General features: G+C 42.2%; 1 protein-coding gene and 1 pseudogene across 1 annotated transcript; both read right to left on the bottom strand.

Annotated features, from left to right (window-relative positions):
- Positions 1-11,928: 11,928 nt before the first annotated feature.
- LOC125149881 (nucleophosmin-like) lies at positions 11,929-71,267 on the bottom strand (annotated as a pseudogene).
- A 62,897-nt stretch (positions 71,268-134,164) lies between these two features.
- Positions 134,165-134,781, bottom strand: LOC125149827 (60S ribosomal protein L17). The gene has a single exon (XM_047828921.1). It carries the CDS (start codon positions 134,756-134,758, stop codon positions 134,204-134,206), a length of 555 nt encoding a protein of 184 aa, XP_047684877.1. The 5' UTR covers positions 134,759-134,781; the 3' UTR covers positions 134,165-134,203.
- Positions 134,782-144,179: the final 9,398 nt, after the last annotated feature.

Consider the following 144,179-nt stretch of genomic DNA (forward strand, 5'->3'; position numbering starts at 1 on the left):
GAACGAGAACAAGAACAACATCCTGTGTGTCAGGATTTCTGCTCACGGTGCAGTGGGGTCAATGCCTGGACTCCGGGGTCAGACTGCTGGCTTTGAACCCATGGTCTGCCCCTTGGTTGCTGAAAACCTGTGGGCAAGAGGTCTCCCTTCTTTTGCAGCTCAGTTGTTCCATTTGTAAAATGCGGATCGCGAGGGTGCCTACTTCAAAAAAATAATGGTACCTACTTCATAGGGTTGTTGGGAAGATTACAGAAGATGAGCATAAAATGTTGCGCACATAGTAAGGGATCAGTGAACAGTTACAAAAAGGAGAGTGTTTGCAAGGGCTCAGTTTTTATCACCCCATTAATACCACCTGCTCGGAGTTGACATAGCTGGGGCTCCAGGGCAGGCCCCCTGCCACTGGGCTTATTCCGTGGCCAGCACTGCGTTGAGCCCAAGGAAGGTGCATTAGGAAGGAGACCCCACTTCAGCTTCTGTTTTCAAAGAGTTCAGGGTCCAGAGACAATGTGTATTCAGGAAATGAGTGTGGAAGTTCTCAGCCTTGTGCTACCCTAAACCGTCTGAATGTCACTCTCCCTAGGAACAGGGAAGATGCCTCTGAATCCAAATAGATGGTCACCTGTGAAAAGATGGCAGCAGCTAGAAGCAAATCTGTGAGCTCCAGCTCATTGTTTTCCCATCTCCGCTGCATCCATGTGCTCTGGTGAGGTTCTTTCTGTCACAGATTTATGTAACTTATCCTCACAGTCACGTCTGTGTGTTTTGTTGATGCCATTTAAATTCTCTTACTATTTAATACCAAGAACATCTAAAAAGAACATTTTGAGGGACTTGAAAAATCCAATTGGTCTCTTGGTAATTTGATTTGTAGGAAATAGGAGAAGATCGTATTCTGAATAGAGTGCTTTTAAATGAATCATCACTGCTTTCTTGTACAGGCACTAGATGGGCTCAGATGGGGAGCCCTGCTAAGTCGCCCATTAGGTGGGAGATGCAGTCTGTGTTTGGCTAGGAAAGGCTTAGCCGCCGTGGCAGAAAATCCAAAATAAAGATGGCTTAGACAAGATGGATGCTATTTGTTTTTCGTGAAAAAGAAATATGGAGGACACAGTTAGTTCATGGCTGATTGGTGCCTTCTTTAAATCCCCAGAGAACAAGACTCCTTCTCCCCAGTCTGTCATGCTTAGAACATGGCTTCCTCCCGACGGATAGAGACATCATCCGGACCCCACCATCACCACCCCGGAGGAGGGACAGATTAGAAGGGAGTGCGCGCTTCCTGTAAGGCATTTCCCAGGGGCCCCACGTTACACTTTTGCTTACACACTATTGACCAGTACTAAGTCACATGGCCACATCTAGTTGTTAGGAATCCTGGTATCTTAGTTCAGGCTGCCATAACAAATAGACTGGGCGATTTTTTAGCAACAGAAATTTATTTCTACCAGTTCTGGTGGCTGGAAGTCCAAGGGCAGTGTACCAGCATGGCCAGGTTCTGGTGAGCACCCTCTTCTGGGTTGCTGACTTCCTATTGTGTCCTCCTGCGGAGGAGAGCAGGGAAGGGAAGCAAGCTCCCTTGGGAAGGAGGTACAAAGATGATATCTCCTCATACGATCACACTGAGGGGTAGGGTTTCAACAAATGGGTTTTGGGAGGACACAGACATTCAGTTCATACTAGTTGGAACATTTATTCTCAATAAAGATTCTCAGGTGCCCAGCTAAAATAGAATTCCTTTAGTAGGGAAGGAAAGGAGAATGGATACGGGGACTTAGCCAGCAGACTTTTGGACACGTATTTAAGACTTGGAGACCTGACAACATCCCCTTCTCTGTAAAGGTTCATTTGTTTGGGAGTAATAGCAGGGACCAGGAGCAGAGAAATCCCTAGCGCAGACAGGGCAGTAAAAAACAACAACAACAACAACAACAACAACAAAACACCCCCCAAACCAGACAGTTGCAAAGTTGGGTGTAAGACAGCACTTAAGAAGGCTTGGAAATCATGTAGAGCGGTAGGTCGTCCCTTATTTAATATGTGAAGCTACTGAGGGCTGGAGGGGTGAGTTGACTTGTGTCGGGGTTCACGAAGTCTACACTCTGGGTTGATAGGTCACTAGAAGGACTCACAGGACTTAGAAACACGGTTGTGTTCACAGTTACAGTTTATTACAGTGGAAGGATACGGATTTCAAATCCGAGGGTGGAGTTGAGGAAAAGCCAGGTGTGAGCTTTTCGTGCCGTGTCGCTGCGTACTCAACCGACAGTGCTTCGTTTGCCCGGCTCCAAGCTGTAACAGCACATGTGAAGGTTTGCTAACCAAGGAGGCTCACTAGAGCCGGGGTGGCCAGGGCCATTACTGGGGAGTCAGTCACCGAGGCACGTAGTGCCTGAGTGACTCACCCTAGTTGCTCAGTCCCCAGCCTGCCCCTCAGAGGTCAAACTATAGAGTGTGGTCCGAGGCTCCAAGCACACAGAGACACTTTGTCCATCAGGATATCCCAACAGCTCAGAGGTTATCTCCCAGGAGTTGCTCATGGAAGATCAGCCACCCAGCAGCGAGCTGCCCAAGAAACTCTGGGGCCTCCGCATCCCTGAAGACTGAGGTCTCAGACCTCCACACTCACTGCCCGTGTTACAAGCATTCCCTCAACCATTCACTCTAATCCTGTCTGCAGTAGGGTAAAGTTGGCCCATACACATTTTAAAACATCTGGTTTTTTCAAGTAGGTGATCTCTGATCTTTTCTCATTTCCAAAATCATATCAGACAAACCCTTCCTCTGCCATGCTTCAGTAGGCTTCTCTAGAGAAAAGTTTCCCAGTTGGTTTTTGTTTGTTTGTTTATCTGGTCAGACTCAGCCCGGGAAGGCAGGAGCAAAAGATTCTGGGATCTCTTCCTCTGTTTGTTAGTATCCAACTGGACAATTTTGGAAGAGTCACCTGACTTCTCTGGGCTTCAGTTTCCTGAGGGAAATGGGAGAGAGGGATGCTAAGATTCTTTCCATATCTATGCTCAGATGCTGAATATGAATGTGCTTCGTCTGTGTCTTGGGCTTTTTGGTCAACACAAGAATATATACATTGTGTGTGGGGGGTGTGTGTGTGTGTGCGTGCGTATACGTGTATGTGTGTGCATGCACACACACACACAAGCACACGCGATCCTGGGCAGAGGCCAAGGTAAACTGGGAAACAGCAGGAATTTAACTAATGCTGTTTTCTCCCCAGATTTTATGTTGCTGAGCAATCCTGAGTCACAGGCCCATCAAAGGAGAGACAGCGTTTGGGATAAGAAAACTTCAGCTCTCCTCTGCCCTCTCTCCATTCTATAGGTGGTCGGAGGAGAGAATCTCCAATATTTTGGAGGTTTTGGAGTTGTCTTGGGACAAAGTCCGTCCTGAGAAGGCAAGACTGCGTTTTAACCCTGGGCCACAGTGCTGGACTTAACGAAGAAGCATGTGCTGGGTGGTGTCTAAGAAGCGGAGGCCCCCAGGGAGGAGAAGACGTGACTCCTGTCGGTTCCTCCCCCGCCTCCTTCCCAAGGCTGCTGTTTTTGGAACGCGGCGCCCCTCCCCCACTGGCTTCCTAAATTCTAGAGGAAGCGCCACCCCTGGCAGGTGCTGAGCCTGCCTGCCTGCCTGCCTCGGCATCCCGCACTGCCCTGAGCAGCAGGCGCCTTGCTCAGGCTTCTTTTTAAAGCGATTTTAAAAAGGAAACAGATGCTCCCCGTGAAGCCTGAATTTCTATCATCGGTTGTCATGACATGGGCTGACATGGGAGCAGCCCCGGCAACGGGGCTGACAGCTTGATGGGTTTAATTTTGGTGCAGATTTCTGCAAAGAGGCAGCTGCCAGGAATGCACCACCGGTGGCTGGGAAGGACAAGCGGGAACCAGGTCTAACAGTGCAGCCTGGGGTGACAGCAGCAGCCCCCCAGCACCAGCGCCCCCGATGGCAGATTGCGGGCTCTCAGGGGACTTAGCATTCGCCCAGCTCGCCACTCCCGCTCTGGAGGGTGCCCCTCTTTGGTCTCTATATGAGGAATAGAGGCAGACATCAGATACTGTCCTGACATGAAGAAGTTGGTCAAGGTGGCAAAGGAACCTGCGATCCCTATTTGTTCTGGGTGCAAATCTCTCTGAAGTGGAGAGCAGTTCCCCTCCACTCTTAACCCCAGTGCGGGCGACAGAGGATTTAACGACAAGAGAAATAGAATGAAGCTAGAGTCCTTCTTTCGCGCTCTGTGCGTCTGTTCCCCTGTATCTTCTCTCCCCATCTATGAGGTCTAACTTGGCAAGAGAGGGATCAGGCAACCTTCGCTGCCCTGTTCTACCCGTGGTTTCCTGTTTTGTTCCCTTCTGAGCCTTGGTAGACTAGGAAACTCACAAGCTAGCATCATTCGCTCCACCACCATTAACTGGTCCTGTGTTCTAGAAAGGGGTATGTGCAGAAGCCAGGAAGCTGAATTCCGTATGCTTCCTGCTTTTTGGCATCTGAATATGTGGCAGTGAGGAGTGACATGCAAAAAAGTCATCTTTGGAAATGCAGAGGCTGGACCAGCTTGCAATGTTATTGGTTGCCAATATCCCATATTGGTAACATTAGAAAGTCTGAACATACCAAGTGTTGTTGAGGATGTAAAGCAACCAGGTCTCTTATATGCATACTTGGAAAAAAATTTCATATTATTTAAAAAAGGAAGATGCACATATACTGTGCCTGGGAAGTTTATGATTAAGTACATACTCAGGAGAAATTCATAGCAGTAATGTTGGAAACGTAAAACACTGGAAGGGATACAAATATCCATTGGGTGAATAAAAACATTTTGGGGGCCACCTGGGTGGCTCCGTCGGTTGAGTGTCCGACTTTGGCTCAGGCCATGATCTCACGGTTCGTGGGTTCAAGACCCTGCATCGGGCTCTCCTTTTTAGCAGGGAGCCTGCTTCGGATCCTCCGTTCCCCTCTCTCTCTGCCCCTTCCCCGCCGTCTCTCTGGTGTGCGTTCACACGCGCTCTCTCTATCTCAAAAGTAAACATTAAAAAAATTTTTGGAAGGTACTCTACTACTGACACACACACAATCGTGCATAAATATTACTAAAAATTTGTAGAATTAGAATAGCAAGTCACAGAAGAATATGTTGAACGTGATCTGGTTTAGACAAAGGTCAAAACCCAACAGGATTAAACTACATCTGTAGTAAGCATATTTTAGCAAGGGGATGCTAACCACCAAACACAGGCCAGAGCTTAATCTCTGGGGCTGGGTGGGCTTGGGAGGGGCACAGTTGTAAATGATACCGTGGACGGGCCTTTGCACAGGCGGGCTGTGTCTGGAACGTTCATGATATCCAAACATTGTGTTCTCTCATTAAAAAACAAGTTTTCCCGAGAAATAGCTGAAATAAATTAAAAAACACTGTACACTTTGAGAATTTTTGACTGATTTTCCAAATGTGTTGTGGCTGTTCTAAGTTCTTTGCATTTCTCTGTGGATTTTAGCAAGGTTTAATTGCTTGAGGGTTTAATGTCAAACTTGCTCTTGTCTTGGCCTTCTAGGTACACTGATTAGTTAGTGAGAGAGCATCTGCAACAGAGGGCCGGGATAGAAACAGGATTTCAGATGCTAAGGAGGGACTGGGACCTGTGGCAGCCTGATGCCATCGACTTTTGATCATCAGAGGAGAGTCAAATCCACTGTACCTTGGGCCGACATAACCAGGGATGTTTACCCATGGAATAATGGCAAGTTCCCCACGTGACCTGTGACCCGGGCCCCGTGTGGCACCCTTGTCCTGAACATTGTCCTCAACGTGTTCTCTGCTGGCCTCTTGGCGAATGTGGTGGTGACCATACACTGAGAAACAGAGCCAGCTAGGCGATCCCAACCTGTACCACCAGACTCCTGAGTACGTTCTTCACGGCCGTGTCTCATGTGAGAATGCCAGGAAAAATGAAACGGGAAGCAATCTGCCCCCTGATGTGAGAGACCCCTGTGGATTTAACTCCTCCTTGCCTGAGCTGGAATCACGAGAAAGCTGGGTGAGGGTTAGGGGCTCCCCTTTTCCCAGAGATGCACATACGCACACATATGTTTCTGTGTTGGGTGTCAGAGAGCTCAGATGTGGGGGATGTGTGTCATCCAAGATTCAAATCCCCCTCTTCCTTTGAGTCCTCTGGTTTCCTACCGGGGCAGTTTGCTTTGCGTGTCATCTTGGTGGGTGGGCCATTCTTGGTGACAGCCACTTCCTGCTGCCTGCCTCCATGAAAGTTGACAGAGACCACATTCTTTCTCTGTTTTGTCACAGAGCCTGGGGAAGAGCACATGACCGAAGCTTGGCCTGATGGACACTGGCTCCCGAGACATTGAAATCTGGAGCAAATGAAGCCTGGATGATGGGAAGCATAGAGGTGAGAATCTGAGCCGTGTCAAAGGCTGGGGCAGGCCCGTCTGCTCATGCGTGGTGACATTTGCTGTCCCTTACACAGTGTTTGCCACACAGAGGATGCTTAGTAGTTGTTAAATGAATCAGTGCATGGGTATTAATACTGTTAGCAGATCCTCTCCTAAACAAAAACACTGCCTAGAATCACAGACTTGTCAAGCTGGAACAGAGCATGGTTTTTCTTTCTCGTCTAATCCCAACCCTTCATTTTGCTGATAAGTAAACAGAGAGGCTAGAAGTTCAAGGGCTGTGGCCACATTTGCTCCTCCTACGTGCCACTGCCCAGCGGCAGGCAGGGCTGGGTTCTAAATGTTCACAGTCCCCATCCGTTTTCCTTTCAGCCACTCTGTCTCCCAAGCCTTTAAAGGTATATTTAGATACTTGCTTATTTAACTGGATGCTACACAGACACAAGCATATTTATAGCAGAACCATTGAAAATGGTGGCAGGGGCACCTGGGTGGCTCAGACAGTTAAACATCCAAATGTTGATTTTGGCTCAGGTCATGAACTCACAGTTTGTGAGATTGAACCCCCAGGTGAGGCTCCACACTGTCAGTATGGAGCCTGCTTGGGATTCTCTCTCATCCCCTCTCTCTGCCCCTCCCCCGCTCCCACCTGCATGTGCACTCACTCTCTCTCAAAATAAATAAACTTTATTCATTTATTTTTTTAATGTTTATTTATTTTTGAGACAGAGAGAGAGAGAGAGAGAGAGAGAGAGAGAGAGAACAAGTGGAGGAGGGGCGGAGAAAGAGGGAGACACAGAATCCGAAGCGGGTTCCGGGCTCTGAGCTGTCAGCACAGAGCCTGATGCGGGGCTCAAACCCACAAACCTCGAGATCATGACCAGAGCCGAAGTCGGACGCTTAACCGGCTGAGCCACCCAGCCGGGTGAATTCCGGTGATTCCGAGGAGAATGTTTCAAGGTATTACCAATATGACTATGGCTGGTTAGTAGTCTAGGTGGGTTATACTTAGCATGGTTTTCAGGATCTCAAAGAATCTTTCCCTTTAAAAAAATTTTCAGACCAGAGTTTTCTTTAAGTTGACTCTCCTAAGTCACTTATGTGACCTCTTGGGAACTGGCCAACACCTCAGCTCTTTTGGTGGACTTACTGGATTTGTGGGCCCAGGACGCTCTTTGGTCTTCTTCCAGAATCTAGAACACCGTATCGCAGTTTTCTACAGATGTGTGTGCTGAATGCAAAGTCGCTTCAGTGACTCTAACCGGCATGAAAAGGGCTTTGTAGTTAGTTGTTAAACAGCCTCATGGCCAGTGTTCATATTTGTTACTGGGGACATGGGAGAGGTGCTTCAGAAATGGCCAAGACTATATTTACCTGAGGGTGTTGTCATCTGTCTTAAATAAACAAATTGTATTTTGTCACATCTCCATGAAATCTGTAGCAGGTTAAAAAAAAATATGTATATATATATATATATATATATACATATTTTTTTTTTTTTAATTTTGGTATTGGTGAGGGAAAGTAAAAATCAGCTGTTAGAGACAGGCCTTGCAATCTGCATCCAGGTATCCTCAGTGTGAATATCCGGACTTGGGGCCTTCCGAAAGCAGACCCTGAGATAAGGAGTTGGGTTCGAGTAGTTTGCTCAGGGGATGGAATGAGGGTGAGGGGAGAGGGAAAAGGGTGAGGGAAGAGGGTGAGGGGAGAGGGGAGAGAAGGAAAAGCCAATAAAAGGCATGGCCATGAGCAGATGGGTGCTGTGGGCAACATTAGATGTCTTTCTGCCGAGGATCCTTTCAGAGATGAATCACCTCAGGTTCATCCCACTGCAGGGAAGGAAAATGTGGTGTTACCCGCCAGCTCTTGTCTTTATGGCTTCCGGGTTGACACGGAAGTGTCCACTCCCTGGTGATTCTGTCTGCAGGTAAGCTCTGAGGCCGACCATACCATGTGCGTGGGGAGCCCACTCAGGGGATCCTATCCTAGCTCCTTAGAGAAAGTAGGATCTTTGTATGCCACTTTGTGGTTCTCCTCTTCTTTAAGCATCACCATGACAACCACCACAAAGTAGAACACCCAAAGTTAGGAGTAATTTAAAATTTCAGGGAATGTGGACTATAGGACAGATTTGCATTTCTGTTTGCTAGGAAGACTTTACAGGGAAAATACAACACTGTCAGTTGATTCTAGTTCTTTATTGTCCACACATGTGCTGTTGTCGTTGATCTTTCTCTCTCTGTCTCTCCCTCAACATCTTGCATCATCATTGTCAAAATCAGGAAAGTAATGTTGATGAGGCTGATACGACCCAGCGGTCTTATTTGGATTCCACCAGCTTTGCATGCACTCATTTGTGTATATTCAGCTCTGTGTATTTTGGTCACCACTGCACTGAAGATACAGGACAGCTTCTTTGCAGGGATCCCTCCTGCTACCTTTTCTGGCTACAGCCACCTCCTACCCCCCCCATCCACCTCCGATCCTGGCAACCATCAAGCCGTTGTCCATCTCGATAATTTTGTCATTTTAAGAATGTGGTGTAAGTGAAATCACGTAAGTGTAACCTTTTGAGAATTTTTTTCATGCAGCATAACTCCCTTGAGACGCATCCAAGTTGTGTCCATCGATCGTTTGTTGCTTTTTTATCGCAGAGGGGTATTTCACGGTTTTGATATATCCATGTTCTTCTTTAACTGTTCATCCACTGAAGGACCTTTCGGTTGGTTCCTGGTTGGGGATGTTGTGAATAAACCTGCTTTGAACCTCTGTGTACAGGTTTCGTGTGAACACAGGTTTCCATTTCTCAGGCATAAATGCCCACAAGTGCCATTGCGAGGCCATACGATAAGTGCGGTTCACTCTTTTACAGAGTGGCTACGCCATTGTGCGTTTCCGCCAGTGATGTATGAGTGACCCCGTTTCTCCACACCCCTGCCGACATTTGGAGTTTGTTAGATCTATTTTGTCCTGGGTCAGGGGGTCAGGGAGACTGTCTTTGCTTTAGTTTGGGAACAGTGTTGGTGTTTGCCAGCTTTATAGGAAGTTAGTCCCATTCTTGGACCGCTTATGTGATACTTTTTATAATCCTTGCCCTTCTGTTGTCTGACTGCCTCTCTCTTAACCTTGAAAGAATAACATATGTAATAAGCTGTAATAGATTAAAATCTTTCAAATGACTAACTTCCCTCAGCTTAAAAAACTAAAAGGCCGATCCTCAGTCTACAGAGATAAATAAAAGGCCTCCCATGTAGCCTGAATCAACGAGGGACAATGGAAGAGGGGAGAAAATGAAGGATGGAGAAACCAGAGGAACATGACCGAAGCAATCTATTGTCGCGAGATGTAATGAATGTTGGAACTGCGACATAGGCTGAATATCTTCAGTGCACACAGTGAGGAAGCAAAATGGGTCTGTAGTGATCCTGGGCTGCAAACTACTTGCAGGGTGATTTTGTGATCATACAGAGTTAACTGACTGGCTAGGAAAAAGGATGTAAATGTCCATCAGTCTCAAAGTCACCTTAGAAATAAAGTCATAGTTTTGGAAATGATGTAGCTGATGCCCAGAGTAGTTGAACTGCTTGTCCAAAATCACACCAGTTGCCGTCTGCAGAGTCCGGAACCCCAGCCGGCACGGCCTCCTACCCAACCGTGCGGGGTGATGCATTTTTAGAAGGATCTGTGCCTTGACCTGTGTCTGGTATTTTCATGTCACACCCGTCATGCTCTGCTCTCTGTGGCACACTTCCTGCTATAGGCTAGAAGCTTCTAAGTTGTTTTCCATCCCCATTACACTCTAGAGAATGGACACCGGAGGGTCGGTGAAGTATCTCTGCACAGAACAAAGAGTGACTTGTCTACAAACATTCTCTTGTCCTCAGATATTTTTGAAGGCTCGGAAGTAGAAAGAAGGGCTGATCGTTTAAAAAAAAAAAACAGATTAGCCAGAGCAGGTTTTAAAATAGCAAGACTTGAAATGATTCGATGTTAATTGAATATTGAGTATGGAAGAGGTAGAGAGTTAATTGGATGAGTGAGCTTGGGGTTTTGGATAATTTTTTCATGATGTGAAGGAAATTATTACAAAGTTGGATGCAGATCGGGGGGAGAGAGAGGCAGCGTGATCTTTGGAAGCAGTTAAGTGAAAGCCATTTAGTTTGGTGGGAGAAATATAAGCCTGTTGTACTCTTGGGTTTTCCTCTAAAATTCTGTTTTTAAAAAACAAGTTGTTTATTGGTATAGAAAGCTACATGTTACCTGAAGAAAATTTAGGACCAATGGAAAAGCAAAAAGAACAAAGTAAGTGTCATCTATGATCTCATTCTAGATAGCCACCACTGAAATCTACTTATATTCCTTTACTCTTTTTCTATATCTATTACTTATGTATTTATGTGTATATATTATATGGTTATAAGTATAGGATCAAACTGTTTAGACACTTAGCTCAAAACTTAATAGCTTCCCAATGTAATTTTAAATCACTGCTGAGTGCTCCATGGTATGTTTAGTTAATGTACCCGATATTATTTCTCTCTCTGATGGATGTTTTAGCTTCAGTTTGTGCTTATCCACAATGCTTTCCCTAGGTTAAGTTTGGAATTTCAATGTCAAATGGGATGGAAATTTTAGGAATTTGATTCCTGGTGTCAAATTGTCAACCTGGAAAAAATTGCATCAACTATCATTCCCACCTGGTTTATGGGGTTCCCCACATTTTTTCCAAACACTGGGTTTCATTATTTCTTTTTTTTGAATGGCCGATTTGATCAATGAAAAATTGCATGTGTTTTTATATTTTTCACTTTTTCCGGTTAGGAAGGACATATTAAAAAATATTTGGGTGTCTGTGTTTGTAAATTGCCCGCTCATGTCCTTTGACTATTATTTTATTTATTTTTTTAAAGAAATGTTTTTATTTTTTTAATGTTTATTTATTTTTGAGAGAGAGACAGAGGGACAGAGAGAGAGAGTAGCAGAAAGAGAGGGAGACAGGAAGGATCCAAAGCAGGCTCTGTGCTGACAGCAGACAGCCCGATGTGGGGCTTGAACTCACAAACTGCAAGATCGTGACCTGGGCCGAAGTTGGACTCTTAACTGACAAGAGCCACACAGGCGCCCTCCTTTGACTATTATTTTTTCCACTGAGGTGCTTGCTCATCTTTTTCTCATTGATTTTTTTTAACTCTATTAAAAAACGGAGCTTATTTCACACATAAGATTTTGTTTCTCCACTTGTCTGACCATCCCTACTACTATGTTCTGCCGTAGCATTCCACACATATTTAAAACCAAGCAAAAGGTGGAGTTCTGCCTTTAAAAACTAAACAGGCATTTTGGACAACGTATTGGCAACGCAAGCTGGACCACATTTATCAGACAGAGTAAGGAAAGTTTTCACTCTGCATTATAAAAAGGACAGCCAGATATCAAGTGTTAACAGAGATAAAATGAGATGGAAAATTTTAACAAACCGTTTAAGCTTTTTCCCTAAAGAAACGTCCTCTACTGCCAGAGATCTTAAATAGCCTCTGGATCAGTCATCCAGAAGCAGTTCCTCATATAATTGATGAGCTTGGCTTTCACCTTAGAAAGAGAATCACCTTTTTCCATACTTGCTTGCATTTTTGCTTTAATGTCTTCTACAGAACTAGGTCCGTTTGATGTGTTAGAAGTTTTTTTCTTAGTTTCTTTCTTTTTTTTTTTTTTTTTGAGAATTCTTGACCTTTTGATCTTGATGTTCACGGTTTTGAGTCTTTTCCATTCTGGTTTGATTTTTGTACATTTTTGGCTAGAGTATCTCATATCAATTTCTTCACTGGAGTGTTTTCTCCACTCTTCCTTTTTCTCCTCCTCCTCCTCCTCCATTTATCCTCCTCCTCCTCCTTCTACTTCTTCTTCTCTCCCTCCTTCTCCTCCGCCACCTGTACCTCCTCCTTCATCATGATCATCGTCACCTTTGATAGCAAGTTTGATTTTTTGTGTGGAACCTTGCCACCACTTCCAAGGGCTGATTGCTTTCCAGATACATTTAGGAATTTCGCTTCTCTTCTTTGTCTTCTGACTCGGCCTCTTCCTCCAGCACTAAGTGCTGCCCATTAATATGCATGAGCCCCGAACCACCCTTTAACCACCAGTCACAGGTGTTGTTATTTCAAAGCCACCAAGGGAATTCATCGCTTGTACAGACATTTTCAAAGTTGCTGTTATTTTCATTGGACGGCCCTCCTAATTCTTTGCCTTTGCACCAGCCCTTAAACTGTTCTTAGACATGGGTGGTGCTCATTTTAATCATCATCCACGAAGGTGGATAAATAATACTGTCAGCCATAGTTGACAAAAGAAAAGAGTTCATGTCCAGCCCCATCAAGTCAGCCATGGGGTGGTGGCGTGCACTGAGGTGGGCGCTGTCTACTGCTCAAGAAAACAGTCATTGGTATGAGATCACACCAGGGTTCTTACTGAATTTTAACTACTTTGTGTATGTAAGCATACTTTGGTTGTTTTCTGTTATCAACATGTTTTCTTCATTAGCTGTTGGCTTTCAGTTTTGTTGATGTACTACTTGTTTACGATAGTGACTTTTGTTGCTGTTTTGGGGGTTACTGTTTTGGGCTTTTTTTTCTTTTATTTGATTGCTTTTATTCTTCGGGCAGTCACAGCTGTGACTGTTGTGACCTCTGCTATTGGTATCATACTTAGAGATGCCTCCCCCATCCTTAGGTCATATAATACTCGTCCACCTTTTCTCCTAGTCCTTAATCACTTAATCTGCAATCTGTTTTATTTTAAATCTGTGGTTTATTTCAATGAAAGGTCTTATCTCAGATACAGCTTCAAAATATCCCATTCTAATTTAAGTTTGTAAAGCAGCCATTAGGATGGTTGTTGACCAATACTGTTACTTTTCTATAGTGAATGCATTTGCATGCATTACGTCTTTATCGCTAAATATCCTTATTCATATAATGGAGTACTAGCTCATTCTGTTTGCCGCATGACAGGCTGATAAGTTGAGGGGATAGGAAAGTGTTGGGGTAGGAAAGTGACTTTATTTGGAAAGTCAGCAAACTGAGATGATGGACTGTTGTCGTAAAGAATCATCTCTCCTCAACATGAACTTTGATGTTAGGAAAGGGGGGAGTGGGAGGGAGCTGGGGTCAAGAGGTGACTGAGGTCTGTAGCCAGTCAGGCGCCCACAAGGGTGCAAGGCAGGTTTTGGAACTTTTCTGTCCTTGGTCAGTTGATCTTTGAGTATAGGAATCTGTTCATGCCATTTCTCTAAATCTTAAACATAACATTATTGTTTCTGTACATATTTATCTTCTCGGGCGATGTAGGTTTTGGGCAAAGAGTGGTTTTTGCAAATCTTAGCTGTCACCAAACTTCCTTCAATGATTAACATGCCTATGTGTAGGGCTAAGCAGAAGTTTCTAAGCTATAAGTCACAGCAGTAAGGGTAACAGAAGCAATATGGAGTCAGGCATGCTAAGTTTCTCCCCGTTACATCCACACCTGGGCCTAAGCCTCACTGTGAGCATCACCATTTAACTGCAAAAAAGTCAGGGTTGGCCTTGACCATCCTGGCCTGGAAGAAGTAAGAAGGCCATCGGTGTAATGCTGGCCGGCCCACTCGAATTTCAGTTTTTGGCTTCTCAGAGACTTAACGTGATGGTCATATTGTGCTTTCCTTGACGCCTATGAGAAAAACGTGTATATTTCAGCCATTGGCCAGAGTCTGTAGTTTGTGAGAGAAGTTCCCCTGAGGTATGCAGAAGAGGAAGGAGGAGACCCAGTGGTTCAGCCTCCATGTCCAGTATGCCCAACCGGACAGATTGCAGAGTCCCAGACACCTGTGCGCACACACAGTGCTTCTTCCGGGTTGCCCATCTCTGGATGCCACCAGCCGCAGCACAGATTGTTTCCCGCTTTAGAGTTAAACTTTCTCTTTCTTTTTCCTTTCTTTTGCGGAGCTCCCAACATGAGAACACCTTCCAGTTGTGGGCTCAGAGGACTCTTCTTATAGCACACAAATGCATGCAGCTGTATCAGATTTGCAAATATACAAAAGAGGGCACATCTTGCTGTTCCTGGTTTTGAGGCTCCTAAGCTTAGGTCTCATTAAAAAAAAAATGCTGGCTGTCAGTACACAGGGGCGTTTAGGCAGGTGAGGGGAAAAGGGTGGGCAGAGTGAGGCATGAGGAATGATACCCACGTAGGAAATACTTCCACTCATGTTTTGTATTTGTGTTTTAAATTTTGGGAGTGACTCACAGGCACTTAGCAAAAGTAACTGATTAAATTAACCTTATCGGTAATGAGGTTGCCTGGCCTCTGTTCTGGCAAACAACTCGCTGGCTGGTTGGTATTTAATTGGCTGCCTGGTGACTGGTGAAAACAATGTGGGTTGAGTCCCACTTAAAGCAAGTTCATAGTACATCAATCTTGCTGTAGTCTATCTGGACGTTATTAAAGTTAAGACATGGTATACTGAATTATTTGTTTCCTTTATTCATGCAAAACAGATGCTCAGGACTCACGTTACTCAGGATCACGTGGTAGATCGGGATTGTGTGTGTTGCGTGAAGGGAATACCTTGCTTGTTATAGGATAAGGGTTGTAGCATTTGTCCTGCTGTGGCTGTATTTGGAAACCATAAATGATAGTCTTAGTACAATTTGATGTTCTTCAAATGCCTAGTTGAAGTTCAAGCGTGGCAAAATTGGATTCTTGAGTAGAAGGATGCAAAATCCTATGGACTGAATTGTGTCCCCCCAAAAGGCATACAATGAAGTCCCTAACCCCCATTGTCATTGTATTTGGAGACAGGGCTCTTAAGAGATAATTAAGGTTCAATGGGGTCTGAAGGTCAGGTACTAATCTGGTAGGTTTGGGGGCCTCATAAGAAGAGGGTGAAGAGGTCTCTTTCTCTCTGCATGCACCAACAGACAAAAAGCCATATGAGAAGGTGGCTGAGTGAAAACCCAAAGAGAGAGCCCTCAGTAGACACTATGTACACTCCTTGGTCTTGGAATTCTAGCCTCCAAAACTGTAGAAAAATAAATTTATGTTGTTTCAGCCTCTCAGCCTATGATTTTTTTTTTTAATGGCCATCCAAGCTGACTGAGACAGAAAGGAGATGGGGTATGAAATACAGCTCCGAGAGGGACCCACAGAACCTAGAGATCGAAAGCAGTGAGCACTTCTCTGTGAGACGTGTAAAGTGACCCTTTACAGCTGTAACTCGGCAGACCTAGCACGGTCCAGTGAGAAAGGACCTGTCTGGAAACGGGAGACTGGGTTTACCTCTCTGCATCTCTCCAACCTTGCTCAGGGGCTCAGCTTCCTCACCTGCATAAAGAGGCGATTGGGTTAGTTCTTCTTTATGTCCATTCTAGCACTTTGAAAAGTACTAGTGGTGTTGTGTTTTCATTACTGGAGTGTTCCAGTGGACTTCAGATGCTTTGGAGTTCTCTCGTGAGCAGACTGGACCTTTTTCCAAGAGGGTCATGCTAGCCAGCAGGAAGATATTGTTTGAACTCTCAACCTCAAACTCAAAGTTACTTTTTGGGATGGGAAATGGCAAGGTCAGGAAAGATCCTCCTACCTCCACACCTCTGAATTAGGAGTCTTCTCAATCAATCCAGATGATCAAATAGTGAGATTTCTGGCCATCAGCATATGTGACTTGTGGCAGTTGGGTAATCAAAACACAATTCTGTCTGCACCTCCATTGTCGCTTCACAATTTGTTCACAGGGGCTCTGCAATAATTAACATTGGTACTGTCCTTTCTCCAAAGTGGGAAGTTGAACACTTTGCAAAAGATAGCTAATGCCAATAAAATTTCTTGACAAACTGCAAACTTTCTAATACATCACACACACACACACACACACACACACACACATGCATGCACACTCTCATCACTGTGGGGTCAGGGACCCACACAGGTTTTTTTTTTATCACCTTGTGGGAAAATGTGGGCACTTTCAATGTTATCCATGAGTCAGTGGCAGTGAGGATTTGGGGTTGTTTCCAGGGGCATTGGGTTTGTGTCCACATAGGCTGTAATGTTACAACCAGAGGAGTCACACTTTTCATTGGGATTGGGATCCTCAAATACAGATTTGCACATAAGATGTCCCAATCCCCTGCCCAAAGAAAGCCTCTAATACATCTCTCCCAGCCACGATGAAAGCTCTTGGAGGTCACATCATAAACAGCTGGTGCCTATGAGTAGAAACTGCAATTTATTTCTGGAGATAGTCTAAAGCCTTCTTTTTCTACAAGGTACCATTGAATAGGGTTAGGGAAGAAAAGTTCTACAAGCATTTGAGGAAATGTCGTATGAAAGAGGGAGGGAGCCAACAGAGAGGGTACCAAGTTTCATAAAAGCTGCCCAATGTTTACGGTGTGGCCCTTGGGAGAATCATCTTCCTTCATCGGAGGTGAATAAATGCATACTTCTATGGTGTCCTAATACAGTAAAGAGATGAGCTAAAGAGAATCGTAATAAGCTGAATAAGCAATTATTTTTAATCTAAAAAATCAATATTCTTAGTCACCCTATTATATTTATAATCCACTTGATTTTAATTATGGACAAATAAAATAATTTTAATTTGAAAAAATATAAATACAGTAAATACAGTCTGGAATGAGAAGTCCAATTAAATTTGCTAGTGAAGATATAAGCTTTCCAATGTACGCATGGCTTTCACATACATGATATTATTGATTCTTGGACAATTCTGTGTTGGGGTCCATCTTTATTTGCCAGTTGGGTTCCACCTACTATTTGCCAAGGAAAAAAAATGTGAATCAGAGAGATTGAATGACCTGCCTGCATCACAAAGGTCATCTGTGGCAGATTAGAGGTTTAAATCCATGGCTTCTGACCCCTAAAATTTTGTTCTTACAAGGAATAGAATAAAGTGGAGCCTGGAGGGAAGAGGAGGGAAATGTTACATGCCATACCATTCATCCTGTTTTTCTCCACTCCTTTCTGACCACCCTGGTAGGGTCACTACATAAAGGTCTTGCTTAGATTCTAGGCAGCACCCAGGCACCTGTTTATTCTCTCCCACAAAACACAACCTGTCTCCCCACCCCGTGCTTCCTTTGGTTGTCTCACATGAATTAGATGGGAAGTGAGAATCTACACATCTTGGTGATCCAATCACTGGGAAAACAATTAAGGAAGGAAGAGCACCCCCTTCTTGAGGAAAAACTTGACCTTTTCAAAACTGAGACCCTCCAGACCAATATAATTTCTCGTCATTCCTGTCAGTTTTTCCCCCTGTCTTCAATTTTCCCATTTACCATTTTTAATGTTTCCTGGTGAGGGGGTTTCTGAACGGTGAGGGCAAGTTCCCATGCGGCCTCTTTTTCAGTCAGTGGTTTGAGACTCACACCCCCATGTTTAAGGAATCTTCAGGTGGATAGTTACTTGGGGGTAAAGGAGAAAGGCCTCTCCCACAGCTTATTTCTCCAATTAGAACATATTTGCAACAGAACCTGTGAATCTGGATTAGGTCTTAGGGCCACCAATATCATAGTGGGGCCTCGGCTGTCCAGAGCACGTGCCCACTCCACACCACAGCCCAACCTACTCCATCCATGTGTCAGATGATGCAGAGCCTGACATAGATACCATTGGTGAGATGGCAAAATTTGGCAATTCGCCAAATGTTTGTGGCCCAGTAAAGCTCTGTATCTTTTTAGTATTATCTCAATCATCTTTTTTAGTTTCATTTTGATTAGATAATATAATGTTACTCATCAATTATTTAGGAGATGGTTGACCAAATGGGCTATATGGCTTTATTCCATTCAATCTTTGTTCAACAAGTATTTATTGAGCGCCTACTATGTGGTAGGCATCATATTTGGCATGGAGAATGCAGTCAAAGGTAAAGCTGAAAATCAGACAGAGACCCTGTTCTCAAGTAAACAACTGATCCCACGAAGGATGCGTAATTACAACTGGAGAGTCTGCAAAAGGGAAGATGGTCTGTGGCCATGTTAAACAGAGGATCTTTGGTTAACTCCTGAGCTGGGCCAGAGAAGAATTCTCTGAGGTTGAAGAGCCAGGACTGTGTTCTGAATGAACAAAAAGAACTTTCCAGAAGTCAAATAGCAAAGGGTAGGGGCAAAAGAAGTTTTCCATCCAGAGGAAAGAGTCTGTGCAAAGACCTTTTGGAGGGAGGGAGTAGGAAGCTTCTTAGAAATGAAGGTCAGGAAGCTGAAACTCAGGAGAGCTGGAACAAGCTGGGGCTGGAGAGATGGGCTGGGGATAAACCCCAAAGGGCCTTTTAGGCCATGTTAAATATTTATATCATGATCACAGGACATATGGAGAACCATTGAAGGCTTTTAAGCAGGCGTATATGTATGTGAGTGTGTGTGTGTGTGTGTGAGAGAGAGAGAGAGAGAGAGAATGTGAGTTTGTGTGTGAATGATTAGATTTGTGTTTTGAAAAGGAAACTGGATACAGTGAAGCCTTCACATGGACAAAGAGATAAGCAAGGAGGCTGTTTTGATGAGATACAGTGGTATCTGGAACTAACAGTTAAGATGGTGACTTGGATCAGGACGTTCAGACAGTGATGGATTGGATGTGGCCATGAAGGAGGAAACAGTGTCAAGGATAATGCCCAGAGTTTTGGTCTATAGGCTCGAAAGGATGGCAGTATCATCCTGGAAGAAGGAGCAGGTGAGAGGGGGTTTGATGAGGTCAGTCTCTCTCTTTATATTAATGATCAGCTGCATAGAATAGAAAGCCCTCCTGGAATAGCTGAAACAGCTAGGGATGTGTGTGAGTCACAAGACAGGGAGGTCCAAGGCTGTGCAATCTAAGTCTTGTAAAGCAGCTCAACAATTCAGGGATGGTAAGGCTCTTTTCAGCTTTCTGGTCTACCTACCTTGTTGGGTAGTCCTTTACCCTTTTGCTTATTTCTTCATGGGTTCCAGATGGCTGCTGTGACCCTGCCCTCATACCTGCATTCCAAGTAGAAAGTTGCATGGAGGGCTATGAAGTGAAGGGGTTTATTCCAACCAAGATTTTCTTTGTTTATTTGGGGAGGAATCTCTACCCAGGAACTTGGCTTACATCATATTGGCCTGAATTAAGTTTCGTGGCCACCTCTAGCTAAATGGAGTTTTGAAAATCCAGTATTTTAGCTTTCTGGCCTTTACAGGTAGAGGAAGGCCAAGGATTGGGGCCATGTGAATAGCTTTTAGGACTAGCATATGTCTACCATAGTTATGGTAGTGCTGTGTCTTCTGAGTAGAGATTTCAAGGAGAGGGTTAGACATACTGGCTCAGAGCTATTCTTCTCCTCTTTTTCCTCCTGAGGGAAAAAAGCCGATTTGGTGGCAATCTTAAAATACGGCAATTAAGGCATATATCCCAAATTTTCCCATCTACTCAAAACGAAAGGAAAGCAGAAAAGCTCTGGACGAGAAATTTGTCAGCCGAAAGGATGATTTCTTAACATTAGCTACGAGATTACTATAGATAGGTGACTAAAAGACCTTTAAAATAAGGATTCCCAAATTCCGTGTAGACATCCTTAAAAATGGCAGGGAAGGGGTGCCTGGGTGGCTCAGTCGGTTGAGCGTCCAATTTCAGCTCAGGTCATGATCTTGCAGCTCGTGAGTTCGAGCCCTGCATCGGGCTCCGTGCTGACAGCTCAGAGCCTGGAGCCTGTTTCAGATTCTGTGTCTCCCTCTCTCTCTGTCCCAACCCACTTGCATTCTGTCTCTGTCTCTCTCAAAAATAAATAAACATTAAAAAAAAATTTAAAAATAATTGGCAGGGAATGGGCTTCCTGATCTTGCATTGGCCAGACAGTCTCTTTGATGGTGCATGAATTCATAGCATTAGCTCTTGATAATGTGGTCACTCTGGACCACCCCACAAATTTTAACACAGCAATTATAAGGATGGCAATAACCTTGCTTCACGGAGCAAATCACATTCTTCCCCATCCACTCTTTCCTCGAGAGGAAATGATGAGGGTCAGGGTAGTGCCATTATATAGGGGATTGTCCTGAAGGGATGACAACTGAGCAGAGACTGAAGGAAACAAGAGATGGTGCCATGAGGACCTGTGGGGACAGCAATTCAGGCAGAGGCAGAAGCAGGCCTAAGCCCGCAAGCTGTGGTGAGTCGGTTGACCCTGCATAGAAAGGGGAGTATCCTGGGAGAGAAATGGAATATTAACATCAGACTGTTTCATTTTAAAAGTTTCAAGTGAACTATGGTACACAGGAAAAGTGTAATATGGGACTTTCTCTTTCCATTGCCACATTTGAGACTTCTTGCCTCTTCATTAAGCTGGCTCCTAGAATTGCATCTGTATCAATCAGGACAATATGGGTGTATAGGTAACAGAAGTCTTAACCAGCATTTATCTTACATAAATGAAGTGTGGAGATAGGTGGTTCTGAGGTTGGTTTAGCAACCTGACAACATTTTTCTCATGGGTATAAGATGACTACAATTACTCTAAGTATCACCCAATGGTGCTTCAAACAGGAAGGAACATGAAGATGAAAGAGAGAGAGAGAGAGAGAGAGAGAGAGAGCCTTTTACTTTTCCAGCTCTGTTTATAGAAGGGAAAAGAACTCAGCACATTCCTGCATATGTCTCATGAGCTGGCACTCCGTCAACTATCCTCACCTAAAGATTATCAGCAAATGAGAATGGGATGTTCATGCTTGATCTGCACTGAGCTGGGCTCATCCTCAGGGGCCTAGAAAGTGGCTTAGCTGCCAAACCAAACTGGTTTCTATTGACTATGGAGGAGGAACAGTTGCTGTCAAGTAGGTGACCAGCAGTGTCTCTCCCCCAGGCGTATCCATGAATCCCCTCAAGTTTGATCATAGAAGAGATGTCTATTTTCCTCTCTTTATGCTGTCACTGATGCACTTCCTGACCACATCTAAAGGATGGACTCACTTTGTCCTAACATGGGTTCTTTTCAGAAGCTGACCCCAGGCAAAACATTCAAGTGCAAAAGAGTCTCTTTGAGTACATCGGCAGGGACGGCAGGGACGTGGAAATTGATCCAGGGATGATGGGAAGGCAGTTAATAAAGGATGAATTAGTAAACCAGTCATCAACGTGAGCAACTGGAGCATAATATTGGGAGGGAAAGTCTGGGAAATAGTAGAAAACACAAGGCTCAGAATTATCCCACTTGAGAGACGAACGAGCTGAGGGATTTACCCTCCAGCAGCCATTGGTCATTGGTTGAGGGCTACTTCTGAGATGTGCTAATTCCCCAGCACTCCCAGCCTGCATGCATGAACTGAGTGGTCTTCTGTGGCTCTGGGAAAACTCTCAAGTCCAGAGAGGCAGGTAATTGCTGGTGGGGGTCATCCAAAACACAAAGAGAAGGGACATGGAAGGGGCACTGGTAGCCTTTGCCAGACATCCTATTAAATGTTCAATAGCCACTTCCTTGATAAGCACCAAAATATCTGGTGCAATACTTCTGACTTAGATCTGTAACTTTATCAGCTTCACCAGGAATTGTATGCTTCTCAAAATCAAGGTGGGGCAGACTTACAAGATTTTATTGACACAGCATCCTGCACAGTACTATGTAGAACCACTCTCCCACGTGTACGTTGATGGTATCATATTGAGGATATGAATGGCTTCATCCATGCCACAACGTTTTGGCCAGTAGTTATCATCATGACTAGTCTATGTATTGGTACAGTTTTTTTGCAGTCTAACAATCGGGCAAATGGCGAAGTCCTCAAGGAGCACAGCTTGCGCACCACAAGGTGGACCAAAGAAATGGAGGAAGTGTAGATTGGGTGGATGCCTATTATTTTGATTAGAGTAGTCAGCCCAATGAAAAAATTCAGTACTCCAAATTATAGAAATGTAATCACATTTAAGGCCTAGAGATTTCCTTCTGTCTCCTTTGAATCCAAGTGAAAAGAGGCATGACAATTTTTTAAAGTCTTTCTATGGAGCATAAGCTGTTTTTATAAATGTGGAATAATTCATTGAGGGTATGAGTTATGTGGAAGGGGCATCCTGAGAAAACCTTGCTTTTGATGTAATCTAGTCAAATGGATGGTTTTCTTCCTCCTGCTCCCCGTTACCTCCCCTCGTTCATTTTTGCCAAAGTGAGTTTCCATATGTTTCATCTAAATGACTCACATTCAGAGAAATCATTCAAATTATCTGTGGGCACAGATACTTTTCTTTCATTTGTGGCTTGACGGTGGGTGGTTATAAGGAGTGGAAACGATGGTGGGCTCTTCTCCAAACCCCAAATCCTTTGGCTTGCTCTGATTCCCTGGGCTCTCTGCGTCTCCAACTTTATTCTATACCAGAGGGAAATAGCCATTGTAAATTACAAAGATTATTCAATTTCAGTCCACTTTAAGTGCCCTTAAAGGGAGACTGCACTCATGACTTCTCAGGGGATAGGCAATGCATCTTACCATGGATAAAGTGCTGGTTGAGAGGTTTTAAATCACATTTGTAGCTTGGGAGACTAATATTGGAGGCAGTTTTCGTCCTAAAAAGTAACGGCATCTATGTTACTGACTGTACAGAGCACAAAGGAGTTGGAGGGAGACCAGAGATAACTTGTTTAAATGATGATGGAACCATTCAAAGGGTGTCTTCCAAGGGGCATAAACACCTTCCCAGGTTAATAAAGACTCTCATTGCATTTCACACTTTTAGCCTGACGGATGCAATTGTTCTCTGGGTCTACCTATGCTAACTTGTACGGGTCAGTCTGAGATATATGCACATCTGAATTCACATGAGGCAATGCATTTGATCTATGCTTGTAGAAGAGATCCTCTTTGTTAACTGAGTTAAATGCTGGGGTTTTTTTGTTTTGTTTTGTTTTGTTTTGTTTTTTTACCCTTCTAATCAAAGGTCATCTTTATGAGTGAACTTTTATAGAGCACTCTCATCTGAATGGTCTAGATATGGAAGGTTTATTCTTGCCCAACCCCTACCACTGTTTTGTTAATGTTTTCAAATGAATGGGTACACTGTCAAGTGTTTTGTGGATTTCATTGCTATTTTTGTTCAGTAATCTCTATGGTCATTTGGAAAAGACTCAGTTCAATTCCACATACCCTGCTGAGCACAGACTTTGTGCCTGACTCTGGAATACTAAGCTGGCCAGCCTGTCTGGAATTCTGCAGAACTGCTAGGCTCTCATATAGACCACCCACAGCTTCTTCCCACTGATATTTGGCTCTGTCCCAAGAAAGAGAGAGAAGGGACAGGGAAGGAAGGAAGGAAGGAATGAAGGGAGGAAGGAAGGAAGGGAGGGAGGAGAATCAGGCCTCTAAAAATTCCAGATCATTCTGAGCAGAAATCATGTCTGTAATAGGAATGTAGTTGAGGTACAGGCAAACGTCTTGTCTTTTCCTATTGCATCCGTGAACATCCCTCTGTTGGACATATTCCACACTGTGGGCAGTGTGATACACCCAGACTCCCTCAACTTCAGCTCTTTAAATGTTTCTAAAAGTGGTGAATCTGAAGTCCTCTATGTAGATGAGGCGGCTCCTGTCCAACTCTGGCTGTTCCTTTCTGCTTCAACAACCACGCTGGCTTGGGTGGAAATCTGTGTCTCACTCTCCCTTCCTTCTCATTCACTTCCCTGGCCGGCTGGTTAGGATTCCTACAGCAAGCACCCAGCTACCCTTGTTGGGTTGATTCACTTTATGGGCCCCGGTGTGTAGAAGCTGATGTGTGGCCTGGATGGACATCAGAGGTGGGAAGTAAGTTGGGATCATTGTATTTCCCTAGATGGTCATTATTATTTTGTAATGTATTTATTATTTAGACCTTACCTACTGCCAAAGTATCTTTGAGGTGACTTACAATAAAAGAAAGAAAAGTAATTAGGCTCTTTCACCACAGATAAAAAAAATGGAAACTTATATAATATATGAAATGATAAATGTCGGCTAATAATAGCTATTATTATCACAGCACTAATTTTAGTAGTGGGTTCCTAGGCAGTTGAAATATGAAATGTAGTGAAGGACTAAACTTTAATTATCTGATGATAAAAGGATACATACTAATTCACCAGGAGGTGAGTTTTCTCCTTCAAGCCCTAACTCTTAATTAAGATTTATTACACGGATCGTGGTATACAAACAGGCAAGGACTGAGGAATGCTTTACTCTCTCTCTCTCTCTTTTTTATTGAAGTATAATTCACATACAGGATTATATGGGAACACTTGTAATGGTGATACTTTTTAAGTTGTAGAAATATTCTTTTTTTAAAATTTTTTTAATGTTTATTTATTTTTGAGAGACAGAAAGAGACAGCATGAGTGGGAGAGGGGCAGAGAGAGAGAGGGAGACCCAGAATATGAAGCAGGCTCCAGGCTCTGAGCCATCAGCACAGAGCCTGACACGGGGCTCAAACTCACGAGCCGTGAGATCATGACCTGAGCCGAAGTAGGATGAGGGCTCAACCGACTGAGCCACCCAGGTGCCCCTAAGTTGTAGAAATATTCTTAATGTGTCTGTTTCACATAAAATGAAAAAGGGTGATTTGTTCATACAGGAGAATGAGGATACTTTTTAAGCTTTTCAGTTTTCCTTCATCTGAGGTGCATCTCATTCATTCCAGAAACCTGGACATGAGCCCTTTGGCAGGAAGCATGACCATTGGCCCATTTTGTCTTGTGCCAAGGTGATTTATATCCCGGGCTCTTAAAGGTTCACCATGTGCTTTCCCTGCAAGGGTATCTTGCCCTCGTCACTTAGTTGGTGACATGGTGTAGTCCTTCTTTGGGAATTCTTTTTGTTCCCCCCAAAGGAAGTTTACCTTTCTTTTTTACCCCTTTTTTCTTTTTTTCCCCCGGCTTTGTTTTTTTTTTTTTGAACGTTTATTTATTTTTGGGACAGAGAGAGACAGAGCATGAACGGGGGAGGGGCAGAGAGAGAGGGAGACACAGAATCGGAAACAGGCTCCAGGCTCCGAGCCATCAGCCCAGAGCCTGACGCGGGGCTCGAACTCACGGACCGCGAGATCGTGACCTGGCTGAAGTCGGACGCTTAACCGACTGCGCCACCCAGGCGCCCCATTTTTCCCCCGGCTTTGTAGAGATAGAGCTAACATTGTGTAAATTCAAGGTGTACAATGTGATGATTTAATGAACTTAAGTATTGTGAAACGACTACCACAATAAGGTTAGTTAACATCTCCATTGCCTTATGTAATTACCTTTTTTTTTTTTTTTGATGGGATGGTGAAATTACTTAAGATCTACTCTCTCAGCAACTTTCAAGCACATAAGACAGTCTTGTTAAGTAGAGTTAGTGTACTGAACTTATTTATCTTCTAACTGGAAGTTTGTACCCTGTGACTGACATCTCCTCTCTCTCGCTCCCCAGCCGTTGGCAGCCGCCCACCCTACTCTCGGTTTCTGTGAGTTTGGCATTTTTAGATTCCACATACAAGTGAGATCATACAGTATTTTTCTCTCTCTGTCTGACTTACCTCACCCAGCATACTGCCCTCGAGTCCATCCATCTTGTTGCAATTGGCAAGAGTTCCTTCCTTTTTAGGGCTGAATGATATTTCTTCGGGTACGTATACCACATTTTCTTTATCCATTCATCTGTTGATGGACACTTAGGTTGTTTCTATGTCTTGGCTACTGGGAACAACTCTGCAATGAGCAAAGCAGTGCGCATATACCTTTGAAGTAGTTATTTCAATTAGGGATTCTTAAAATTCTTTTTAAGGTTTACTTATTTTGAGATAGAGACAGCAAGTGGGAGCGAGGCAGAGAGAGGATCCTAAGCAGGCTACGCATTGCCAAGGCGAGCCCAACGCGGGGCTCGAACTTACAAACCAACTGTGAGATCATGATCTGAACTGAAGTCAGATGCTTAACCAACTGAACCACCCAGGAGCCCCTTAGAGATTCTTGAAATTGGCTCTCTTGGCTCACCCTCGGAGGTCTCTGGGATAAGAATTGGTGATCCCTTTCATGGTTATGTCTGTCCCTAAACTCTCTGATTATTACACGGGAAAACTTCAGGCCTGCTTAACATCTTTTGCATTCTGGGAGGAGCACGGTATGCTGTCACCTGAGAGATGCACAGGCCCGGTGCTCCATTCGCTTGGGAGATGAGAGCCAAGCTTTTAGACAGAACCTCAGAACTAGGTATCACTTCATTTCAGCAGTCACTGCCACAACTAATTTGGGCAATTTTTGGTATTTGACCAAAAATGTTCTTCATCATGAATATTTAGAGTATTTAATTTCTAAAATTCTGCCCGGCGCAGTGACATCACAAATGAGTAATACTGTATGTCCCGACTTCAAAGGCTGACAAATAGTTTGATGAAAGCAGCAAATTGAGTCTGGCTCGGAGCCATTTATGCGGCAGAGAACCCAGGTATCATGTGTCAAAAATCGTTTAAGAACAGAAGGGCACTAAAGCGATAGAACATTTTACCTGGATAGGTGATACTGTCCCAGTCAGCAGAGGACGCAAGAAGGAAATGATGTCAGGGATAAAAACACATGAAAAACGTTTAATAACCACTCAGAACATATGGAAATTAATGATATTCAGAGCTTGCAGAATAGCAAGATTTTTTCAGCTTAAAATAATCTTCCTGCTGATGCGCAGTTACTGGAGGGTTCCCAAAATGCCACAGAGAAAATTAGATTCAAGCAAGAAAAAAAAAAGCAGATCTCTGAGAATCAGAGAACAGGGTAGAAATGAAGTAGAAGGTATTCGTGACAAATCGAAGAGCCCGTGATGGGGAAAGAGCACCAGACTGGGGCTCTGTTCCCGTCCCAGTTTTCTCCTTAGCCATCCTCACTGGTCTTAGACAAGATTCTTGCCCTTTCTTTCTTTGTGAGGGGGGTTTTATTTTATTATGTTTTTTAAAAAAAAATTTTTTTTTCCAACGTTTATTTATTTTTGGGACAGAGAGAGACAGAGCATGAACGGGGGAGGGGCAGAGAGAGAGGGAGACACAGAATCGGAAACAGGCTCCAGGCTCCGAGCCATCAGCCCAGAGCCTGACGCGGGGCTCGAACTCACGGACCGCGAGATCGTGACCTGGCTGAAGTCGGACGCTTAACCAACTGCGCCACCCAGGCGCCCCTATTTTATTATGTTTTAAGATACTTGACATCCTAAAAATTGTACAATTTAGACCCAGTGGGCACAATGACTTCTGTCGGAAGAAGCCGTACTGAAGTGGTTAGAGTTCCACACAGACCACATGAGCGTTAGAAAATCTAGTAAGAATTCACAGCAGGAGGCACTGCTCAACTTCCAGCTACCACTCTCCCGCGCTGCCTCAACAACAGAGCATCTCATGGGGGAAAAGCTGGACGAAGCAAAAGGCCAGCTGACCGACTGGAAGCCTATATTTAACCACAGTACTCATTCATTCTCACCTATTTCTGCTTGAAATGGGGGTTAAATTGAGTACAAGGGTTTAGTGAAACCCCAAATCCCAGGAGGGAGATTTCTCCAGTGACTGGAGAGTTTTCCAGCTTATTTAAAAAAAAAAAAAAAAAAAAAAAAAGAAAGATGTCCTCGAGGTCTGGGTGAATGCACTCAACAGTGACATATCTGATTCTCTCACACACATTAGCTATAATTGAATCAGAGCTTCAAAATCCTTGAACTCTTGTCTTCCATTTAACCCCAAGACCTTACTGGCGAGCAGGATGCCTTCTAGAGAGCGGACAAAACCAGAAAGCTTTTAGCTGACTCTGGATTCCAGAATGACAGACCTTCAAAGAGGTCTGAGGCCTACAAAAATCCCAGGGGTGTTGGAAGGTCACCAGTCGATTTTTGAATTATTAACACCCATTTAACAATTAAAGAAAGCCATATTGATAGGCTATCAAGGCAATTAATTATTTAGTTGTACAAAGTAAAGAATGGAAAAAAAGATGAAGTATAATGGGTATGAATCTTAGGCTCCAAAGGCATGCACGAAATAAATGCCTGTCATAAATCTTGACTTATTTGAAGTCATATCATACCTGACTCATTCCACTGGTCTCATGCAAAATTCAATCTCAGGTGTTATTATTCTTTTCCCACCCTTTTCCAGGACCATGCAAATGTCCTTATGGAGAAAAAGCCGGTCTTACATGAAACTGATGCTCCAATGTCTCTCTGATGCTTGGAGTCTAAGCCTATGCAAGTGTGTCTGGCTTCCAGGGTTCTTGCTAGCTCTGAGGTATGCTTGGGACAGGAAAAGTTTTCCTAAGGGTTTCTGAGGTAGACCCCCCTCCCCTCCATTGCCTCTCAATGAACTTAAGGAAGCCAGCTGTGGGTGGAAACCCAGCGGCCGTCCACCACATTGGCCAACTCAGGGCCACCTCATTTCTTCTTTCTGCCTTTCTTTTCCTTCAAAAGCAAAACTTGTCTCCAGTTGCCTTTGGAATGCCTGAGACCATTCCCTCTGAACTGCCTACCTCAATCTCATCAAGGACTCAGGCTTTCATAAAAGAATGAAAGAGCTGTCTTCCAGAAGCTTCCTTCATTTCTCCTGCCCATCTATATAAATTTCACTCCATTCTGGAAGCACAAAAGCCCAGCTACCTGCATGGAAGTGGAGGCAGGAGACGGATGTGAATGAAAATATACACCGCACCCCCCCCCCCCCCCCCCCAGTAAATGCTTGGGTTCCTTTAGCTCAGATGTCCAGGGTTCTTTTCTAATTAAATGGAACACAAAGCTGGCTGGGTAGGTGAAATTTCCCCAGTCTTTTCAAGGTCTGAGTATGAGATCCCACGTGGAAGGCAGCATTTTTGCCTTTTGGGATGAAGAGCAATTAAAATTCATATGTACAATGTAATAATGAGAAGGAAGACTCTGGTTTCAACTCCTCTTTGGAAGGAGGACTTTTCATGAGAGAGTTTGTAAATAGCACCCAGGACGAATTGCTGCAGAATGCTGGGAGTGCCATGGTGGCCATTTGGGAGGCGACCAAGGGCTCCCTGGCTATTGCATAACCAAAGGGCAGGAGGAAAGGATCTGATGCCCATGTCGTTACAACAGTTGAGGTACTAGGAAAACTGCTAAACTCAATCCCCAAGCTGGGAATGACCTTTCTTTTCATCCTTCTAAATTCCCTCTGACTTTGAAGGTACGTTTTTTTCTGTTGTTGTTGTTTTGTTTTGTTTTGTTTTTGAGCCCTTACCAAAATAGCAATGAAATATTTCTTGCACTTCTTTAAGGTTTGCCTTCTTTGCTGGCTCCATGAGGGCAATGGCCAATACTTGATTTGTTCATCTCCATATTTCTGGCACCTAGCACAGAACCTGATGCATAATAGGTGCTCAATAAATAGCTGGGTTGAATGAGGGATCCAGGTAGAGTGCATTTTTTATTCTGAAGACGTGTCCCCAGCCACATAACCCAGAGAGCACCCTCTTTCTTCCTTTGAGTACCCAGAGCACTAATTATGTGTACCACACAGTTGTCACAACATAAAATGCTTGTATCACTCACCCAGCACGGGGACTCTGCAAGCCTCCACAGGCAGTTTGTAAGGTTCTAGGGAGTAGAGATGATAACTCATGCTCCTCTTGATTCTCTCTGGTAGTAGCACTGAGCTTTGATCTTAGTGCAAACCTGGTATTTAGTATTTAGTATTTATTGAGAATTGTTTTGTTAAGAAATAAATGTTTGATACTCAGCCTTTTCCTGTAAATGATGCTGTTTATGTAATGGAAATCTTTTTTCTGGAAACTAGTGATAGACTGTGCTACAAAATAATGCATGCATTTCTGAGAAAAAGTGCTTTTTGTAAAACTGCATTAAACATAACCGGGTTTATGAAGAAATTAAGATTAGGGGTCGGCCACTCAAAACCCATGCAGACCCTAAGCACAGACCTTATGAAAATAAGAATTGCCACCTTGAGAGAGAACTTAGAAGGGGGTGGTGGTGGCTGGAGAAGGCTTTAGGAAATACTAAAATGTGCAAAACCAATAGAGGGCAGACGCCAGCCTGTGGGCATGGAGATAGAAATGAGACCTGTGTGTACCTGCCACCAGCAAAGACAGCTAAAGGCTGGTGGTGGGTGTGGGGGAATCCTTACAGCAGGAACTTATTTTAAATTTTCTTAAAATTGAGCTAAAAGAGCTCCAGTTTATGCAGCAGCCAAACCTAGCACTTTTCACTTGCTGATGGAGGTTCTTTCTTTTATGTTTATTTATTTTTGAGAGAGAGAGAGAGAGAGAGAGAGAGAGCAGGTGCACAGGTGGGGGAGGGGGAGAGACAGAGAGAGAGGAAGACAGAGGATCTCAGCAGGGAGAGAGCTCAATGCAGGGCCTGAACTCATTGGCTGTGACATCATGACCTGAGCCAAAGCCAATGCTTAACCAACTGAGCCACGCAGGTGCCCCCGGAACTTCTTTCTGTTTGGTCCCCCTTGCCTAAGTAAATTCATCAATGAGCCACCAGAATTTGCTCACTACACAGATGCCATTCCCTCATTTGACACCCACGTGTGAGCTCCATGTCACATGTGTGGTAGCAGGATAGACTGTACTTGCCTCTGGACTGTACAGAATCTGCTCATCTTACAATGTTCTAGAATGTAGTTCCACAGAATTATTGGTTTAAATGTTTTATTTTCACTCTCTTTATTAAAAACAGAAACAACGACAATAGCAACAATAACCATACCTTTCATACCTACAGCCACTATGAGAAGCCTTTCATGGCCCAGAATGGGGTCCATCTTGGCGAATGTTCCATGTGAGCTTGAGAAGAATGTGTGCGTTCTGCTGTTGCTGGATGACGTAGTCAGTGGATGTCCATTATGTCCAGGTGACTGATGGCATCCTTGAGTTCAACAGTGTCCTTCCTGATTTTCTGCTCCTTGGATCTGCCCATTTCTTCTTCTTCTTCTTCTTCTTCTTCTTCTTCTTCTTTTAACGTTTATTCATTATTGAGAGACAGAGAGAGACAGAGCATGAGCATGGGAGGGGCAGAGAGAGGGGAGACATAGAATCCGAAGCAGACTCCAGGCTCTGAGCTGTCAGTGCAGAGCCCAACGTGGGGCTAGAACTCACCAACCATGAGATCATGATCTGAGCCGAAGTCAGATGCTTAGCCAACTGAGTCACTCAGGCGCCCCAGATCTGCCCATTTCTGAGAGAGGGGTGTTAGAGTCTCCAACTACAATAGTGGATTCATCTATTTCTCTTTGCAGTTCTATCAGTTTTTGCCTCATGTAGTTTGATGCTCTGTTTATTAGTCACATACTCATTAAGAATTGTAATGTCTTCTTGAAGAATGGGTCCATTTATTATGCAATGCATCTCTTTAGCTCTGATAATTTTCCTTGCAATGAAGTCTGCTCTGTTTGGAATTAATGCAGTTACTTCAGCCTTTTTGTGGATCAGTATTAGTATGGTATATCTTTATCCATCCCTTACTGTTAATCTGTATGTGTCTTTATACAAGTGGATGTCTTGTAGACAACAAATACTTGGGTCTTGTTTTTTGACCTACGTCGACAAGCTCTTTTAATTGCTGCATACAGAGCAATGACATTCAAAGTAATTATTGATATAGTCGGATTAATATCTACCATATTTGTTACTGCTTTTTATTTTTTGCCCTTGTTCTTTATTCCTGTTTTTGTCTTCCACACTTCTTCTGCCTTTTGTGGTTTTAACTGAGGATTTTACGATTCAATTTTCTCTCCTTTCTTAGCGTATCAGTTACACTCTTTCAAAAAACTCTTTTTAGGGGCTCCTGGGTGGCGCAGTCGGTTACGCGTCCGACTTCAGCCAGGTCACGATCTCGCGGTCCGTGAGTTCGAGCCCCGCGTCAGGCTCTGGGCTGATGGCTCGGAGCCTGGAGCCTGTTTCCGATTCTGTGTCTCCCTCTCTCTCTGCCCCTCCCCCGTTCATGCTCTGTCTCTCTCTGTCCCAGAAATAAATAAAAACGTTGAAAAAAAAATTAAAAAAAAAAACCTCTTTTTAGTATTTCTTTAGAATATCTTCTCTTGTTGGGGCGCCTGGGTGGCTCAGTCAGTTAAGCATCCGACTTCGGCTCAGGTCATGATCTCGCGGTTTGTGAGTTCGAGCCCCCACATCGGGCTCTGTGCTGACAGCTCAGAGCCTGGAGCCTGCCTTGGCTTCTGTGTCTCCTTCTCTCTCTGCCCCTTCCCTACTCACACTCTGTCTCTCACTCTCTCTCTCTGTCTCTCAAAAATACATAAATATTAAAAAATTAAAAAAAGAATATATTCTCTTGTTATGATATACATAACACGTACAACTAATCTGAGCCCACTTTCAAATAACACTGTACCACTAGAGTTATGATATAAGCATATGCAATTGAATACATTGTAGCTATTATTATTTTGAACAAACTGTTACCTGTTAGATCAATTAAGAGCAAACAAAGTAAGGGGCACCTGGGTGATTCAGTGGTTAAGCATCTGACTCTTGATCTCAGCTCAGGTGTTGATCTCAGGGTTGTGAGTTCAAGCTCTGTGTTGGGCTCCACGCTGGGTGGAGCCTACTTTAAAAAAGAAAAGAGTAAGACAAATAAAAGTTTTTATCTTACCTTTACTTGTTCATTCTTCAGTACTCTTCGTTTTCTCTAGGTAAACTTGAGTTCTGATGTGTATTAGTTCCCTTTTCTCAAAAGAACCTCTTTTAACATTTCTTGCAAGGCAGATCTACTGGCTACAATTCCCTACATTTTTGTTTGCCTGAGGTCTTTATTTCTCCTTCACTTTTGAAGAATCATTTTGCACAATATAGAACTCAAGGTAAATACTAGACTCTGCTCTCTTGTTTCTGAGGAGAAGTCAGATGCAATTTTTCTTGCATGCAATGTTTCTTGGATCGTTTCTGTGGAGAAGTCAGATGCAATTCTTACTTTTGTTCCCATGGAGGTAATGTGATTTTTTTTTTAAAATTTTTTTTTTCTCAACGTTTTTATTTATTTTTGGGACAGAGAGAGACAGAGCATGAATGGGGGAGGGGCAGAGAGAGAGGGAGACACAGAATCGGAAACAGGCTCCAGGCTCTGAGCCATCAGCCCAGAGCCTGATGCAGGGCTCGAACTCACGGACCGCGAGATCGTGACCTGGCTGAAGTTGGACGCTCGACCGACTGCGCCACCCAGGCGCCCCGGTAATGTGATTTTTTTGTTGGCTTGTTTCTGTTTCTTTCAGAATTTTTTTCTTTACATTTATTTCTCTGTAGTTTGAATATGGTGTACCTAGGTATAGTGCTTTTGTTTTGTTTGGATTTGGCTTTTGCATTTATCATGCTTCCTGGATTTGTGGTTTTATGTCTGATACTAATTTTGGAGAAATCCTCAGTCATTATTGCTTCAAATATTTCTATTTTTTAAAGTTTACCGGTTTATTTTGAGAGAGAGAGCGTGAGAGAGCAGGGGAGGGGCACAGAGAGCGAGAGACAGAATCCCAAGCATGCTCTGTGCTGTGATGATGTGGGGCTTGAACCCACGAACTGTGAGATCATGACCTGAGCCAAGATCGAGTCAGATGCTTAACCAACGGAGCTACCCAGGCACCCCCTGCTTCAAATATTTCTAGTAGTTCTTTTATTCCTTTGTCTTTTTCTTCTCCTTTCCATTACGTGTATTTTGCACCTTTTGTAATTGTCTCACATTTTCGGATATTCTCTTCTCTACCCTCCCCCCAGCCAGGTTTTGTTCTTTTTGTTTTTCAGTTTTGGAGGATTCTATTGATATATCCTAAAGCTCAGAGATTCTCTCCTTAACTGTGTCCAGTTCACTACTAAGCCCATCAAAAGAATTCTCCATTTTCCTTTTAGTGTTTGAATCTCTAGAATTTCTTTTTGGTTCTTTCTGAGGATTCCCACCTCTCTGCTTTCATAGCCCATCTATTCTTGCATGCTGTCTACTTTCTCCATTATAGTCCTTAGCATATTAATCCTCGGTGTTCTAGATGTGCTCAGGTAATTCCAACATCCCTGCCGTACCTGGTTCTGATGCTCGTTCTGTCTTTTCAGATTATGTCCTTTATCTTTTGGTATGCCTCATCATTTTTTTCTTGGTACCCAGACACGCTTCCCTGGGTCAAAGAAACCGTCATAAACAGGCTTTTAGTAATGTGGTGGTGAGGTGTGGGGGGAGGGGAAGCATTTTGTACTCCTATGATTAAACCTTAGTCTTTCAGTGGACTCATGCTTCTGGACTTTGAACCTCACAAGTGCTTCTCAGTTTTTTCTACCCTTTAGGTGGACAGGATGGATGGAGTGGGCTGGCGTTGGGTGTTTTTCTTCCCCCAGTTCAGTTAGGCTCTCCCAAGACCCCAGCAGGGTAAGCTCCGGTTAAATAGTTTCTCCTGAAGGCGGACCTTGTCAGGAAGATCCTCTCCCCCTGTGAGAGGATCCCACTGGCTCCCCTGGAGACTTCAGCCATGAGGTTCTGCTCTAGTAAGCTGTGATCCTCTGTTCTCACCTGTCAGTGCCTCCAGTTTTGGGGGACAGCGGGTGGCCCAGTGACCTCATTTCTTTCACAGATCTAAGAAGAGTTGTTGATTTTTTAGTTGGTTTAGTTTTTTACTTGTTAGGGTAGCAAGGCAACTTCCACACTTTTTGCATGCAGAAGCAGAAACCAGAACTGCCTACTAAGTGTTCTACAGATTTTCTCTGTTTAATATTCAAAGCCACCCTGCAATGAAGATTTGTGCTTTTCTTACTGATGAGTATACTTCACCTTGGAGCTCCCCGTGGTCTCCCCAGGGGTCAATGCCTGGATGAGACCACTGGTCCTCAAACCAAGCTGGGCAGTGAAGAAGGTCTGGGAAAGCACCCTGTGAGCTCTGCCCTTTTCCCTCTTCTGGCCTCAGTGAGGTCACACTAACTTTCAACAGGAAGAGTAGCTTCATTTCTTTCTGTTTCTCATTCATTGGTGACTGATTAGCACAGTAGCTTGCTTAACAGGCAATCAGTAAGAGTCTTTGTAGGTCCTTTGCTTCCAAGCTGCCATTTCTCTCTCGAAGCATCTCCATGCCTTATTTTCTAGTCAGTCAACTCTGTTGAGGATTTTCAAGAACATTTCTTCCTTTATTTATTCTGGAAATACTCTATCAGTCTTCTCCCCAAGCACTTCTGAGCTCACCAGGGGCTGACGAAAATTAAACTTCTTGAAGGCAGAAGTTAATTAAGTTTCTCCTCTAATGCCACAAATTTAATTGAAGATTTTAGACAATGACTTACAGTTTTCCTTTTAGGTCTACCTACAATGTCTATAGGAACATGGCTTGTTTTTAGTTAGATTATCACATGATGCCAACCACTTCAAACACTTTAATGGGAAAACACTGTAGATTAATATGTTTAAGATTGTCAGCTATGCTGGTATTTACTGAAAGGTATATTGATAGAATAAATGTGTTCAGTCAATAGCATCAACCCGAAGTATGAAATAGCAATTTATAAAAACCTAATGGCATCATTATGTACCAATTCATCAGGTGTTGGAGCAGGGCTTTTGAGAAAAGAGCTCTTGAAATTACTTAAAGTCAGTTTATGCCAATAAACTAAATCAAAATGCAGTGGAGAAAGACAAGGTCGAGTTCAAGTGTCAATCAATTACTTTCCAAATCCTAAGCATGCGAAGAGATACTGTTAGTTTCTCACACCATAAAAAAAGGGAAATTGGGGACACAGCAGAGATGAGCAATGTGACCTTAGTAAAATAATGAAGTATGAGGCCAAGAACACAAGTGTAGTGTGGTTTCCTGATCGGGCGCTAGTACATGAACAAGCCAGTGAAACCCACTGAAATCCTGCTGTGCACACTGGGAATCAGTCTCTCACTCTGTCCCCTGAGCTCCAACAAAGATGCTAATGCAAAATATGTTGTCGGTTTAAACTTGACGCTGTAATCTTTCTCTGTGTCTTACTGTAAAATTTTTCTTATGGACAAAGAAAAGCTCGTAAGTAACCCTTCAAAACCTCACTCTTTCATCCATTCTTTTCCTGCTCAAATTTGACTCCTGTGCTCTTTTTTTCCATAGGTCTGTTTGGTATCTATGATGGCAAGCAGAGCATATTGCCCTCTGGGCTATCATGTTGGAATTGAGATGTATATTGCACTAGAGGCAGGAAGATAAAATCTATTTTATGGTGGCAATATGGTGCCCTTTTGGTCTGGCTGTTGGGACAAATCAGGGCATGCACATGCGGCTCTATTTCTGAAAGACACCTTAAATTAGTTATATGGGTTGATAAATTGTTATTTAACTTACAACATGAACCAACCACTATCAATTTTTATGGCTAAGTGACATGCTCTGGAGTGACATACGTCTCAAGTCTGAAAAACTGGACGTCATTAACTGGCATCTTGAAGACCGTAAAGATGTTTTCTCAGACCCAAGAGAGCCTTAATGCAGCAGAAGATGCAACTTTACTCCGCTCTCCTCAATATTTGGCGTGGCAAAGCAAAATGACACACATAATTCATGAATCACCGTAAGAATTCCCACTTTATCATTTATTCTTTTTATTTTTTGAGAAGGGCACATTTCAAGGCAGTTTTCTCTGGGACTGAAAAAGTGGGTCAGTACACCATTTGTCCTTAATAATTGAGTAAAATGTTAGGATTTTTTCCATTTGTTGTCCTGAGACACAGTGCAGTATCAAGGTTAAGAACATGGATTCTGGGGTCAGCCAACTCGGGTTCAAATTCCAGCTCCATCAGTAACTAGCTGTGTGACTTTGGGCAAGTTACTTTACTTCTCTGTGTCTCAGGTTCAATGAGTTTGTATATATTTAAACTATATATGGGGGCGCCTGGGTGGGTGGCTCTGTCAGTTGAGCATCTGACTCTTGATTTCAGCTCAGGTCATGATGGAGGGTTGTGGGATCAAGCCCTGTGTTGGGCTCTGTGCTGAGCATGGAGGTTGCTTAAGATTCTCTCTCCCTCCCTCTGCCCCTCCCCCCCCCACGCTTTCTCTCTCTCAAATAAAAAAATTAATAAACTCTAGATGTATGTACATATATTATGCAGAAATATATTTATATATAAATGTGTTTATATATGAATATGTATTTTTAGAACAAGAGCTGGCAAATATTAAATGCTGTGTGTTTGCTATATATTTCAGAAGCAGAAGTAAAGTTTTATGAATTTACTGACTTTGATTCATTGTAAACAAGCTTGTGAACAACATTAACGATCATAAATAAAACATAGATGCCTCCTTACCTGAAAGCTAAATGAGCTGTGGAGATACAATTTCGTCAATGTCCTATTAGGTTGGCAATTCGCTTCTGGATCCCTTGAAGAGATTTGTTCATTTCTGATGTATTTATCTTGAGAGGAGTTAAATCTTTTCTAAATGTGGATTCATTAAAGTTAATTATAAAGTTATTAAAACTGCTATAATTAACAAGTTTATCTTTCTCTGTTTCAATTGCTACTCCTATTTCTTCCCCCACTTCAGGAAATTAACAGATGTTAATTTCATTGTGTTTCCCTAATGTTGCTTAACTTTGCAAACCAAGAATCACTGAACACAAACCGACAAAAAGCACCACCATAAGACAAAAACAAACAAAAGTTCTTTTCTCTTAGTGCTTTCCATTCACACATCTCTGTATTTTTTGCCCTCTCCCTGCAGTTCCCTTGGTGTGTCAAATGCCTTGCACATTGCAGATGTTGACCAAGCAGCCACTGCAAATGTTTCCCATGAGCCTTCTAATTTAGCTCTCAAGCTATGAGATTACCTGAGGAAAAGAAAAATGGGATTTGATTTCCCCAAGAAGCCACAGTTCCTGGAGCATATGGTGAGACGCAAAATAAACAACCAAACAGCACCCGAAGAGGCTAAAGAATGTCGAGGAATGTTAAGTTTCTTGTTTCATCTAAAGACAACACACAAAGCCAGTGCTTTCAGTGCCGTAGGTATTTTGGATGGACTGAAATCCTATAAAAATGAGTGATGAATATATTAAAAATAGCTTTTAAGCGTATTCCCCAACATATGTCCATACCAGTTTATGAGGTAGTGGTAAACTGGTGGACTTCACACAAGATGACCAGCCAAGATGGACATTTGTAATCTCGTCACTTGAAGGGGGTTGGAGGGAAGTAGCCATATTAAGTGTGGGAAGAGGGAGGGGAGCCAAAGCTGTCTGGCTCTATTGAAAGTTACCACTTGGAAAAGAGTAAATTTGTTCTGTGTTAAAGAGCATCATTAGCATACAGGTGGAAGTTATATAGCAAATTACATTTCAACTCCCTAGAAGAAAGAACCAAGTAACAATTAGAAATATCCAGGAGGTGGATTGAGTTGCTTTCAGAGGTTAAATTCAAGCTTTTGTCAAATTAGCTTCTCTGACGGGCACCATTTAATTCTTTATCAGGGATTCTATAGAAGATCCTGCTGAATGGAAGATAGATCTTGCTAACATCTCAAGTTCTTTGCAACTGTAACGTTCTGTGAATTAAAAAAAAAAATCACACTGAAAACAAATCAAGATTTGGTGTCAAGAACAAATGATTGCAGCTCAGGTTGCTCGGAGAAAAAGAACGTGGGGCACCTGGGTGGCTCAGTCGGTTGAGCATCCGACTTCGGCTTAGGTCATGATCTAGAGGTTCGTAGGTTCGAGCCTCACATTGGGCTCTGTGCTGACGGCTCAGAGCCTGGAGCTTGCTTCAGATCCTGTATCTCCCTCTCTGTCTTTCTGCCCCTCTCCCACCTGCACCCTCTCTCTCAAAATAAATAAATAAACTTAAGAAAAAAAGGAATGTGTGTGGCTGTCCAAAGTCAAAGAGAAAGAAAAGAATGAGTGTAGACTTCCTCTCTGAGCAATTATGAGGCACCCATTACATGTACGGACTATGTAATTACATTACATGTACGGACTATGCTGGACTATGTGCAAAACGTCTAGCAGTGGGCAGGGGTCATGCTTCTGGGGTGACGCAGCATTTGAATTCCCTCCCTGTGTTTTGGGCAATTCCTTCACTTTGCAAGCCTTGGAAGAGGTGGATCCCACTTTGGTTTGCAGAAACTATTTTACGTTTCTAAGACTTACCTGCAGCAAAGTCATGGGGATGCCGTCCAGGATCCACAAATTAGTGGCGTCTATTGGAGATTCATAAGGGTTGTGAAGGTTCTCCTTCAGGGGAGTGAGGGTTATTTTGGAAATTTTATAATGTTTATTTTTGACAGAGCGACAGAATCCGAAGCAGGTTCCAGGCTCTGAGCTGCCAGCGCAGAGCCCGATATGGGGCTTGAACTCATGAGCCCTGAGATCATGAGCTGAGACAAAGTAGGACTCTCAACGGACTGAGTCACCGAGCCACCCCTGGGGAGTGATGGTTTTGAGAAGAGTTCCTGGAGTAGCAGAAGCTGTGGTCTCAGGGTAGCATCACAGGCTGGAGAGGTTTATGGTTCACAAGTAGTACCTATTGCTTGATGGCCTTGGCCAGGAGCATCCTTGCTAACGGTTCTGCAACATTTCAGGCATTGTTCCTGATTGCATACCCTAAACCTGTTCTCCCGTCTTTAAAAAGAGCCTGATGCAGGGCTCGAACCCACCAACCATGAGATCATGACCTGAGTCGAAGTCGGACTCTTAACCGACTGAGCCACCCAGGCACTCCATAGATGCGCAAGATCTTTTAATAATTTTCTTTTGTACCTGTGTGAGTCAGGGTTGATGCTTTGCTTTTCATAGGAGAAGCCTCAATGACACCTAAGTTGGTACCAGGAATGGTTGCAAGCCCTTCACTTTGAAGGAAGTAGAGGAAGATTGTGAAAATCCAGCCATGCGGCAAGGCCTGGGCCCTTGTAGCTAAGGACACATTGTTGCAAAACAGTCATGAGACAGTTGTGAGTCAAGTAATATCCGGGAAGGCACTGAAAGACTTTCTCGAGTTATACATTTCCTGATGTCCGAGAATTGGTATAGGAGTGCATTCTCAGGTAGCCAGATAAAGGAAGAAAGAAGATAATATTAAATAAAGTTAAACCTATTAATACAGGTATCCTTAGCAAATATTCTGTATTTCTTGTCCTAACTCAAGTGGTAGAGAGTGGTTCCAATTGTTTGCTTATTGTAGGGTCTGAAATCTGGATTCAATGGTGGCCATCCTAAATGAAACGGAGAGGTCAGGATTCCCATGGTTTTATATAGACGAAGAAATCCCAGTTCCTTGAAGACGAGAATGTTGGAGGGGACTTATCACCTTTAATTTGGATATATTCACTATATCCTGTTGATAAATATAGTGGAAAAGAAGCATTGACACTTTTGTAAAATCCTACAGTGTCCATTCTCTTTAGGCTGAGGATTTTGTGTACGATGTTAATGTGTTTTCTGTCTTGAGTGTGGAAATCAGAGGGTGCTTATGTAGTTACTACACTAGATGACAAAAGTGGAATCTGAACCAGAATAATCTGATCCACAGGAATCTTCAATGATGGTCAGTTAATCACAGGGCAGTAGGATAGAAATGATGGGCAGCCCATTAAAATATAATTTGAGTCATAGGACTGATAAAACAGTAAAGTTGGTTAATAGAGGCCTGATTTGAGCTACCAGAATGGAGACATGGTCCTGTTTTGTGCCTGGGTCTTAATTTATAAAGCTGAGTAAGGACACAGACAAATCAATGGTATTTGAAAGAATTTTACTACTTCTATTTCCTGAGAGAAAGGGGCATGCCACACAGGGCCACAGGGGAAGCAGATTTTTAGTCTGGAGGTAGAAGCAGGAGTAAGGGGAAATCCTAAGCTATGACCCTTAATGGGGTTATGGTGGGAAAGGCAGGGCAGTGTAAACGGTTTAGGATTGGCCAGTTTGAATAATGCTGGTTGACTCTGGGCCATAGAGGTGGCCTCCAGTTGTCTGGTAACTGGCCCTGGAGTGATTTAGGGCCAGAGAAATACTAGTTTGATGTGACAGATTTAGATAAAGAGATAAGAGGAATAAACAGACAAATAGACTCACGATTGGTTGTTTCCATAAGAAGCCAACCAACCATTGTGCTTCTGGCTGAATACTTTGCTATTTCTAACAATTGGTTAGCCCTGGGAAGGGCAGTCTCTCCCTGCCAGTGAGATTTTTGAGATCTCAAAACATTATAAGATACAGAAAATAAAAAGCATGGTTAATCCAAGACCCCCATCCAATCTTCAGGTTTGAGTCTGTCTGTATACTAATATAGAGACTGTTGAATAAAGACAGATCAGGTACCCTAGAGGCTAAGGACCTGTTACAAGTTAGTATGGTGATTCTTCCTCTTAGATTTCACTGAAGGACCAGCAGGTATTCATTGGGATAAATGGATCATGGAAAGGAAACTACCCAAACATTTTGGAGGTTATTGGACATAAAGTCCAATAGGTTAATAAAGTCAACACTAATTACTGGAGACCTACAAAACCATTGTCAGAATAGGGCTTACAGGGGGATGGAAAATACACAGAATTTCTACCCTAGGTCTTCTCTACTGTAGGCTCATTGGAGACCTTAAATACATTTCGTGGTTATGTCCCATTATGAGAATGTATCTGTAATACACACATCACTTGGCAGAATCCATATAATGGCCTTTTGCCTTAGAGTACTGACTAATGTGGTAGAAAGAGGCCAATGGAAGTCCTCCTACCTTTCTCTCCCTGCCAAAATAGCAAACCAAGAGCAACGCCCCACTTCTGGGGGAAGTCCCAAAGTGCAAGGTCACCATCGAAACTCTGAAAGATGCGGGGATGGTGATCGTATGACATACTCATCTAACTCACTGGTTGGGCTTATGCTGAAGCTGGTTTGCTTATAACAGAAGACTCTATTGCAGCTTTTCTGCTCCAAATGCGCTCTCTCATCTAATACAATCGATCAATACATCTTTTTTTTTTTTAAATTTTTTTTTTTAATGTTTATTTATTTTTGAGACAGAGAGAGACAGAGCATGAATGGGGGAGGGGCAGAGAGAGAGGGAGACACAGATCGGAAGCAGGCTCCAGGCTCTGAGCCATCAGCCCAGAGCCCGACGCGGGGCTCGAACTCACAAACCGTGAGATCGTGACCTGAGCTGAAGTCGGATGCTCAACCGACTGAGCCACCCAGGCGCCCCTAATCTTCTAATTAAAAGTATGCAACTATTAACACAGTGGACTCCTTTTTTTTCTCTAGGTGGAGGCAAACTTTTTAAAAAAGGACTATATAGTCTATATTTTAGGTGTGTGGAGCCATAGGCCTCTGACACTATAGTGCAAAAGTAGCTGTAGACAATAAAGAAATGGATAGAGCCATGTTCTAGTAAAAACTTTACCTACAAATACAGATAGCCAGCCCCTAGGCTGTTTGCCAACTATTTCTCCATCTTAACAACCAGAAAATACCACCAGTAATTTGCTTTAACCAGGATAGGACAACGGTACATCTTTACCAGTGACACTGGGCCAAGGGGTGTTCCAGCAATAGATACACGTTGGGTCTGAAGTCTCTTCCAAGAGAATTTTGGCTCTAAGAGTTCATGACTCTTATGCAAATACTCTCACCCCTTTTTCATCATATTCCAAGGGTACAGAAAGAAACACTGCCACACCTCACAGAGTCTCAAACTTCCACCCAGGCTAAAAAATCCAGTTAGACGCTTCTTTCAGGATATTGGGCGAAATTTGCATTGCATCCATGTAACTAAAGGGTTCCGTTTCAGTGACTTTGCCAAGCAAAAAATGAATCTGGCATAAGTTGACTCCGTCAATTCTCCACCAGAAACAAACTTCTAGCAGCCTATCTCCCTCCAAGGAAAATAATAAAGTTCTGCATCTTCTGGCACTGTGCCACACCTACAATTCTTTTTGTGTGCTTTTCATTAGTGTAAAGACAGATCGTAGTCATTCCGTCTGGTACTTCCTCAGAGGACATCAGGTACGCTATCTGATTAGCAGACCTTCAGATTCAGGCTTGAGAGGGGGTGGAGTTTTGTTTTATTTAGTGATACACTTCTAAGGCTCAGATATGAGAGCTTTGCTGTGTAAAGGAAAGCCCAGGCAAACCCTACCTTCCTAATAACTAGTGAAATGTCCTAGTGAAATCTGAGCCCTCCCCCACGGAGACATGCCGAGGGTTCTGAGTAATGATGTGGCGAGCCTATTAGTCCCTGTAAAACTGTTAATGTGCTCCATTTAAACAGGCACGTTGGATTTCAGACCGGTGCAAGGATGGAAAGCAGGGCTGACAGCTGCTCCGTCAATCATTTTTCTAGGCTGTGCCCTGAGGCTGTTTAGCATTATCACTTATTTACTGTTCCAAATAGACACTTTATAATAATAACTCAGAAGCCAACATGGCCACAAAGGGGAGGAAACTGACCCTTGAGGTCTGGGGGAACTTTGTGGTCGGATATACATATTTAAGCTGATGTCGTTTGAATACATCTCATCGCTCCCTGTGATTGACCCTTAGGCTGTCGCATGAACGTGACAAATATATGTGGAAATATATGGCCCGTTTTGCCTTTAAACCCTTCTCTTGAAACTAACGTGCTTAAATACCTAGGAGAGATTTCCCTGATTCAGGAACTCAAGGGCTATAGCTTAACTGGCTTAGCTCTTGATCTGGATTCCTCTCTCCTAATTAAGTTTGTTGAATGCTGCATCCGTGCCTAAGAAAAAGTGTTGTGTCAACCCAGTGGATTTTTCTCTTAGGCCAGTTTTTGGCAAAATGCAGTAAATTAGTTAGAGAGAGGATGCTGAAGATGACAATGATTTGGACTTGATTTATATATAAGCTGGCCTGGGAAATCTGAGCATTTCGGTCATTGTTATGACTGCCGTAAATCAACAGGGATGAGTAGACTGTGCTGAGATCCATCTTGCTCGTTAAAACGGCCAGACCGTAGTCTAGCATTCGGTGAATTTAAACTGGAGTTCAGATATGAATTATTTTAAAAAATCTTTTTATCGTTTATAACTTAAATTACTGTGTTATATTAGCTTCGGGTGTGCAACGTAGTGATTTGGTATTTTTATACCTTATGAAATGGTGATGACCTTGATAGGTCTAGTTACCATCTGTCACTATACAAAGTTAGTATGATAATGTTGACCATATTCTCTATGCTGTACATCACGCCCCTGTGACTTAACTTATTTCATAACTGGAAGCTTGTACCTCTTAATACCCTTCCCCCATTTTGCCCTTCCCCACCCCCCCCCCACCTCTTCTCTGGCAACTACCAGTTTGTTCTCTGTATCTATCAGTCTGTTTCTGTTTTCTTTTGTTTTTAATTCCACATGTAAGTGAAATCATACGGTGTTTGTCTCTCTCTGACTTCTCTCGCTTAGCATAATTGCTTTTGAAGGCAGACTACTTAACAACATAAACCGCAACTAGACCACGGAAACTCAAGTATGATTGTCTAAAGATAACTTCTCATTCATTGACCAAGGTAGGGCAAAGGGGAAATGCAATGGAAGAAAAATAGAGAGAAATCTTTTTTAGATACCTGCTTCAGAGCCAAGGACTCTTTCCTGATTTCTCTCAATGCCGGTACTAGAAATTCAAGTGCACAAAATTCGGGGAAATCCCACTGGCAACACTAGGCAGTCCACCTTGATCAATCTATGTGAACTGTAAGACTAAAATAGGAATTCGGGGGTTTTACGTATAAAACTCAGCTGTTTGTTATCAGAAAAATTATTTGTTAATGGATCAGACAAGGATTTATGGTATCTATTATCTGTGAAATATGCTTTAAATTGCCTTCTGTTTACATTTGAATAGGACATGTTTTACCTTTTTCAGTGGATTTTGTTTCCATCAGTTGGTTTTCTTTCTTACTCTGTGAAACTTGAACTTCAAAAAAATTGAAAGACACTCAAGAGCTCTTTTGAAGACTGAATATTTTTCAAATTAAACCTATGAATTATTTTCAGAAAGAGGAAATTTGCTTTTAAAGTCCAAATGAAATAAACATGTTTAAACATCCAGAGGTCTAAAGCATAGTCTTATTCAATGACAGTCTGACATGCAATTAGGTAAATAGTCAACCGCTTTTGGCTGGGGGTGTTGAGAAGCTGTGGGTGAGGGGCTTCTAGGGGGTGTGAGGGTTTCTGCTTGGCTTCCCCAAGCCTTGCACTGTTTCCTCTCAGACTTCTTATTGTGTCGGGAGTAGAACCATCGATGGACGAGGAAGAGAGCAGGCTTGGAACCTTGCACTGAACAGCTATCTGGAAGTGTGGTCGGGGGATTAGGGCTGTTGAGGGTGGGAGAGGATAGCAAGGTGAAAGAGTAGTGAAGCCATGTAAAGGGAGACATCTCTGTCCCCAAATTCAGCCTGTTTGTGGGCCAGGGCCCTCAAACATCAGATATGCAGGCTTAGTGCTCCAATTAGGATTGAAATGATCACATGGCACGTTCAGAACACACAGACTCCATGGCCGTGTGATCCATGAGCACTGTGCACACAGGACTGTTGTGTGGCTGTTTGTCTGCCTCTGCATGAAGAGGTAGTTGGTTAGGGCTGCAAAACTCAACCTAGGAACAATTCATCCTTGAGTGTCTTCACAGACCAGAATACTATGGCTCAGAAAAATGGCACCCCTCAACCTGACCAAGGGGGATGGAGAGGACTATTTGGGGAGCCCAAGTTCCTAGCTCATCCTAGAGAAGGATGGCCAGCGGGCAGGGGAGTATGGGCTAGCTCAGGTTGTCTGTTGTCCCTGGATTAGTCAAGACCCTTCCTCTCCATGAACCTGTTTCCCTCTCTGCAAGTCATTGAGGATGTTGGGGCTTTCCAGGAGTTTATCGTTCCAAGAGGCTTTGGGTGAGGATCAAGAAAGCCAGAACTGGGTTCAAATCACCTGGCATTCTGTGTCCACACCCAACCCCAGATCTCTCTCTCCCTGCTTCTGAAATGCTTTCAAGGCAAACAGACCCAGTGAGGTGCAGAGAGATGTGCACTTTCCTGTAACATGTGATTGGGGTTCTAGACCATCCCTAATACTTGTGAGGCACCAGGCAAGAGTGAAAATAGCAGCCCAGTAACCAATTGCCTGCATAGTGATCACATAAATATCAAGCTACTAACCTTTAAGTAAAAGACTGAAAATAAAACGGGTCAGGAAAAGATCTGACTGTGCTCTGTCTCACTGTGCTGTGCTCCTGGGAAAGACCTATTGCCTTTTGTATCTGCAGTTTGTATACAACAGCATCTCCACCCTGATTGCAAATAAGAATGAACTGGGACCACTTATGAAAAATACTGTTGCCTGGACCCCAATACAGAACAAAGACAAATATCGTGGGTGGAGTTTATGGAAGACAAGAGTGATGACGTTTGTTTGATCCACAAAAGAAGGGATTTATTCTGTTGAAACCCTTTTGGCTCTCCATAAAATTTCATAACACTGTTCCAAAGTTTGATTTGTTCATATACTTCTCCCAGTAGCTAAATTGTTCTGTGATTTCTGGACCACTTTTGTACTTAAACCCACGTAACTCTTTGGGAAGAATATATTTTATAATTTTTCTGCCAAAATTCACTGCATTTACTTAATATCAAGCCACTCTTAAGTCACTTAATACTGCTTTTTTCGCTCCCATGTTATTTCCCATTCTGCCCTAAAATGCATCCTTCATTCCTGTCTTGGCCAAGCTCCCCCTTATAAAACTATTAGTCAATAAGATTAATTCATTTATCTAGTCATTTATTGAAAAGATATTTATATTGGGTCCCGCCCATGTTCATCATGGTCTCTGAGGGTGGTTTTGAATGCTTGGTACACATATACGTTCAGTTCACACTTGTAGCCTTGGATGCTAGCCCACCAACTGCTATCTACAGGAAAATGTCTGATATTTTCAGCCCAGAGTTGTAGGGATGGTGTTTTGGCAAAAGAAAAGAGCAGAGAAGTATTGTTCATCTGGATTCTTCTATGTTTTGGGTTAATAAAAGTTAATTTTCTAACTTCCATTCCCCTCTTAATTTCTAAGAATCAGAGGAACAATTTGTCATGGACTCATGCAGATTAATAAACGAGAGTCCAGTTTTTGGAATGGCAGCCTTCTGGTCCTTCGGAAACCACAGAAACGACTCACTCAAAAGAAATGGTTGTGGTCATGAAAGTCAGGACCGGTCTGTGAACTCCCTTTCCCATTTCAGCACTCCATTCTGAGATCCTGTCTTGATTGTGCTCGATGGGATGGGTCCTGGGCTTTCAATGATCGTACAATTAGATCGAGAAGCAGCAGGGGACCCTGGGTGGCTCAATTGGTTAAGGGTCCCACTGTTGATATCGGCTCAGGTTGTGATCTTGCGGTCATGAGATCGAGCCCCGTGTTGGGCTCTGTGCTGAGCGTGGAGCCTGCTTGGGATTCTCTCTCTCCCTCTCTTTACTCTCCCCCAACTTGTGTGTGTGTGCACGAGCTCAAGATAAATAAACTTTAAAAGCAAACAAACAAAAAGGAAGCAGCAGGAGCTTGGACACAGAACCTGCCAAAGCCACTAGATGTTGGGACCCAGCTTTGCTGAGGCATAGTACTCTCATTGGAACAGATATTTTTATGGTTAAAGGCAATAAACCTTTTTTTTTTTTACTTAAGTGGCAGTTTGTTGGCATTGTTTCTTCTGATTTCCACAAATGCGTAAGAAGAAAAGCAAACCCACCTGGGTCTGGAGAGGAGAGGCTTTGCTACCTGCTCAGATTGAGACTGAGAAACTTGGAAGGTACATCGGGCTTTGGAACTGAGTGCAACACTTCCTCCCATGAATACAATATTAACGACTGATGATGCAAGGTGGTAAGACATAGTTCCCAGCCGATGGAGAGCTTAGTGTTGAGTGGCTGAAAAAAAACCCCAAATTATTATCTGATCATCTCAGGACATGGGAATGGAGAAAATGAGTTGCACGGAGTACTTAGAGATCAGAGAATTGGGTACTTAGTCCGTTGTGAGTCTTCAGGATGAAGTGTCTAGGGTAAGTGGTGGGGGCAGGGCAAGAGGAAGGGTGCTCATTGCTACTGTGTGCTTCTTGTTGTTTCTGGGGCCTCTGAGCCACAGAACAAGGCAATATATGTGCGTATGTACCCTCGTCTACGAACGTTCCTATATGTCAATATTTGTTTCTATATTAAACCAAACAGGAGCTCATACTTCTGTCTCTAGCTCTGGTAGATTGCCACATGGATCCCTCTAATCTTGTCTGTCTGTAACATCCCCACTCCAACAGTGAGAAATCTGGCTCCCCCCATCTGCCAATCATTTACTTAATTGTTCGATTCCAGCGTGCATGCACAGTACTTTCAGGATTGTTAACTCAGACCCTCATGGGAAACAGCTTTGCTAAAGCACAGCACTCACGTGAAGTTCCTTCTGCCCTTCATCTTACAGACCCCACTAGTTTCCAAAGTGACTTAGGTCAGCACCTTTTCTCCCCACCCCTTTGAGTGAAGTTGTTTCATACATTTTTAATTCAGTTATTTTGTCATGTTCTGTGTTCCATCCTCATATCCTTCGATCCCCTAAATGATTTGTTTACATGTTTATATATTAAGGTTCCCACTTTATACTGTAAAGTTCTATGGGCTTAAACAAATGTCTAGTGTCATGTGTCTCTTGCTCCAGTAGCCTATGGAATAGTTTCCCTACCCTAAAATATCCTTGTATTTTACCAATTCAGCAACTCTTTTCCCCTTCCCCTCTAGGAAACCTGGCAGTCATGGATCTGGTTCCTGGCTCACCAGTTTTGTCTTTTCCAGAATGACCTAGAAATGGAATCGTACAATATGTAGTATTTTCAGAGTGTCTCCTTTCACCTACCAATGTGCATTTAAGATTCATCTATGTCTTTGCATGGCTCAATATCTTATTGCTTTTGATTGAATAGTAGTTCATTGTATGAATGTGCCAGTTCGTTTATCCATGCCTTATTGAAGGACATGTTGGTTGTCTCCAGTTTGGGGAAAGTACGAATAATGCTCCTATAAATATTTACATGGTGGCTTTCGTGTGGATCTGAGTCTTCAAATCAGTTGAGGAAATACCTAGCAATGTGATGGCTGAATTTTATGTTTAAATTATGTTCATCTTTGAAAGAAACTGCCAGACTGTCTTCCAAAGCAGCTGTACCATTTTGCATTCCCAACAGCAGTGAGTGAGAGTTCCTGTTGCTCTGCATCTTTGTCAGCAATTGATATTATAAGCTTTTTGGATTTTGGTCATTTTAATATGTGTATAGTAGTATCTCGTTGCTTGAGGTTGTAATTTTCTGATTACAAATGATGTTGAGCATCTCTTCATATGCTTTATTGGCCACCTGTATGTCTTATTTCATGAAATGCCTGTTCAGATCTTTTGCCCATTTTAGCTGCGTTGTTTGTTTTCTTGATGTTGAGTTTGCAAAGTTCTTTGATTATTTTGGATATGAGTTCTTATCAGTGACATGTTTGCAAATATTTTCTTACAGTCTGTGGCTTATGCTTTCATTCTTTAAACCATGTCTTTCCTGGAGTAACAGTTTTTAATTTTAGCAAAATCTACTCTTTTTTTTCTCTACGAATTGTGTTTTTGGTGCTGCATATAAAAATTCAGCATCAGATCCAAGGTCATATATACTTTTTTTTCCACCTTTTGTACTAGAAGTTTTACAGTGTTGCATTTGGCATTTAGATCCATGATCTAGGTTGAGTTAATCTCATGAAATATGTAGAGTCTGTCTCAGTTCACAGCTCGGTCTCACATAGGTACTTTTGATGTTAACTCCAAACATGTAAGCCACCCTCTGGCTTTGAAATCTTAAACATGTACTTCATTTATCAAAGCACATGGCCAGAAGTGCATCATGAAAGATATTTTCATAAATGCTATAATTATGTTGGAACTTTCATAATTATATTTGTTGGTGATTTTTTAACAGCAAATTATCAGTGTTGATAGTATTAATAGTGTTAATTCACTAAGTGCCACCATTAAAAATATTCTACAGTTTTGTGACCTATTCTGGAGTTTAAAAAAATTTCCTAATATGACAGAAACTTAAAAAAAAATTGAAATGGGTGTCTCTTGACCACTAAGAGAAGGTGCGGTATAAAAGGCTATCTCCGATGTTAAGAACTGGCCACCTTGGTTGGGTTTTAAGTGATAAGTGACAAAAATCCCTTTGAATCTTTGCCGCATTAAGATTTGGCATGACAAACAGTTTCTCAGATGCCACTTGGAAAAATAAATAAAATCTGGGCTTAACATGTTTCTACTCCCTAGGAAAAATGAGGCATTTATGCTTTGTTGTTTTAACACAGTTGTGTTCATTCCTTTTCTCTAACATACTGGACTCATTTTCTAGCAACATGGTTAGCCAAGCAATGAAGACTATTAATTTACCACCACTAGAAAAGAGAGAGGATGCTGTGTGTATGCCAAAGAAATGGTAGCTACAAACAACCACATTGCTGAGGACTTGGTTTCTGCATTTCTGACTTCAAAGACCTCAAGAACAGATGAAAGGATGGGATGAGAAAGCGTAGTCTGTGGTTCACAGAGAAAGAAGTTAACTCATTGCTGTGCGCCATCAAATCCTTTACCCTAGACTTCTCTCTTCCTTTTCCCTTCGTATTTTCCTTTTTATTTTTATAGAAATAAAACGCTGAGAAATATTACAACATAAATAAGTACATATGGGTAGAAGAAGTCTTGTGTCCATCCAATTTTTTGAAATCCTCTGGGTTTTATGATAAAAATACACAATGATCTATCATCAAAAACATTTTTGACTGTCAGCCTCCAATTGATTGGTCTTCAATCAATTTGGTGAAAACAAATAAAGGAAACCTTCTGATTTGCAAAATAAAGTTTTACTTCCGTCACTGGGGTCATACTCTTTCCCAACTTGCAATTCCCACATTGTGAATTGTTCTTTTGTTTATTGTGCCTGAGGGTTTTTTTTCTCTTTTCCTTTTTTTTTTTTTTTTTAAAGTTTACTTATTTTTAAAAGAGAGTGAGCAGGGGAGGGGAAGAGAGAGAGGGAAAGAGAGAGAACCCCAAGCAGCTCTACACTGCCAACGTAGAGCCCGACACAGGACTCAAACTCACAAACTGTGAGATCATGACCTGAGCCAAAACCAAGAGTCAGACGCTCAACTAACTGGACCACACAGGCATCCCTCTGCTTTCCTTTTTTTTTTTTTTTAAATCAAGGTGGTATAATTTATCTACAATGAAATACACAGATCTTAAGCACACTGTGTCATGAGTTTGACAAATATATACACCTGTGTAACTCACAACCGTGTCAACTTCTGGGATATCACCCCAAAGTTCCTTTGTATCCTTCCCTGTCAATCCCTGCACCTTGTACCAGGCACCCATTGCTCTGATTTTTACCACCTTTGATTAGTTTTGCCTCTTTAAGAACTTTTAATAATTGGAAGTATACAGTAAGAACTCTTCTATGTCCGGATTGTTTTGCTCAGCATAATGCTTTTGAGATTCAGCCATGTAGTAGCATCTATGAAGAGTTCATTCTTTTATTGTTGAACAAAATTCCATTATTATGACAAACTACAATTTATTTATCTATACTCCTATTACTGAGTATTTGCATTGTTTCCAGTTGAAGAAAACTACTATGAAAATTCTTATACATATCTTTGGTGGTCATTTGTATACAATTCTTTTCAATATACCCAGTGGAAATGCTGGGTCTTAAAAGTAGATGTTATATGCAACTTTGTTTTTTACTTTTTTTTTTTAATGTTTATTTTTGTGAAAGAGAGAGAAAGAGAGACAGAGTGTGAGTGGGGGAGGGGCAGAGAGCAAGGGAGACACAGAGTCTGAAGCAGGCTCCAGGCTCTGCACTGTGAGCACAAAGCCCAATGACGGGCTTGAACCCACAGACCTGTGAGATCATGACCTGAACGAAAGTCAGACGCTTAACTGACAGAGCCACCTAGGCACCCCATGTTATATGCGACTTTCAAAAATCACTCACACATTTCTAAAGTGGGTGTGCAATGTGGCTTCCCAACAGAAATGTATGAAAGTTTCAATTACTCAACGTCCTTATTTGGCAGTGGTGTTTTAAATTTTAACAATTCTGGTGGGTGTGTAGTGGTATCTCATTATGGATTTCCTTTCCTCATTTACCTGAGGGCTTATGATGTTGAACATTTTTTTCTGTATCTATTAACCATTTGTGGATTTTCCTTTTGAAGTATCTGTCTTTTGTCCACTCAAAAAAAAAAGGGCTTTCTTGTTGTTATTGAGTTATGAGTTCTTTATAAAATATATATATATAAGCCCTTTGTCATATATGAATATATATATACATACAGAGATATATACATATATATGTGTGTGTATATATAAATATTTTTTTTCTTCCAAACTATTGTCTGATAATTTCCTTGATGGTGTCTTTTGAAGAGCAAAGTATCTTAATTTTGATGAATCCAATTTATCAGTTTTTCCTATAATTAAGACATGTATGTATCCTGAAATTTCTTTCCCTATCCCAAGCTTGAAAAAATATTCTCCACTTAATTTCTTTTCTAGTTTTAGCTTTCACCCTGCCTCACAAATCCCAGCTACCCTAAAGTAGCCATGAAATTTTGTTTTCATTGCATCATGACACTTCTCTTTATTTGGTCTTTATTTCTCTGTGCTATGATTCATTCAAAAAGTGACACCAAGGGGGCGCCTGGGTGGCTCAGTCCGTTATGCGTCCGACTTCGGCTCAGGTCATGATCTCGCAATTCCTGAGTTCGAGTCCTGCTTCCGGCTCTGTGCTGATGGCTGGGAGCCTGGAGCCTGCTTCGGATTCTGTGTCTCCCTCTCTCTCTGCCCCTCCCCCGCTCACACTCTTTCTCTCTCAAGAATCAATGAACATTTAAAAAAAATCTAAAAAGTGGCACCAAATTGAAAGCTAGGGAGAATGTGAAATTGACCTCGTGCATTCACCTCTTCCGAGCTGTCTGGTGTCTTGAGTCCAAAATCATTCGCTCCACATTGTTTCCTCATGAGGATAAGTCTAATACCTATATTTCTGTTATGGCTAGAAGCAGAAGCCAGTCTTTTATTTTAAAAACACTTTTCAACTTGGGTACTTGTCTTTCTATACTTTGCGTTTAATTTTGATATTCCTAACTGTGCTGCATTTTTGTATCTTCATGGTTTCCCTTCTGCCCGTGGCAGGGGGACAGAGATGGCAGCACACAGCACTAGAGTGGCTCACTAAACACACAAGTACCGAAAGCGCTCAGTGCTCCCTCCATATTGTTAATGTTTTCCCTTCTCAGTGCAAGAGGAATTGCTAGAACTTGGATTTCTATTAGAACCCCAAGTGAGAGGTGCAAGTGCCAGCCAAGAATATCAACTTGGCACACATTAGCATATCCCTTGGGGGACTGGAGTCACTTGTCCTTATTACTGCCGGCTGACAATATTATTGTGGAGATCGTAGAGTCAGCTTTGTTCTTCTGGCAGCTCCCACATTGACATCCTTACCCCATTCACTGAGGGTTGAAATACTCTGCACTGGTTACCAAAGCCTGCACAGTTAAAGGCAGGATTTAGAACCCTGGGAAAGGTAATGCGTTGAATGGGAGTCTCCCTGAGGTACAGAGCCCCCTGATAATTTTATGGGGGCATGTCGCTGTGGAAAGGATGGCCATGGGCTGCATGTATGTTAGGGAAGTGGTGAGAGGAAAAAGGCAGAAAGTAAAGGAAGAGGTGTTGTGTTCAGCCAGGATAACCTTTGAGGATGTCACAGACTGGCTCCCTAGGGTTTGTATTCTCAGTGGCAAAGGAAAGAGGAGAAATAATTTGACAATCTTTCCTATTACCCACTTATTTTGGGGGGGATACACTCAGACACAACTGAACAAGGTTGGAGACAGTATCTTCTCTACTTCCAGTGCTCTCATTTGGATAACATAGATTAGAAAAAGAGAGCATTACCAAAGGAACTGATGCTCTGACTTCCTGCACCAGATAGCGACAGTCCTGGGTCTCCTAAGATCCACAACTCTGTTAAGTCTTCTGTCTGGAGTCTCTTTAAAAACTGTAAATGACCTCCAGCAAGTCAGCAGCCATGACTTTCGGAGTTAAACAGTGTGTAGCCTGATTTAACTTATAGAGATAAAACATTTATTAATATTGTTAATGGTAGAAAAATAGCCTTATCTTATTTTATTTATTTACCTATAATAGATCTTTATATTTATTGAGTTGCTTCCTCCTTGGTGGTATCTTTTTACCCTCCAACCCTTTCTTCTTCAAACTAGACCTCAAAGCATCTTACCATGGGTACAGTTTGTTACAAGCAGAAGGAGAAAACAAAATAGTTAATTTCTTGGTTTTTGAGGTTCAAAAACTTGATTTGATTCTTAAGACCTGGGTGTTGGAGCCATGAAATCAAAGCCCTGAATGACCCTTAGAAAAATTTTTTCTTTCCAGTGAAATTCACTTACTCTCTCTATCCCCGAACTTCTAATAGAAGATAAATATTATCAAAGATAAGGATGGAGAAATGTCAGAGAAAAGATAATGAAAGTTAGACGCCCCATGTTCTGCCCCCACCCTGGCTGGTTCCTGATGAGTTGGGGACGGTAGGGATCTGAGAACGGAGAGACCTATGCGATCTTCTTTGTAGATAGTTTACAATTTCTTTTTTTAAAAACTATTTTAATGTTTATTTATTTTTGAGAGAGAGACAGAGACAGAGCATGAGTAGGGGAGGGGCAGAGAGAGAGGGAGACACAGAATCCGAAGCAGGTTCCAGGCTCTGAGCTGCCAATACAGAGCCCAACGTGGGGCTAGAACGTACGAACCATAAGATCATGACCTGAGCCGAAGTCAGACACTTAACTGAGGGAGCCACATAGGGGCCCCTAGGTTACAATTTCTTAAAATGGCAAATATCAACATATAATTTTCTCCAAGTTAAAAACATAACTCTAGTAGAAATATATAGTGAACATGTGACAAAAATGAATTTAATTCATTAATAAAGGAACCAGTTGGATGGTAAAGTTAGTTTCAAGGAGAGTATAAGAAACTGACCTGTCAGTGAATAATGCATTCTTATAGGGCAACACTATCCTAAGTTTTGGGATTATCTGTTCTATTGAATGGAAATAATGTAAATAATTTAAACTTTATTGGACAAAGATAATGTGCAATTTACCAATTTCCTGTAAGACTCAGGACCTTCATTAATAGTAAGTAGTAAGCCAAAGTTGCTTCTCTTTTGATGATGAATTCTCAACTGAGAGGTGGTATTGCACCTTGGAATGAAAATTCATTCTTGGTGGTCAAAAAAAAATCTTTGGTATTACAAGTGTACGTGGCCCTCCAAAGTTCAATCTTCTTCTTGATTATTTATTTTCTCTTATTAAGGGTAAATTATACCAATTAGTCAACCAGTTCATTATTAATTAAATTAATTATCCTATATTAATTAATTAAAATTAAACTGGAATGTAAGTGCTTTTTTTTTCTTGGGGAAAGGGATAATGAAAAAGAGTTGAGAAACACTATCCTAGATAGAGGATCAGATGACCTTATAAGAAGGCTTGTTCGATGATACTCCACACTTAATTTTAAAGAGCACTAAACCATATTTTCATCTTATTTTCAAGTTGTGGATAATTTTTCTTAAACTACTCTTAGTGGTTTAAGAGCCGTAGAGTAGAAATAGCTATGTGGGACATCTAGACAGAAAGGGTCAGGAGCAGCTAGCTTCAGAATCCCTGGAAAGATGTGAGAACAGAACTATATCTTCTGGGAGATCCAAGTCCCCAGGATTCAGCTGGTAGTCAGCCCTGGGGGAGATCAGAAGCCGGAAGTGAGGGGTATAGTGACAGCAGCTACCCACAGCCCAACAGGTGCCAGAGGAGACAGGCCATGTTGACTACCAGCCACACACAGTGCCCCAGCATTCTCAACATCCTGTTGAACTGTACCTGCACCCATAGGGGTAGGGACAGAACTGGCTCTGAGTTGAATCAGATTGTGTTTCCACTAGTCAACACAATGGGGACTCAAAATAGAAATAAAGCTCAGGTGAAGGAAAAAACAATACACCACATGTCTTATACTCCCACTTTTATGGCATGAGATTTTGCTAAATATATGTGCTTGTGAGGAAAACCCACCCAGTAATGTGGTGGGGACAGAGTGCCAGATTCCTCTACACTTCTTGAGAACTCAAAATAGCCATTGAGTGGAGCCATAGAAAAGCATGCCCTGGGGCTAGGTGAGATTTTCCTGTAGTAATTCTCACACGTGCTATGCTATGGGTACATAGGGCTTGCTAACTTCTTCAGTCAAAAGCCAAAGATTCCAGTATTGAATTAGTAGAAATGGTGGCCTTTCTCCAGAAAGTTCTGCTGGTTGCTCTTTCCTTTTGCTCATCTTGGTGTTTTTCTTCCAGGTAGTAAAAATCCAGTTGGAATTTAAGCGCTCAGCGTTTTCCTTCCTGAGCTGCCTGAATCTCAGAATAAGAGCCTTGAGCACTGTGAAGTGAAGCTCCCATGAATAATTCTGGCAAAATTTTACTGCCAAATAAGACAGTCAACCAACTCTGCGTAGACAAGAATGATGGCCCACAGCCTGTGTCAGCCACTGCTGCCCTCGGTCTCTTGCCCCCAGGAAGTTCCATTGGAACCTTTGTAGTGTCAAAGTATAATTTCCAGAAAGGTGAAAACCTAACTCTCATAGAAATGTAGAATGAGCTTGTGTCAAAGATTTCTTCAACTCGTTAATGAGGAAGCCAGTAAGATGGTAAAGCTGGCTCACAGAGGATTTGAGGAACTGAGTATTTATTTACAAACATTTAAAAAAATGTTAGAATAAATTGCTAGGTTGGATATGCATTAATGCCCTACAGGGCAAATAAAACCAAAACTTCTGGGTTATTTTATGTGCTAGGCAGAAATCATTAGTGTTTCTCCTGGACAGAAATCTCTATCAGAGGATAGAATTAATGGACGGCAAAGTCAAACACAGGCATGTTCTCCTAGATAATTGAATAATCTTTTGTCAGGCTTATTAAGGCATGCCCTAGTATGACATTGAAAAGACATGACTTCTCTTTGCCTTATCTTTCACGTTTTGGCTAATGTATCTGAATAGTAGCTCTTTGAAATACTGGTAATGGTGTCTGGAACTTATCTCTGAGCTGCAAACACTGTTAAATAAGTGCTTCTGGACATGAATACACACACACACACACACACACACCATAATTATATATATTACATATATATACCATACCATATATATACTATAATTAGAGATACAGCATACATATATACCATAATTGAACAAAACAAACAGCATGTTGCAGGAAGGCTCTGGCTTAGAAAGGAGGAGACCAAGTGGGAGGTATAGGGAATTCATGGCATTTTGTGTCATTGAACTTCATATTATTTACTTTGGGCTCAAAAAGAATTTTGGCTCAGATCAGGTTGAAAAAGGAAAACAGAACGAAGAAACACGTTGCTTGAATTCTGGTTCAGCCGCTGACTAAACATACCACTTGGGCAAAGTCACATCAGATTGCTGTAGGTGGCAGCTGTCTCCAAAGATGGTCCCCAGTGAACTCTGCCTCTACTTAACGTCTTTGTGCAGTCCCCTCCCAGTGTGACCAGGAATGGTGCTGTGGCTCCCTTTTAACCAATAGAATGTGGGAGAAGTGATACTACCTAAGCTGCGTTAGATGGCCAGGCAGCTTCTGCTTCTGTGGTCTTGGAAGCCAGTCCGGATGCAAGAAGTCTGAGTGTCCTGCTGGGGACAGAAACCACGCAAAGGGAGTCGGAGGGCCAGGCACCACATGAAGAGTGAGGCGTCACTGAGGAGCTTTTAGGTAACGGGCACGAGACGGACAATACCAGATTGGAAGCTCCAGCCCACTCGAGCTTCAGAAGACACCAGACTCGCTCATCACATGACGGCAACCGCGTGAGAGACCCCGAGTAAGTAGAGCAGAAGTGTCCCGCTGAGTCCCTCAAGCCATAGTATCGTGAGAGATATTAAATTGCTGTAATTCATTAAGTTTTCGGTTGTCTTGTTATATAGTGATAGATTACCAAGACACTATTCCCTACAAGGACTTGTAACATTCCCTTTCAACTTGACTCTTTCTTAATTCTTCCTCCAATGGACAAGGGCGCAGGGTGTCTACCCCCCTGACAACAGGCACTCAATGTTCATTTGAGTAATGGAAGTATTTAGTTAAACCTGGGGGAAGTGGTAACACTAGTCTGCGGAAAACGAAATGAGGAGTTTTAGTAAGTTTCTCTTTGCCCAGAAGGAAAATTGCAGCCTAGCTATATTTACCACGTGTGCGAAATACCATATTATGTTCTCACGTTTCCTGATTTGAACTTTTTGTTTCATTCAGGCTTTTGTTCAAATACCATCTCCTCACAGAGCTCTTCCATCATCCTATCTGAGGTAGCACCCGCCACTTTGTATGCCCTTATTGTGTTTTATTTTGCTCCCTAGCTATTCTCTACCTGACATTACACAACCCTTTATTTTTTGTTGTTTGTCTCTCCCTAGAGTGTTAGCTTCCTTGGGGACAAGGACTTGGCCTTCCCTTGGCTTCTGTGATGTCTCCAGCCCCTGGGACATTGGTGGGAACATATCTGCCAGTCAAGGAATGTTTGTTGAATTGACTAAAGTAAATGTCTACTATTTCCCAACTTGGAAAAGAAAGACTGGAACTATGAAGGAGCTTGGGGGTCCCAAGTGGAAAATATTTTCCTTCGATGTCCCAAAGGAAAAGGCTTTGTGCCGGTATTTGACTGCAGTAACTGAGGCACTGGGAGAGAAAATTCTTTCTTTTTTTTCTTGCTCAGAACAAATACAACAGAGAAGAAATGCCGGGATGCTATGGAAATGCAGAGGATTTGGGGACAAACTTCTATGGTGGTGCTAAATGCCTTACAAACAAGCAAACAAAAAGCCATTAAAGAATTTGTAAGATGTTATTGCCAAGCAAAGACAGACTGTGTGAGAGGCACACAAGAGTGAAGTTGAGGCTCATGAGAAAAGTAGGGTTTGGGGGGAAAAGTAAGTTTAATTGTAATGATGGAAAGTTGTGGTATATCCTCTTAAAAGGAGCTATGGATGCACAGTTTCTTGAGTTATTGTAAGGTTGTATGAATCGCTGGAGAATACGCCTTTGAGGAGAATTCTGAGCAATGCTTCGTGAGAAAAGGGACACCCCGGAGGACCAGATAGGTCTTTTGCATGTCTGTGTGGATGGTTTTATGGCCCCAGAACTGGGAGTGCAGAGCAAATCTGAAAAAGGAAGAGTCATTTGAGATTTACGATAGCAACAAAAATATTTGTCTTCTAAGGAAACCTGGTTGGAAATCAAGGTTTACAGGATTTTAAACAGAAACATACTTTATTTAAAAAAATTACAATAATCTCACGATTGTTTTAAAATATTTGAGCCGACCCTAAAATAAACCATACTTCCGTAAATCTTGTCTGCAGAGTAATTTTTTTTTTAATTTTTTTTTCAACATTTATTTATTTTTGGGACAGAGAGAGACAGAGCATGAATGGGGGAGGGGCAGAGAGAGAGGGAGACACAGAATCGGAAACAGGCTCCAGGCTCTGAGCCATCAGCCCAGAGCCTGACGCGGGGCTCGAACTCACGGACCGCGAGATCGTGACCTGGCTGAAGTCGGACGCTCAACCGACTGCGCCACCCAGGCGCCCCTGCAGAGTAATTTTTGAAACTAACTTTTGAAAATGTGTAATTCAACATACAATAAAACTAAGCTCTCTTTCCTCTGAATTAAGACAATGAATTTTAGTATTTACTGGTGTTGTAAATACTGAAGGTTTTCAAGCTTCCCAATATGATATCAAGAAAGAAACATCAGTATCAAATGCACCCTAAGATGCAGTTCTTGGTTTTTCTTGGAAAATCCTCAGACATCTAACCTCAAGCTGTTTCTTTCTTTCTGTCCATTGCTTGTTCTGTGTTAGTGACTCAGTTTATGTTTTATGAGCCGTCTGCAGATCCCACAGTGCCCAGTTGTGTCTGTCTTTAGATTATTTTCTTGAAATCCAGGAGAGAGGCAAGAGAGGATTTCATCAGACCCTGAAACTCATACTGTTTCGTATCACAAGGATCTAAGAAATGGGAATGGAAGATGAAAACACAAAGATCCTCTCTGCTTGGCTTTCAATGCTTTAAATATGAAAGTGGCTTCAGAAATCTTTCAGTCTCCATTCTGATAGCCAATTGCAAAGACAGAAATAATATCAGATTTTGGAAGAAAACTGTTCGAATGGTCTAACATTATAAATAATAAATCTGAGTCTCACAGAGGTGAAGCAACTTGTCTAATGATCCACAATTCATGGTAGAATTTGGACAAAGGAACAATGACTGATGTCCAGGTAATGCTTAGGAAAATATTTTGGTGCATGGAACTCTTGGGCAATCTTTAGGTCATGGCCTTCCATGCTTCTGTAAGTTTGTTTTGCCTAACTGCAAAATGTTCTGTACAAAGAAACACTTAAGGATTCCAAACCAGTAGAATTTTTTGACCCTGAGTACAGATAATAGATATAAAGGAAACTCTATGTGTATGGAAACTAGTAAATGAATGTCTTTTCTATAGTCAATTTTATTATAGGATGGATGTCTGCACGTATTTCATAACAATAAAAAACTGTTCTCTGTCTTAATCACTATGTCATTTTTCTTCCTAAAGAAACCCCTTTTCATCTATTTCTTCTGGTACTTATACCCATATTTCCATACAGTATGGTCTTTTATAGAAATAGCAGTTAGGCTAATTCTTAGTAATTTTGGACATTATTTATTAACTTCCTGTTGGCAATTGAGGGTGTAGCTCAGTCCAAATGTTACTTATGCCAGAACCTAGGATTTAATTTCTCAACCCCTGGCAAGTGGGGACTTGACATCAGATTTACTGATTTTGGGAAAATCACTGAATTTCTTGCGACCAAATGTGTGGCAGTTTCATATCTGTCCCACTGCTGTATGCACAGATTGGAGTTCTTTGCAGATATAAAGTCAGTTATGACCCAATCTTTTGAGTTATGTATTATTATTCTTGTTTTCCAATGTTCTATAAAGAGGCTTAATGAGGTAAGTCCAAGGTTATATAACATGTAACTGGCAAAGCCGGGATTTAAACTCAGATCTCTTTGATTCCCAAGACGAACCTTTTCTGAATGTTTCATACTATTTCTAAAACAAAGCTTCTTTCAAAGAGAACTTCTTTGGTTGGGTATCACTAGGTGCTGTGGCTGTTGCTACCTTCTTGCACAAGACACTTTGGGAAAGAGAATTCTGTAAGTTTTCAGGAGAAATATAGAGTCATCTTGATAATTCATCGCAAGAAGAGGCACGAGTGAAATAGAGAAGGGCACCTGGCATCTGGTGATGGGAAGAAGAGGCCGGGTTCCCAAATTGATTTCATGAGAGAAGAGGGCAAAACTGAGTCCAGGAAGCAGCAGATCTGAACCGCTCCTGGGCAGGTTGATTCTGAGAGATCCTTTGCATCCAGCTGGTTGGGGAAAACTTGGGCTACTAGGAGAGGTTTCTTCAACACAGGCTTGTATTGTATCTATAAGTGGCTTGTGTCTTCAGTACCAAGTATGAGAAGCACTACAGCGTGCTATGATATTGCTGAATGTAAATGGAAGAATGAAAGTGACTTTGACTCTTCCCTTCTTTCCTAGACTGGAGAGGAAGATGGCTCTTGCCCAAGAACTTGATTGCATTTTTTTTTTCTTTTGAGGTCAACAGCCATGTGAGTAAGTGAGTGTGAGCCAGAGCAGAACCCCCCAGCTAGGCCACTCCCAGTGCCCCACAGACTGTGAAGTAATAACGTTTATGGTTTTATCGTGGTAAGTTTTGGAATAATTTATTACAGAGCAATGGATAGAACACTCTATATCAACTTTCCTCTGTATGTTTTTTTTTATTCTTTGATCACATGGGCTCTTGTTCCTAGACCCGCCCTTGGGCTAGTGGCATAATTTCCATCACTGAGCTTTAACATGGGCTGAATAGACTTCTGTGAATACTCTCTGAGATGTAACTACCATTTGCAAACTTACTCATGATTGCATTCTTTTTTTTTTTAAGTTTACTTATTTTGAGAGAGAAAGAGTGTGCCTGCGCATTGGGGTGGGGGAAGGACAGAAAGAAAGAGGTAGAGAGAGAGAGCGAGGGAGAGAATCTCAACACACAGGACTTGAACTTACGAACTGTGAAATCATGACGTGAACTGAAATCAAGAGCCAGATGCTTAACCCACTGAACCCCCCAGAACCCCCCCATGATTGCATTCTTAAAGGCAGTGATTTCAAAGTTTTGGTAGCATCTTTTGTCACCCAAGGAAATGACCCTTGTGAGGTGTCTCTTTCAGTGACAAGTTGTTTCCAGCACCAGCAGGTCTGAAAGTATGTGGGTGTGGAGTGCTGAGTGGTGAAGGAGGGACCAACCCAAAATCCTGGGAACAGCAAAGTAAAGAGGAAACCCCATTGTGACAGAAGTGGTGTTATGTCATGGCATGGTAGAACAATGTGTGTGTTCTTTTGGGTTTTAAACTTGACTGTCTCTGAGAATTATGTTGTTTTTGGAAAAGGTGTGTGTGTGTGTGTGTGTGTGTGTGTGTGTGCATGCTTTGCTCTGTTTGACTGACTTAACAGTTACTTTTTGGGCAATGAAAAGAAGAGAGAAGCAAAACTATTGCTCACACTGGTGGAGAGACCTCAAAGAGAATGGGGTTTAGGGCACCTCTACCTACCAAAGACAGGGGTAAATTTGATCTCTGTTCTGCTGGAAATGTCAGAACTTATTCTAACATAAATATTCTGTGAGCATTGAGGAAATCACTACAAAGACTGATTGCTATGGGTAGGGCAGGAGGTTTTCGAGAAAGGTGGTGGAAATTCACATGAGAGTAGGGATTAGAAGAAAGTATATTGCAAAAAGTACAGAAGAGCACAATTAGGAGCTGGGAGAATCCACGAAGGCTCTTTGTGTATTTTGACTTCTTGGATACCATTTTCTTTTAGAGCAACGGAAAAGCCTTGCTTAGGATACAGAAAGACACATACCATCCCTCCCACCAGCCCCTGATTTGTAATTCCCTTGGTAATTCAATTCTTCAGGAAAGCCTTATGTGTGATGTGGTGGAGAAAAGAGGGCCAAAGCAGCGGAGGTGGCTATGGAATGTCTTGCTCCTCATCCCGACCTTTGATGGAGTCTGTGCACAGGCAGGGGGCATTCTGGGAACTGAGGAGCCATGTGGTTGGAGGTGGTCTGGCAAGGGACAGTAAGGACCCATCGCCAAGTGGGTCCTCTCTCAGGAGAGAGTCACACGAATCTTTTTCCTGTGCTTGCTTACGCTGTGCTAAAGGGAAGTGCATGCTGAAGGCAGGAGGCTGAAGCCAGGCTTACCTACCTTATTTGAGGAGCGGCTCAATTCTACCACAGAGCTGTCTGGGCTGTGGAAAGCAGAGCTCATTTATCTTAGAAAAGTCAATAGCTGCCTCATTTGTTCATTTTACTTATTTGTGCTTTTAAGACACGGAAGGCACAACTAATTGAAGGAACAGCCAATATGAAGATGCTGTCTGTGATTCAAAAGAGCAAATTAAAACCCCCAGTGACAATAGCTCTGGGATGGTGGTGGAGGCATCAGTATAGTCTTGGGGAATTTTCCAGTCATTCACAAAAAGGAGGAGCACGATGAGAGAGCCAAACCAAAAGCCCAGGAGCAACATCAACCAAGTTAGGTGACGAGGGATCCCCAGGCACCTCAAACTATAAGGGGGTGAAGACCAACCACCAACAGCCACAAGAGCTGTGTGCTGTTGGCTTCCATGTGAGAGAAAGGGGAGAAACCAAGGTAGACATTGGTGTATGTGATGGATCTGAGAACAGGAGAATCCCCACGTGGCCAGTGGGTGTTCCCTGGGAAGTGAACGAAGCTGGTTGAGCTCCCTTATTCCATCACAGGCATCTGGAGCCCTGCTACCATAAGCTCTTAGGCCTGAGCAAGCATGGCTTCCTTCTAGAACTGGGCCCACACTAGGGAGACACCTCTGGGTGGGACAAGGTTAGCAGGAGAGGGATAAGGGAGATGAAAAGAAAGGACACAGACAAAAGTGGGGGAGGAATGGGGCAAGGGCATCTCAGGAAACAAGGAACGTTAAATCATAACACAACATGGGGACCACAGAAGAGAGAGTTCCGTGAAGTCAGACAGTCTGCTGGTACCAACTCTTCTAAAAGGTCAGGAAAATGCAATTTGCATGAAAATGAGCAGCAGACCGATACCTAGGGGAAGTTCCATAGATTCCGTAGGGGAAGTTCCCATAGATTATTAAGGATAAAAGAGAATAGGGAATGGAATAACCTTCTCCCAAATGATGAAAGTCTGCTGCAAAGACATTCTGTGTTATGTCATTTAACCTCTTCATATTAAAGGTGAGGAAAAGTGGGACCCTGGAGAGGTTTGGGAAGTGACCACATGTTCAGAAAATTAAAGAGTGACAGAGCTGGGATGTCTGGCCTATAAACATTTATATTCATAGATTAAAAATTTTTAAATGTTTATTTATTTTTGAGAGAGAGAGAGAGAGAGAGAGAGAGAGAGAGCATTAGCAGGGGAGGGGCAGAGACAGAAGGAGACACAAACCCCAAAGCAGGCTCCAGGCTTTGAGCTGTCAGCACAGAGCTTGATGAGAGGCTCAAACTCACAAACTGTGAGATCATGACCTGAGCCAAAGTTGGACATTTAACCGACTGGGCCACCCAGGCGCCTCTAGATCTTACAGATTTTAAATCTGATCCTTTTAAATATCATAAATGTGTTTGAACCCTTTAAATTTTTTCCCTTGTTATCCCTGTGGTATGTTAAGTGTAAAGTTCAGACTGGAGTAAAAATTCTCCTTTGAAGTACTACTTGGCACCAATAATTAGTTGAGAAAATTTAAATACAAGTTATGATTTTTCAGGTTACTTTATCTGTTGAAACTAAAAAAAGGGGGGGGGGAGTACATTTTAAAGCAAGGAATCTTTTATGAAGGGAACCCATAATCGTATAGAGACAATTTAATGGCTATGCATTCCTATACATATTGATATTTAATCTTGATCCTTTTTTTTTTATTTTTTTTTTCAACGTTTATTTATTTTTGGGACAGAGAGAGACAGAGCATGAACGGGGGAGGGGCAGAGAGAGAGGGAGACACAGAATCGGAAACAGGCTCCAGGCTCTGAGCCATCAGCCCAGAGCCTGACGCGGGGCTCGAACTCACGGACCGCGAGATCGTGACCTGGCTGAAGTCGGACGTTTAACCGACTGTGCCACCCAGGCACCCCTAATCTTGATCCTCTTAAGGGCAGATAGATTTGAGAAGTTAAATGGGGCGGAAGGAAAAGAGGTCAAGATAAACGGAAGATTATACATTCTCAGAAGTGTGTGTGTGTGTGTGTGTGTGTGTGTGTGTGAATGTGTGTGAGAGAGAGAGAGAGAGTGGGAGAAAAGAGAAGGGAAGGGAAGGGAGAGAAGGGAAGAGACGCAGAGAATAACAGAGGAGGGGGAAGACAATAATGAAAAAAAGAAGTTAATAATGAGCTGTGACTTTCCCCGAAAAAGCTAGCATTCAGCAAGTGCCCTCTTCCACAGATTTGTTAATGTTGAAAAGCATGTGTGTCCCCTCTTGGTCTTAGCTTGGTCTTCAGATTGCTTCCTTATGGCACTGACTTGGTAAGGTAGAAAGTGTTGCCCTTTGTCACCATCTCCCCTGTGGTCTCTATTCTGGTAATTGTCTTCACAGGACAGGAGAAGGACAGACCTGGGCCGGGTTTCTTAAGGCTCGGACAATCTTCATTTACAACTGGACCCTCAGTAGGGACAGATGGGTGGCCCTGTGTGGATAGCTATGAGAGGGTCAATTCAAGGCTGAGTATGCTTCCCCTTGGTGCCTTACTGTGCTCTAGAACATTATTTCCCTTAAGAAGTCAAGTGTATTTATTTCTATTTTCCCTGTTGTTGATGTTCCGCCCACTCCTCCTGTCTCCTTTATCCGTCTTTGATGTTTTTGTAATATCTGTGAGTGGAAAGCTAATTGTGGACTCTTCCTGTCTCTCATGTTATTCTCAACCATTGTTTGTATTTTCCCAGTGGATGACTCACATCTGTTTAGTTACAGGGAGGAAAGAATTCCTCAGGGTATAATTGAAAGAATTTGTTGAGTTTAGAATGGACTAGAGACACAGATTAATATTTAGAAAGCTTACTCCACTACCCGATATTACGCAGACAGGTTCTTTGGCCATTGCTTCTTTACAAGTGGGTACCATGTACAATTCTTGACAGTAATCTCTCTGAGAGTGACTGCATCACCTTGACAGAACTGAAAAGGGACCTAGAAAAATGAAGGAAACAAAAAATATGTAACAAGAAGGCACATTGGGGAAAATTCCCCATATATGTGCAATAAGTTGGCTACAAGTGCACCAGAGGTCCAAATTTATGATGTTGACAGAACCCACATCTTGACCTCGGAGGCTAACCTGTTTGGGTTACTATAGAGTTTGCAAATCTGTCATTCTCAGTTGGTATGTTCTGGCTGTTGGCCAACCTAAGGTCTGAAGTCCAGACTTCCCAGTGGCTGGGAAGAGAAAACTGTTAGTGCTTTGTAAGTGTTTCAAATCTTTCAGGCCATTAGGGGACCATTTGGTATTCTAAGAAAGATAATTCACTAAAACAAAGTGTAATAGTATGAAATAGCTAATGCAAATCTCCCAGTCAGTTATTTCTTATTCCTTAGCAGGCTAAGGGCACCCCAGTTGGCCTTCATCTCTTCCCACCGATGCTTACATTGCCCTTTGAGTATTACTCTGTTGTAACACTGGGACCAATCTGCCTTGTGTTAAAATTGTTGGGCACTAAACTAAAATAAGGCTGTGTCCTATGAAGCAGGCTGGGTTTGAGGACCAGGTGGGTCCAGGACCCATGGAAGAGCCAATGAGACAAGAAGGGCTCCCTGATCTAGGCAGAAAGAGCACTGGAGAGAAATTAGATGGTAACTGACAATAATATTTCAGCTTCTTTCTTTCTACTCACATATGACAGAGTTTGGCATCATGTGTGCACTAGTTGGCAAATAGTTAAGACAAACAATAAATAGCTAACACCTACTTTGGGATTTCAGGAAGGAGGGCGATGAGGAAGCTGCAGCCATAGCAAACAGGGGAGAGATGATGGTCTGGCTGGGGTTGGATTAAGAAAGAATGCCTAGGATTCTGTAACTGAGAACACATCTCAGTGGTTATCATGTTCCTTCTAGAAAACCATGAACAGGCTTCTGTAGCATAAACATAGACATAGAAGTCCCACCAAGATGTTTCAGGATTGATTTATGGCACATTTCCAATGTTGTTGCTATTTACCTTTTGGGGCAAAATTTCTGTGTTGTTCAGGGCTGATCTGAGTACTGTTGGATGTTTAGCAGCACCCCTGGCCTCTACTCACCAGATGCCAGTAGAACCTCCCCGTTGAACTGGGCATTTGCTGTCCCCTCCTCCCTCGGAGCCCTTGGGATGTTCAGGTGAGGTTGTGGATGCTGGGACATTAGATGTGGGAGCCACAGTGCTCCGGGCAAGAGGGGAGAGGCTGCTCCTCCGTTTTGATACCTTGGCATCTGGAGGATAAAGCATATTGTGGTACCCCTAAATTTTTCATAAAGTTTCAAGGGATACTTCATAGAGTCCGGTAGCTTCATCTTCCTCCCTTCATCTGGAAGAACATTTGCACCAACTGGGGCCCTAGGACAGCTCCCAGTGACAGATCCCACCTTATTCTTCGAAATTCCTTTCCCTCTGAAGAGCTTGTACCGGACCGTGCTCTTTCTGTTATTCCCCACTTCTCCATCTCAAGAAACCAGACCTTGGTGTTGTCAGGTTTCAAGTTTGCAGGGCAGGAAGAGAAGCTTCCTGAGTACAACCTTTTACCTGGTGTTTGTTCCCCAAAGTCTCAACTCACGAAGAGACGATGCCGGGTCCTCTTGAGGGAAGGGAGAGATATTTCCCAAGTCAGAAGGGAAGTAGAGACCCGTGGTAGCCAGGGGCATTCTTCTTCCTGGCAGCACTCCCAGGAAGGCCAGAGAACCTCAGAAAGGTGTACCGGGTGTCCCTACGGATTTTTAGATTCTCATACCAGGACGCCTGCCCCAGCAGTCATTTTAATGTCCATGCTTGACTCAGGAGTATAAAGTCACCTGCCTCCAGAGCTCTGACCATGTGAGTCTCAGGCACAGGTTATGTATTTCAAAGATTGTCGCAATGATATCTTTCCTTTCACTTGCTCATCCATAATGCAGACTTTCCCATCTCCTATCAAATGGTGGGACCTATTTCCTCTCTCCTTGAATCCTGGCTGGCCGTACGGCTCTCTTGCGAACAACAAAATGTGGCAGAAATGATGCTGCCTGACATCCAAATAGGCTGGCTTTCTTGGGACACTCGCTCAGTGGGAAGCCACATACAGGAAGTCCAGCTACCCTGAGATTTTTATACTGGGAAAGGCACACTGTGGATGTTCCAGTCAATAGCCCCACTGAACTCCCAGCCATCAGCCATTCGCAGCTGCCAGCCATGTGCTGTAGCATCTCAGACATCCAGCCCAGAGGAGCGTTCACGTGCCCGAAGCCCAAGTCAACATCTGACTGTGGCCGCATAAGAGAATGGAATGAGAATGGCCCAGCACTACCCTTTCCAAATTCATGAGCCACAGAATCACAAGGAAAATAAAATCATTGTTTGAAACCACTACGTTTTGGGGTAATTGGTTACTTGGGGCACTGGATCAGCCCACATCGCCTTGTTCATTGCTGCATACCCTGCCCGCAGCACGATGACTGACACATAGTAGCTGCTCAGTTAATTCATTCAACTAATATTGAGAAAAAGAGCAGAAAACATGGAATAAAGAAATTAAGTTAAATTTAGGATTTAGAAGCGAGGGCAGGAGAGTTTAACAAATGTGCTCTTTTTTGGTTGCAATTGCTTTAGCATAAGAAAAGCCTTTAATCTCTGTGCTTTGGCCTGGAGGAGGCCCAGTCTTCCTCTGTAAAGATGATTGTTTTACTGGTCCTTTCAACTGAAAGATCACATTTCCCTTTAGAAGTTGCTTGAAGACTTAATGTTTATTATCGCGCTTAATTAAAAAATAACACCTCAGGCTTCTGAAGTGTTCTGATTCCTACTCACATGAATTTAAAGGAAATATTTAATTTTTCTCTCTGTAATTTTCCTGCTTAGCTAATAATTCTGGGCCAGCCATACGCTGCATTCAGATGAGATTCTTTTCAAAGAGTATTGATTCACTGTTTGGAGTGAGTATCTATAAAAATGAATATTTACGCAAAATGGAATATTATCAACCCAGTTGTCCAGAGCTTTCTTGGCAATTCTATCCAAACTTTTTACAGTCGTGGCTTTCATTGCTTCTGCTCTTGTCAAAAGTAGGAGTTCAGTTTGAATTCCTACTACTGCCTCTTTATTTTCAATTTGAAAGTAAATCAGGTAAGTCAACGTCAGGTTTAAGGTCATCTCTGGAGGGATGCACTCTGCATGAGCCGCGTTAGAGTATTTGCATGGAGTATTTTGGGGTATGTTCTCTCAAGAATGGGGTAATACCTCTTTCATAGGATTGTGACATGTGCATATAGAAGTTAATTTCTTGATATTCTCTCGCCAGTGTGTCAGATCAATCATATTTTTGTCCTTAGAGTTGCCTGCAGGTTCTTGTCCTTGATGGCCTTATTCCATGCATGTATCCCCAGCATCGCATAATTCTGCACCTAATTAAATACGTTTTTGTACTGTGTTTGCTATGTTTTAAATTGTTCATCTTGGTTTTATACTGTAGAGTTTTAGTATACAGAGAGTCCTGTAGCCTCAGGATGCCTAGCACAGTGATGAACAACGTCCGGTCTCCAGAAATACTTGCTGTTTTGTGCTGCCCTCTTGTTTTCAAATCTGTGGGCTTGGGATCCAAAGATACTCCTGAATCAACCGGATGACTGACTTATTCTGACCCTCCTTTAGTCTGGAAAGCCTGGAAGGGGGTGTGCCGTTTCTCAGAGTGCTTAGGCACATGTTAAAGGGAGAACATTTTCCAGTGGAGCCATTGATACGTTTCACAAAGCAAATGGAATTTTCATTAGCGGGGTGTTTATTAAATGAGCATGTCTCTATGTTTTGAAGAAAGCTGGGGAGACGGATGAGCTAATTCTCTTCGTTAGTAATGGAACCTGTGGTCCCTGAAGGGAGCGTCCAGAGTCCCCTGCTTGCCAAGAAGTGTTGAAAGTCAGCTCTGGAGTAAGAAGTTAGAAAAGCAATGTGTGAACATTGCAGCCAGACCCATCTCCAGATGATGAGACTTCTGAGGAAAACATGTGTGGGGAGTTTAAGCACATCCTGGAATAATCAGTTTCAAGAGATGGACCTTCCACTTGCTCTCTGATGGCAGGGACCGCCTAGGAGGCATAATCCTGGGGCATGGTGGCAATGTCATGTTCTACACTCAGTGTCCTTACACTGCAGCTTCTCACAGGCTCTGTCTTGGAAGCCCGAGTGCTGGAAGCAGTCTCAACTTCCTGCCTGTGTGGCTTTGGGGACTTTGTTTAATCTCTCTATGTCTTGGTTTCCTCATCTATCAAATTGAGTTGAAAGTACCTACCTCAGAGAATCGTTGGAACGATGAATTAGAGTCACGTCAATAAAACCTTTCTGGTGGTTCTTGGCCATACAAGATAGTATCAGAATTCTTATATCTGCTTTGAGACAAGCTTCCATTGGCACAACCGGGTTTTCTCGTGCAGTGCCTCCTACACAGGAAGGACCCCGTGTAGAAACTGTGAAAGCCACCAGCTTAGACGCTGCACAGAGCTGGCTTCTGTGAACAAAGAGGAGTCTGGGAAGCAGAGACCTGCTGAGACCAAAGAAAACAAGTTGTTTCTCCGGGGAGCAGAGAGATTTTCTCCCTTGGTAGCAAAAAGTGGCTCTCTGGACCTCCCCAAATAAACCATGGAAAAAAAGAGGCTTTAGACCAAGGGAAGTTGTTCAGCTCCTGTCTCCCTTACTTTTCCTTGGGGGATGGCTGATGCCCTGTGGGAAGAATTGAAAAAGGTTCTGTTTTTAATGGCAAATGTGCTCAGATATCATGCTTTTATTTCCATTTTTCATTCTAGACTTTACTACCGGGACACATGCATGGGTTTTAAAAGATGAGACTGTTTAGCCATTGAAGCATTTGGCCGGTCCCACTCAGACTCCATGGAACCACAGATATGACTCCTTGGAGGGAAATTCCTTCTCTTCTTCTCTCCAAGGCAGTTTAGCAGGACAAGATGGCATCATCATCTTTGTTTGGGTTTCATACATAAGCTCTGTTTCCCTCTTCATTGTGACTACAGAATACGTGGGCATGCGTCGTGTTGGGCATACTTTCTAGGGAAATGGTGTAAGGTCTGGGTGATGGGTGGACTACACCCTCGAGGGGTCAGGCAGTTTCTGTGAGTTTACACAGGACACTGGGAGAAAGAAAAACAGAGCCTTTCCGTCTATGCAGACTCCCTGCCTCTTGTGTGTATCCCTGTGGAGTTCCAGGCAGGGTGAAGCCACTAACATGCCAGCTTCTTCTGAAAATGAGGAGGATGCCATTAAAGCAGATGACTTCAGAACAAGCAGATGTGGGGAGAGAAATGGGGCCAATGGAGGCTGTGGGTCATTCTGTGTGCTCCGGAGGTTTTCTCATGGCATTCTGGAAAACATTTCATTCTCCATGAAAGCATCGTCAGTTATGGATTGCTGCTTTCTCTTGGGTGGAGAAAATTCCCGTCTTGGCTAACGTTACGTGGTTTTCAGCCTTTGCTCAAGTGTAAAGAGCCCTGGATGTCTCTTTGCTCTTTTGCCTCCTTACTAATTCCAGGAGTCTGTGAGACTCCCGCTCCAAAGTATTCAGAGATCTGTGAGAGGCATTGACTTGGGGAGTGGTCACCTCAGAAAGCATTTATGAAGGAAGCCAAAGTTGCCCAGAACAAGGGAGAAGGAACCTGGGGTTTCTGTGACAGAGACAGGGATTGTAGAGCCTCTTGTTTCTTCTGACCAGCCCAAGCTGTTCTTCTAGCTAAAGCATAGGCAATGACCTATTGATTGCTGAGACATGTTTTAAAAAGCATCTGGAATTAGGCAATTAGTTCTCGCTTAATGCAGAATGTCAAATCAGGTCCACTGATTCTCTAATTGATCAATTGATTCCTTATTTCCCTTGCATGGCTAGATGTGGACGTAGGCCAATTAGAGAAATAAAGTAGAAGAAAAAGTTGAGAAAGTGGACTCAAAGATTTATTATCCCTCAAAAGAAATACACTGTTTATTTATCTCCCAGTAATTGCTTGTTTATTAAGGTGGCCGCTTGGAGAGAGAGACAATAGCAGAGATTGTCAGTAATACAGAGGGGTTATGTGTTTCCTGTAAATAGATGGTGATGTGTTTCAGATATTAAGGCTTCCAGATCACAAAGAAGCACTGTGAGAGTGTCTAGGCTGTAAAACTCAATATGGGCTATTGTCCATCATGAAAGGGAGTTTCACTCAAGCCATGACCTTTCACTGAAAGTTGCTCTGGGTAAGACAAGTTGCTGGGCACCATAAGGATTCGCTTTGGAGCTGTGCCTTTAGGGGAGATAGCATGCTACATTGCAAAGAGTACGGGCTTTTAGGTCAGCTGATCATGGTTTCCAACACAAGTTTATCACATATGAACTGCGTCAATAACTGTGTAACCTTGGGCTTGTTTCTTAGCATCTTTGATCATCCCTACCTGACTGGTAAAATGGCATCATGGTTAAAAATGTGGACTTCACAGCTAGGGTGCTGGGTAGGAATCTCGGTCTGTCACTTTATTTTTATTTTTATTTTTCAATTTTTTATTTAAATTCTAGTTAGTTAACATGGAGTGCAATGTTGGTTTCAGGAGTAGAATTCAGTGGTTCTTCAATTACATGCAATACCTAGTGCTCATCACAACAAGTGCCCTCCTTAGTACCCACCACCCATCTAGCCCATCCCTCACCCACCTCCCTTCGTCAACCTGTTTGTTCTCTGTCTTTAAGAGTTTCTCATGGATTGTTTCCTCCCTCTCCACTAACCGCCCCCTGCTCCCCCCATATGTTCATTTTTTTAAATTTTTAAAAAAAAATTTTAATGTTTTTATTTATTTTTGAAGGAGAGAGAGACAGAGCATGAGTGGGGGAGGAACAGAAAGAGAGGGAGACACAGAATTTGAAGCAGGCTCCAGGCTCTAAGCTGTCAGCACAGAGCCTGATATGGGGCTTGAACTCATGAACTGTGAGATCATGACCTGAGCCAAAGTCGGATGCTTGACCGACTGAGCCACCCAGGCGCCCATGTGTTTTGTTCACTGTTACTTTAAAGCCATAGGACCTTGTATAAGTTGTTTAACTTCTCTGTGCCTCTGTTTCCCCCTCTGCCCAGCTTGTGGCAGAACTAGTCGATACCCAGACCCAGATTGCACTGGCCCACCTGAATTTAACTACAGGTGGGCTTCTCACACTGACGGCTTCCCATCTCTTTTCTAGAAGGCCGAGGGCTATCTCTTGGCAGCAGAAAAACTCTCTCCATTGGACAGCCAAGGTCTGACCTTGTGGGAACACATGCCCTGAGATGACCTTCAAGCAATGGGAATGAGGGTCCTGGATGAATAGTGCAGCTGCCCCAAGAGCATCTTACCTGGTTCCTCTGAAGGTCACCAGCAGGATTGAGCCTGCTTGCCCACAATGACATATCCTTTATCGAGCAGTCTTCCTTTCATGTCTCACATTCACCATGCCCTCATTCATTTGTTCATTCATTTGTTCACCTCCCTAAATCAACTCCTTGCACCCAAACCCTTCTCTCAGGGGCTGGTTTGGGGAGAACCCAAATTAAGACACACTGGTATCGACTCTAAAGCGAAAGGCACCTAGAGCAGTGCCTGGCACACGGTGAATACTTAGTACATATTAGCGATTTTAATCAGGTCTACTCTGGAGATTTGGAGAATTAAGTTCATGTATGGACTCACTACAATGCACTCACCACTCCATCTACTAGTGCCAACCTCGAGCTTGGTACCATTTACCCTCGACTCGACTGTGTTTGGTCATGACCTGGCCTCTGAACCTCTCTCTTCTTCTGACATCGTCCACCTCTCCCCTTTCTTCCCCAAACTTATCTGTGCTCTTACTCCTCTGAATTCCTGACCCATAAAACCATCAGCTATCGTAAAATGGTGGTTGTTTTAAGCCACTAACTGTTTAAGGCTTTACTGAGGCATGATTGGTATGATAACTGCACAGAGTTAAAATATTTGAGATAAGGTTTGACATAGGTATACACCCAGGACAGCATTAGCACAATCAAGACACTGCCCATCTCTATCAGCCCCAAATTTCCTCATGCTCCGTTGGAAGTTTCCCTCCCGCCCCTTCTCTCCCTCCAAGGCAACCACTAAGCTGTTTTCTGTCACTAGACAGTCCTCCACATGTTCTCAAGTTTTGTATAATATAAAGAGGCATAATGAGAAATGTGCCTCTTTTTACATCTGGTTTCTTTCACTTAGGATAACTGCTTGAGATTCATCCATGTTGTAGCTTATTGCTTTTTATTGTTGAGTGGTATTCCATTGTATGAACATATGACAGTTTATCTATCTGCCTGTTGATGAACATTTAGGTTGTTTCTAAATTTTTTTTTTAATGTTTATTCATTTTTGAGAGACAGAGCAGAAACAGGGGTGGGGCGGAGGGAGAGGGGGACACAGAATCTGAAGCAGGCTCCAGGCTCTGAGCTGTCAGCACAGAGCCCGACGTGGGGCTCGAACCCACGAACCGTGAGATCATGACCTGAGCCGAAGTCGGATGCTCAACCAACTGAGCCACCCGGGCGCCCCTAGGTTGTTTCTAATTTGGGGCTATTACAAGAAAGTTGCTATGATCATTTCTATTCATGTCTTTGTGTGGATATATTTTCCCCTTTTACTTGGGTAAATACCCGGGAATAGAATGGCTGGATCGGGTGATACTGTGTGCTTAACATTTGAAAGAAAGTACCAAACTGGTTTTTCTAAGTGTTTTTGAGAATTCCAGTTCCTCTACTTCCTAGTCAACGTTTGGTGTTTCAGTTTTTTTCAATCTCAGCCATCTAATAGGCGAGTAGTGGAATCCCATTATGTTTTTTTTTTAAATTTAAAGTTTCTTTATTTATTTTGAGAAAGAAGAGAGAGCACAAGCAAGGGAGGGGCAGAGAGAGAGAAAGAGAGAGAGAGAGAAAGAAACCAAGCAGGCTCTGTGCTCTGTTCAATTTCACAGCCGGTGAGGTCATGACCTGAGCCAAAATCAAGAGTCAAAATCAAGAGCTGCCTAGCCAGCTGAGCCACCCAGGTGCTCCCCATTATGGTTTTAATTTGCATTTTCCTAATTACTGATGCTGGGCATATTTATAGGTGATCATTTACCATCCATATATTCTCTTTGGTCTGTTCAAGTACTATGTCCATTTCCAATTGATACGTTTGTTCTATTATTGAGCTTTGAATATTTGTTATATATTTTAAAAATTCTTTATAAGATGTGTGATTTACAAGTAGTTCCTCTCAATCTGTAGCTCATATTTTCATTACATTAATGGTATCTTTCAAAGAGCAGAGGTCTTAATTTTGCTGGATTCAAATTCATTATCTTTTTTTCTTTCCTGGATTGTGCATTCGGCGTCATATCCAAGAAATTTTTTTCTAATGCAAAATCACAAAAGTTTCTCCTAAATTTATCATAGACATTTTATGTTTTTAGATTTTATATTTAAGCCTGTGAACCATTTGAGTTACTTTTTGTATAAGAAAAGAGGTATGGATAGAACTTCTTCTTCTTCTTCTCCTTCTCCTTCTCCTTCTCCTTCTCCTTCTCCTTGCCCTTGCCCTTGCCCTTGCCCTTGCCCTTCCCCTTCTTCTTCTTCTTCTTCTTCTTCTTCTTCTTCTTTTTCTTCGCACACGGATATCCAGTTTTACAAGAGCCATTTTTCTCCACTGAATTGTCTTTGTAACTTTGTTAAAAACCATTTGTCCATATATGTGTGAGGTATTTTCTGGTCCTTTTATTCTGTTCCAATCCTCTGTTTGATTATATTTACATCAATGCTACATTGTCCTGATTATTGAAGCTTTATAATAAGTCTTGAAATCAGATAGTGTGAGCACTCCAAATTTGTTATTCTTTTTCGAAGTTGTTTTGGCTATTCTAGGCTCTTTGTACTTCCATATGAATTGTAGGATCAGCTTGTCAATTTCTAGAAAAAAAGCGTGAGCTGGATTTGATGGGATTGTGTTGAATCTATTGATCAATTTGACAGCTTAACAATATTGAGATTTCTGATCTATAAATACTATATATCTCTTATTTAGATATTAACTTCTCTCAGCCACATTTTATAGGTCTGTGTACAGCTCTTTCAAGTATTCAGATTTATCCTTATGTATTTAATATATTCTGAAGCTATTTTATACGTGGTAGTTATTCTTACTTTTAATTTTCAGTTGCTCATTACTGGCTACAAACGTCAATATAATGTTGTATAGGAGGCTGAGAGCAATCTTTTGCCATTAAGATTGATGCAAATTGTAAATATTACATAGATGTCCTTTATTAGTTTGAGGAACTTCCCTTCTGTTCCTTGTTTACTGAAAGTTTTTATCAAGAGTAGATATTTGATTTTGCCACGTGATGTTTCTGCATCTGTTGAGATAATCATATCATTTTGCTTTTTAGTTTGTTAATCTGGTGAATTGCATTGATTGTTTTCCTTTATTTTTTCAGCTTTATTGAGGCATAATTGATAAATAATTGTAATATATTTAAAGTATAAAACGTGATGATGTACCCATTGTAAAAGGATTCCCACAACTGAGTTAATTAGCATATCTATTAACTCACATACATACTTACCGTTTTTTGTGTGTGAGAACGCTCGAGTTCTACTCTCTTAGTAAATTTCAATTATACAATCCGGAATTATCAGCAGTAGTCAAAATGTTTTATACATTAGATCCTCAGACCTTTTTCATTTTGTAACCAAAAGTCTGTACACTTTTACCAACTTTTCTCTCTTTCTTCAACCCCCCAGCCCCTGGCAACCACTATTCTACTCTCTGTTTATATGAGTTTGACATTTTTTAAAAAAGATTCCATACATAAGTGAGATCATGTAGTATTTGTCTTTCACTATTTGACTTATCTCACTTAGCATAATGCCCTCCAGGTTCATCCGTGCTGTTGCAAATGTCAGAATTTCCTTCTTTTTAAAGGTTGACTAATATTCCATTGTGTGTGCATCATATACATATTATACATCATATATAGGTGTGTGTCTCTATCTATATCTACTATGTATCATATTTTTTAAATTTTTTTTTAATTTAAAAAAAAAATTTTTTTTTCAATGTTTTTATTTATTTTTTGGGACAGAGAGAGACAGAGCATGAACGGGGGAGGGGCAGAGAGAGGGAGACACAGAATCGGAAACAGGCTCCAGGCTCTGAGCCATCAGCCCAGAGCCTGACGCAGGGCTCGAACTCACGGACCGTGAGATCGTGACCTGGCTGAAGTCGGTCGCTTAACCGACTGCGCCACCCAGGTGCCCCTGTATCATATTTTTAAATCCATTCACCTGCTGATGGATATTTAGGCTGTTTGCATACCTTGGCTGTTGCGAATAATGTTGCTATGAACAATTTTCCTTCTGTTATTAATTTCTAGTTTCATACCATTGCAGTCAGAAAAAGATACTTGGTATGATTTCAATCTTCCTAAATTTGCCAAAGTTTGTTATTTGATCTGTTATATAAGGTATCCCAGAGAATGTCCCATGTGCAATTGAGAAGAACGTGCACTCTGCTACTGTTGGATAGAATGTTCTGCATATGTCTGCCAGACCCATTTGGTCTAAAGTAGAGTATTTGTTCATATATTTATTTAGGTGCTCCAATGTTGGGTGCATATATATTTATGGCTGTTATATCCTCTTGATGAGTGAGTGACCCGTTTCTCATCACATAATGACCTTTTAAAAAATGTTCTGTTACAATTTTTGACTTAAAGTCTACTTTGTCTGATATAAGTATAGCTGTGCCTGCTCTCTTTTGGTTTCCACATTCGTAGGGTATCTTTTGCCCTCTCTTTACTTGGAGCCTACGTATTGCCTTAAAACTGAAGTGGGGGGCGCCTGGGTGGCACAGTCGGTTAAGCGTCCGACTTCAGCCAGGTCACGATCTCGCGGTTCGGGAGATCGAGCCCCGCGTCGGGCTCTGGGCTGATGGCTCAGAGCCTGGAGCCTGTTTCCGATTCTGTGTCTCCCTCTCTCTCTGCCCCTCCCCCTTTCATGTTCTGTCTCTCTCTGTCCCAAAAATAAATAAACGTTGAAAAAAAAAATTAAAAAAAACCCAAAAAACTGAAGTGGGTGTCTTATAGGCATCATATAGTAAGGTTCTGCTTTTTAAATCCTTTCAGGAACTCTATGCCTTTTGATTAGAAAAATTTAAATTCATTTACATTTAGAGTAATTATTGATTGGGAGTGCCTAGGTGGTTCAGTCGGTAGAGCATCCAACTCTTGATCTCAAGGTTGTGAGTTCAAGCCCCACATTGGGCATGGAACCTACTTGAAAAAAAATACACATGTTGGGGCACCTGGGTGGCTCAGTGTGTTAAATGTCCAACTTCGGCTTAGGTCATCCTCTCATGGTTCATGGGTTCGAGCCTCGTGTCGGGCTCTGGGCTGACAGCCCAGAGCCTGGATCCTGCTTTGGTTTCTGTGTCTCCGTCTCTCTCTGCCCCTCCCCTGCTCGTGCTTTGTCTCTCAAAAATAAATAGACGTTAAAAAAAATACACATGTAGAGTAATTATTGTTGGCCAAGATTTACTAATGTCATGTTATTAATTGTTTCCTGCTGTTTCGTAGTTCCCTTGTTCCAAAGAGATAGTTTGCATTCTTTTTTTCATACCATTCTTTGAAAGTTGGTAAGTACTTTACACTTACAGTGCACCTCAAGTCAGACTAGCCAGCTATGTTTCACACAGTCGATAGTCTCATGTGGCTGATGACTATTGTTGCACATTGCAGGTCTCTACCTCTGAGCATGTTGTCACCCCCTCTAGTAATATATGGCCCCTCTGTCTGCTGCATAAGCTTCAAGAGAGCCTCGAGAGACAGTTCAATCTTCTCTCTCATTCATTCATTAATTCACTTAATAGACAGGATCAAGAGTGCGTTCTCATCCAAGACCACTGGTTGGAAACCCTGGCAAATTACATGAGTGTCTCTGTGTTTTATCTGGAAAACGTAGATGACAGTGACATCCACTTCAGGGAGTGAGTTATGTGAAGTACTGAGCACAGCACATGTAAATAAATGCTTAGTAAGTGCCAGCAATTGTTTTTGCGATTGTTGTGACTTACAAGACTGTGTTAGACACTAAAATGATAAGGACTAATAAGACCTCTGACCCTCACTTAATGAGCTTTGATCTAGTTAAGGGAATATGATGTAGAAAAAAACACAAGGAAGTTTGCCAGTGATTTTTAGTTATTCCCTTCATCCAGCATTGTGTATGGCACACAGTGAATATTCAACATGTATTCAAGGAATTAGTGGGTCAACTAAATAAAACATTTTCGCTATGAAAAATATGATTTCTTTGTCACTTGTTCCCTTTCCTTTCTAGGAAGAATGAAAAAATCAGATATCAGAAAACATGCTTAACTTCAAATTTGTACTATTGGCTAAAACATCTCTGCCTTTCGGTTTGCACATATATGTAATATAGATCACATACAGGGGGTTTTATAACAGACAGTAGTGATGCCTTTACTAAAGAAAGCATATCTAGGGGCACCTGGGTGGCTCAGTCAGCTGAGTGTCCGACTTTGGCTCAGGTCATGATCTCGCAGTTTGTGAGTCTGAGCCCCACATCAGGCTCCGTGCTGACAATTCAGAGCCTGGAGCCTGCTTTGGATTCTCTCTCTCTCTCTCTCTCTCTCTCTGCCCCTCCTCTCCCTTATGTTCTGTTTTTTTCTCTCTCTCAGAAATCAATAAACATTAAAAAAAGCATATATCTAATAATTAATAGAGAGTTCCTACTATTCCAAGAATACATTTTTAAAAAATGAAAAAGACCATCTCTAGTTAATTATTGCTGGCCTATTTGTTCTTGGGCTAAGTAATTGTCCAATAACTTATTTATTTCTGGTTTAAACACACTTCAATAGCAGCAGCTTGTTCCTGACAGAGAGACCTAATGGCCATGCTGTTATGTAAGTCGCTAACAGGTGATACTCAGAGGATAAATATACAGTGTGTGTGTGTGTGTGTGTGTGTGTGTGTGTGTGTGTTTGGACAGAGCTGATGAAGGACTAGAAGAACTGGTTTAAGCCAACTGTAGAGAAAATATTTTGTCAGTTCAGAGACACATCTGTCCGTAGCTGTTTGTAAGTAAGTCATGGCTCTGGCCTGAGGTGACACTTCTGCCTCCGTCCCCCTTCCAGAACAGCCCATGTGAATGTGAGGAGTAGGTTGGGAACAAAGATTGTTCGTAATCATGAAAATATTTCTAGAGGCCACACCTGCTGTATAGCAATGCTCTACGCTCACTAGCTTGTAGCACAGGCATGATTTCCTGGCTGTTGTCCGAGAGGACTAACATGTGGTTTTAGTAGCCTTCACCCTGGTCATTTGTCTCATGTTCCTTAGAATGAAGCTATTTAACATATGGAAACGCTTCCCCCTTTGACACTTTGTAGGGTTATTGAGTTCAGTTATCTTGAAGGCAAACAACTCCAACGATGGGGTAAAGAAGCCCCTGTACTTCATTAAGTAGCTTGTGAGATACTTAATGCTTTAATGGTGTGGCTGTTTCTTCGTCATGAATACTTGCAAAATAATCCCAAATGTTTTGTTTTCAGTATAGGTGATTATAGAAATACTATTTTTTTGAAGGAAGAGTTTCTGTGGTAGATAATAGATTATAATGATTAAAGAGTGGAAAGGTTGTGGGTTTTTTTCTGTGTCGCTGGTAATAATTTATTGCATTTCGGCTGACATAATCAGCTATTTAGGTTAAGTTTACATCTGCACAGTGGATTCCATTGAGTTGCAGCCAAATATTTGTAAGAAAGCTGCATGCTCTTGGGCAGCATTCCTAAGGTATGTCCACGGTGCACCACGGAAGTCTGCCAACTGACCACAAAATGAATCAAAATGTTATTGTTTCCCATGTAGGTCTTGTCACGGCACACATGCAATTCCACTGATGTTTTTTCTTTTCATTGGAAATTGAATATGGTTGAGTAAAGTAAGCCATTGATGTCTTTTGTTTCTTTATTGTTTTGGTTCTGTTGATGTGTGTACTGATCAAACTTATCTGAGAATCGCTACTTGTGAGTAGCATTTCCAAACCAAAACCCGCAGGTGTAATGCATGATGTGTTGAGCACCATGAAGACTCCCACGTGGTTGATGCAAGTATTGAACATTGTTTAACCCTTTTCTCCCAACCTAAAGAGGAAGGAAGCAAACCCACTCTTGTTTTTTGCTCATGACGTGTCTAATAATCTCTTAAACAGTACCAGGGGTCTGAGGAGAACAGTTTGGGAACTGGAGGCCTAGGGGTAATGAAGAAAACACCGCCTACATCTGTGTGCAATCACAGCCTGTCACAGACCCACACACGTGGCTACATTAACTATAAGATGTGACCATCCTCTTTCAGGTTGTGATTTGGTGATTTTATTTTTATTTTTTATTTTTTTAAGTTGATTTATTTGTTTTGAGAGAGACAGCGTGAGGGGCCGGTGGGGGGGGGGGTGCGGGCAGCGAAAGAGAGGAGAGAGAAAGAATCCCAAGCAGGCTCCGAACTGCCAGCACAGAGCCAGATGTGGGACTCAAACCCACAAACCTCCGAAAACATGGCCTGAACCAAAACCAAGGGTTGGAGGCTTATAAACGACTCCATGATTGAGCCATCATGATTTGGCTTTTTAAGTTGTGATTATTTTGACTTATGGTTGTCAAAGAATGTCTATTGAGACCCCAGTATCATCAATGGGGTAATAATGGCTGTACTACTATTGAATACCATAGAATGGCTGTTCATTTCCATTGCTATGTATTATTCCAAAGCATGAAATACTATGATTTATTTATCCAATCTACTATTGATGAACATTTTGGTTTTTCGACATTTTGGAAGAAGCCCGCTTCCCTGAGTGGCAGCTTGGACAAGAGTCACCAAAAAGACCCACCCGACCTGCATCCAAGTGCAATACGAGGGAGAGATAAGGCTTTGCTGTCCTACACCACTGAGACTTTGGATGCATTTGTTACTCTAGAAAAGCCTATCTTATCTTGAATAATATGAGTAGGAATGAAAAAATCCTTTCACTAAGAAAATTCAATGCCCCTGTGGCTTCACTACAAATTTTATTAAACATTCAAGGAAGTGAAACAATTGAAATTTAACATAAACAGTTTCAGAGACTAGAAGAAGGTAGTGAGCTCCTGGTTTTACCAGTTGTACTAAGCAGAGTAATGGCTCCCCAAGGATGCCGATGGCCTACTCCACAGAGTCTGTGAATGGGTTACTTTACACAGCAAAAGGGACTTTGTAGATATGCTTAGGTTATGGTCCTTAAGCTGGCAGATTATTCTAGCTAATCCAAGTTGGCACAGTCTAATCATCCGACTTTTAAAAGCAGACGATCTTTCCTGGCCACTGTCAGAGCAAGATGTGACTAGGAAGAAGGATGAGATTGATGTACAAAAGAACAGCTGTTGTTGGCTTTGAAGATGGAGGGCGAGGGTCTCTCTGCAAACTGTACAGAAGGTTCTGGAAGCTGGGAACAACCCTCCATTTATAGCCAGCAAGAAAACAGGAATCTTGGTCCCATAATCTCAAGGAATTGCATTCTGCCAATGACAAGAGACTAGATTTCTTCTCTACAGCCTTCAAAAAGGAACGCCACCCTGCTGACACCTTGATTTGATTTTAGCTCAGTGAGACCTGGGTCAGATTTCCAACCTCCAACACTGTAAGATAGTAAATCTGTGTTGTTTAAGCCCCTAAGTCTGTGGTAGTATGCTATGGCAGCAGTAGAAAACTAGCACGTTGTATAGCTTTGATTCCAAAACCTGGCAAGTTTATTACAAGGAAGAAAAATCTCAGGTCAATCTCACTTATTAACATAAATGTTATTCTAAACAAAATATTGGCAAACTGAACCTAACAATACATAAGAAAGAAGATACATTATGACCAAGTTATGCTTATATCTAGAATTTCAGGTTGCCTGAAACTCAGTTCATATACTCATTGAAATATTCCAGGGAGGATCGTGTGGTAGTTCAGTGAATGCAAAACAGCAGCTGAGAGAATTCAACATCCATTTATAATCAATAAAGAGACACACAGGGACAGCTGGGTGGCTCAGTCAGTTAAGCGTCTGACTCTTGATATCAGCTGAGGTCATGATCTCACGACTTGTGAGACTGAGCCCCTCGTCGGGCTCTGCACCGACAGGGCAGAACCTGCTCGAGATTCTCTCTTTCCCTCTCTCTCTGTGCCCCCTCCCTGCTTGGTCTCTCTTTCTGTCTCTCTCTCTCTCCAAATAAATAAACATTCAAAAAAAGGAAAGGTGTAGAAAATGAAGACAGGGAGAAAATTTCCTAAGCTTGGTAAAAATTATGCACAAAACCATGCATCAAACATAATACTAAATTAGGTCACATTGAAATTTCCTTTGTAATTGAGAACAAAGTAAGGATTTTTTGAGATTACCACGTGTATTCAACACTGTACTAGAATCCTTAGCCAATCCCTAAACTTAAATTTTAAGTAGTAGAAGGGAAAAAAATCATTTTTACTTACAGATGATATGTTTGCATGTGTAGAAAATCAAAAGAACACACAAACTATTAGAATTTTAAATAAAATTTAGCAAGTTCCTTACATGAAAAATGTAAAACTAAATGTATTTTCATGTACCAGGAACATACAAGTAACTAGAAACATGGTGTAAAACTTTACTGAGAGACATTAAAGACATAATATATTCATCAGTTGGGAAACCCAATTAAAGATGTTAATTTTCTGGGGCGCCTGGGTGGCTCAGTCGGTTGGGCGTCTGACTTCACCTCAGGTCATGATCTCACTGTTCATGGATTCCAGCCCCGCATCGGGCTCTGAGCTGACAGGAGCCTGTTTCAGATTCTGTGTCTCCCTCTCTCTCTGCCCCTCCCTCCCTTGCTCACGCTCTTTCTCTGTCTCAAAGATAAATAAACATTTAAAAAATTTTTTCAAAAAAGTTGTTAATTTTCCCTAAATTGACCTATAGGTTCAAGGCCGTCTCAGTCAAAGTCCCAATTGAAAATATTTTTGAGGAAACCTGACAAAGTGATTCTAAAATTCATTAAGAAATACAAAACGCCAATAACTTCAAATATAGTCTTGCAGAAAAAGTGAGAGGACTTGCTTTACCTGAAGAAAACCCTAATACTTATTATAAAGCAGTAATAATACCAAAAAAATGTATACTGTTCACAGAGGAATCGAGAAAAGTGGACTACTGGAACAGAATAGAGAATCCAGAAACACACATACAGACCAACTGACTTATGACAAGAGAGCATTACAGAGCCATGGAGGAGCAATGGTGTTTTCACATTGAACTTGCAATTTTATCTCTACCTCACTTCACATACGAAAAGCCATTCCAGGTGGATTGTTGACTTAAAAAGTCAAAGTTTACAGCCTGTAGAAGATAATGGGGAAGAATATATTTATGCTGTCAGGACACTAAAAGGATTTTAAAGACCCAAAAGACATTTACTATCAGAGATTTGTCATTTGATAGCTTGCTTGCTCTCGGCTTTGTTTTCTGTTCTTCTGCTCTTTTGTGTATGGTAGGGGGCTGACCCCTGCACACTGGTGCCCACGCTCCCTCGCCAGCTGGCTAGGTTGAGCCACTGGAATTCACTGGGAGGAGCTGAGTGCGAGGAAGGAAGAGAGAAATTCCCCTTCCTCTTGGTGGGGGGCCCTTCTGGCAGCAACATCATCACCTCTGTGATTCCTGCCCCCAGCAGTCCCTCCTTCCTTGGTACCAGCTCCGGCCAGACAGTCCACACTGCCTTCAGCTCCCCAGGGCGGCCAGCTCCTTAGCTCTGGCCAACCAGTTCTTGCCTTTGTCCCTCCAATGCTTGGGGTGGGGGCCACTTCCTGCTCTAGCTAATCTCCAAAAGCTTCAGCACTCTTTGCTTGGCTTTTCAGCAATCCCTTTAGTGACTAGTTCTCCATATAAAATTCTCTCTAGTGAACGAAGTGGGGTGATTCTTGTTCCCATTTTTTTTTAAACTGCCTGTTTTCCTGACTCACCTCTGACCAACATGGGAAAAGATAGATAAGTTCAAATTAACTGAAGTTAAGAGCTTCTGTCCACCCAGAAGCCCCCCAAACCGAACCGAACCACCAAAGAAAATAATCCAACAATATAAACCAGGAAAATAGGAAATACCTTTAACCAGATTACATAATGCAATTCAGAGAATAATTGTTTTAAAACTCAGATACATCAACAGAAAATGTGCAGAGTTGGCATCGGTAGTCAGTAAGTTCTTCTGTAACCTAATAAAAATGTATCCTTTCTAATAAAAAGGGAAGAAACTCATCTTCTTTCCATTTTTTTCCTCGACTGCAGATATTGGCTGGCAATCAGTCAGTAGCTCAACACCCATTTTCTGTTGAATCCACAGTTTGCTTTGGCCGTGTCGCCTCTAATGCTGTTACTTGGTGAAGGTATTCCTGGGGGCAATTCACTCACTACCAAGCAGATCACTACTGTTCACAGTTTTCCATGTTTTCTTTCAATCTATTTTCATCTAAGTATATATTTTTACAAATAAATATATGTATGTTTCTGTGTGTGTGTGTGTGTGTGTGTGTGTGTATGTATGTATGTATGACAGAGAGAGAGAGAGAATAAGTTATTTTAAATAACTAATAGGTTTTCTTAAATTTTTCTTTCGAAAACCTTAATTCTTAAGTGGGCTGCCCAATATCTTATTAAATGTAATCTAATCATTTTTCATTTCTTTAAAGATTTTTAACAAAGTTTATTTATTTATTTTGAGAGAGAGAAAGCGAGAGAGTGAGTGAGTGTGCCAGGGAGGGGAGGAGGAGAGACAGAGAAGGAGAGAGAGAATCCCAAACAGGCTCCAGGCTGTCAGCACAGAGCCTGATGTGGGGCTCCGTCCTGTGAACTGTGAGATCATGACCTGAGCCCAAATCAAGAGTCAGATGCTTAATCGACTGAGCCACCCAAGCGCCCCAATTTAATCATTTTTCTACTCTTGGTAATCAAGGCTGTGTAAAACATGTGGGACACCACAATGGCTATATTTGTGCATAAATCTTTGTCTAGCAAGTTCTTGAGCCAAGCTGGGCCAGGGACCACACTGTGAACACCCTAGGCCCATCAGGTGGAGGAGTGGGGTGTCTTTCCCCCAGGGGCACTCTTTGGGTTTCCCATAGCCCATCTACCCCTTGTAAGTGCACCTTGGTCACCTTGTTTGCATGGGAACATAGTCCTGCCCGGCCCCTGCCTGACCCTGTGCCTTTAAGGAAGTTTAGGTACATCCACTGAGAAACTCTTTGAAGTTAAGGCCTCGTGCAAACTGCCATTTAAAAAAGAAAAAAAAAAGTGAATCAAAATAAAAGCAAAAAGCTGCTTTTTCTAACTCCAGTTGACCAACGTCAACAAGAAGCCCTCTGACAATAGCACCAACTGGGACCCCTGGTTAGAGCCCGTGGGAGAGACCCGGTAGGCAAACATCCTTCCTGGGCCCTGGCTCTTGATCCTTCCAAGTCCATCTTTTCTTTTCTTTTCTTTTCTTTTCTTTTCTTTTCTTTTCTTTTCTTTTCTTTTCTTTCTTTCTCTTTCTTTCTTTTTAACTAAATCAGGACACAGAGACATTTCCACACCAAACTGTCCCAGGTTTCTGCACAGGCAGTTCTGGCAGCATGCAGACCTCGCTCACTCAGAGATTGCATTACGACCGTGGCTCTCCCAGGCTCAGCAACCACCCCACCTCCCCTGGCCACTGCCTAAACTGTCTACAAGGGAGAATCACTAAGATTTTGATTTCTGACGGATTGCAGCCCATCTCTTCCCGTGTAACCCTTAATCCAAATAATAAACTTTAGGTCCCTCCTTGAGAAAAGGTGTGCATAGAGTAAACATGGGGGTGCTGACTAAAAAGGGAAAGTTTATCAGAAGGAAAGCCTGCAGGTTCGGATTTAAGGCTTCCATTCCCTTGGCACAGATTCTCCAGCGGTGGTCCAGCTTTTAGACACTTTCCTGCCCCACCCAGCAGGTGGAAAGCTTTGGTCATCCAGTGATTGGTGGTCAGATGACACACAGCATCTCAAAAACACGGGAATAAAAATTGCCTATTATCTCCATAGCTGTTTGGTGTTTGGTGCTTAACAGTGAAAAAAATGTCCCCATATGACGACTGAGTACAAATACTCCCAATTCATTCTGTGACTTTCATCGCTGTTTTTTGGGCACATATCTTGTTATCCTGTTTAAAAAAAGATTTTATTTAAAAACTCGTGAAACGTTCTTCTCAGAGAGCTCAGCTTTCAGACACAGAGAAAATGTTCCTGCAAAATGGATGTGCGCTGAATTCGCCCCTCAGATGTTTGATTATCTAAACATGGAAAAGCATGCACCACACGAAGGCACAGCTTCCTACCCAACGCAGACGACAAAACACGCCACAGTGCATTCCCTGCTCCAACTGGAGGCTTTCTGAGCCATATAAACACAGGCATGCCAACCAAACTCTTGCACAGGTAAACCGTAGGTGATACATATCAGCCATTCCCGCTACTCCGGAAATAGCAGTGGAATCTGGAATTCACGAATGGCTCTTCTGAATTAAGCCTTGGAGCACTACCTTTTCACATCTTGACAGATTATTCTACTGAAAAGAATTTGGGGGGAGCAGTGCCATGGGGCTGTGCTGGCCACAAGACAGACCAAAAGCACATTAATCCTTCTCTTCTCTGGGTAGAGGGTTTTTTCACTTTTTGCCAAATTCCCCCTCTCAGAGACCCTGTTTCTCCCCTCAGAACGTGTCCTTAACAAAGGGTCTGGGACTTTTGAGGTACACACCATGTTGTCTCCTCCTAGAATGCGCCACACTGCTGAAATAGGAGGTAGGATAATGGGGTGATTGGGGGGGGTAAGGAATTCTTACTGTGGATGCCCTTGAAACCTTATACGTCAGCGACCTAGATGGCCATACATCACCACACGCTTTGAGAATCAGGATCAGTACACACGTTTTCGTGCTCCATTGTTCAAATACCATTGGACACCCGGAACGGATGACAACAACATGTTGTTGACATCTGCAGCAGGGCAGGTTCTACGCCTCTTGTGACTTTAATCCTTCCAGAAGCCACAAAATCTGCTTCCGACTCTTAGGTTTTGACTTAGTGATTCTTGAGCCAACAGTTACAATTGGGAAGAGTGTTAGAATACACCCCCCCCCCCCACTTCTCACTTGCTTTCATTGCTTAAAAACAAAAACAAAACCGAAAAAAAATCCCCACCTTATGTTGGGTGCAGTGCCTCTTTTTGACCTGTTTGCATGAGACATGTGGCTTCAGTCTTCCCTCTTTAACTGAGCATCACCATTTGTTTTAATGGATATGCAAGCCGTTGGCCATTGACTTCTTAATCACATGCTGTCGGGGAATTAAACATCGTGGGGAGGGTGAACATGGCTGCCATGAGGCTTGCAATATATTTTTTATACTTAATTTTCAATGGGATCGAAGGTTTCCAATTGTTAATATCCCATTCTTGGTGCAGGTTCACATTCAATCCCAGATCTTCAGCTTCCTCCTTTTGCCGCCTTGGGCCAGCATTTCAGCTTTCTGATCCTCACGTCATCTGTCTGTCAGGGAGCAAGAAATCCTGTCTTCTCAAAAGTCCTTCTAGCTGGACTAAGAACCAAATTGACATGGGACAGATTAACAGGAGAAAATCAAATGTAATAAAGTGCGTACAGGGAATCCAAGTAGACATGGAAATTCCAAAGACAGGCAAAATAAGGCACATTTGTCATCCTGAGCTAAGGAGAAGGGGGTGGGGTCTGGGATTTCTGAGGAAAGGAATGCATTTCCCTGGGTGATAAGGAGAAGGAGCAGATGTGTGGTAATTAGATGTTTTCCCTGCCTTGTAGATGGGTCACTTAGATAAAATTTATCTCTGCTAATAACCCTTATTCTGGGAAAGACTCCCAATTTAGATTCTTCTATGTCATTAAAGTAGGGGCAAATGTTTATACATGGCCTGAAGGGTCTTGCTTGCCTTCAGCTCAAGATAATCTTCATGTCAAAGTGGCCCTTCCTGGGGTGGCCTGCCCTCAGCCCCTACCTGTCATATGACAGCTGTGAGGAGTGTCTACGTGGTGCCCTGGGTCTAGCATCTGGCCAAATCTAGTCTCCATAAACCATCACTCTGGTCCTTTCAAGTTTCTGTCTCAGGGCAGGAAGGGAGGACACCTGAACTTAAGGGCTGGGGGACTCACCATCAGCCACGGCTTGCTCTAGCAGATCATTGTACTTCTCTGAACCTTTGTTTCTTCCTCAAGTAAATGGAAAGCAGGGCCGAGCTGTCAGGAAGGCCACTTCAGCCTTTAGGGATCTGGAACTCCAGGCCAGGCCTCATTTCCTGCCTGCCTTTTGAGTCTTGACCTGAGACCCAGCCATGCACCTCCCACCCCCACTTCCCACCCCCCCAGCCTGGCCTGTCTACCTGTTAATCTCTCTGGAACTTCCCTCCTTTCCTGTCCTTCCCCCCCCCCCCCCGGCCCCCTCCATGAAGCCAGCCCCACTCCCTTGAACTCCAGTCCTGCCCCTTCAAGGGTTCCCTCTCTCCTTGATTTCTCTCTTTGCTTGAAACTTATGTGCCAGGCACAAGTGATGGGACTTGAAAATCCAGTTTTCCCACCATAAGGCATCCTGGTATCCCAGCTGCTGACACTGATAGGGAGCAGTTTTTAAGGGACTGCTGAGTGGTCTAGGCCTCAGTGCAGGAGAAGCTCCCCTCTGGTTGGGCTCACCCTTGGCTCTTTGTACCCAAATATCAGTGGCAAACTTCTAATGACTGTTCCTGATATTACAGGAATTGGCAACTAACTAAACAAACTTAAGAGCCTCTATTAAAGTTCTGGTAAAAAGTTTTTCCTTTGACTTCTCAGTCTGGATTTTAAGATAAGATCTCCAAATGCTTTTCCCAGTGTTGTGTGTTTTGGCATTTTCCCTCCTATCTCCTATCTGCTAGGCAGTTATAGTCCCTTCCTCTCTCTAAGGGGTGTGGGAAGGCCTCCTGTCTCACTGCCAATTGTTTTTTTTTTCTTCTTGTCTTATCTCTTTTTTCCTTTTTTTTTCTTGCTTAGATTTGTAAGAATTCTCTTCATTTATGCATTTTATTTTTATTTTATTTTATTTTTTATTAAAAAATTTTTTTTGATGCTTATTTATTTCTTAGACACAGAGGGACAGAGCATGAGTTGGGGAGGGGCAGAGAGAGAGGGAGACACAGAATCAAAGCTGTCAGCACAGAGCCTGACGCGGGACTTGAACTCACAAACTGTGAGATCGTGACCTTAGCAGAAGTCGGTCACTCAACCAACTGAGCCACCCAGGCGCCCCTTTATTTTTATTTTTTAAATTTGATGTATTTTCAGAGAGGGGGGAGGATCAGAGAGAGAAGGGATATAGAATCCCAAGCAGACTCTGCTCTGTCAGCATAGAGCTCGATGTGGGACCCCAACTCATAAACAATGAGATCGTGACCTGAGCTGAAACCAAGACTCCAACGCTTAAACATCACAACTTTTCAGCTAGGTCAAAGACAGATGGGCAGGAGTTTGTCAAGTGAACAAAAGAGGTAGCCATTTCAGGTGGAGGGATCACAGTGAGAATTGGGAGCCATCTTTGCTACTATTTAACTGTGGTTTGATCCGACACGAGTTCCTTGACCCTTGGAGCTTCTGTATCCTCACCTGTGAAATTTTGTTCATGTCTATGTCAGGAAGGATACATGAGATAACATGAAAATTTAACTTGGTAAATTTTGGCTATGAATTTGAATGTAGACTGTTATAAATGTCACAAAGGAAATGGGAGAGAGGTTGTATCTACAGCGGACTACACTCTGAGGATTTCACTTCTAAACACTGGTGACTACAAAATTCTTGCCCAAGAGCTTTATTCTGGCTGTTGGACCACACTCAACTGGTGAGCAAAGCAAATTGGGGACAGATGAGTCATCCTGGCCCAGATCAGCAAACCTAGCCCAGATCAGCAGAACCACTAGGTTGACCCACAGATTCAGGAGCTGCATTTTTGCTCTTTGGAGGCACTAAATTTTAAACCATCAAATATCAGGCAGCAACAGATAATTAACATATCATGTCTTTAGTTTCTTGCTGCCCCAACCACCCACCATATTAAAGGCTATGATCAAGGGCCCCAGGTCAGGTCTGTGTATTTTCCCTTTGAAGGCCCACAAATCTCCCCAAAGCCAATCCTAATTATGTATATTAGGAAAAAAGATGATAAATCAAATATCAGTAGAAATTATTTTTCCTTTGGGAGTAAGCTCAGTCAGAAAATTATCATGTATCTGAGGGGTAAAGGATAATGGAAATATTAAAATCTACAAGACTTGCTATAAACTCTCTTTCCATCACTCCAGAATGTTTTAAGTAGGAAAATTTGGAAATTAAGTGAATTGTGGAACCAAACAATTTTAATGGATCTGATGGAAATTTAATTTTGGGTCCAACTAGAAACAGTTAATTAATAATTATATTTGAAGATCGTAGCAAAATCATAACCAGTTGCAAAATTATAACCAGAAGGGGTTTAGTGTAAAATAGAACCAACCATTTTGAAGCGTCGCTCATGTGTAACTATGTTCACGACTCAGCTCCTCCCCATAAGATGGGGGTTGGGAATGGGGGTGGCAAAATTGAAATGACCTTTCAGGACATGTGCATCAGAGAAATGGACATAGTTACTGAAGCAAGCCTTCTTCCAGCCACAACCCTTTCATCTTCCTTACTGTGATCTCTCCACTTCAAGGCATAATCCAATCCAGAATTTGGAAGAAGTTACATTTTCTAGATACAAATCAGTTATCTGGCATTGAGTTTTACTGTCGCCATGGGATGTGGAGGCTGTGTTTCTACTTGTTGCTTTCTCAAGTTATGTCACAGCCTCTAATTCTACAACAGAAAATGTTGTATCGAATAGTTTCGTCCCTGGTCATAAGTATGTCAAAAACTGTTCATAGGTGTGTCAAAACTGGCTCAAAGAGATGGAGATATCTTGCTCTACTGGACCTAATCAAATATATGTTTCAGTTAGAGGTTAAACCTTTCATAAACCTTATGGTTCTTTTTATTAGTATGATCTAATCCAGAGGTATTCCAATTATTTTAATTTCTGAACAAGCAAGTACCTTCAGTCATTCCAATATGGTTTTCTTAAAGCTGTAGGGAAAAATCAGGTTGGACAAAACATTAAAAAAATTTTCCAGACGAAAGCTGGAATAGCTTTTGACAGATGAGCAACAAACAACTTCTGTTTCTCAGATTTCCCAATTATCCGTGGCTAATCCTTTGTAGTTGTTCCAAAATATTTAAGAAAGAAAGGATAATGGTAAAAACATTGTCTTATTTTTAAATAATTATCTACATTGGTTTTTGGTTTCTGTTTGCAAATAAATGCTTACCTTAATCATAGAATCATTGATGCTGAGCATTGGAGAAATCAAAAGATCCTGTAGATCAAGATTAACCACCTAATGTTTAAATCCCTTTTGCAGTGTCCAACTAAATGGTCATTCCAGTTTCTGCCTGCATACCAGCAAAGACAGGAACACACTACCTTGTGTGAATCCCGTTGCCTCTATTGACATCCCTGATCATTTGGAAGTCTTCTATACGTAGAGCTGAAATAAGTTTCCTAGAAATTTCCAGAAACCAGTTATTGTTCGCAGAATTGCTAAACATAGGAATTGTGAAGGACCTTCTAGATGTCATATTATGATATTTTCCAAACTGCAGATGCCACTAATGGGTTATAAAAACCAATTTAGGAGGGTACAACCAGCATTTTATAAAAACAAAATAGAATAGGATATCGGAATACAACACTTGGAGTAAGGGTACATTTTATTTTGTAAAATTTTGTCTTACCTAGAAATATGTGCACGTCTGTTGGATTACAGTGGAAAACTTGTTTACCATTGGTAATTTTAAAGACTTTACCCTCATTTTGCAGATGCAATAAATTAGACCCAGAAGAATAAAAATGACCTGTCAAAGATCCCACAACTGACTGGGGGAAGAGTCTGGAATTCTTTTGACCTATATCCACCACTGTTCCTGCTACAACAACAAAAGCCTGCCTTGCTGAACAAATCTGACCATTTTTCCAGGTATTGGTACTTCAAATATTAGATAGCCTTCTTGCCTCTCCACTGAGTTTTTTCTTTCCATGAGAAACATACTTAACTTTTTAAAAAGTAATGCCTCCAGGGGTGCCTGGGTGGCTCAGTCGGCTAAGCAATCTGACTCTTGATTTTGGCTTAGGTCATGATCTCATGGTTCATGAGTTTGAGCCCCACCTCGGGCTCTGCACTGGCAGTGTGGAGCCTGCTTGGGATTCTCTTTCTCTTCCTCTCCCCCACTCTCTCTCTCAAAATAAATAAACTTAAAAAAAAATGCCTCCAATGAAATCATTTTGAAGCCCTTCACCATCCCCATTTTCCCTCTTATATCTATGCTTTAAATTGACCCCTCCCCCCCCCCCCCCCCCGGTTTTAAGTGTTGTGCTCAGAACTAAAAACAATATATGAAATTAGATGTGTATGTGTTTGGTCATCATCTCCATTATTCCAGACACCCTGTTTCTGTAGGGCAATCTAAGTTTGCATTACTTTTTGGGAAGCCACATTGTATTATTGAGTCTTACTGAGTTTATTTATTTGTTTGTTTATTTATTTATTTATTTAATCTGTATTTATTTTTGAGAGAGAGACAGAGTGTGAGCAGGGGAGGAGCAAGGAGAGAGGGAGACACAGAATCTGAAACAGGCTCTAGGCACTGAGCTGTCAGCACAGAGCCCAGCGTAGGGCTCGAATTCATGAACAGTGAGATCATGACCTGAGTCAAAGTTGGACGCCCAACAGACTGAACCACTTAGATGCCCCCGGAGCTTATTTTCAGTTCAACTGTTTAATTCCTCTCACACGTGACAGGAAGAAAGGAAGGGAGTCAGGACATCAGGAAGGAAGAAAAGAAACTAGCATTTATTGAATAAATGCCTACCATCCTGCAGGTACTTTCACAAGTATAGATTCCCTTCTGAAGATAATTTTGTAAGACATGTGTTAGCATCAGTGTATAGATGAATAAACTGAAGTTAAGAATGGGACATCAAGAGACTTGCCGAGATCACTCAAAATGGCAGAACCGGGGACTGAGAGGGGATTTGAATGTCTGTCAATTCTATTATATGATCTTAATCCTCTCCACTGTGAACTTAGAAAGTTGGTTGACAGGAATAAACATAGTATCTAATTTTTGTCACTATACAAAGGTGAGTGGGCTGTGGATGCTCCACCACTTGGCCTTCTGGTTGACATTGGGTAGAGCCTCCATTCCACAGCCTGGCACTGCCCCAGCGACTCCTTAGGAGTTCTTCGCTTTCCTGGACCTGGCCCTGCTTATGCTTTTTCCCATTACTGTATTCTTAAACTATGTGAACTCTCACACTCTACCTGGGCCTTCCACAACCCATAAATCATACTGTTCATTGCTTTCAACAAGAAATCCATGCACATAGGGCATTTTACCACCATGAGGATTTTACTGCTTTAATGCATATTAAAATCCCCCTGTATAATGAGAACGGGGACGGTTTATATAGTCTCTCCCATTTCTCTGGCCTTATTTCAGCTTCTTCCCTCCCTAGCACAATTTTTAAAAACTACCTCCTTTGCCATGTAAGGAGGCTCTACCCACAGTCAGGTCCCTCGGGAGATCTCCGCTTCTCTCTTATAGAATTTATTCCAAACAAATACAGCATTCTCCTTTCAAGAATTTCTAGTGAATATAATTTTCTCCCTCTCATTATGCTATTATTAAATTTCATATTCTTGTGCAGTATTTAAAAGGAGATCTATTCTCTCTCAGTTTTGGCTGAGTCTACAAAAGCCGTGAATAATAAAGTAGGCACCAAATACCCAAAAGGCCTAGAGAGAGGGATTGGAGTACATATGCAGAATGTAGACTACTTTAGGAGATTATGAAGTCTGGCCAGTGCCAGCCTATCACCTGTCATGAGGGTAGAAAAGAGGCAAGGTGGAGGAGGGTTGATGCAGTTCTTGGGCATCGGTTTCCTGCCCCATGGGGAATGGAGAGGACTTTTCTCTCTCAGTTCAAACTGCGTAAGGCACCCCCATGGACTTTGGGAACCTAGAGTGTTAGATGTTGCCAGGAAAAGTCTAAGAGTAGGATGGCATGTGCAGATGAATGGGAGACAACACAGCTGTATATAGAAAGGGCTGCTCATCTACTGAACAAGGCCAAAGGTCCACGCTTCCCATGGCCCCCATGCCCCCCGTTGCCCCCATGCTTCCCATGGCCCCCCCTGAAGAAGGAACTTGATCTGGTTGTTTTCATCTTTTATTATTTTTTAAGTTTATTTATTTTGAGAGAAAGAGAGAGCACACGAGGAGGGGAGGGACAGAAAAAGAGAGAGAGAATCCCAGCAGACTCCACACTCACAGCGTCCAACTGTAGGCAGATGTGCCCAGCAGAACACATCTGAGGAACCCACAAAAGTAGTCCACAAAGAAGAATTAGCCTTGGACTTCCACTGTGCTCAGAGAGCACCGATGAAGACAACCGCCAAGCAACAGTCAAGACGAAACTCTTCAGGCTCCATTCCTTTTGTCATTCCACCTCTTCCATCCCCAGAGGGGGCAGAGCCAGGAGAACCATAGCTGGTGAGTGAGAAAGGAGCTGGGAGATAGTGAAGAAGCTGACCCACTCCAGCCCCTCATACCAGGCTGTTAATCCTGGATCGGACATGAGCTGGGTAGGGAGAAGCTCTCACAGGATAAGAATTCAAAGTTATGATAATCTGCCCCGGACTGGACTGAGCGTTGTGTGATTATGAAGACGGCCTGGACATTTTCATGCCCTAGTAAAGGAACTCTCTGATTACTTTCCGAGATTGACCTCAAATGCTGTAGGACAGGTGCAAGATTTCTTCCAAATACAGTAAAGAATGGGTCAACGGAGCAAGTTTAGAAAGAAATGGTGAGAAACAATTCAAGTTAAGTTTGCTTTCGTTATGCATATCAATGCCAGTAATGAACAAAATCAGAATCTGACAATAGCCAAGAAATATCTTTTGGGGTTTGGTTTTTCTCTTCCCATGTATCTGCTCTCCCATCAAGTTTCTTACCTCTCAGATTTGATAAGCCGTTTTCACTTGCGTTGCAAGAAGTTATTTCATGAAGCTGACCACTGGTGTTGCCTTGACAAGGTATTTTAGTTGAGTCCTAGGGTCAAGTGGCAATGAACAAATGCCACTGGAGAGATCCCATGTTTGTATAACATACCGATCACATACAGAGGTCTTTATCAAAAATGAAATGCTGTAACAAATGCTAGTACCAATGTGATTTCTTGTCATTGCTGTCACCATTTGGATATAATTTCAAAATATATAAACCAGGTGTCTTAGTCCTTGTAGGCTGTTATAACAAAATACCTAAGACTAGATGGCTTATAAACGACAGAAATATGTATCTCACAGTTCTGGAGGCTAGAAGTCTGAGATCAGGGAAACAGCATGATTGGGTGAGGGATTTCTTCCAGGTCCCCAGACTTCTCATTGTATTCTCACTTGGAGGAAGGGTCTGGGGAGCTCTGGGGTGTCTCTTTTCTAAGGGCACAAATCCCGTTCATGACAGCTCCACTCTCATGACCGAAGCACTTCCCGAAGGCCCCACTTCCTTGTACCTTTACGTTGGGCATTAGGATTTCAGCATATGGATTTTGGGGAGACACAGATGATAACACAAGGATGTATTTTAACAAAGTCCCCATTCCTTTTGGGGAAGCAGTGGTAGTAAAGTGGCTACAATATACAATATTGACTATTATTTTAACTGAAAGTGGCATTACTTTGGGAGAAGTAACTGGTTATTTTAAATCTATTTTAGGTGGCACCTGGGTGGCCAAGTCAGTTGAGTGTCTGACTCTTGATTTCACTTCAGATCATGATCTTAGGGTCATGGGATTGAGCCCTGTATCCAACTCCATGCTGAGTGTAGAGCCTACTTAAGATCCTCTCTCTCTCTCTCTCTCTCTCTCTCTCTCTCTCTCCCACTCCCCTGTTCACACCCTCTCTCTTTCTCTCTCTAAAAAATAGATAAATGTATTTTAGTATTGTATGTTTAGTTCATGGACTATAAAATCTATTATGGGCAAGGATCACAACTTTTATTCAACTGCATTCAATACATGGCAGAGTGTTCCGGGGATGCCCTGAACATGTTAACACGAATTCTGCATTTAAATCAAACCCTTAGGTCCCAGCCCTATTGTGCTTTACCCAAAATCACTCAAGCTGGGGTGCCTGTTTTCTTTAAGACATGTCAATATCCCATTCCGAACAAATTACAACGTTTATACTATTGGAAGTCCCATGATGAAGGAGTCAAAGTTCTTCTTTAAGAGAAGTTATCATGGAACTTCTTGCTGGGGCTGCTGCGGGGGACTAAGTCCCTGGCACTCCAGGCCTGGTCAGCTGAGGGGACTCCCATAGCCAGAATAAGAGAGCCCTCAGTCAGTCACGGGTCTTTGCATTCAGCAAACTTCAGAACTGTCACGTCATGGAGGGAAATGGCCAGGGGACAGGGGACAAGCACTGTGGGCTAATATGGGCTACACTTGGGCTAATATGCAACTAGAAGTCACTGCTGACATGGGAGGGGTGCCTGGGGGAAATCATAAAACCGTGTTCGTTTCAGCTCCATATCGTATTTCCTGAGGTGAACGAAATGGGCAAAGGTTATGTTTAGAAACCAATATGTTTGGCAGAATGGGAGTCATTGAGATCAGATGACTCTTTGTGAAGGGCAATCAGTCCACGTGGTGAGACGTCACAGGACCCCAGATAAGGGTGCTAAGCCAGAACTAGGCTTCAGCAGGAGCTATAGGCAAGGGATGCGAGTGGTTGTGCATGAGTGTGCAGGGTGTGTATGAAGGTATCGTATAAGTACCGAGGAGGGAATCAGTCCTTAATTAACCCCGCACTCCAAAGAATTCGAAAATTCAGAAAGAGTTTATTTCCCATTATGAAGAATTCGGTGAGAATGGTTTTTATTTTAAATATCTATTTAAGAGTAGGACAAATTATAAACACATGGGAAGTTTTTCTCTTTTATTATGACCCGTGAATTTGAATCTTGGCTACCTTTACAAACTAACAAACGCCCACAAGCAATTGCTCTATTCATCGCCAGATAACATCTAGAAATCTTTGTTCTGTCCTCTGAATAATTGCAGCAACCCAAGAATCTAATTTGGTGCCTCATAAATGATTATGTTCCATCTCTTGACATTTATTTTTAAATTCTACGAAAACACCAGCTCACAGGATGTTGTGTCTTTTTTTTCTACAGTATTTCTGTTGTTCCCCAGCTGTTTGAAACATGTTGTGGCTTTGAGTTCTTCAAACTACCTCCTGTGATGAAGATTACCTTAATTGCTTGTTTGTGGAACATTCAGTCAGAGACAGAATATGCTGGAACAATTACCAATAGGTGAAGGCTGACATTTTACATTCTTTGTTATGTCATTAGCAGTTTCTTGTGACTTCTTGTTTGGCTTTTTTTTTTTTTTTTTTTTTTTTTTTTTGCCAGACTATCCTTTGAAGTTTTGGGCTCACACTTCCATTGTTTCCCTAAAGGGCCACATCGTGGTCAGAGAAAAGGCTTGTTTCCTTTCAAACAACATTCAACAACCATTTACTGAGCACCTCTTAACGTGCCAAACACTAGTCTAGATGTAGGGGATACAGATGTGAACTTACCACACATCTAGGTGCACGTTACATTTTGGAGACACTTTTTACAAAGCTGCCACGGTACGGCTATGAATCCCACTATTAAAAAAAAAACCCCACAGTATATGAAGCATCCAGACTCATTCCAATAGATGCCTATACAAGAGGATTATTCACTTCACTGAATCGTTCATGTTATCATTGAAAATGATGTCCTTAGGACGTTTGGAAATATAATTTAACTTTACAAGACATGTATGACTTCCATGCAGGGCCACCCAGCTCATGCTTCCCAGGAACCATCCAGTTCATTTGGAATATGGTACACCTGGGAGCTGTTCTTCCAGAGGCTTCCTGTTTGTGTGGCTTTTCTTCCAAGCACACCTCATATTGGCAGGTAACACTACAGGATATACCTCTTGTGAGTCAACATGGGCAGGAACAGTGAGAATTTCTGGCCACCTCACGCTGGGGACACCCATTTACCTTCTCTGGGTCTTTGGGCTCTGGATCCCTCCTCTTGACTGTCCCTGGAAGCCTTCTGGTATATGTTACTCTCCAGAACATCACAGAATGTGCTCACTTCTGTTCTCTTCAAGAGTCACCCAGGACATGCTGTCTTAGCATTTGTACCCGCTCACTCCTTTTGGCTTGTTCCATAGAGAGCAAGCCCTTAGCTTTGGAGAGAAGTAAGAAGAATCTAAGAACCATCTCCCTTCTTCTCTCCGTTTGTTGACACTTTCATCCTGGGAAAGTCCAAAGAAGTAAAAGGAATTTCCAAATTCCAGTGGGTCAATGAACCTTCCAACTTTCCCGAACCTAACCTTACCAACGGAGCAAGGCATTTGCAGGTTATGTTTGAGTTTCACGGTATTTCTAGAAATCTACCTGTTGTAAAATATGTGAAACTGTTAACAGTGACAGCTAAGAAGTCTTGATCACTTACAATGTGCTAAGAACTGTTCCAGTGATTGGCAAGTATTGACTCATTTGATCTTCAAGATTATTCTCTATGTGTTTAAAGAGCAATGGTTAAGCGACCAATAAATGTTGACGGTTTTCATCCAGTCTACTTATCCAGATGGTCTCTTTCTATCACTGTGATTCTTCTGTTCTGGGGAATCCATCCCATTTCTGGGTTTCTGGCTCACAGGGTTTGCTCCTTCGGCCTCTGACTAAACCAGGTTGTGACAATTAATTATGGTTGTTTTGATTCTCTGTCTTCAGAGCTGCCACATTCCCACACCCCCCTTCCTCCTACATATCTTTCCCCTCAGGTATAATAAAAGCATATACCACATACATGATTTGGCACTTGCAGAGTAATTTTTAATATCATAGAATCATAAGCTTTGGGGAGAAGAAAGAACCTCACAAAGCGTTTTGCTTTTTGTGCATATGGAAACCAGGTCCAGAGAGAGAAAGTTACCGCTCAAGATTATATATTTGGTTTAGTTGTTCAGCTGGTTTTATTCTTCAGAAAGGCTGATCTCCTGTCCCTTCTCATCACTCTATGCTCAGTAAAGAGAAAAAGGATTTTATCCTAAAGCTCATTTCAAATCATAAAGTGGATAGAAGGAAAGTCAGTCTCTCTCTCTCTCTCTCCGTCTCATTTTTCCCTATCTCTCTCCTCTCTCTTTCTCTTTCCATCTATTTGTTCTTCCATCATCTAAATTGCTTAGGTAAGTTTCTTCAAAGTGCAGCTGTGTATAACTTTCACAGGATCATACCTGTCAAATTGCCAATTAACATGGAGGTCTCCATTGGTCATGTGATACCCTGTCTGTTTATTGATAGATGTTATACATGATGAAAGATGCAGTAACTGTTTGCAAGAATTGCATGCATTTCTGTGTGTTTTGCTACTAAATAACAGAATTTTGTGTGGGTTTTTTTTTGACATTCGTGTACCGTTTTGAAGGGGTAGAAATTTGAAGATGTGTGCAAATGGTTAAGTGATGTACAAGAACTCTGAGAAGCCAAAGAAGAAATGCTAATGAGGAAAGATGAAATGGACTATCAAACTGAACTACGACTCAGTGTTGATGATGATGGAGAAGGATAGGAAACTTGAAAAACAAGGAAAATAATTGGAAGTATTAAAAATCAGTGGGTGATCAAGAAATATATAAGTTTTAGAACATTAAGTAGAAAATTTGTTATAGCTGAGAACTTGAAAACAAAAGATTTGGGGAGCAATCTTTAAATATATTGAATGAAATCCCTCAATCAAAAGGTCTCTCTGGACCCGCTGTCTGAATCAGTGACTCAGTAATACAATCATTGTGTATATACATGAAGAAAATAACCCACAAAGTATATACTAAACAGCACAACTCCACAATGAGTTTCCTATTGCAGGATGCCAAGATGAAGTCACCACCTGGAAATGGTCCCGGTTACTTTCAAATATTTGGCCAGAAAAACAAATGCATCAATATTTTATTAATAGCTATTAAGTTATGCTTAATGCATATGTTATACAGTATATGGCTAAGTTATTGTTAATTCCCATAAGAGAAATAAAAACTCCAGTGGGTGTTTGGCAGAGTCACTAACCTATTAGGATTCCACATGTTAGGATTCTGACCAAGTCCGGAGTGACCTCAGAGTGAGAAGAATTGAAGGAGGGATAGTCAGAGAGTTAGATTTCTTTCCTTAGGCTTTCCCCTCCTTCTGTTGACTTTGGGATCCAGGTTGAGTTCACAAGTCAGATTGTAGGTGGAACACTGATAAAGTTGAGGGTAGAGGGCGTTGGGGTGGGAGCAGCCAGAATCATGGATTTAGTGATCACATCATAGGAGGAAAGATTGAAGAAGCTAGATTCGTCATTAAACCGAAAATAATGGTGCTCCTGCATTGTACCAACTACTGAATTGCCCTCTCGGGATACAGCAGTGAGCAAGGCAGTAGAATGCCCTTCTTCATGGAGCTTCATTTTAGTGGTAGAGACAGAGTGAATAGATGATTTTAATGTACTGCATTAATATTTATAGCATGAATTAAGAGCAGAGTGCCATGGGAGAAGTGCCTGATTTAGCTTTGTGAGAGGGATGGTGGGGAATGAGTCTGAAAAGATGAGCAGGAATTATCCAGTTGATGGGGAATGAGGGCATGGTGGGATCGAAGTCCATGTGGTAGAGCAAGATGGGTCCAGGAACTCCAAGTGAATCAGGGTTTGATAGGTCCTGGGCAAAAGGGAAGGAGTGATGAGTACTTAGCGTGGAGAAAAACAGAAAATAAAGTGCTAACGGGGTTGAAACATTGAGCTTTCTCTTGAAGGCGGTAAGAAGCTATCTGAGAGGTTTTTTTTTTTTTTTTCTTAAAGGATGTTTATTCTGGAAGTATTATTCGAGCTAATGTATTAAAAATGGATTGGAGGAGACAAGACTGGAGGCAGGGATGTCTCCTAGGACACCAGGAATATTTCAAGGGAGAGGATGTAACAAAAGTGAGAATGGAAAGGAATGGATAGGTGCTAGATATACTGAGAAAGTGGACCGGATACAATTTGATGTTTGAAAAAAATTACAGGCAGATGTCTTCAAATATTTGAAAGACTGTCATCTGAAGGTCCCATGGCAGAAGTGGGACCTTTGGGGGGAACGGAGTTTTATAAGCAGACAGAACTTCCAAACAATGAGCATGGTTCAACAGTGGGATGGGCTGACTCAGGAGGCCATGAAGTCCTCACTGAACCCCCGTGGAGGTTTCAAGCAGAAGTCTGGGCAAATGCCTTTTGGGGATGCTGACCAGGACAGTCCTATGTGGCACTTGATGTAGGTGATTTTGAATGTCTACTCAAATTCCGAGATTCTCTTGCGGTGGACGTGACTCCACGTGGCATCCTGCAAGACTGTCTCCAGGCAAGTAATAATGTCCTGATATTTGCCTAGCACTCTTATTAGATCTGCACTTCTTATTCTGAAATGGAGGTATTTAAGGAAGCACAGAGAGGAACAGAGAGGGAATTCGGGTAGGAAAACTCGCTTCTCTCTACCAAAGCCATTTCAAACTTATTTTCCATGTCTGTCCACCACAGTGACTCTAGGATGCAGCAATGAGGTCAGGAATAAACCCAAACCGCTTAGCATCTAATTCGCTGTGCTCTGCCCACCGGATTTATTGATTCCAAAATGTTAAGATCTGGTTGAGGCAGACTTCGACCGCATATAATCCGGGAAGTGTCTTGACTCTGGTATCGTCACGTGTTGCCGAAATAACATAACACAAACCAGATAAAACACTGAGGGAAACTCTACCACAATCAAACCACAGTGTGGACACATCAGATTAGGCCATGAATTCTGACCTGAAGAAAAACAAGTGCATTCATCCCTGGATTTAACTTGCAGGCTCTTTCCCTAAAGATCTTCAAGTCTCTTACATGTCAACTCGTGTTGGGGTTTCTTCAGTATGAGAAAAATTGGGTCATACTCCTTCCCTTCCCTGTGTCCTAATTCATAACAATTGCCTTGCCCAGTGCAAGCTATCTGAAGGTACAAACTTCTAGGATATTTAAACTTGGGTATAAGTACACACATATTTTTTAATGGGTCAATACCTTCACGAAAAGAGGCATACTTCATGGCAGGTATGCAAACTTTGGAGACTAAAATGTTTAACAATTTCTAGAAAATTGTCAGTATCTTCACTTTGTGAGTCTTCATTAGAAGCAGAATTGGCCTTTTATATCAGACACCAAAATTCCCCTCTCAGCCTCCTCGGCTGCTATTTTGTAGGCAACAGGACCAATTCCACCAGCAGAAGGTGCCCCCAACTTTGAAATCGGAAGCAGTGAAGGCCAAGAAACACCGATTTGGAGGGGGGCAGGGGCAGAGCAGTAGGACTGAATTTCTAGGGGAAGGGATGGCGGTGAGGGTCATGTTGGTCTCCAGTCCCTCCTACCAGCAGGCTGGTGGCACAAGCCGTGGCATCTTGAGCTTGAAGCCATTGGCCATAGAGATCTCACCAGTTCCTTGACCTGATTTGGGGTGTTGCTCCTGCCTGCATTGTTTGTGTGCCCAGTTGCCATCCTTTTTGGTGATTATGCAAACTACCCAACATTCTTACAATAAACACAATTTCTGCTTCAGCTCAGCCAGAATTGATTTCTGTGGCTACAACTAATAAATGTAATCAAAAGAGAACAATGCAAAGGAATTTTGTGCTTTTTTTTTTTTTTTTTTTTTTTTTTTTTGAGTGAGAGAAAGAGTGCTCAAGATTTGGGGAGGGGCAGGGAGAGAGAGAGAATCTTAAGCGTGCTGCATGCCCACCATGCAGCCTCACTTGGGGCTCCATCTCACAACTGTGAGATCATGACCTGAACCCAAATGGAGAATTAGATGCTTGACCAACTGAGCCACCCCAGCACCCCGAGTGCTTTAATGATCTAACTCTAGAACAGTAAACATGAAAAAGGTGACATTGACAAGTGTTCTCTCTGTTCACTGTTAAACTCTCTCTAATATCATAATTGTTCACATGATATATAGGAAACACGATAAGAAGAGTTGAGGAGAACTGAGCTGCTCACTCTTCTATTATTCTAAGTGGACAAAAGATTCAGGAAAAAAAACCCACATGGCGTGGAAACTAATTCACACTACAGTGTAAATGATTCTACTCTATGACTCATTTACGTTTGAAAATAGAATTTTATATTTCAAGCAAATCTTTAATTAAGGCACAGTGAAAAGATTTTCGCAAGTTAATTGGGCAAATTGTCTCATTCCACTTCAAATTATCCTAGCTATCCAGAAAAGAATTGTGGATAGGAACAGATACGATGAAAGAAATGGTGCTGTAGGGAGGTGCCTCTCACATTACCTAGGTGCACTTCCTGTGCCAGAGCTTCCTCCAGAGAATGGAGTCCTTGGGTCTACTTTGGACCATGGGATCAGAGAATCAGGTTGCTAAATATCTAAATATTGCGGCATAAAACTCTGAATCTCTCTGCCACAAGAGAACCCCGGGAGCGTTGGCTTAACACTGTGGGGTTACCCTGTTGACCCGTTGGCTGCTTAGAGTGAATTGCAGAGTTAAGGAACCAGTGTGATCGCCATTCCTTTCCTGAGGAAGGTATTTGTTACTCATTGGTTTTATTTGTTTAATTAGTATTGTCAGAGTTTACTGAAAAATAATGCGAGAATAATTCTCATCTGTTCAAATAGGGGGTTTTGCCTTTATGGGACCTGTTAATATGTGAAAAAGTACTGGCAGGTAGGGGTTCCTGGGATGAGACGAACGTATTTTCAGGGATTAGTGGTTCTAGTCAAGGCAGAAACCCTTAGACAAAGAGTTCATTTGCACTGAGCAAGGCACACCTATGGTAATTATGTTTCTCTCATAGAGGTATTAAGATCTGGTTTTTAGTTTCTTCTAGTAAAATGACTAAAAGGAAAACTTTGATTGCATTGATTGATTGATTGATTCATTCATTCCTTCTTCACTCACTCACTCAACAAAAAACATGCACTGAGACCTTGTAATGTGCCATATTCTATGCTAGGTCTTAAGGACTCAAAGATAGGAGGAGATGCAGTCCTGTATCTCCAGGAGCCCAAGGCCCAATTCTAGAAAGAGGTTTAGCCTCACATGTGTGATGTGGTAGTTGCTATTTTTTTTGTCACATGCACTAGAATAGCTGTAAATTCCCTGGAAGGACTTCAGGGGTTGTGTTCGCTGCGAGGGAATTACTCATGTAATTCTCATTAGTGCAAATGGGAAAGAGGTGTAAATCCACAGTGATCTAGCCGAGAAAACAAACACTCCTTCTTTGACTTCTGTTGTTTGTTTCTCTTTGTTCCGGTTTGAGTCAGGGAAATAATCAGGAAAATTATACGTGTTCAATTGCCCGGTTGCTCCAGAACCCTTGGAGTATCTAATCACAGTTAATAATTAAAACAAAGCAAGGAGACTCAAATGCTGAATGTAAGTACTATCAGGAGGGAATGAAACCATTTGAAGGGGAAAATATGAACAGTGCTTTGTGGTAGATTTTTACAGACAGAAGCAGGGGCTATAAAGGGAGGACATCCTTTTAAAATGGATGTGGATTATGACAGATCAACCAATAAATGCATATTAAACTCCTACGGTGTCCCCAGCTCTGTGTTAGACCACAGAACCAAGTTTCACAGTCCATCAGGGGAGAAAGAACCAACAAATTATATGTGATTGGGACAGGAATGGGGACTGGTGCTTTAAAGAGGGGCCAGGATATTTGAAATCAGAGCATCGACAGAAATGATAGAACCGGCGGTCAGAGTTTCAGGTGCTATCAGTTAACCTGATAGCAGTTATTCGGGTAATATAAGCTCTGCTCTGCAGCCGCAATTAACCAGTCAATCTTAGTGGCTTATAACAACAAAAGTTGTTTTGTTCTGTTTCCTGTCTCCTTGCTCTGGGATCCAGACTGACGGAGCAGCCACTATCTTGAATGTTACTAAAGAGGGGAAGAGGAGGGTCTGCCGGGTCGGTCAGTGACAGTCAAATGCTCCCTTTTACAAGTCACTGGTGTGAGACGTCCCACTGACCCAATCCAAGGAGGGACGCAGAGACACGGAGCACAGTGAAGCGAGGCTTTACACGACATTCTTGCAAGAGTGGGTGTCTGATGGACAGGCACACTCGGGGCAGTCACAGCAGACAATTTATCTCCTGGCGTGCAAATTCCTCCCCTGGTTCCTCATTGGCTGAGTCCTACAGAGGTTACAGCCTTACCCAGATGTCACCTATGCCCATGTAAGGGAAAAAGTCTGATTAGAACAAACGGACATTCCCCACAAAACAGAGAGGGGAGGAAGAACCAGGAAGTGAAGGGTCTAAGGGCTTGGGATTCCATTGTGTGGGGGGGAGGGGTTTGTACGTATTTCCAGTAGGTTGTAAACCTATTGTTAACTAGACAGCACAGCTTTTTCTTGATATTTCTTTAATTTTTTTTAATGTTTTATTTATTTTCGAGAGAGAGAGAGGCAGAGCATGAGCAGGGGAGGGGCAGAGAGAGAGGGAGACACAGAATCCGAAGCAGGGTCCAAGCTCTGAGCTGTCAGCACGGAGCCTGACGCAGGGCTCGAACTCGCCAACCGCGAGATCGTGACCTGAGCCAAAGTCGGACGCTTAACCGAATGAGCCACCCCTGCGCCCCTTTATTTGATATTTCTAAGAATGAATCCTCTCACTTCTCACAATTGGCAAGTCCTAGTATTAGGGTCCCATTCAACCACAAGGGGGCCAGGAAATATAATACTGCTATATGCCCAGAAAGCAGATAGCTAGCAACAGGACGTGAACAGCACTAATGATTGTGACTTTGACCTTTCCAGGCAGAGGGTTCAAAAGTGGTCACATTCAAAGTTGAATTCAATGTGCTGCTCTTCACCTGTGTGAGATTTTCCTGAAGGTCTAGTGTTCCTTCATACTTGGGTATGCATTGGAATCACGTAGAGTACTTGTTAAATAAACTGTAGCTCCCTGAGCCTTACCTTCAGAGCTCTGGGTTTGGTAAGTGTGGGATGAGAGCCCAAAATGTGCATCCCCCACAAGTGCCTGGGGATGCTGATGCTTCTCATCTGGGAACTGCACTTTGAGAACCACAAGTCAAGGCAAATCCAACGGAAGCTTCCTCCCTCTTGTCTATTCAAGCCTTTGGCGAAATCATACTCTACGTTTGAGCCTGACTTGCGTTCCAGGAAATGGTGGGAAGGTCTATATTCTCTAGCCAGAGGGATGGCTGATTTCAGAACCCACAGGACTTGTCTGACCCAGCTTCATCAGATGACTTTAGGGTCTGCCTCTCTCATTTTTCCCTTGGGTGTCTCCTTAGGGCAGAGGCTGTCTTTTTCTCACTGGTTGGTAGATTTCAGAAACATGTTGTCAAATTCCATGACCAAGAAAATAAGACCCAGAAAGCAGAATTTGTTCCTCTTCTTCCTTCTAAGGTCAGATCTCTAAGCCTTCATTTCCTCCCTGGGGACCTTCCTTTTCCCAGGATCGTTGACAGTTGAAAAATAGCCACTTCCTTGCTGGGACACCCTGACCCAAACTCAAAAATGTGTGACCTCCACAGCACACTCACATCAAAAAACAATAATACCACACACTTAAAAAAGATTAAAAGTAAGGAGGGAAGGGGTGGGAGGCTATTCCCACTACATCTCTCCTCTGTATTGCAGAGAAAGCACGGCTCTTCTAATTTTCAATATTTTCTTGAATCTGGGTTGCTCAGACTCAAGTAAAACCATATGTGGGTCATTAGCCCTTCAGTCCAGGTCAAACTCTACCAAGCCCACCCAAGTTTCTTTTCGTCGTCCTCCCTCCCGTCCATCCCGCCTGTCCTTCCTGCACTCTTCCGATTCCCCAAATTTCTGCTTTCCTGGGAGCATCAGCTTGAATGACAGCATGTCTAACTGCTGGGGAACAAGCAAGGGTGAGGCATGGAGCCATCAAACAGAGACATCCGAGAGCCTGTAGAGATGTAATCCTGCCTACAGCATCTGCCGTCTGCATAGTCACACAGAGCGCCTGGCTCTGCAGAGTCACTATTTGATTAGCCTCTGCTTGACATTTGCATGGATGTCTGGCCCATTTGAGTTGACTTCCAGAAAAGGGAATACCTTGAATGGAGGTGTGTTCAAAGCCCTGCCTCTTGCAGTTCAGAAAACGGTAGCTTTGAAATGGCAGCTTACCCAGCTTCTATCATCACTGCTAAGGTTTCAAGCCAGAGCCCAGGCTCAAGGTACCACGCGCTACCCTTTATCAATAGTCTTTTCAAATATAATAATACTAAATGTAAAAAAAACCCAGCTATTATTCTAAACACAAGTTAGGAATAGTAGCTTATTCTTGTGATGTCCGCAGGAAAAGGACCACTTTTGCTTTCTATCATATGATATATTCTTTCTCCCAGGATCCCCATGAGAGTGTATATTTGTTCGAATTGATGGATCTACACCGACACATCATTATCACCCAGAGTCCGTAGTTTACATTAGGGTTCCCTCTTGGTGTTGTACGTTCTATGGGTTTGGACACATGTATAATGACAGGTATTCACTATTATAGTATCATACAGGATAGTTTCAATTGCTCTAAAAATCCTTTATGTTATGCCTATTCATCCCTCCCAACCATCCGATCTGTGGAAACCGCTGATCTTTTTACTGTCTCCATAGTATCTTTTCCAGAATATCATATAGTTGGAATCATACAATATAAAACATTTTCAGATTGGTTTCTTCCACCTAGTAATACGCACTTAAGTTTCCTCCATGTCTTTTCATGACCTGATGGCTCATTTCTTCTTAGTGCTTACTCACAAAGGTCCATTGTCCCTTGTCCACAGTCCAACAGTGCATTGTCCATTATTTATGCATTCACCTACGATGAAGGACACCGTGATTGCTCCCAATGTTTGCAAGTTATGAACAAAGCTGCTAAACGTCTGTGTACATGTTTTTCTGTGGGGATAGTTTTCAGCTCCTTCGGGCAAAAACCAAGGAGCATGGTTGCCGGATTGTGTGGTAAAAGTATGTTTAGCTTTATAGGAAGCCGACATCTTGTTTTTCAAAGTGTCTGCACCAATTTGCATTCCCAGCAGTAGGGAGTAAGAGTACTGTTGCTCCACATCTTTACCAGTGTTTGGTGTTGTCGGTGTTTTGGATGTTTGCCATCCTGATAAGTGTATCAGCTGTATTCTACACATTATTTTAATTTTTTAAATTTGCACTTCCCTGAGGCCACATGACGTGGAGCATCGAAATGAAATTGTCTTTCATATATTAAACGTGCAGCTAGAAGTTTTGCGAAATTCTCTAGTTAATTCCAGTACGTTTCTCTATAGACGATTATATGTAAATAGTGACAGTTTTGTTTGTTCCTTTCTAATTAGCATATGTTTATATTTTTCTCTTTTTCTGCTGTGCTGGCTAGAGCCTCTAAGAGAATACTGAAGAGAAGCAATCATGCCGGTCTTATTTCTCATAGAAAAGAGAACGATTTTAATATTTTGCTATTGCATATGATATATTTATGGGAGATACATTCTGTCAGACTAGGGAAGTTTCCTTCTCTTCCTACTTCCACATTTCTCTCAAGAACGAATGAATATTTTTGACTGCTTTTTCTGTGACTATTGAGATCATACTTTCTTCCTGCTTTAAAGAAGTCTTTTAATGTGGTACATTGCAATAACGACTTGCATAATGTCACTTCTGGCCAAATTTCTGGAATAAATCAATTACATCATAGCGTATGATCTTATTTATAAATCGTGTAATTCAGCCTGATAAGATTTTTGGTTAGAATTTTGTGTTGCTGTTCATGAATGAAATTGGCTTATCATGGTCTTTTCCTGTAGTATCTATCTCTTGTTTTGATAGCGAGAGTTAAGATTCAATACTGTGTATGTTGATGAAAGATATACGTACGCTATTAACAGTGATTATGAAATTCAATCAAGCAAGGGTGATTTTTGTCTTCTTTACAATTTTCTGCAATTTCTGCTTTTCCACAATGAGACAAAATTATACATGATCACAAATCACTCATGCAAACATGGATAAAATTGCTGATACACACCTATAGCTTAATGAAGAGTTTGTTGATTCTGAGGCTCTGGATTGTCCTCACTTTATCGTGGATTTTAGGGTGCTCCTTGGTATGGAGGATAAAGAGTGGCAAAGTCCTTTGAGAATCCTCAAAAGTAACAGGGAATGCTAAGGTGTACCATAGTGAAATGCAGAGGGCTTAGCAGTCCAGGTTCGAACATACAGTAACAAACTGTGCGACCTTGGACCAATCCATCTAACTCCTCTGTGCTTTAATTTTCTCACTCATAGAATGAAGAAAATAATTCATCCTGACATTTACTTCGTTGTTGGCATTTTGTAAGTATTGTGAATGTGACAGTGCTTTAAACTTAATTTGCCTTCACACACCTCACAGGTAGATGGATATGTGTATACACACATTGTGTGTGTAAAGCAAAAAGAAAACGATGTAAGGGACTCAAATAAAGGTAGGTAGGGCTTTGTCCAGTGGATTCCTCGATTCACCTGAAGACCTGGTGACTCCGCCTTGGAAGCAGGCTCAAGCTTCCCAAGATTGGCAAAGTTGCATCCCTGTCTTTGCCATTTTGGCTTAGGCAGCAATTTGCAACATTCACTGAGACTCGGGGTTGGGAGTCACTCCTATTTTGTGCTCCTTGCAGAACACTATTTTCCAAGAACTGTTTATGCACGTCTTAGGGTTTATTGGCTAGTCAAAATTCATGAGGTACGAGTGGTAGCTGGCCAAAAGAAAGAAAAGAGGGTGAAGGTAGAAGGCAAGAAGAAACAAGGAACTATCTACTCTTGCTCATTTTAGACCCTTTCAACAGACAGATATAGATAAATATACATTGATAGATAAAGAAGGTAAAATAAGAACGGAATTGTTAACCTGTAAGTCAGTATTCACTACCTTTCTTACTCCATACATTGAACCCTCCCCCATCCCCAGCACACACACATCTCCCTCTGGCTCCTAGCTGGAAGAAGAGATGCTTCTGGAGAGCGTTCATTGTAGAGATTACACGCAATGGAAAAAAAGAAAAACAACAACAAAAGACCCAAAGATGATAAATAGGCTGTGTGGATCGTACCAAAAAAAGGTGGGAGTTGGGGGACAGAAACAAGTTGTGGGGATTGAAAGTGGGAGAGTTTTGAGGTGTGGGAAGTGAGGAGTGGAGAAAAGTTTGGGGGAACAGCTATTGTTCCTGCAAATGATACCAAGGAGGCAGAGAGATGGGGAGAGAAAATTGTAAAAACGATGTTGGGTGCATGAAGTCTCAACAGAGTAGGCAGAGATTTGAAGTATTTCAGTTACTTTTTGTCTGGTAATCGGAACCAACTGTTTCTTTTAATATGATGCCATCATAAGACTGGCCCACATGGGGCTCCAGTTCAATTTAGGTTATTCACGAAAAAATTTGCTTTGGGAGTAGAAGGCTTAAACAAAACACAGTGTATGAATTTACTGATTTTTCTTTTCTTACTGCAGATATTGGTATGTGGGATAAGGAGACAAGAAGAAACAAAGCTCACTGCATCATTCCCACAATCATTACTGTTAATCAGAGCAGTTATTTAGTACAAATACAAGACAAGAATTTTCCCCTGAAGTCCCATCGGTTCTGTAGGAACCCTCCCCTATGGCCTAAATCTCATCAAAATAATTCTTATTCAGGTTTTTTAATATCACTAAATTCTCAACTGTTCTTTTTCTCATCACCTCCCATATTCTCTTCCCGCTACAGAAGAAAAGACATCTAACTTTAAAATGCTGGGAGAAGGAGAGAAAGACGTGGATGGGAACAGATTTGGGGCATTCTGAGTGAATTAAAAACATGGGATGGTGCAGTGGACTCTGTCTGTGTCCTGCCCATGTAATCTTGGCACATACCATTCTAGGGCCTTCCCACAACCTCCTACTGTAAACCAGTAACTCACCATTTGAGGGCTTTCTCATGGTCTCGAATGGGGAAGGCCAGAAGAGCTGGGCAGTTAATGCCTCTGGGAACAGTCCAGTCCATGATGGATGGCGGTTGGTAGGTGAATAACCCGGCTTCCTTGCTCCTTGCTGGGGATAACTCAAAGGTTCTAGACTCTTCAGAAGTGTTCTTGTTGCGTTAAGCCTCAGATGTCCTAGTTCCAATTTGCTTGATAATATCTCCTTTTTCATTTCCCTATTCCCTAAACAGAGATTTTGGGATCAACTCCTAAATAAACTATTTGTAATGATTGTCCAGTCTCAAGGTATGCTTCTGGGGACAGCCGTCCTGAGACAGGTGGGTATGGAAGGCATTTGAAAGGGTAGTAAGGACATCAAAGATAACAGGTTCCTACTTCTTCATTGTGCCTCAGCTCAGAGTTTCTTTTCTCCCATATTCTTTTTTCCATGGTGAGGTTTCACAAGCACAACACCGCTGTCCCGTACAGGAAAGTTGAAATAAAAAGATAGAGGGGCGCCTGGGTGGCTCAGTTGGTTGAGCGTCCGACTTTGGCTCAGGTCATGATCTTGCAGTCTGTGAGTTCGAGCCCCGCATTGGGTTCTGTGCTGACAGCTCAGAGCCTGGAGCCTGCTTCAGATTCTGTGTCTCCCTCTCTCTCTGCTCCTCCCCCGCTCATGCTCTCTCTCTCTCCTTCAAAAAATAAATTAAAAAAAAATTAACAAAATTTAAAAAAAAGAAATAAAAAGATAGAATAACTACATGATGAGCATCTAATGGGGGAGGGGTCATGCTTAAAAAGACAAAGGGAAGTTTGTGCTTTCTATAGCACTCTGAGAATAAAAATCTGTTTCTAATTGATTTCTTTCTTAACATTCCAGCCTCTCCCCCCTTCCACACCCTCCACCCCCCTTGAATAATCTAGGTTGTTATCTACCTTGGGTTTCAGGCAATGTGCGTTTGACCTGGATTCTCTTTCAGAAAACCTTGACAAGAGGTGTATTTTTTAAAGATTTTTTACCATGTCAACACTCATTTGGTGTTCCAATAGTCTGTCAGAGACTTCTAGGGTATTAAAGGTAAGGGTCAGAAAATGAATAGTTCACAGGCTAAGTGGACAGTTAAGTGTCCACTACTTTCGGAACTCAGCCATCTAGTAAAAATGATTCCTCATGATTACTGGAAATTAGGACATTAGCGGACTGTCTTCATATGTATAATGAAAATGAGTATCTTTTTATTTAAATTTTTTAACGTTTATTTATTTTTGAGACAGGGAGAGACAGAGCATGAACAGGGGAGGGTCAGAGAGAGGGAGACACAGAATCGGAAGCAGGCTCTAGGCTCCGAGCTGTCAGCACAGAGCCCGACGCAGGGCTCGAACCCACGGACCGCGAGATCATGACCTGAGGCGAAGTCGGCCGCTTAACCGACTGAGCCACCCAGGCGCCCCTAATTTTGTTATTTTTTAAATTGAAGTATAGGTAACACACGAGGTTACACTGATTTCAGGTGTACAACATAGTGATTCGGCAAGTCCCTGCATTATACTGTGCTCACCACAAATGTAGCTACCATCTGTCACCATGTAACACCATTAAAATACCACCGACTATATTCCCTATGCTGTAAAAAGCGGTATCCTTTTGAACCTGGATGATTTTGAATGTGTGACTCTTTTTTAAAGCTACTTTGGGCCTAAATTTGTCTTCCCTGCGTTTTCTAAAGAAATGTAAAAAGGAATATGCATAACCAGATTTCAGGATGAGCAATCTACCATGAACGCTGTGTCCAGGTGGAATTTAACAGTGGAACCGTAATAATAATTTTCTGAGGATACCTACCAGTGCCCCTCTAACACTTCTCCCTCTCTGCCAGTCCCATAATCATTCCCTTGTATTCTTCATTTCTGTTATCTCTCCCCTCCTTTGAATAGTGGACCTTTTCTTCTTCTTCTTCTTCTTCTTCTTCTTCTTCTTCTTCTATTCTTAATGTTTATTAATTTTTGAGAGGGGGGAGAGGGGCAGAGAGAGAGGGAGACACAAACTGAAGCAGGCTACAGGCTCTGAGCTATCAGCACAGAGCCTGATGTGGGACTCGAACTCACAAATCGTGAGATCATGACCTGAGCCAAAGTCAAATGGTTAATCGATTGAGCCATCTAGGCACCGCTGAATAGTAGATTCTTCTAAGGGTATGGCTCTATCCTAGTCATCTTAAATTCCAGACAACAATGAATACATGGTCTGTGCTCAATAAATGGTTGCTGAGTTGAATTTTCAAGACTTCCATGCACCTACCTGGAAGCAAATAATTGATATGCTAATTTCAAATGACATTGACTCTTTCATGAAAACAACTGGCTATCAATCTTGGGTTTTCCAAACTTTGTTAATTTTTAGTTTGTACAGTTGGTATAAAGAAGTGCAGTCCTTCAGTTCTTAGTAATTATTTTATAATTTGGACTTTTCATTATTTAATGTTGCCCATTTTTTTAATGTTTTTTATTTAATTTTTAGAGAGAGAGAGAGAGAGAGCATGAGCAGGGGAGGGGCAGAGAGAGAGAGAAGGAGACATAGAATCCAAAGCAGGCTCCAGGCTCTGAGCTGTCAGCACAGAGCCCGACATGGGACTCGAGCCCACAAACCTCACAATCATGACCTGAGCCAAAGTCGGATGCTTAACCGAATGAGCCACGCAGGCACTCCTCATATTGTCCTTTCTGTATCTATTTTCACATTTAATGAGATATTACTGTATTTTCAAAAAGCTGTTTGGAAGGCCAAAAGGAATTAAAATGGGGGATAGAGTGATGATTAAAGATACAGAAAAAGAAGAAGAGAATTTTAAGGGCAACATACTGTAGGTTTGTGAGAATTTGCATGAATCCAGTCCTACTTAGTTAACATGAATTTAGCACTTACTGTTTGCCAAGAACAAGTATTCTAAGGGATTGAAAGTTAATAATAGTTTTCAAGAAGCAACTAAAAACTAAAAGGTGACCATTTTTGCATAGCACAATGATTGATGGGGTAGGTGGAACAGGCTTTTGGGAATATCATATTTAAACATGATATTTTATTTGGAAAAATATAGTTTACATATATGTATATGATGTAAAAAGGAGATGGACAAAGAGAAGCTTACGAAGACCCCAGATGGGGCGCCTGGGTGGCTCAGTCGGTTAACCATTCGACTTCGGCTCAGTTCATGATCTCACGGTTCATGGGTTTGAGCTCCGCATCAGGCTCTGTGCTGACAGTTCAGAGCCTGGAGCCTGCTTCTGTGTCCCCCTCTCTCTCTGCCTCTCCCCTACTTGCACTCTGTCTCTCTCTCTCTTTCAAAAATAAACATTAAAGAAATTAAAAAATAGAAAAGAAGCCCCCAGAAACGACAAGTGGGATTGGGAAGGAAGTTTACTTGCTATTTTATATCCTTCCCTTTGATACCATTATAGTTTGTAAGCTTTTTTTTTTCCTGTGCATGTATTATTTTTACATTAAAAAATGTTTTAAAATTTTCAATAAATTTCTAGTCCTCAGAAAACTTAAAATAACCTCAAAGAATATCAATACATGATACATACTATGGTAGATCACTTCCAAAGATGGCTACTGTTAATTTCACCCCTTCGTGTACATCCATGCCATCAATAGATCAAGAGAATACATCTTATAACTTCTCATCACAAGGAAAAACATTTGTAACTATGTGTGGTGATAGATGTTAACTAGACTCGTTGTGGTGACCATTTCACAGTATACACAAATACCGAATCATTATGTTGTGCACCTGAAACTAATATGTATATTTCAATTATATGTCAAAAAACAAAAGAAAAGGAAAAGAAAAGAAAGAAGAGAAAAATGGAGCTGATTTCTCCCACGCTTGGGACTTGCAATGAATATCCTGATGTGCCAGATGCCCAAGGTCTTAGTAAATATTAATTCTCATCCCCTCCTTGACTCTTGTGTTATTTGGAACAGAGGTGCCTTCCTATTCATGCCAAGAAACAACATTACTGGAAGGAAGAAAGAGAACCAGCTGGTAAGGAAGCAGACTTAGATGGGCTTGAAAAACCTCAAACCAGAGAACATACCAGTGAAACGTGGCCCTTGTGTCAGAACATAGAAATGCTGGTCCCCTTAGAATTTGGGCATATTCCCCCAAACTTCTGCCCTGGATCTTACTTTGCTGAGACTGCAAATACTTACTATCCCCCCTTGCATACCACCCCTCTCTTATGTCTCTGCCTCTTTGATTCATTTCTTATTTATTCCCAGCCACCCAAAATGTGAAGAGGAATGAGAAACAGCCCACCGCATGGATCTGTGCCCATGCCTGCATTCTAGAGCCTGTGGCTGGGGGCCTCAAATGCCAGAACTGTGGCTTTATGTTTCAGGGGTGAGGGGAGACCCTCATATAAGAAATGTTGATTTTTTCAGGGTACAGCTGACAAACAAAGATCCATGAATTTCTAAACACTTGCTCTTCAAAGGGGGGGCAGTGGGGAGCCTCGTGCATTAGCTCCACTGAGACAGGAACCAGGGGGTTCATGGGCATGAGGACAGTCTGTTATTCTGACTAGAGACGCAGTACATCAGCACACATTTGTAAAGATATTGTTCAGGGACCAAAGCAAAAATTATAATCCCTCCTGGTATGGAACACAGTGCAACAGCTGACTTAGAATCCCGGGTCTACCCTTTCAAAGTCTTACAACCCCATTCAAAATATTTGATTTTTGAACTTGGGTTTCCACATCTGCAGAATGGGATAATATGGATCACACAGTGCTACGGTGATTATTAAATTTGCAAAAATATATGGAAAGTGGCTGACACAAGATAGGTACTCTACAAATATTTGTAAGATAAAGGAACGTCATTTGGTGGTGCCCAGTAAAAACTGTCCCCCACCCACTTTGAGGGAGGGCAGAGAGCAGGGAGGGGACAGGGAGAGGAAGATGTGTTTCTATCAATATTGATTCCAGCCCCTGGGGTGAGGGAGCAGGTTATATTCAAAAGTCTATAGGAACCAAGTAGATCAAGTAAGTGAGACTCAAGTTCTTTGGCACATCTCACATTGAGAGGTGGTGTCTATGTCCCTACAGCATGAATCTGGATGGGCTTATGAATGTTTCAGTCAACAGAGAATGACTTCTGAGGCTAGGTTGTAAAGATCATGCAGTTCTGCCTGCTTCTCTAGGACCCTTGCTACAAGGGAAGTGGCACTATGTGAAAAGTCCCACTCCCTTTTCAGCTCCAGTCTACAGTCCCAGCTGGGCCTCCAGGCATCACCACCTGCATCAACGGTAGCCCGTGAGTAGCCATCTTGGGCCTCCAGCCCAACCAGACCTTCAGATTATTGCTGCCTGGCCAACACCTACCTATAACTACGAAACCGGGAACAAAATTAAATGCTTGTTTTAAACAACTGACTTTTGGGGGGCAATTTGTCACTGCTCAATAGATGTTACAGGAACAGCCAGGCACCTGGGGTCTTGTTGAATTGGAGAGCGTGTGCCTTAACTACAGGGACGGTCATTACTCAGCTCACACAAATGTGATGGAGGGAATCAGGTTTTGGTTGGCCCACTGTGTGACAAAAAGATGTTATATCCAGAGTTTTGTGAAATCTCCAGATGTTTGAGGTGTCCATTTCTAATTAAAAATTTTTGAAAACAGGGGCACCCAGGTGGCTCAGTCGGGTTAAGTGTCCAAGTCTTGATTTTGGCTCAGGTCATGTCTCAACGGTTCATGAGTTGGAGCCCCTCTTTGGGCTCTGTGCTGACAGAGCTGGTATTTTCTCTTAGGATTTTCTCTCTCTATCTCTCTCTCTCTGCCTCTTCCCCACTCAGGCATGGGCGCACATGCTCTCTGTCTCTCAAAATAAATAGATAAACTTAAAAAATAACTTAAAAATTTTTGAAAATATCATGTGTATCACACCAAAGTTATCTATGTGTCAGTTGAGAGGCTAAGAGAAAAATTACCAGGTGTACTCACAACTGCAAAGAAAAGATCTTTCCCCTCCCCCCCCCCCCCCCCCCCCGTTCCCGAAACCAGCCAGGGCGCGCCCAGTGGTAGTCTGACATAAAGGTGGGAACCAATCGAGTTCTGCTGAATGGTTTGAAATAAAGGCGGGAACCAATCAAGCTCTGCTGAGCGTTCAAATTTAAATGTCAACCTATAACAACTCTGTAACCTCAAAAAAAAAAATCCCTAACTTGTTTGTGCCTGTCTATAAAAGAAGCTGTAAGATACTTGCTCGGGGCCTCTTGCGTCACCGGCGACGAGTGCGCGGAGGACCGGGTTCGAACCTGCAATAAACGACCCTTGCCGCTTGGCTTTGGCTCTGGACTCTGGTGGTTTGTTTTCCGGGGGTCTCTCGAATCGGGGCATATCATCAGTAAGACCTGCGAGCTGCCAATTGGTAGAAGTGAGGAGAGTCTGCTTACCCCACTCTCTCCAATACCTTCAGGAAAACCGAAAACTGGGTCTATCAGCCCTAGCCAGTGGCATTCCTGCTGGGAATGCTTCCCTGCAGCATATTAGCATATGAAAACCGGCACTTAGGCAAGCGTTGGTACAGTCCCAGATCTAAGCCAAACACACTGCCTCTTGTTCCACTAGTGATTGGAATTTTGACCCATTTAGGCCTGACAGCAAAATAGCAATTAGCAGGGGGTGTCCTGAGTGGTGTTTTGATTGGGAGGGAATGAAACAAGTTGGAGGGAGGAGGACAGGGAGGTGGGGCAAAAAAGAAAAACTTCCTGGAGGACAAAAGTTCACCAGTTTTCCCTTGAAATTAATTTAAGGGCAGTAGAATGACATCAACAAGAATCTCAGTGAATTGCTAAGTGTTTTTGAAAACACAGCTCTTGTTATTGCTTTTGGCTTTCGTGGAGTATATTTCGTTCTGGGCCCTTAGGGAATGAATACACCTTTAACTGTGGAGGAAAGAATTGCATATTGTTCTTTATCAACTTCTTGGGTACTTTCTTCAGGATGTGAGTGAGGCGGAAGACAGAGCCACGGAGCTGACACAGACTTGCCCTAGTGCCAAGGACCAGGGGGCCTTTGTGGCCTACGGGTTGGGGACCTAATTGGTGGGAACAGGTGACCGCCGCAAAGCCAAGGCATGCGCAGCCATGGAGACAGACCCAGCTCAGGACAGCCTTACAAAGAGTGGCAGAAGTGTCACTGGTCACAAGTCAGGCATGCGGGGTATCTGTGGCCTCAGTCTTCAACAACAGAATGAATACATACGTGACTATTATTTTCTGAGATGTACCTATATCAAAAAACTGCTCTGTGGTGTATTAAAAGACTACTAATGTTTTAATCTTTTTACTGAACTTATTTTAGAAATGATACGAAGAGGAACGATGGAAACACCACGCTTCCACCCCAACGCCCTTATTCCCCCCGCTTCATCAGTATAATCTAGCGTTTGTACATTTTCTAGAGATGTTTATGCATGTACACAGTATATACATTCTTTTTTCTTTTTTCACTCAGGTGTTATAGACAGCATCCCATGCTTTTCCATTTTCACGTGACAAAAATGCTAAAGAGTATTGCATTTTTCCATAGCTGTTCATGTGTGTGTCCTCATTCTTTCCTACAGCTGTAAGGCACTTTGTTTTATAGGTATATCGTAAGTTATTTAACTAGTCCCCTGTTGACGGACAAGTGTATCGTCTCTACGGTAATTTCCCTTTCAAATAATTTAGAGTAAATTCTGTGCTACATGTACGACTGAAATCTGATCTGCGACTTGGAAGTGATTAGCCAGCATTTGAAGTGGCCTAACAACACTTCAAGGATGGTTAGCACTTTAAACATCATTATTAAAATCTGCACCAGAGGGTGTATTAATTAGTATAAAAGAAGAAATGAGTAGAGTTCAAAATAGGTGGCTAGTTAGGAAGATTTTACAGTCTTCATGGACTGACTGTCTGACTTGCTGATTGGCCGAACAACTGACTGAATGTGTGTCTGTCTAAATGTCTGACTGACTATCTCAATACCTGACTTAATGATGGGCTGGCTGGCTGGTCTGGATAACCATGGAAAGAATAAATTGCAGAAGGAGGGGAGGAATGGGATGGGGGTTGGATTCTCCCTTCCAGCACCTATTCTATCAATATATTAGAAGCTCTTTTTTTTTTTCCGTAAGAAGTCAGCCAGTGCTGTGAACAAGAAATAAACAAGAAATAAACACCAATGAAGGAAAAGTAGTTCATAAATCATTGCAACAGTTTGATGCTACTTCCAGAAGCCTGACCAAACCAAATCCAAACAACCCAACCTCAGAGCTCAATCAGCTTGTTCTTGCCTCCCAGCTGCAAACAGGGCTCTTCTCAGGCAAAACTGTGACTTAAAAAACTTTTTTTATGAGCTTTCCCTCTGGTGGTGACCTCTTATCTCCTTTCAGCTGATCAGGGTCTTGCCCCCTTCACCTCTTTCCCCTCTCACAGCAAAAAAGATCTGATAATCAGTCCCTGACACTTACTGATTGGTTGATTATATTTTGACTGGAACTCGTATTCATCAACACTTTGTCTCAAATAGGCTTTGTGAAATTTAAGCCTTCTAGCTGTAATTATGGGATGAAAAGTGTTCCACTCAAGTTTAAAAGGATTTCAGGCATCAGCAAACAGGAAGAGAGAGGTGAAGGTCTACTCAGTTACCTTGGAATGTGGTCCTGATTTGTCTTTTGCAGAGGAGGGACTTTTTTCCCCACAAGAAGACTTTGGCAACATCGTGCACTGAATAATGCAGGGGCTGGCAGAGATAAAGTTTCTGGAGGCCTAGCCCAAGGATTGGAGCTGTCAGTGGCTTCTAGAACTTTCTAGATCTTGCTCCCACCTTCCATACTTGACCACACACAGATCTTGTTCTTTTCCACCTCAACCAAATTCCTAACCTTAGTCCATTTATTCTAAGTCTCTAAGGCACACAATTTTCCTGTTTTGGGGCCATTTGTTAGGTTAGTGATTATTTAATGTTTTATTGTCCTACTTGAGCCCTGTGTCTGCCAATTTGAAAGCATTTGGCCAATAGTATCTCTACCTCAGGTTAGGAAGCTTCTAACAACAACAGAAAGTGTGCATTAATATGTAGTTTATTTATTAATTAGAGTTTGAGGGTGTGATTAAGAAGGAAGCTTGGGGATCTGTATGTTTGAAGGAAGGGGGATCTTTTGAGTCCAAATAACAAAATGTGCTTATTATCCTCATCTTACCTATTAAGAAGTTTATACTCAGCTCTGTCTAGTATCTGCCCAAGAATACCCAGATGTTAAATTGTGGAGCCACTATGTGAACCCAACTCTGACTTCCAAGTCATGCTCTTTCTTTACAACACAACAATAAGAAATGGTTTTATTCCCCAAGACATCAGTGTCTTTAGCTACACAAATAAGAGCTATTATTTCTAACATGAGACTGAAATCTATAGGACTTGTGTAAAGGTAGACAACGAATATCACTATGTTCAAAGTCTCGCTATTGTATTCCAATTTTTTTCACATTGCAAAATTTTCTAAGAAAAGGATTCTCAATGATTTCCTGATTATAATGATCCTTGTTCTTGTCAAAGCCTGGCAAAAATAAATGCAAAGTGGAGAGAGTAGGTTGTGTTACTTTTAAAGCAGTAATTATTAATATTAAAAAAAAAGGGGGAGAGGGCTTTCATGAAAAAAAAAGCATGAACTCTTGTCTCTCTCTTGGTGGACATATGTCTTAGAGAGTAGGTTAAAAGTTTACCATAATACACTTGGGTTATCTGTTCAATTTCAAGTCCAGGATCGATAAGGCTTATCAGGGTATTTTTATGACTTCAGCGAGGTTATCACTATCTTAATATAGTGATGAAGACAAAAACCAGACCTCACTTGAGGTCAGAACTGAGCAATCAAATTAACATCTGTTAGGAACGTCTTGGTCCGATCTTCAAGGTCAACATATTCACAGATGTCAAAGTGTCTGAATGGAGAGATGATAATCATTGACCCTGAAACCCTCTGGGGCTTGGCAGGCAGCTGAGGGGGAGATAAGGAGCTTTCTTCTGAGATAGAAAATACATGTTTGAAAGTATACTTCCTTATTTTCTTTTTGTGAAATAAGGGGAATTGCCAAAAATCACGTCTTAGTTAACTCCGGTCCTGTTGGGTGGAGTTAAAGGAGTTTAGTGAGGTCCTCCGTTCCCACAACCAGTTTCTCCAGAATTATAACTCAAGAGTTCTTGCCAGATATTGTTCCCATGCTTTCTTTTACTTATTAACCCTGAATAGGAATTGGAAAGGGGTAGGTAGCCAGGAAAAGAAACAGGAAAGAGGAGAGATTAAGTATGGCTAATCGATAGAGGGATCGGTCCAATTGGCATGGAAAAGCTGTACATTTCATACAGCTTTAGTGTGCCGTCATCAACCAGGTAAGCTCTTAACAAGGTTCACATGGAAAGATTTTCCCACTTCAGATCAGAAACTGCGTTCTGATTTATGGGGTGTGAAAGTCAGAGCCCTATGAGACTCTTTGTTTGTTTGTTCATTTGTTGTTGCTTTTTGTGGAAGGACCAGTGGATACTTGGTGCCAATCAAGACTGACTTATAACTCGATTTTGTGCCAATTAAGACTGACTTGATCTTTAACTGTGATGCATGCCCAAAGTTCATGTAGTGATGGCCCCAACTACACACTGGCCACAAAATGATGAGAATTGTGGTATGCAATTAGATAGAACACACAGCTCAGCTACGTGACTGATAACAAAATGTCACAATGTTGCCTAGATATTAAAGTGATCTGTAATAAAGCAGAAGAAATAGTGGCAATCAGTAAACAGTAATTGGTTATGTCTATGAGACTTGGCCAGAGACTTGCTGGTCTACCTGGGAGACCAGATAAGGCATAGCAGAAGGAGCACTAGGATTGGGTCTGATGAAGGATGTGGATTCAGGTGCTAATCTAACCTCTAGAATCTCTATTTGTCTCTAAAACATTATCATCCAGCATCCCATAGAGATTCTTTTGAGGGAAGTGTTGTCATTCAAAACAAGACTCTCAAGAAAAAGATACTTGGGTCATCTCTCAGTTATTAGTCTATAACTTATCCATGAGTTAGATTTCCTACTATACTTCTCAGTCCTATGTTGGCTTTTCCTGTTGCTACTGGGACACTTCCAAGAAAGCTCCCCCTGCCAAACAGCCTGTATGTTTATGGGAATAAATAGTTAGCTGACTTTTCATGCTCTCACTCTTCAAGAAGAAAAAGCACACCTTCTAAACTGTCGGGGGAGAAACCTTCCCAGAGGCTCTTATCTTATCCTGAAGTTAAGCATTCCTGGTCCTACAGAAGTCCATTAAAGACCTCCTCCTGCCAATGTATATCATCACCGTCTCCAATGACAATAAGGATAATGATAACAGTGTTAATAATAACGTTGTTGTTCGTGTGACATGGCCTTTGGCCCTCTAGCCAACCTAGAGTTTTGACTTTATAGGGACTTACTGGCTTCACTTAACCGTTTGTCAAGATTGCATAAAAAGAATTGGCTAGCATGTTGATGAGATGTATGCCTATTTCATGAGGGGTTTAGGAGCTAGTCTAAGTACGGATAAAAGTGAGTAATGTCTTCAGCCAACATGCTTATCAAGAAGTCTCTGTAGTCTTTCACTTTCAAAAAATGCCACAATTCTTGATGTGAATGCCTCTTGGTAGTTAGAAACCTAAGATTTTTCTTAAACCATTGAACTAAAAATAGGAATTGGAGGGACACCTCGGTGGCTCAGTCCGTTAAGCATCTGACATGGCTCAGGTCATGATCTTGCAGTTGGTGAGTTCAAGCCCTGCATCAGGCTCGCTGCTGTCAATGTGGAGCCCATGTCAGATTCCCTGTCCACCCCCACCCCTGCGCCTCTCCCCCCACTCCCCCACTGGCTCTCTTTTCTCTCTCAAAAATACGTAAACATTAGAAAAAAATAAGAACTGGCCAAAAAATCGAATTGCTCTCACCCTCCAGAAGTGGTAGTGTTTGTATTTTCCTCCCTACTCTGCTTTTCCCATCATTCACTTCCCTATTTGCATTTCATTAGGCAGTAAAAGAGAGTGACCCCATCTGTGCACCTTTCCTTTTAGAACATCTACCGTGCCGTGTGCAACGGCAGAGTAAAGAAGGGACTAATCTATTGAACATCGACCATATGCCAGGTGCTTTGGTGTCAAGATTGATCTTCTCACCTGTAAAATATCTCAGGATAATAATAGCTCATGCATTTTTGAATTAGTGTGAACATTAATTAAGACCATATCATGAATCTACTAGATTCATAAGTCAAATTAACTTTAAGGGTGAACCCTCTCTTCCTGAACCATTCCAAGTACTCTGAGTGGCCCCACGCTCCCAAGGTCTTTTCTTTTGTCTCAGGTCGAAGTCTGCTGTTAAGGGGGAGCTACATAAACTCTTTCTCACTAACTGGTAAATGGCTCATAACTCCTAAAAGTGAATTGTCTTAGGAAGATTCGGATTGGGCCGGGCTGGAAGATTTAAGAATGATACACGGGAGTGAGACACCTGCTCGTGACAGATCCCTTTTTGCAGGGAATAGAGGAGGGGGCAAAGTCAGCTCCTCCTGGCAGCCCACCATGATCTTCCCCATCTATGGAGAAGGAGGGTGGTGGCTGAGAGGGTGTGTTGTGTTACTTGTCTTGGAGAGAAGTAGGCCCTGCCTGTTCCCTTGAAGATGCTTCACGGCTCATCCATGAGAGGGCACTGGTGCTCCAGACAGCCCTTGCTCTGAGTCTTGTGTAAAGAAACATTCATCCCATAACTTCAGAAGGAGTGGCTAGCCACTTGTACCACATCTGTGGCTGTGTTTGCTAGAAGATACACACACACACACACACACACACACACACACACACACACATGCATACATACACAGACAGAGAGAACCTTAGGAATTCTGTCATCTTGTCCAGCTTAGCATGTCTGTGGTCTTCAGACTCTGGCTGCCAGCTGTTAAACCTACTGCCAATGTGTGCAAGAGCTGATCACCAGGTGCAATGGATATTTTTTAAAATGAAGGCAACAAGTCTGTAATTCAGGATTATACTAGAAAAAAGACACCAGGACTCCCTAGAAGGCCCTCCAAAGGAAGGAAAAGGATCTCTTTCGGTGGAAGGAAGGAAGGAAGGTATTGGAGGAAAAAAAGAGGGGGTGGGGGGAAGCAGGCAATTTCCAGTGAAATGAATAATGTCTTACACCCCTCACCCTAACTTGAGAAAAGTCTTTTGACAGACATGGGGGTCAAAGAAAAGATAGACAAAGCCCGTACATACATAGATTTTCAGTTGGGAGCAAACGCCACATCACAGTTCAAAACGGATCACCTAGTGGCATTACCCTCATTCTTTACAGCCACTCTCTTTCCTATCATCCTGTTTTATTTTATTCAAAATGCTTGACACTTTCCGAAATAAGCTTAATCGTTTACTTGTGTGTTTATTTATTATTGCCTGCCCTGTTTCCTCGAATATAAACCCCCTGAGGGCTGGGTCGTTGACGGTTTGTTCACTGCTGTAACCTCACCTCCTGACACAGTAGGCGAGGGTGAATGGTAATGTCCCACAGTGTCAACATTTCGTTCACAAAGAGGGTCAGAGTGTATGTTCAGTGAAGGACTGTGGCTTCAGAGAGACTGAAAAATAGGTTATAATACAGCCTGCCCCCGTGGGGTTTGAATGTGAGCAAAGTGAATGGGTTGCTTTTCTGACCAAGGTGACCATCTAGTCACATCAGTGGCCATACACTCTCTATACCCATGTACGCACACCCACACATTTTATACATTTTATTAACTTCTTAATATGTAATTATGGGAAGAGTGGCTTCAGACTGAGTAGTCCTAGGATTCGAAGGAAATATATTATTCAACTGGGTAACCTTCCATGAAACAAATTAACTGGGAAAATTCATGAAGATTTGTATGTATAACTGAGCTACCTATGTAAAGAAGTGGCCATTTGGGGCGCCTGGGTGGCGCAGTCGGTTAAGCGTCCGACTTCAGCCAGGTCACGATCTCGCGGTCCGGGAGTTCGAGCCCCGCGTCAGGCTCTGGGCTGATGGCTCAGAGCCTGGAGCCTGTTTCCGATTCTGTGTCTGCCTCTCTCTCTGCCCCTCCCCCGTTCATGCTCTGTCTCTCTCTGTCCCAAAAATAAATAAACGTTGAAAAAAAAAATTAACAAAAAAAAAAGAAGTGGCCATTTGGCTAGAGATTTAGAAGATATCCCCATACGTCTTTATTTTGGAGTTCAGAAGATTTGACCAGTAATACATATAAAGAAAACACTAAGTGACTTCAAAATTGAAATATAATCTTTTATTTAAGTCAATCTTGATTTGGATTATGAATGCTCGATAACCAAATAGTGAGGTACGGGTGACCAGCTTCAGGCAGGGTGTCAAATTCAGAATCAGTGCCTGATTTGGGGAACATCAGACCTCCTGGAGTCACAAAGTGGGTTCGCTATGGCCATCATGAATTTATGCGTCCTTTCTAGTTTCAGTATCAAATGCAATAGAACAATTCAGAAAATTAATGAGGCAACACATTTTTGAGCGGGTACCACATACTCTGTACTGAGCTAAAGCTATGGGGGAGAACTCAAGATGATCCTCCCTTTGAGAAGGTTAAATTGTGCTGTGGAAATATGGCACACTTGTATCTTAGAATGGTTTTAGTTCTTATTACTCTCTCTCTCTCAAAAATAAATAAACATTAAAAAAAATTTTAAAAAGGGGGGGCACCTGGGTGGTTCAGTCGGTTTGGCGACCGACTTCGGCTCAGGTCATGATCTCACAGTTTGTGAGTTTGAGCCCCGCGTCGGGCTCTGTGCTGACAGCTCGGAGCCTGGAGCCTACTTCCGATTCTGTGTGTCTCTCTCTCTCTGCTCTTCTTCTGCTCTCTCTCTGTCTCTCAAAAATAAATAAACATTAAAAAAATTATTTTTAAAAGAATTGTTTTAGTTCTTATTAGTCAGGGTTCCCCAGAGCAACAGAGCTAACCAGATATATCTCTATCTCTATTGTTCTATTATCTCTCTCTCTCTCTCTTCTCCCTCCCTTTCTCTCCCTTCCCTCCCTCTCTCTCTTCCCCCTCCCTCTCTCTTGCTCCCTCTCTCTCTTCCTTTCTCCATTTACTCCCCTCCCTTTCACTCTTTCTCTCTCTGCCCCTTTTTATCTCTACCTGTCTCTCTAATCTGTCTACCTGTCTATCTATCCATCCATCCATCCATCCATACATACATATATACACACATACACAAGGAGATTACAGGAATTGGCTCACACAATTATAGAGCCCAAGAAGTCCCATGATCTGTCTTCTGCAAGCTGAAGAACCAGGAAAGCTGGTGGGCAATCCAATCTGAGTCTGGAGACCAATGGTGTACTTCCTGGTCTGAGTCGAAGGCCTGAGAACCAGAAATATCAATGTCTAATGGCATAAGATGGACATCCCAGCTCAAGAAAAAAGAGAAAATTCACTCTTCCTTCTCCTTTTCGTTCTCTTCTGGCCTTCAGTGGAACGGGGTTGGATAATGCCTACCTGCATTGGGGAGGGCAATTTTCTTTACTCAGTTTGACAACTTAAAAGCTAATCTCTTCTGGAAACATTCTCACTGACATACACAGAAACAATGTTTTTGTCAGCTATCTGGGGATCCCTTAACCCAGTCAAGTTGACATATAAAGTTAGCTATCTATCACAAGTTCCACGTAAAGAAAACTCAACTCAAATTGACTTAGGTAAAAAATACGAGTGTATTGTCTCATATACCTGGAAAGTCAGGCTGACTTTGGACTTTATTAGATTTAAGACTCAAAATAAGCCACAAGCTTCCAGTATTTCTCTCTCAGCTCCGCCGTCTCCCTGTGTTGGCTTCATTCTCAGCCTCCTGGTGGATCATTTCTCCAGGGCTCAAATCTAGTGCAATAAATAAACTCTGCCTTCCCATCTCTCAAGCCAAAGCCTTGAAATGAACACCGATAGGACTAATTAGTATAGCTTGCCAAAATGAGGACAGGGGGCTCTTACCTGGGGGCTATGAATGGATGTGAGTGACTAGAAGTCTACTATTGACCCCAGCGTGAATACCATGCAAATGATTCGGGTCAAACATGATTTGAGAATTCAAGAGGAGGAGATGTTAGTGAGGTTGGAGCCATAAAGGTATAATCCACAGATAAAGGTAAGCTGGGTAAAGGCCTCTAAAGACAGTTTTGGGGCATCTTCTATGCCTGGATGCTTTCTGGAGGGCTCACCATGTATAAAATACTGGCTAAGTTTTGTGGACAATGAGCCAGTGACACCCATTGTCCAACATACAACTTGGCATCTTCAAAGTGCAGAGGAGAAATCTGCCTCCTGTAAATGCCTTTGGGTGCAGTGCCATTTACTGAGCCCCAAAGTGTCAAGCTGACAAGTTTTGACTTCGTGTTGATGGGGCAAGTTCCATTTCAGTTTTCTGTCCACTGCTATATGTCTCAAGCCTCCCCTGAGCAGATGATCTGCTATCGCACCAAGCACGTTCCCCACACTGGTCTGGAAAGGGCTGGACACAGAAAGCGTCCTATCATTGCAGAAACCAGCTCCTCTGCCAGGTGGGAACTGCTCACTCAGTGTGGGATGACCCCAGTGATCCAGCCCTGGTCTGGGTGGCAGACATAAGCAACAGCATATGTCAGTATTGACCTGGGATCTAGGACCCAGGATCTAGGACCCTGGGATCTTATGTTAGGTTTCTTTGGAAACTGTGAAATTTGGGATCTCACTGAAGTTTGCAATAGCACAAAGTTTAAAAGAGAGATAATCAGAAAACAGGAGATATATATACTCCTACAGCCTGGGAAGACTGATTAATTAGACTCCAGGAAATAGTATAGGGTTCTAAATATGTGTGGACTACTTTCTGCTTTCTCTTCCTGAGTATGTGGTGTATTATTTAAATCTCAGAGTAGTTCTCAAAAATATCTTAACATCATTTTTTTTAGAGAGCTTTCTTTTCTTCCCATATTTTAGGACATATTTTTATTGGCACACAGTAAAGTTTTAGGGTATTTTACACATGATTAATGTATCATCAATGGCAACCAGAAGTCCAGTGACTAGGGTGCAAGTTAAAGGTTCATAAATCAGAATTTTATTTTTAATCAGAGGGGATGCTCAACAAATCATTCATTCATTCGATACACACTTATTGAGAATATTTTCAGGCCAAACACTCCGATTAAATATGACTTCTATTATTATCACTGTAAGACATCTCTGTGCCTGAATTTAAAGGCATTTATGTTTGACAATATTGACTAATTCTCTACCCCAGATGTGAAACTACCATGGACGTAGACATATGGGTATATATGCATACCTAAACACACATATACATACACACAAACATAAATTTATAGTTAGGAAAAATCCAATGCATTACCACTCGCTGAAAACACCTACTGATTTTAATGAAGGTAGATGATCTTAGATAATTAACTTGTCACAATAAATGGAAAAGGCTGAAAATGAAGAACCGTGTAATAGCAGTAGCTAAGGAAAAACAAAACCATGACAAAGACTTTTATTTTTTTTTTTAATTTTTTTTTTCAACGTTTATTTATTTTTGGGACAGAGAGAGACAGAGCATGAACGGGGGAGGGGCAGAGAGAGAGGGAGACACAGAATCGGAAACAGACTCCAGGTTCTGAGCCATCAGCCCAGAGCCTGACGCGGGGCTCGAACTCAGGGACCGTGAGATCGTGACCTGGCTGAAGTCGGACGCTTAACCGACTGTGCCACCCAGGCGCCCCTAAAGATTTTTATTTTTAAAGAGTTAGGATTATCCTGTAATCACACGTTGATTGCTGCTGACTTTTACACTTATGCCACACCCCAACTAACCCTCTTCAGTCTTTACATCTTTTTCACTTAAGGGAAATCAGGTGAGAGTTTGAGGGGTCTGGGGGAGAGTCCTGTGACAAGTCCTGGCTTGTTATACTTTGCTGACCGCTTGCTATTCCATCTTAACCAGTTAAAACTGCAATTTGCAAAATGAAGGTTACAGGGTCTGATGATCTCTCTGGGTTCTAGCAGGCTGTAAGATGCAAACCCAAATGCCACTGGGTTTCAGAGGAAAGAGAGTCGGGCTTGAACCTCACGCCGGATCTGGTTCAAGTTGCATGACCTACTTAGCTCTGTAACCTTAGGCAAGCTGCTTAACTTCTCAGAGCTGACTTTCCCCCATTTTGGTTTTCTCACTGTCAACTGGTGGTAGTAATAGGTGCTTAACTCATTGGGGTAGGAGTGGTGGGCAGATTAAATTAGCACAGGGAGGTAATTAACACAGTGTGGGTGGATGGGAGATAGTCACCGGGTGGAAGTAACTGATGATAGTCAAATGGTGGAGAGTCAGCTGATGGAAAGGTGGTGACATTTAATTCTCTGCTCTCTGATTTAGGAATGTTGAATAAATGAGGATAACAGAGGCTCAGACAAATGGATGAGATGGTGACAGAAGACGGCCTGGACTTGTGCCTCCTGTCTCAGTGTTCCTCAGTGCAGCCCCAGATCCCCCTGGGGGACTAGCTTGCTATTTATGGCCGTTAAACATTCAAGTACCCTGAAGGGATATTGGCTGTGCAGTCTACCCAACTTAAAAAGCACTTAGAGGAATGCAGATCCATTAGACCAGGCATAATGGACCCACTCAGGGCCGTGCTTTGTAAATACACGGCTAATGTCATTCTGACATGTTTACAGGCCAGGACACGCTTCACACGGGTCAGGACCCTCGGGTGAATCCGCGGGCTCTCAGGAGCCAGGACCCTTACCTCGCACACCCAGGGCTCCATCCTATGACTTGAATACGAAAATTTTTTAAAACTGACAGTAAACAAATTACTGTTTCAAAAGACTGTGGAATGGCCTTGGAGGTGCCCGTGTCAGACCAGCACAGGGCAGTTGCCCAGAGGTGAAGGAAAGCCATTAACGTCCTTTGTAGCTGGTTAATTAAAGCCTATTTTTGTCATCTTCAATTCGGAGAAAGTCAAGAGAGCTACAGTCAAACTTTCACAAGAGAAATTCCTGAGATAATGGGGCTAAACAATCGTTAGCTTTCTCTCTCTCAAATGAGAGTTAAGCTTGTCCTTCTCACACCCTCCAGATTTTGCTTGGTGCGTGTAAACCAAGATCTCAGGACTTTTCTTTGAAGCTTCCTGGAGTCTAAATTACCTGGAGATGACCCTGCAGGAGGATCCTACGGTTGTGGTTTATCTGATTCCTTTTTCCGTTTTGCAAGGTCACCAGCATTACTGATGATAGAATGTAAGAGGTCTTAGTATTATGTGTTCAAAGCTCGGGCAAGTATTTCTTAGACTTTCTCTCTTCAAATGCTTCCTTTTAAATATTATGTGTTAAAAGCGCATGAAAATGTTTCTTAGAATCTTTCCTTTTAAATTCTGAAGACAAATTATTTCGTTTTTGGAAATACACTGGTATCTCCTAACTCAGAGAGATTTTGAATCGATGCCTAACATTTTAGAGCTAGGAGGCTTCTGAAAAGCCATTTTACGGATGGGTGCATTTTTGGCACTTGTTTGCAAGGTCGAAATAATTTGATTACAATAAAAATGTACATAATTCAAAATTCCATGGCAGAGAAAAAATAAGCAAACTCAAGTCAGGTACTTCTTATTTTCTTTCTTTCTTTCTTTCTTTTTTAAAAGTTTATTTACTTATTTTTGAGAGAGACAAAGAAAGAGCACAAGCAGGGAAGGGACAGAGGATCTGCAGGGGGCTCTGAGGCTCTGATCCAAAGGGGGCTGACAGCAGAGAGCCCACTGAGGGGCTCAAACTCACAAACCTCGAGATCATGACCTGAGCCAAAGTTGGATGCTTAACGGATAGAGCCACCCAGGCACGCCTCATATCAGGGACTTTCTACTGTTTAGAAAGCACCTCTGATTTCAGGAAGCCTGGGTACCTACTCACTTCCCCTCACTCCTTCTCTAAATTCCCCATGAGAACACTGGATCTTCTTAGCAATAAGAGGGATGGGTCATTGTCTTTACTCTTTGCTTCTCTTCCATCGATGGAAAATTAGGCTTGTGCACTTCAAAATAAATAACTTAATTTTCAGGTCAAGTGATACCAGTTTACATGTCAGACTTTTACACTGAGTTTCTAAGTAGTCAGTATTGAAAAATCTATCTAATTGCAAAATTGACCAGTGAAAATGACTTATGACCTTCAAATCTAAGACTCTGAATGGAGCAAACCTACCAATCAAACTGTTGGGATTCCCCACTGGTGTGTGTCAAAGGAGTTGACAGCCAAGAGAAGAACAAAGGTTCCTTGATTCCTGATCCACTGAGCCCCATGACCTCATTATGCCAAGTTAGTCACTGGTTCTGGTCCTAGGATCACAGAATGATATCCCAAAAGAGATATGGCAACCTTTCCCACCGTAGAAGAAACAGATATGTTGGTGAACATCTTAAGGCCAATATAGAATACACATGCATACATCTGGGTCTTTGTGCATGTTGCCGTCTTTCATTAGTAAACACCTTTTGAGTACCAACTCCCAATGGCACTTCTTCTCCCCTATGCATGGGCCAGGCAGATTTTTTTTTTTTTTTTTTTTTTTCAGATTCCATTTTATGCAAGGTAGCACCAAGTAATTCAAAACAGCCTGTTTCCAAATCAAAATTAGTGGCACAGGGCTAACAGAATAATCAGTTTCTAATTCTAATCAGAAGAAAACCCATTTGATCCATTTTGTGAGGATACTTGTAATACGTTTAATAACAAAGACAACCAGCATTGTTTTTACTTTTATTTGCATGTATTTCATGCAGAATTTACTCCCGGGCCATAAGTTTTTGTTTCTTCAGTTTCTTCTGGGATATCTTTTTCTTCTGTGCAACCTCCTCTTCTGGTTTAGGAACAATCTGCTCTTTTTCAGTAAGGATCATCTCAATATGGCAGGGAGAGCTCATGTATGGGTTAATCCGACCATGAGCCCTGTAAGTTCTACGCCGCATTTTGGGGGCTTTGTTCACCTGGATGTGCTCAATGACCAGAGAATCTACATCTAAACCCTTAAGTTCAGCATTACTCTCTGCATTTTTAAGCATGTGCAGTAAAAATTCGGCACTCTTTTTGGGCCACCGACCCTGCGTCCAGCCCCACTGTTTGGCCTGGGCACACCTACCAACTCCACCATTGTAGCGTCGGAATGGCACACACTGCTTCTGCAAAGTGACATCTTTCAGATACTTGGTGGCTTTTCGGATATGCATACCCTTGATGGCCTGGGCAGTTTCCCGTGTGTTCTTAAAGTGAACACGAAGATTTGAACCTCTTGATTTGCATGATTTTGTCGGGTTTTCCGGGTCAAGTGAATAGCGAACCATTTTCAGAGATCACCTCAGGCCGCTTACGGGGGGAGATGGGCCAGGCAGATTTGACCTTCCCCTTCTCTCTTTCCCGTTGTATAGTATCACAGACTCTTTTGCAGCGCATGTCATAATTGTTCAAGTTTCTTTCTATCCATCTAGAATTTGAGCCCTAAAGAGCAGGAATCACATTGTGTTCCCTGATTTATCCCCAGAGTCTTACTCAGAGGTAGGCAATAGAAGAACACAACAGAAGGTCTTTGAATGGTGGACAAAGAACACCAGGTTCTCAGCTCTCTGTTCTCTCCTTCACCTCCCTGCCTGCCTTCTTACCACCCCTACCCTTTCACTGCACTCTGGCTCTGTGCTCGAGTCCCCAGTTTCCCCATGTCAGAGGTGTGTGGTACCATGATACTCTCTGAGAGGCAGCACCAGAGATTGGGTTTCTCACTTGGAGTGCACCATCAATGCTAACTAAATCACGCGATTCTATGTGTGTTTCATTTCCATGGCTCCAGGTCAGTGTCCTGAATGCAGCAAGGATCTTTATGCATAAAAATCATTAATCCGGATGTTCACATTTGATGGATCTGGGAGTTTGGAGTGACTAGGAAATAGTCACTAGACTATTCTGCTTCTGTGTGTGGTTTCAGAGAAGCCCTCTGCTTTTAATGATGAACAGATCCCATTTGTTCTCTTCTTTGGTCTCCGAGCATCTCCCCAGTCTTCACAGCAAGAAGGTAGTGTCTAGAGTTGGCCACCTTTCATATAATTCACAATTTGCTTCTAAATCTAGACCTGTCCCCTACATCAAAATAATGAGACACTTGAACTGGTCCCTTGAAATCGACCTCCAGGATTCTTTCCTATCTTGGAGCAAACACGTTGTCAGCATAATGCTATGTACAATTCGCTGGGGCCATTCTTTTGAACCCATTGTCTTCTTGGGAAGCTAATGGTTGGGTAATGTTGACAAGACTAGAATGTTTAAACCAAGAGATATTTAAAAATGTATCGCTCGGCTTTCAAATGTTCTATATATTTGTTAACATGCCAGTTGGTTTTTATGTTTTGGTGTTAAATTAATTTCTATTTAACACTGAGTCACGTTGTTGTTTTCCAAATACAGTTCAGTCCTTATGGTTTCATTGTCTGGCTCACGTTGTTCCCTCTGCTTAGATGTACCTTCTTTACTACTTTTCTTCTCCCCGACAAATACCTCTCCTTTTGCCACAGCTTCTTTGGCATGGCAAACTTCTATGCATCTTTGACACTCAGATGTCACCTCCTCTGATTTCCATAACTGGAACAAATTGGTTCCTACTCCATGCGTGTAGCTAGGCTTTTATCAGGCTGCGTGTAGCTAGTTGTTCAATCTCCCCTTGTGTGTCAGCTTCTTGAGGGGACCCTTCTCTCTGAATTATAACCCAGGGGCCGATGAACAATAACTACCATTTCTTAAGAACTCTGTACGTGTCGCATGCTTTGGGAAGGAGTTTGTCTGCATCGTGTTATTTAACCCTGACAGCTAGGCTTGAAGCTAGGGACTATTTGTTAACACCCTGTACTGTCTCAGAGCAGTAACTGATATGCCCAATTCTTATACCTAGTGAGAGGGAGAGCCAGGATTTGAATCCAGTTGGTGTGTTTTCTGACTCCTGGCTCTTCGTCACCATTGCTTTCCCAGAAAGTGTGGTAAACGGTGTCCCAACCAACACAGGGAAAGGAAGACCCCGGTGGGCAGAGGGGCAAAATATGCTTACAGGAACTTGAGGGAGGACTGTGTGCCAACTCTCCCTGCATGGCTCCTAGACGCCTCATGGAGAGGACGGAGTACAATCGTGTCCTGGGGTCTCCACGGCCTCCACACGGCTAGAGCTCTGATTTCAAGACGCCCACTCACTTCTCTCCTGTTTCTGTGTTCTCACTCATATTTTCCCAAGCATATGCTCTCCCCAAGCACCTTAAACCCCTTCCATTTGAAATGTCTTGCATTTTCCAAAAATCTTAGCAGAATCTCTTGTATGTAGAAGACATTCACTAAAGGAACAGTTATTTTTATTGATGTATTTTACACATTGTTATTGAAGGATGGCCCTCATACATAAAAAGGCACAGATCATAAGCAGGCAGCTCAATACATTTTTGTAAGGAGAACACACCCATTTAGCCAGTACTCAAGAAACCTCCCCTGTGATTGGTGTCTCCCAGAAATCACCACCTCAAACATAATCACAATTCTGACTTTTATCACAGATTTGTTTTGCCTTTTTTTTTGAACTTTATACAATTAGAATAATAGAATATGTGCTTTCTGTGTGTGGTTTCTTTTATGTAACTTTGTGTGTGTGTGTATGTGTGTGTGTGTGTGTGTGTGTGATGTTCATCCAGGTGGAATGAGGGGTTTATTTGCATAGTTGTGTAATAGTCTATTGTATCAATGCACTACCATTTATTTACCTATTCTATGGTTGATAGACAGGCTGTTTCCAGTTTTCTGCTATTGCAAGTGATGCTTTTAGGAGCTTTTGTATGCAAGGTGTTTGGGGGGTATGGTGGGGAAGGATTCACATGTGTGCATTTTTCTTGCGTCTGTATTTAGGAGTAGAATTGCTGATTCACTGAGTATGAATATATTCAGCTTCATTAGATACTACTAAGCAGTATACAAAGTACTTGTACAGAGTTAGAGTCCTACCCACAACAGTATATGAAAATTCCTGCTGCTTCGTATAAATGTCAACTTTTTGCGTACTCATTTCTATCCATTTCAGCAATTCTGATGGATGTGTAGCAGTAATTCATTGTGATTTGAATTTGCATTCCACAGTTGATTTGTATAGAGTGACCTGGTATCCAGTAAACTTACTAATAAATTCACTTATTCATTACTGTACTTTATCTGCAGATTCTTTTTGCTCCCTACATAAATAATCATATCATCTGAAATAATGATAGTTTTGCTTCTTCCTTTCACTCTCATGTGCCTTTTATTTCTTTTTCTTGAACCACCAGTATGATGTTGAATGGAAGTGGTGAGAGCTGATGTCCCTGTCTTGTCCCCAATTGCAGGAGGAAAAGCCTTCAATATTTCACCATTAAATATCGTGTGCTCTGTGGGCCTTTTTGTAGACATTTTTGTTGAGTTTAGGAAGTTTCATTTTATTCCTACTTTCCAATTGTTTGTTTTAAATCATGAAAAAGTGTTACGTTTTTTTCAAACGTGCTTTTTTACATCTATGAGATGATCGTATGACTCCCCCGCCCCTCCTCCCCTTTCCGTTAATGTGGGAATCACATTGTGTGATTTTTGAATATTACCGCCCTTACGCTTCTGGATAAAACTCATTTAGGTATGATGTATTACCATTTTTATGCATGGCTGGATCTGCTATTTATTTTGCCTTTTTGCATTTACGGTCACAGGAAAAATTGATCAGAATTTTCCTTTCCTATAATAATCTTATCAGGTTTGGTATCAACTTTATGCTCTGTTTTCACTTTGTTCTTTTTTCCTCTTTATTAACTTTTTGGTTATATATTCTTTTACTGTTATTTAGTGGTTACCCTAGAGATTATAAAATCTATCCTTGATTTATTATCATTTTTCCCTTTCCCAAATAATGTTAGAAACTTCTAATACTTTAACTTCATTTTCTTCCCCCTTTTGAATTATAATTGTTATACAATATGGCAAGAGTTATATTATATATAAGTGTTATGTATGTATTATAACAATATATGCAGTATTGTGCACGTTATATAACATATACATTATATACATATATACACATCATATAATATTATACATAATACATATTATATGCGAGAGGCATATCATACCTAATTTATATGTATAGCAATACAGTATTTATAAATAATATAAATACAATATTTATATTTTATAAAAAATACATATTGTATATATTTTAACTCCACAAAGCATTATTAGTGTTGATTTTACTGTCAGTATTCATTGTTATTTCCTAAATTTTCACTTTTCCTGATGCTCTTTATTCTAGTACTATGCCCTTGTTTCTTTCCGGGATCATTTTTCCTTCTGCCTGAAGCATTCCCTTTTTTGTCTTTTTATTTATTTATTTATTTATTTTTATTTTTTTTTTTCAAGGTTTATTTATTTTTGGGACAGAGAGAGACAGAGCATGAACGGGGGAGGGGCAGAGAGAGAGGGAGACACAGAATCGGAAACAGGCTCCAGGCTCTGAGCCATCAGCCCAGAGCCTGACGTGGGGCTCGAACTCGCGGACCACGAGATCGTGACCTGGCTGAAGTCGGACGCTTAACCGACTGCGCCACCCAGGCGCCCCCCTTTTTTGTCTTTAATGCAGGTCTACTGGCAATTAATACTCTTAGTTTCTGCTTGTCTGAAATATCATTCATTTCATCTTCATTTTGAAGGATGCTTTCACTGTGTACGGTCGTCTAGATTGGCAGTTATTTTTGTTAGTGCTGGCAAGGCAGCATTCCATCATTCTGTGGCTTCCATACTTTTCTACTAAAAACTCAACTGGAAGCCTTATTGTTCCTCCTTTGAAGGTAACGTGTCTTTTTTTTCCTCTGGCTTCTTTCCACATTTTTCCCTTTGCGTTTGTTTTATGTCGGGTTTGCTCTGATATGCCTAGTTGCGATGTTCTTATATCGATCCTGGTTGGTGAACTGTTGGCTATGTTTCAGAAGTTCTGGAGCATTCTCAGCTATTGTCTATTCATATATATTTTCTGTCCCACTCAATCACTCCCTTCTGGGACTCAATTACAAATGTGTCAGAACTTGTCTAAGCTCGGCATATTTTGCTAATGGTCTTTTCTGTATTTTCCATGTGTTTTGCTCTCTAGGATTCAGCCTGGATATTTCTTACCGTCTTTCAGCTCCTCAGTTCTCCCTTTTGTTGTATTCAGTCTGGTATGAAACCTAACTAGTGAGTTCTCAGTTTCAATTATTGTGGTATTGAGTTCCAGAATTTCTATTTGATGCTTTTCAAAGAATATATTGCAGGTGCTCGGTGCAATTTTCATACTGTCCTGTATTTTAAAAAACATATTAATCATGGTCCTTTTAAAATCTGTGTCTTAATAGCTCCAATAACTGGGCTATTACTTGTGTGGATTTTTTTCCATTGTCTGTCTGTTTTTATTCTCTTGTTTCTATGTTTTGGTATGCCTTGTGTGTGTGTGTGTGTGTGTGTGTGTGTGTGTGTGTTTAATGTTTATTTATTTATTTTTGGGAGAGAAAGAGAGAGCAGGGGAGGGGCAGAGAGAGAGAATCCCAAGCAAGCTCTGTGCTGTGTGTGGAGGCCCAGTGCAGGGCCCAACTCGGGGACTGATCCCATGACCACGAGATCATGACCTGGGCTAAAATCGAGAGTCAGATGCTTAACCAACTGAGCCACCCAGGTACCCACCTGGGTGGGTTTTTGATTGAATGCCAGACACTATACATGAAAGATGTAGGGAACTCAGGGTAATGTTAATTCCTAGAGAGGGTTCGTCATCCCCTTTGGTAGGTAGCTTGAATTGGGGGAAGATTTTTAGTCTAATTGATAGGGAAAAATCTGTTATAAGACGGCCTCCAGGACTGATAAGGAAATTCTAGTCCCTGCCTGAAGACTCCCCTTCTGGGTTTTTCTTCCCACCCTGCTTGCTGCATGCCAAATTACTACTAATGCAGAATGCAGAAGTAACAGACTATAAATTGTCCTCTCTGCTTACGCTCGCTTGGGGCTCAGACCTCTAGAGAGTGATATCCTCTGAGCCCACAGGTAGTAAAGTAAACCTCCTGCCTTCCAACATCTCTGACCGCCGCTCGGTTCTTCCCGCTGGGTGATCCAGACCAGGTTCCGTAACATAATCACACACAGTGCTGACCCAAGGCTGGATTTTGGGTTTGGTAAGGCTCCATCTGCCTCCTTCTTCATCCTTGCTCCTAGGGATGAAAGCCCAGGATGTCTACTGCTGCCTCTTTTCTTGGGGGTTGCTCCTTAACTAATCAGCATATCAGACTGTGGAAAATGTGATGTTTTCTGCAGCTCTCGGCTGAACTTTTCAGGCTTTTGCTCTGAGCAGCTTGAGAATTTGTCCCTGTGTTTCCTTGCCTCCAAATTCTCCGTCTCTCCCGTACCAGCTACCAGGCAGCTCCAAACCCCAGCTTTTTCTCCCTGTCCCTGTAAGCTTTCCAAAGGTTCTAGTGGCTTCCTTATCTGTTAGCCACAGCTCTCTGCCCGGGTTTCTCACATTCTAATTTCTCCTAAAGACAAGACCCAGCAAATGTCCTGAGGGGAAATGCAGCACCCAGGAGGTCAGTTCAGCTCCCCACACATCCCTTCTCTCTAGGCTCTTGTGTTCTCAAGTTCTGGTTACCTTAGCAGCTCTCCAATACCTTCAAGTAAATGTTGGAGTATTTTATCTAATTTCCTAGTTAGTTTTGGAGCTATTAGCAGATGCCTGTAGATTTATTTTTTTTTTAAAGCCTGCAACCAGCACACGGATTCTATATTTTTTGTGGACATTAAAACATCTTTCGGTAACAAAAGATGTGAAGATAGTTGTAAAGGCAAGTGGAAAAAGGGGATTTTTGAAATTGATTTATGATGTGCACACTACATTTAATCCGAAGCCAATTAGAGAACACAGTGTTTGGGGTAGCCAAACAGCACTCCTGTTCTATTCTTTAATCATGAAATATATAAATGGCTCTGGAATATATTTTGTGGAGTGGAATAGGTTGTGGCTGCAGCAAGGAGTAAATCAAGGATGTTTAGCATAAGTTCATACATTCAGTGATAGGCTCAGAGGGAGAGGAAGAGCAAAAATTCTTACCTAAGCCATTGACCTTGAAATATATTCAACAGTTATGAGTTGCCAAGAGTGATAATTTTTCTAATTTTGCGATGGGCATCTGCCCACACTCTCATGTGCTGCAAAATGTGTATTAAATGACATCTCTCCTTGGAGATAAGTTAGTTTTGCAAAAGACATGGGTTAGGAAAGTTAGAATTTTTTCCTGGTTTTGAACCCAGGATGACCCAGTGGGAGAATTCACCCAGTTGTTATTTTCTGTTTCAGGAGACTACTTTCTGTGCTTTGTGTTGTGTAATGGAATGAGGAGTTAATCAGATGCATCACGTGGCTTCTCTTGGTAACATATTAAAAAGCACTCTGTCTTCTGCGGACCCAGAAATCACAATTCTGAAAGTGGAGAAGTTTCTTTGCAAGAAAACTTTGGAAAACCAGAAGCCGAATTCGGCAGGAGTCAACCACTGCTTCAGAATCCAAGTTGTGGGACAAATCTCATCAGACTCCCTGTGCCTGGAGGTATTTCTAGTGAAATTCGGCAGTGGGGGTTATGTCTGGGAAGGTGAGACTTCCAGCAATGGGGCGTCTGAGGAGTAGGGACATTCTTTTTGATGTCATTAGAGCTAAGGGTTTTGGAAGGGTTCATGTGTCCTTTGACTTATTTTTCAACTTTGGGTGGTAAGCAGTTAGAAAGTGTCCCCAGACATTTAGATAATAGAGGGCCCTAGAAGATGGAAAAAATCCTTTTCCTGAAAGTCTTTTTAGAAAGGATAAGAGTCCTGGGATGCCTAGGTGGCTCAGTCGATTAAGCATCCAACTTCGGCTCTAGTCATGATCTCACAGTTCATGGGTTCCAGCCCCGCCTCAGACTCTGTTCTGACAGCTCAGAGCCTAGAGCCTGCTTCAGATTCTCTGTCTCCCTCTCTCTGCCCCTCCCCGGCTAGCGCTCTGTCTCTCTCTCTTAAAAATGAACATTAAAAAAAAAAAAAAAGGATAGGAACCCCCTGGAGATCTTTGTTGTCATCCAGACATTGCTTATTCTGTATTTCTGCACTCTGCCCGTGGCCACCTTTTACCTCTCATGCTCCTTGCTCAACTTCTCACTTCTTTGACTATTTGAATTGTCCAGCCTTCGAACCCAGTTCATACCCAGCCTTTTCCATGATGTCATCCCTGACCTGGAATTGATGCTTTGGAGGAGAAAGGGGTTTAGCATGTGCCTTTGGAATCTTCTCCATAGCATCCATGGGTGGTGCAGGGGTGGGTGCGTTCCTCAAGGAACAGGGGAGAGAGGCTGGCATTTTGAGGGAAATTGCACAGTTAGAAGGCAGGAGCAGGATAAGAGAAGTCTGAGCAGTTGAGGAAAGTCTCCAAACCAAGGAGGAAATGAGACTGGTGGGGGCAGCAGCAGCAAGTCCCGAGAGGTCCAGAGAGTCAAGGGAGTCGCCATTAGGTGTGGTCACTGTGGGGTCCCTCAAGGCTTTCAAGGTATTTTTCTTGTATATTTGTGGTGAAAGTGGGATACAAAGCAGTACTTTGAAAACGACAAGATTAAAAATTGCCCTGCTGTGTGCAGTTATAAAGTCATCATCATTATTATAGTTACATAGAATGTTCTACATCATTTCCTTCTACCCTCATAGTCTCTTTGGTTCAGAGAGGATTTCAGCGCTTCCAAGAGGACTTTGGATAAACACTTCTTTGCTTTCTTCTCTCTCTTTCTTATTAGTTGCCTCCAAAAACATCACACATGGGAGACTGCATTCCTGAACTGTTTCCTTTTCCACCTAATTGCCATTTTCTCTCATATGGAAAACAAACTCAATCTTTGCTGCTTAAACAACATTGTATTTGGAGACTGTCAAGCGTAATTAAAGCTGAATATTTTTCCAGGTGGTGTATTAAGGGCCAAGGTGATAGACGGCGTTCCAGGACAGAGCTCAGCCTTTTAAGAGGTTCTCTGGGCAGAGAGGTAAAGTTCTATTTGTGGGTGATGTATCGGGATAAACCTTCTCCGATGGATTCAGAGAAAACAACTATGCTCTCCTGCCCCACGGGTCCATTAGGATCGAACATGCTTCCAGTTAGCTTTCTCGAGGAAGAGAAAGAAAAATAGATCAATAATATTTATGATTTCTTGAAAAGATGTTTCCTTGCTGCACCATTGCCCCATTAAGGCTCTTTGCTATTAATAGAGTTGTGTTGGTTGCACATTAGCCGGGGTTCATTATATCAAGAGGGCTGTAAAAATTGTCTTTGCTCTGTCCTGCTGAAAATGTTCATAAGCTTCCTATTAACTTTGATGCTGGCTTGACATGCTAAGAATTCCCTGACGATAAAATGATAATAATTAAAAAATAATAAGGCCAGTAATAATACATACCTTTTATTGACTGCTTTCCAAGTACTAGGACCCGTGCTAAGTGCTTTGCATATATAATACCATTTAATCTTCAAAGTAATATTGTGAAGGTGACAGTCTCAGGCCATTTTCAAATGAAGAATGTGAAGCATCGGCAGGTTTAAGTAACTTCCTCAAGGTCACGTGGAAGACTGAATTCTGAGCCCCGATCTTCCTAACTCTATAGCTCAATTTCTCTTAACCAGATTACTCTGCCTTTAATCTA

This window comes from Prionailurus viverrinus, chromosome D4 (assembly GCF_022837055.1).
Source record: "Prionailurus viverrinus isolate Anna chromosome D4, UM_Priviv_1.0, whole genome shotgun sequence".
Taxonomy (NCBI): domain Eukaryota; kingdom Metazoa; phylum Chordata; class Mammalia; order Carnivora; family Felidae; genus Prionailurus; species Prionailurus viverrinus.

Bases quoted from the DNA above. Each gene is read 5' to 3' on its own strand.
- LOC125149827 (XM_047828921.1), bottom strand. From the start codon at position 134,758: ATGGTTCGCTATTCACTTGACCCGGAAAACCCGACAAAATCATGCAAA.